Source organism: Oryctolagus cuniculus, chromosome 18 (assembly GCF_051225735.1).
Source record: "Oryctolagus cuniculus isolate XC-2025 breed Fujian yellow rabbit chromosome 18, ASM5122573v1, whole genome shotgun sequence".
NCBI classification, from domain to species: domain Eukaryota; kingdom Metazoa; phylum Chordata; class Mammalia; order Lagomorpha; family Leporidae; genus Oryctolagus; species Oryctolagus cuniculus.
The window spans coordinates 52,058,136-52,200,106 of NC_142884.1; the positions used below are offsets into that span (position 1 = coordinate 52,058,136).

A 141,971-nucleotide genomic window follows, 5' to 3' on the forward strand; every position below is an offset into this window, starting at 1 on the left:
GCCCCCCAGCCCTTCCAACGTGTTTCCTTTGGAGAGGATGAGTTCCCTCCCCAGCTAGGAGGGCAACTGTGGGAGGAGGTGGGCTGGCTCCACTTGACCCAGAGGGCAAAAGGGAGCCACAGCAGACTCTTTAGCCCAGAACTGTTTAGCCTCACCTCTGCTGCTCCTCAGACCCAGGCAAAACGCCACCTGTTCCTCAAGTCATGTTCCTCCTACCTCAGGGCCTTTGCACATGCAACTCCCACTGCTTGAGCAGTTCTCCCCACCTGTTTATTTAGTTAATTCTCAATCATTACTCAGGGGCCAAACAACACTTTCTCCAGGAAGTCTTTCTGGATTCCCCAAATGCCAAGGCCCAAACAGAACATTCTGTATTTCCCCAGGAAGGGATACAGATGACCACAATTCACAAGTACATTCCTAGTGTGACTATTTGCTTAGCATCAGTCTTCCCAGCAGACTGAGAGCAGTCCCAGAGTCTGTTGCCAGTGATTTTCTTGCCAGCACTGAGTGTGGTGATTGGGTCTGTAACAAGGACAGCGAGGCCTGATCAACCGTGCCTCTGAAAAGCCAGGGCATAGGTGCTTAGGGCTTGATGACCACCCCAAGATTCGTGGCTGGGGAGGGACAGGCAGCACGGAGCCAGTGTGAGGTCACAGGTGTGCGGGAAAGACAGAGAGAGGGCGTGACTCAAGGCAGAGGTAGCAGGCCTGGACACAGACATTCCCAGCAGGTGGCAAGGACTGACGGGATGGGGCAGAAAAGGGTTCCGCTTGGTGAAGGGAGCAAAGGGGTGTATTCCTGAGACAGCAGTCACGGACGAGGCACCTTCTACAGCTCCAGCCCCTGGCTTTCTTCCTCCTACCAGCTGCCCCACCCCTGTCCCCAGCACCAGGCATGGGGCGTGAGCTCAGCAGCATGAATGCCTTTTATTACTCATCCTCCCTTCTCCAAGTGTGCACAAGTAGAAAAGAAACAGTGAACCATGCCCTGGCGGGGAGGGGGAGGACACGGGCGGGGCCCCTGAGGTTAGATGGAGAGGCCGGGTGCCAGCTTTCTCCCCTCTGCCGCACCCTGTGCAGAGGGTGCCCTCCTGTGCCCCTCAGTGTGAAACACAGCACTGGAGGCTGTGGCCAGCTGTCCCTCTGGCCGTGGCAGGAGGGCTGGTGTGCGCAGGAGGCAGAGAGGAAATAGCAGAGCAGGCTGGCCCTGGGCCAGGGAAGGACAGGCACCGAGAGGCAGTGTGGGAAAAGGCATCCTCCGGGCTGGAGACTCAGCAGGAGCCTAGCCAGCCACTGGCTCACGTTTGCGCCTCAGATCAGACAGCCCTGAGTGGGGCGCTGCACGGTAGGAGTCCCTCTTATGCCCAATCTAGAGGTTTGGGGCAGGGGAGACCAAAGAAATGCTGGGGTTCCAGGAGAGGGAAGCCTGACTGGGGACCTGGGATTGGCTGGAGTGAGAGGGGACAGGTGAGAGAGGGGCCAAGCAGGAGTATGGAGTGGGGGCAGAGTGTCCTTGCTCACCCCGCCTGGGACAATTCAGGTGTGACTCAACATGATTGACAGGCTGCTGGGAGAGACACGAGGAGCTGACGAAGCTGATGAGAGGGTCTGGCATCCCCCGAATGAGAGAGAGAGAGACAGTTACACAGAGAAAATGGGCAGGAGGTGCAGCAGTGTTGGGGTGGGGGCGGGAAGCGAGTGAGCAGGATCCAGACTGGCAGGGAAGCCCCAGTGTCACCGCATCGGTGCCAACCCAGCTGCTTTTTCCCTTTTAGGGTTGGCTGGGGGCGAAAAGAAGTGGTCACTGAAAGATGTCCCGGAGCGTCCCCTGGCTCCAGGCCAGCCCAGCCTTCAGGGATCCCAGGCCTCTCCATCACACAGTCTGCAGCCTCTAGGAGAGGCCACCTGGAATCCGGCAGAAAAACAGCAGCCCCTCCCCGCCCGTGGGGAAGCTGATGGAGGAATACTCACAGCACCGTGGCCCGGGGCGGGCCCTGGCTTCAGAGCCGGGCTGGCACCGCTTGTAAACATTACACTTGGGAGATGTCTGAGGAGGAAGGAGGTGAGCCTGGACCATTGGGTTTAGAGAAGGAAAAAGGGTGGGGACCCTAAAGGCTTAGGAAGTGTTAATTGTCCATAGGGAAGAGGCTCCCAGGCTCCCAGCGGGCCCAGGAGTGGGTAAGCAAGGCCAGAATCCACCTGCGGCTGTACGTTTGTATGATCTCAGTGCTACCTTTGCAAGTGGCCGGATCCCAGAGGAAGCTCCTGCTGGCCACGGCTGCTGACGAGTTGGAGCAGGTGCTGAGCCCTATGGTAATGAGCGCAGCCCCTGCGCTGGACAGGCTACTCTGCGGAGGATGGCGGGCAGCCCCTTGCCAGAGCCTTCTCCAGAGGCAAGCGAGCCGGGCTTCTTTCTTCCGGCACTGATGGGTTCCAGGCATGGAGAAGCTGAAGAGGAAGGAGGCTCCTCTGGGATATGAGACCTCCTGCAGCACCCACGGCACTGCCAGGACTGGGGAGCAGGGAGGAAGCTGGATTGAGCTGTCCAGAGGTGTGAGGCCTGATTCTGCCCAGAACTGCTCCTTCAAAGGATGCCCGGATGTTGTCCCCCTGGATGGAATGCCGTTGGACTTGGGGTGGTCCCACTGCTCTAAGAGATAGGTTCCTGGGTCCAGTGGGAAAGGCCATGGGTTTCCTGGGAAGCAGTGGTTATGCCAAGAGATCCACAAAGATGGCGTTGGCTGTGGTCTGGCCGAAGATGAAGGCTCCCAGGGTGACCAAGAGGACTCCGTAACTGACCAGCGCCCACCAGCTGTAGGGCAGAGGGTGACAGACGCCTGATGAGTCGTCCCATTGTGTGACTCCGCAGATATCTGTAACAGTTACTGCAACTCTACCACCAGAGCACTCCTGACTTCCCCGGGCGTCTCTGTACAGAGATCCGTGGGGCCAGGTGTATTATCCCTAGCTCTCAGGCAAGGAGGTCACGATTAACTGACTGTTCACAGCACAGCGGATCAGAGTGCGGTGCTCCCAATGGAAGATGTTCAGGAAACAGCAGGTCAAATGGAATGTGATCATTCAAAAAAAAAAAAAAAAAAAAAAAAAAAGAACAAGGAGCTGGTGCTGTGGTGCCGCAGCGTAAGTCGGTGCTGGCGATGCTGGCATCCCATCTGAGAGTGCTGGTTTGAGTCCCGGCTGCCCCACTTCCAATCCAGCTCCCTGCTAATGCACGTGGGAAAGCAGCGGAAGATGGACCAAGTACTTGGACCCCTGCCACCCACATGGGAGATCAGGATGGAGTTCCAGACTCCTGGCTTGGGCCTGGACCAGCTCTGGCCATGGTGACCATTTGGAGAGTGAATCAGCCTATGGAAGCTTTCTCTCTCTCTCTCTCTCTCTCTCTCTCCCCTTTTTTCTCTGTTGCTCTGCCTTTCAAATAAATAAATGAATCTCTAAGGGGAAAAAAAAAAAATCAGGGGCAGGCATTTGGTCCAGAGGTTAAGAAGCTGCTTAGGATGTCTCGTCCCACATCAGAGCGCTGAGGATTGAGTTCCAGATGTGTTACCTGTTTCATCTTTCTGGGAGGCTCAAGAAGTTGGTTCTCTGTCACCCCTGTGTGAGAACAGATTGAGTTCCTAGCTCCTGGCTTTGGTCTGGCCCAGCCTCAGGTATTGTGGGCATCTGGGAAGTGAACTAGTGGATGGGAGATCTCTAGCTCTTTGTCTCTGTGCCTTTCAAATAAATAAAAAAAAAAATTTATATTATTTATTTATTTATTTTTTTATTTTTTTTTTTTTTACAGGCAGAGTGGACAGTGAGAGAGAGAGACAGAGAGAGAAAGGTCTTCCTTTGCCGTTGGTTCACCCTCCAATGGCCGCCGCTGCAGCCGGCGCACCGCGCTGATCCTGGCAGGAGCCAGGAGCCAGGTGCTTTTCCTGGTCTCCCATGGGGTGCAGGGCCCAAGCACCTGGGCCATCCTCCACTGCACTCCCTGGCCATAGCAGAGAGCTGGCCTGGAAGAGGGGCAACCGGGACAGAATCCGGCGCCCCAACCGGGACTAGAACCCGGTGTGCCGGCGCCGCAAGGTGGAGGATTAGCCTATTGAGCCACGGCGCCGGCTCATATTATTTATTTTCAATTAAGTGGCAGCTTAACCTGTGGTACCACAAAGCCTGCTCCAATAATTTTTTATTTTTTTACAGGCAGAGTTAGACAGTGAGAAAGAGAGACAGAGAGAAAGGTCTTCCTTCTGTTGGTTCACCCCCCAAGTGGCCACTACAGCCGGAGCTACACTGATCTGAAGCCAGGAGCCAGGTGCTTCCTCCTGGTCTCCCATGCGGGTGCAGGGCCCAAGGACTTGGGCCATCCTCCACCGCCTTCCCGGGCCACAGCAGAGAGCTGGACTGGAAAAGGAGCAACCGGGACAGGACCGGCACTCCAACTGGGACTAGAACCCAGAGTACCGGCGCCGCAGGTGGAGGATTAGCCTAGTGAGCCATGGCACCAGCCTCCAATAAATTTTTTAAAAAGGATTTATGTATTTATTTGAAAGATGGAGTTACAGAGAGGCAGAGGCAGAGGCAGAGGCAAAGAGAGAGAGAAATCGTCCATCTACTGGTTCACTCCCCAAATGGCTGCAGTGGCCAAAGCTGGGCCAATCTGAAGCCAGGAGCCAGGAGCTTCTTCCAGGTCTCCCATGTCGGTGCAGGGGCCCAAGCACTTGGGCCATCCTCTACTGCTTTCTCAGGCCATAGCAGAGAGCTGGATCGGAAGTGGAATAGCCAGGTCTTGAACCAGTGCCCACATGGGATGCTGGCACTGCAGGTGGTGGCTTTACCCACTACGCCACAGTGCTGGCCCCATGCCCCAATAAATTTTTAAAAAGAAAAATCACATTTTTAAAAAAAGTAAGAATAAGCCGGCGCCGTGGCTCAATAGGCTAATCCTCCACCTTGCGGCGCCGGCACACCGGGTTCTAGTCCCGGTTGGGGCGCTGGATTCTGTCCCGGTTGCCCCTCTTCCAGGCCAGCTCTCTGCTATGGCCAGGGAGTGCAGTGGAGGATGGCCCAGGTGCTTGGGCCCTGCACCCCATGGGAGACCAGGAAAAGCACCTGGATCCTGGCTCCTGCCAGGATCAGCGCGGTGAGCCGGCTGCAGCGGCGGCCATTGGAGGGTGAACCAACGGCAAAGGAAGACCTTTCTCTCTCTGTCTCTCTCTCTCACTGTCCACTCTGCCTGTCAAAAAAAAAAAAAAAAAAAAAAAGTAAGAATAAGTCACCTGTAATCTCAGTACCCCCTCATAATCCTGCTGCTATTTCTAGTAAGTATGATTACAGATGTCTGCTTGTTTTCTTTTTTTGAATTTAAACACTTGAGTGGGGTGGCAGGGGGCAGAGAGTGCCCATCTACGGGTTTACTCCCTAAGTGCCTGCAACAGCCTTGACTGAGCCAGGCCTGAAACCAGGAGATGAGAACTCAGTGCAAGCCTCCCACAGGGGTGTGAGGACCCCACCTATCTGAGCCAGCACCTGCTGCCTCCAGGGTGTCCATTAGCAGGAGTGAAGCCAGGGAGCCACCCCAGGCACTCTGATACGGGATGCAGGCATCCCAACTGGGGTCTTACCTGCCAGGCCAAATGCCCATCCTGACTTTTTTTTTTTTTCTTTTTAAATCATGTAACTTCCTTTCAGCCTCTCTACTGTTCAGGCAAAAGTACCTATGAAAACAATGTAATGTTTTTCACCCAAAAGACCAACAAATTTTAAAAAGGCTGCTACATATAGGGCTGGCAGTAGTGGAAAGGATATTCTCACCCCCTGCTGCTGGGACTGTTAGCTGACACTGTCTTTTTTTTTTTTTTTTGACAGGCAGAGTGGACAGTGAGAGAGAGAGAGACAGAAAGAAAGGTCTTCCTTTGCCGTTGGTTCACCCTCCAATGGCCGCCACAGCCAGCGCGCTGCGGCCGGCGCACCGCGCTGATCCGAAGGCAGGAGCCAGGTGCTTCTCCTGGTCTCCCATGCAGGTGCAGGGCCCAAGCACTTGGGCCATCCTCCACTGCACTCCCTGGCCACAGCGGAGAGCTGGCCTGGAAGAGGGGCAACCGGGACAGAATCCGGCGCCCCGACTGGGACTAGAACCTGGTATGCCGGCGCCGCAAGGTGGAGGATTAGCCTAGTGAGCCGCGGCCCCGGCTGACACTGTCTTTTTGGAGGGTAATTCAACCCATGTGCCAAAGAACAAAGAATCTCTCCTGTGACCCAGCAACTTCCTTTCCTTCTATTTATTTATTTATTTATTTTAAGATTTATTTTATCTGAAAGGCAGAATCACAGAGAGAGAGCTCTTTTATCCGCTGGTTCACTCCTCAAATGGCTGCAAGGGCTGGAGGTGAGCTGCCAGGAGCTTCTTCTGGGTCTCCCACACAGGTGCAGGGGCCCAAATACTTGGGCCATCTTCTGTTGCTTTCCTAGGCACATTAGCAGGGAGCTGGATGGGAAGTGGAGCAGCCGGGACACAGACCAGCACTCATATGGGACGCCAGCACCGCAGGCGGCAGCTTTACAAGCTACACCACAGTGCCGACCCAGCCACTTCCTCCCCACCCCCCATCTCATAATACAGTATTTGTCTGTCTTCCCTCTGTCAAACCCTGAGCCAACCACTTTCCTCAGGTTGCCCGCGAAGGTATAGAAAAAGGAACACACAGGGCAGACAAGGCAAGGGACAAAGAATCATGGGAGGTGGTGAAGAGGATGAGAAAGGCCAGCATCAGGCAGAAGAGCCCAGGGCCTCTGAGAGCGCAGGGCCCAGAATTGCGCAGAAGAGCTGCTGCTTCAGGGAGGGGTTCCTGGCATAACCAATGATGAGGCTCCCAAATACAGTCCCAATCCCAGCCCCAGAGCCAGCCACCCCAGCCGTGGCAGCCCAGCCCCAGTGAACTTGGCTGCTGTGTCAATGTCCCTTGAGATGGTGCTGGCTGGGAATCTACGGCTCTGGAGAAGTGAGCTCAGGGGACACGGGACCGCCAGGCTGCTCGGATGCTCATCCCTCAGTGTCTCTGGTCTTCAGCACCACCGCAGACAGTGGCCGGCTCAGCAGCTGTGAGTACTCCTGACCAAGGGGGGGTGTGGCGACCAACTTGGAAGAGGCATACATTGTCAGGGTGTGAGGGCTGTAGCATGAGAGCTACAGAGTGCAACTTCCTTTTAAGAACCAATTCTGAAAGCTGGCATTGTGGCATAACAGGTTAATTGCTGCCTGCAGTGCCGGCACTGGTTTGAATCCTGGCTGCTCCACTTCAGATCCAGCTCCCTGCTAATGTGCCTGGGAGAGCAGTGGAGGATGGCCCAAGTGCTTGGGCCCCTGCACCGACATGGGAGACCTGGAAGAAGCTCCTGGCTTCAGACAGGTCCAGCTCCAGCCACTGCAGCCATTTGGGGAGTGAACCAGGGGATGGAAAATCTCTCTCTCTGTTACACTGCCTTTCAAATAAATAAATAGGGGCTGGTGATGTGGCGCAGCAGGTTAAAGCCCCAGCCTGGAGCATCGGCATCCCACGTGGGTGCTGTTGGAGTCCCGGCTACTCCACTTCTGATCCAGCTCTCTGCTATGGCCTGGGAAAGCAGTGGAAGATGGTCCAAGTCCTTGGGCCCCTGTACCTGCATGGGAGACCTGGAGGAGGCTTCTGGCTCCTGGCTTTGGATCAGCTCAGCTCTGGCCATTGTGGCCATTTGGGGACTGAACCAGCGGATAGATCTCTCTCTCTCTTTTTCTGGCTCTGCCTCTCTCTGTAACTCTTTCAAATAAATAAAATAAATCTTAAAAAAAAAAAAAAACAGATAAATAAATAAATCTTTAAATAAAAAAAAATACTTTAGGGGTGGGCACTGTAGTGCAGCAGGTTAAGTCGCTGCTTGCAACATTAGCATTTCGTATTAGCACTCGTTCGAGTCCTGGCTGCTCCACTTGTGATCCAGCTTCCTGCTAATAAGCCAAGGAAAGCAGGGGATGATGGCCCAAGTGCTTGGGCCCCAAGCATCCACAGGGGAGACCAGGATGGATTTCTTAGCTCCTGGCTTTGTCCTGGCCCGGCCCTGACTGTCCCTGCCATCTGGGGAGTGAACCAGTGGATGGATGATCTCTCTTTGTCCCTAACTCAGCCTTTCAAACAAAAAGGTCTTAGAAAAAAAAAAAAAAAAAACCTAATCTCTTAAAAATATTTTAAAAGCCCCATCATTTCTAAAGTACACAAGTCTCCTAGCTCTGCACCTATGTTAAGGCTTCCCCAGTGCCCATTCCCTTATCCTGCCACCCCCACCTCCCCAAAAGCACCAGGGGCTGTGGTCTGCTTTACCTGGCTGGTTTGACTTCCTCCATCTCAGAAAGCTTGGCTTGAATGAGGCACAGCCCTGGAAAAGAAGAGGTGGCCCTGAGAGTCTGGGGGGGAGGGGACTTCCTCCCTCAGGTCCAGCTTCCCCTTCACCCAGAGGCGGTGGCCTTGGACGGACAAAGGCCCAGTGGCCGGCCTGGCCTCTACCCTCCCAGGGGAGGCCCATGTCCAACCAGCACCCCTCGTCAGAACTGAAGGGATAGCGCTGCATGGTGACCCCGTGCAGCCCACAGCTCAGGTACCCTCAGGGCTCTGAGCACACGGGGCGCCCCTGTTCCAAGCAGAGTGGCGTCCCAGCTGGGAACAAGCTGGGGACAGGTGGAAGTCGTGGCTGGCGGACAGGATGGCTTCTTGGGATCCAGCAGCAGACCTGCGTCTGGAACGCAGGCCTGGTGACTTCTGTGGTCAGGGTGGCACTACAGACCCCCTGCCCTCTGAGCTGCCACAGGCTGAGCCGGCCAGACAGGGAGGTGGGGACGCCAGCAGACAGAGGACAGGATCCGGACTCAGGCAGGCCTGGGTCTGCGGTGCAGTGTGTCTCACTAGGTGACTCTGGCTACCTCCCCTCTGACAGGTGCGGGGCAGATGGCGACGACACCCAGGTCCCCAGGGCCGAGAGCTGTGGTTTGGGACGTGGGAAGCTGAGGCCCAAGACAGGGTCCCAACCTGGGAAGACGAAAATGAAGCAGGCGGCCAGGCCTCCGATGACCGAGATGACCTTGCCGATGTCCGGGATGAAGAGCGCCAGCAGCAGCGTGAGCAGGAACCACAGCAGCGTCTGTAGCACTCGCCGCCGCCGCTCCCGCCCCACGTCTTCCTCCACGGGCAGCCCCTGGTAACGCAGCCACAGGCCTTCCACCACCGCCCTGCCACAGAGAGGGAGGCGCTCAGGAGCGCCCCTGCTGACCGCCGCCCGCTGCGCGCTCACACGAGCCAGAGCCCTCCCGGGGCAGCCTGTGGGTGAGAGGCATTTCCTCTCCTGGGAAATGGGCCTTGGCTGCCGAGGGTAACGGATGCAATGCTGTGAATTCAGGGCTTGATGCTTTGTCTCCCCGCGTGGAAAGCGCCAGTTATTCTCCTTAGGTCTTGTCTGGGGCACCCAGAGGGCTGTGCGTCCACGCAGAAGCTCAGGGAAGGCGAGGGACTAGGGCTCCCTAGAGGACTGAGGGCATGCGGGTGACTCAGGGACAAAAGGGCCCTGAGCCCCAACTGGGGGTACGTGGTGGGGCTGTCTCAGGCAGGGACTCTTTTCTGCGGGCTTGGTCTCTCCTACAGAATGGGGCACACAGGGTCAAAGGACCACGCTGCATGCGCTCACAGGGCCCCAGCGGCGTGGGGAGGGGGCTCACCGCCCACAGAAGTGCAGGATGGGGTAGGAGGTAAGCACGCTCAGGATGATGAAGGCTCGGGCAACGGCCACCGCCATGTCCTCCGAGGGGTAGGACAGGAGCACGTCGGGGTCCACGGCAGCCCCGAAGGTCAGGAAGCCACAGACACCTGTGGGAAGGGCAGGAGGGGCTGGGTGAGGGCGGCCCTGGCAGGCAGAGGGAATGGACCGTCCTCTCCTGCTGGTGCAAGGCCAGCTGGGGCGCACGCTGACCCTGGGCGTGCCCAGCGCGTTCCAGTCTTGGAGCCTCTGCGTGACCGTTCACCCACCCAGGTCCTCGAGCTGCCGTCCTGTCACTGAGGTCTCAGCTTGTGCGTCCCCTCCTCAGCCCAGCCCCATCAGCCCGGCAGAGGCACCTGCTTACATCACCTTGTTCCATTTTCTTCCTAGCACTTGGCTCTGATTCTAGTTGTTACTGGAGCATTGTCTGCCTTCCCCACAAGAGCCCTGGGGAAGAGGCACTCTGCCTCCAGCGTTCCCGGCTGTCTTCAGAGGCTAGCCGGGGGCTGGCCCAGCTCACCCACAGCAGGAATTACCCACAATTCTTCCGGGTCTCCCAGCCTGCCCCTCACCCACATCAGCCTACCCGTCAAAGCTGGCTTTCACTGAGCCACGCCCCCCTGAGGAAAACACTTCCTCTCTGGCTCCTGACAGCTCTCAAGGCCCTGTCACCTGCCTGGCCTCACTGCACTCCAGCCACACAAGACCCCGTTGGCACTATGTGCTTCCTGTCAATGTGCTTCCTGTCAAGAGCATTCTTCTCCCAACTTTTTCGTATTCGACCTCCTTCTCATCATTTGGGTTCCTCCAAACGCCACCTCCTCAGATAGCTCGAGAGGAGCTATCTTTGAACCACCCCCAAAGCTAGCCCCTCCCGCTCCCATTCGCATCCTCCTTGCTTCACTGTCACCAAGGCACTTGCCATTGTCCCAAGCGCCTGACTTCTTGTTTGCTCACGCACTAATGTCTCTGTGACAAGAGACTACCAATCCCACAGGGCAGGACTGGGTCTGGCTGTCTCCATGGCCCTTCTCAGAACAGGTCTCATGCTGAGAACAGGTCTTCGCACTTAGCAGGCATCAATTTAAACTGAGGAATGAATGGGGTAAATACACGCTTTCCTAGGCAAGAGGTGGCCTAAGACAGCCCAAGTTCAAGTCAGGGCCCACAGAAGTGTTTTGCCATGTTGGAAGTGCAGGGCTGTCCCCAGGAACGCGAGGCCACAGGACCTGGGAACTCGAGGTGGGAGCACTCACCTGTGCCCATGTACACAGCGAGGGCAATGACCATGGCAGCTGTCACCACGCCGCCCCAGGTCTTCACCTCGGGCCTCCGCATGCTGTTGAAGACGGGCACACTGCTCACGTGGCACTGTTCGTGTGAAGGACAGGATCATGGTGGGGGAGGGAACTCGCCCCAGTTGCTAAAGGGAGCTACCCTGAGGACCAAGATGACGGGGACTGGGGTGGGTGTTGTGGCGCAGCGGGTCAAGCTGCCATCTGGGATGCTAGAAACCCATATGGGAGGGCTGCGGTTTGAGCCTGGCTCCTCAGCTTCCAGTCATGCTTCCTGCTAATGCGCCTGGAAAGGCAGCAGGTGACGGCCCAAGTGCTTGGGCTCCTGCTACCCAGGTGGGAGACCTAGATAGAGTTTTTGGGTCCACTTTGTCCTGGCTCAATCCCAGCTGCTATGGGCAATTGGGAAGTGAACAGATAGGTGGAAGATCTTTCTCCTTATCATTCTTCCATTCAAATAAGTAAATTTTTTTAAAGACCCTAGGGACAAGGGATCTTATCTTGGGGGTCCCTGATTCATCTTTCCCCCAGGACTCCCCCATCCCATTTAATGTGGGTTTCATCCCATGGTTGGGGGTAAGCTGAGGGGATGGCAGGGACCTTGCAAATGGCACCTGAAATCCAAAGCAGATGGTGGGCATGGCATTGAAGACCGCCATCCAGGAAGCTGGCCTGCGGACAAACACGGGAGGTGCCGCTGCTGAGGAAGCCCTCGGGGCCATCCACAGTCCCCACACCCTCACTCTTCACTCCCCGCACCAACCCCTCCAGCCACCCGTGGTCTACCCAGGTACCCTCCCCGGGTCCGGGAATGGGGACACGAGCCATTTCTGTTTCACAAGTCGGCACACTGAGGTTCTGAAAGGCCCTCAGGGCACCAAAATGCAGAATTCTTGGCTCCTGAATTCTTTTATGTTTCTGGTTTGTTCCTCTCAAAAAAAAAAAAAAAAAAAAAAGGTGGTGGTGGTGGTGGGTTTTAAATGACAAAGTCATCCTCTTTTGGAAGATGCAGAAATTACAGATAAGCCCAAGTTGGAATGATGTGCATTTCCACCTTGGCAATCTCGCACTGGCTCACCTGCTGACTGTCACGTGGTTCTCATGGACCTCCTGCTTTCTTCCTACCGTGGCCAGAGTCAGCCCTGATGAGCCAAGAGGCCTCAGGAAGGACACTTGTGTGGCCTCTGCATGGCTGACCCAGCACCTCCTGGGCCCTACGTGGTGGCTTCTACCCCAGATGTCTCCCGGAAACCCCCACTCACCTGGTTAGGATGTCTCCGGGAGTCATCTCCTTATCTGGCCAGATGTATTTGATGATAATGATGGCGGTGACGTACCAGGTACCCACAACGCTCAGGAAGCTGTGGGGAGGGAGAGACTGAGCTGCGTCCTCCCCAGCCTCGGCTGCAGGGGTGTCCACCCTCAGTTCAGGGACCACAGGTGTCCACTGAACACTGGGGCAACTATGCCAAGCAGAGACTCAGGAAACATCTGAGGAACAAGTTTCAGAGAAACTGGACAGCGAGGAGGGAGCTGGACAGCGAACAGGCACTTTATCGGCGCTTCTGGCTCAGAGACCATGACGGAGAGCTGGGACCCCAAGCACATCTGTGACTTCGATCGGAGGAGCGAGGGCTGCTCTCAGGCCACCCTCAGCCTGGCCCTGGAGAACCAGGACGTGGTGCAGGGGAAGCACTCAGATACAAATTCTACAATACTAACACTTAACAGGGACCTTGGAGACAGCTGGGTGTGACCCCTCCATTTGCAGACTGGGAAACACAGAATCCCACTGCTCTCCAGACGCTGAGCCAGGAAGCCAGTCTCCTTCCTTCACACCGAGCTGCGTGGAAGGTGCTGGTACGCTGACCATCTCAAATGATCACAGAGCCCATCCTCCCACGGAAAGCCAAGGTCCAGGCCAGCCAGAGCTGGCTTCACCCCCAGTAGTCACTCATCCCTTCTGGCCAGGACACTAAGAACTGAATCTCTCTGATGCAAAGGGCCGCCATCCCCCTTGATACGGCAGAAAAGGAGGGTCTTAAGCCTGAGACCCTGCAAGCCCTGGTCCGCCCTGCCTTGCCCACTCCTGCCGACCAGGAGGATGAGGTGGTGTGGAGGAGAGGGGTCCCCAGCAACCCTTGGGTCTCTAGCTGTCTGTGATCAGAACTTCCCTCTGGGCCAGCTGGGGTGGGGCCTCCGAACCTGGCGTATTTCTGGAAGCCGATCTCCCTGGGGATGGAGAGGGGGAGGATGAAGAGGAAGGCAGTGAGGCTGATGGTGAACTTGCGGTCTGTGTACCAGGGGCCGCCACCGGCTCCGTCAGGCTCCTTTGCCATCACGGCGATAACTGCACAGGCAAGAGAAGGGACTGTCACACTCTCCTGCTCTGCTGGACCCCAGGACCTCCCGCTCTCTAGTGGGCCCAGCAGCCTGCAGGCAGGAATCCCAGGTGGACGCTGGTCCCAGGAAAAGTCCTGGGTAGCTGTTCGGTACCTTTCCCTCCACCCAAGATCCCCAGGGCTGAGGGGGAGAGATGAGGTAGGAACCGAGGGGGGTTCTCACTCTTGTCCTGCTGGTCCCCGATGATGATGAGGAAGGCAATGCAGGTGCCGAAGGTGTAGACGGCGATGGCCACCTCACACAGCACGCCCGTCAGCTTGCCACACACAGCCCACACCACCTCCTGGTACGTCCGCTCATTGCTGGCCTGGGAGCAGTAGGCCAGGACGACGAGCCCGCTGATGATGAAGACCAGCATGCCCTGCAGCAGGGGCAAGAACAAGGGTGTGTAGCAAAGGCCTGGCAGCCAAGGGCCCCACTGGGCTCACCTAGCACCCACTGGGCCAGTGCTGAAAGGGGGCTTGGCAAATAGGTCTCATCTCACAGGGCAGTTTTATTAGACTGCTAGAGGGTGCCAAACCAAGATATTCTTTAAGAACAAGTTGTATAAAATAGCTTAAGAGAATAGCACAATGGGCCCCAAGTACCTCTTATTCAGCTTTAAAGGTGATTAATTTGTGGTCAGTCTTGTTTCATCTTATTCCCCTTCCCGCTCAGGGTTATTTTAAAGGCTATACAAGCAATCATGTCATTTCATCAGTAAAAACTTTACTATGTAGTTCCAAGTGATAAAGGTAGTCTTTTTCAACATAATTTCAAAGTTATTTTAACACCTAAAAAATTGAATATGCAATTGACATTCAAGTTCCTCTGCTTACTGGGAAGGCGTCTGAAGCCTCACTGGGGCCCGGAGGAGGAAAAGCTGGAATAGATTAGTAATGTGTGCCGGGTATGAGGGATGGAAGAGCACTAGTGTGTGTCACCTGGTGAGACCCCAGTCCGAGGCCTTCCCTTGAAGGCATAAAGCCCACCGGCCATGCACCTCTGCTCTCCGGGCCAGCATACTCACCATCTGAAGTGTGACGCCAGCCGCCACGCCCCCGGCCGTGCTGAAGGCTGCTGGGAAGTTGAGCAGCCCCGCGCCCAGGCAGGCATTGACAACGATGAAGACGGCCCCAAGCGTAGAAGTGGTGCCTGTGCCTGGGCCCCCAGGAGAGGTGTCCCCCTCGTTCTTGGGAGCCGTCTCCACACAGGGACTCTGCAGCAGGCGGGCCCGCTCCCCGGCATCTGTGCTCACTCCCCACTCGCTGTAGTCACTGTTGATGCTGACCTGGGCCATGGCCCCAGGAGCCCTCTTCTTGCAGGGGACGTGGGGGTTCTGCCTCACGACCACATCCCCTGGGCAGCCTGTTCGCAGCTATTGTCCCAGGAGGGCTCTTCTTAGCCTGGATGGGACAAAGGCAGGCGTGACATATCCCGAGATGGGGAAGATGGGGCACAGAAGGGTCAACTAACTTTCGGAAGAGCACACGGTTTGGATCCAAACTTGGAAGCACCTCTGGGCAGAACACTGCACTGGGGGCCATGGCCAGGGGTGGCAGAGATAGACACACGTCAGCTGCAAAGGCTGCTTGCTTTAGGTTTATGGACTCACAGGGCAAATAAAACGTTAAACATAAATGAGGAGCACTAAATCGTCTGAGCTGGACAGAGGTCACGCGCTGGGCAGGTGCGTCAAGGGCACTTCTTAGCTCACTCAATGGCCTCTTGGTCTAAAGGTCCAGAGGGCTCACATCACTGACCCAGGATCACAGATCAGCAAGCTGTAATGCAGGTTCTGAATCCAGATCTGTCTGGCTTCCCAGCCTGTTTCCACACCACAGGGTCCTGAGAGGAGCCCTCACTAAGAACTGTGGTGTCTCGGGTTCTAGTCCCGGTCGGGGCGCCGGGTTCTGTCCCGGTTGCCCCTCTTCCAGGCCAGCTCTCTGCTGTGGCCCGGGAGTGCAGTGGAGGATGGCCCAAGTACTTGGGTCCTGCACCCCATGGGAGACCAGGAGAAGCACCTGGCTCCTGCCATCGGATCAGCGCGGTGCGCCGGCCGCAGCGCCCCAGCGCGGCGGCCATTGGAGGGTGAACCAACGGCAAAGGAAGACCTTTCTCTATGTCTCTCTCACTGTCCACTCTGCCTGTCAAAAAAAAAAAAAAAAAAAAAAAGAACTGTGGTGTCTCAACACAACACGGCACCGCACGCCTCCCTCCAGTCCGGGGCATAAATCCTGTGTGGCTCTCCAGGCCTAACAAAACTCGGGGCAGCTCCTGCTCTTGTCCCATGAGACCAGAGCCCCGTACCAGTCACAGCTGTGTCCTCAGGAAGACAATGATTAATCCTGGGTGTGGCATCCCCTGGTCCCTCTGCCAGCCACCCTCTGACGTCCCATTTCTTCCTCACTTCCTTGGACACTTTCTGAGCTCTTCTTGGAGCCAGCCAGGGGCCCGGCACCACACAGGCTGGCTTCCTCTCAGCACTGTCTCATGTGTTAGTAGGGTCGCTCTGTGGTGCTAGACTATGAGGCTCTGGGACCCAACACGTGGTGTTTATGGTTACTGTCACCTGATAGTGCCTCAGCTACAGAATGCTTTATCTCATACAATCTTCAGTACGGCTGTAAAAGGTACACATGAGTGTCCCCAGTGAGGAGACTGAATCACACAAGCATTAAGTGCTCTACCCTGGGTCATATGGCTGTCAGTGTTGGGCTGGGATCAAACCCAGGCCAGATGATTTTTTTTAAAAGACTTATTTGTTCATTTGAAAGTCAAAGTTAGGGGGTAGGAGGGGAGAGTTATCTTCCACCTGTTCATTCACTCCTCCAGATGGCCTCAATACCATTAGCAGGGTGCTGGATAGGAGGCAGAGCAGCCGGGACCTGATGTGGCACCCATCTGGGATGCTGGTGTCGCAGGCAGCAGCTTTTTTTTTTTTTTTTTTTTTTTAAGATTTATTTATTTATTTGAAAGTCGGAGTTAAACAGAGAGAGGAGAGGCAGAGAGAGAGAGAGAGAGAGAGAGAGAGAGAGAGAGAGGTCTTCCATCCGCTGGCTCACTCCCCAGATGGCCACAATGGCCGGAGCTGTGCTGATCCAAAGCCAGGAGCCAGGAGCTTCTTCCAGGTCTCCCACGTGGGTGCAGGGGCCCAAGGACTTGGGCCATCCTCCACTGCTTTCCCAGGCCATAGCAGAGAGCTGGATCAGAAGTGGAGCAGCTGGGTCTCGAACCGGCGCCCATATGGGATGCCGGCACTTCAGGCCAGGGCGTTAACCCACTGTGCACAGCGCTAGCCCCGAGAAGCTTTGGTTTTATCTACCATACCACAGTGCCAGCCTCCAAACCCAGGCCTGACTGACCCAAGAGCTTCCATCCGCTCGTATTTGCCTCTCCCCTGGGCCCAAGAAGGTACTGTGGACATATAACAGCCTGTCACCCGATCCACTCTCTCTACTCTCTGCATAAACACAGGTGAGCTGTGGATTCTCTTGGGCCTCTGTCCTCTTTCCTGAAGACTAGGAGGAAGCAGCTTTCCAGAATCTGGAGGAGCTTGGAGGAGCCCAGCCCTGAAAACGACTCTCAGTGTTCTGAAGGCTTGGCTCACGGCCCGAGATCTCCAAGACAGACGGTGGGCTGAAAGAACCAAGTGCACCCCCAGACCCACCGGAGCGGTGAGCGTGGAGGGGCTGTGATGTGGACTCCGAGCTGGAGTGCTGGCTCCTCTACTTCCTAGCTGTACACCCTCGGGCAAGCCACACCACCTCTCTAAGTCTTCACATCTTATGTTCCCATGAGGACTGTGTTAACATTAGCAAAGGTAGTACTCGATAAATGGTCATTTGCAAATGTCCCTTCCCATAATGCCTATCCCCACCAAGCAGAGAGCAGAAAACTGTTCAAAACCGGGGCCTAGGGCCTGTGACACCAGCTTCCCAAATGGGTGCTGGTTCTTGTCCTGGCTGTTCCACTTCTGATCCAGCTCCCTGCTAATGAGCCTGGGAAAGCAGCAGAAGATAGACAAGTGTTTGGGCCCTTGCCACCTATGTGGGAGACTGGATGAAGCTCCTGGCTTTGGCCTGGCCCAGTGCTGGTTGTTGTGGGGAGTGAACTACTGGATGGAAGATCAATTTCTGTTTCCTCCTCTTTCTGTAACTCTGACTTTCAACATAAATAAATAAATCTTTAAAAGGAAAAAAAAGGAAGCAGAGGCAAAGTGGGTAGAGGAGTCAGAAGCCGCCTCCTTAGAGGCTGCCGTTGGCTGCTAATCACACACCGGCTGGGGATATTGGCCAAAGACTCCTCTCCCAGAGTCTCCTCATTCCTGAGTCCCAAGCCCAGGGTGTTCATACAGAACTCTGCATTTTATTCTCTACTGACCCCTCCCTGGTGTACTCTTTAAAAAAAAAAAAAAAAGATTTATTTATTTAGTTATTTGAAAGGCGGAGTCAGAGAGAGAGAGGTCTTCCACCTGCTGGCTCATTCCCCAAATGGCTGCAATGGCCGAAGCAGGGACGATCTGAGGCCAGGAGCCAGGAGCTTCTTCTGGGTCTCTCACATGGGTTTCAGGGGCCCAAGCACTTGGGCCTCTCCCACTGCTTTTCCAGGTCATTAGCAGAGAGCTGGATTCAAAGAAGAGTAGCCAGGACACAAACTGGTGCCCACATGGGAAGCCGGCACTGCAGGCGGAGGCTTTGCCTACTATACCACAACACTGGCCCATGGTTTACTTTTAATAATCTGTGGCCGGGCTGGCGCTGTGGCATTGTGGGTAAAGCCACTGCCTGTAGTGTTGGCATCCCACATGGATGCTGGTTTGAGTCCTGGCTGCTCCACTTCTGATCCAGCTCTCTGCTATGGTCCGGGAAAGCAGCAGAAGATGGCCCAAGTTCTTGGGCCCCTGCACCCACGTGGGAGACATGGGAGACGTGGAAGAAGCTCCTGGCTGCAGATCGGCCCAGCTCTGGCTGTTGCGGCCATCTGGGGAGTGAGCCAGCGGATGGAAGACTTCTCTCTCTCTCTGCCTCTCTGTAGCTTGAGCTTCAAATAAATAAATATATCTTTAAAAAATAACCTGTGGGGAAGAGAAGGGAACTGACTAAAGCATAGTGACTGAGCCCTCCACTGTCTATTAAAGGGCCAGCCCTCTGAGGTTCTTAGCCCACTGGGGGTTTAGAATGGCTAATGAGGCCTCTTGGGATGCTGTTTGTTGCTCCTGCGGCTGATGGACAAAGCTGCGAACCGTGCACGCATGAAAGAGGGACGTCTGGGTGCTCTCAGACACCCGTCGTCAGGCGTGTAACCAAGGGACCCTGCTCCAGAGGAGACTTCCCTCTGTTGCCTCCAAATCCAAAAATATCAAAAGCTGCAAAACTTCTTCCTCTTACGCAACTTGCCACTCAGCCAGCAACTCAGCAGAAAATCAAAGCAGTGAGCAGTCAAGGCAGAGTCCTGGGGCTGCCAGGTTTCCAGCACAGTGTCAGCTCCACCCTGCTCACGTTACACAGAGGTCTCCAGGGTGAGGCTTGGTGCAGCATCTTCCCCCTGCCCCCCTCCTGTGCCATCATCTGCCACCACCCAGGAGCTCAGGCTGGGTGGTCCAAGATCTCCCGGCCCCCACCCCACCAATACTAGCTGCACTGCTCCCAGCTTACCTGCTGCACCGCGGTGCAGGAGGGTTGCTCCTTCTGAAAAGTCGGGGGTCTGATTCTCCCCACGTCCCTCTCTAGCCTCAACTGCTTCTTCCCCAAGACTTTACCTGAAATCTGCTGTCAGCAGAGAGAAGAGTTTGGGCTGTCTCCCTGCGGGCTTCGGCAGGGTTGGGGGAGCTGGGAGGCCGGATCAGACAAGGATACAGATGGTGGAGAGGGAATGTCAGACTAGGGGCGTAGTGGGCAGTGGCAACGCCAGTGCTGCAAGCCCGATGCCCACAGGCTAAGGACAGATATGCAACCGTTGCTGTGGGCCCCGCAGATCCCCAGCGGAGCGGGTTCCCTGTCCAGCCAGGGGCTGGAGCCCCGAAATACGAGGGATGGGCTGCAGGGAGGTGGGCTAGGGTGCACACGGAGCAGGGTGGAGGGGGCCAATCCCCAGGCCTGACGCGAGGCGGGTGGGCTTCCATGGGACACAGGGTAGGGAGGAGCCCCGGGACTCAATCCCGGCCTAAGACTAGGTGGAGACCGCGAGCCAAGGCGCGGCGGAGCCGGCGCAGCGGAGGCAGGCGTGGGGCAAGGACCGGCCCGGAACCCTGCAAGGAACTAGGCGAACTCTGCCGCGGTGGGTACTCCAAGGACCCGAGGACCTAAGGTTCCCACCACCTCTACCTTCTACCACCTACCTACAGCGCTTCATTCCCGAGCTGGCTGCCGAGACACGTGAGCTTGAATCACATGACCTCCCGGCTTGGGCGGCCGCGGGTTACCCTGGGAGTTGTAGTTTTCCGCAGGTGAACATCTTGGATCCCAGCCCCGTCCCCGCCCCCCCTCCATCCCTCCACCTGACTACACTGTCCTGAGCCAGCCTGGCGCCCAGCCAGCCCATGTGTGTTTTTCTGAGGCCTGGCATCTTTGCCAGGGCAAACATGGCTCCTTTCTCCTAGGGATCTTTGCGAGTCCCAGGACAGCAGGCCAAAGTGATTTGGCCTCATTGTCACCTGTATCGTTGGTGTCTTCAGGTCTATGACCAATGACCCTGGAGTTTCTTTTATTGAGGACTCTGGATCCCTAGACCAACCTACCTTCCTTCCTTCCTTCCTTCCTTCCTTCCTTCCTTCCTTCCTTCCTTCCTTCCCTCTCTCCCTCCCTCCCTCCCTCCCTCCCTTCCTTCCTTCCTTCCTTCCTTTCTTTTTAAAGATTTATCTATTTATTTGAAAGGCAGAGTTAGAGAGAGAGAGAGAGAGAGAGAGAGAGGTCGTCCATTCACTGATTCACTCTCCAAATGGCTGCAACTGATGCTGTTGGGCTGATCCGAAGCCAGGAGCCAGGAGCTTCTTTCAGGTCTCCCACAGGGGCTCAGAGGCCCAAGGACTTGGGTTATGTTCTACTGTTTTCCCAGGCCATAGCAGAGAGGTGGATCAGAAGTGAAGCAGCCGGGACTCAAACTGGCACCCATATGGGATGTGAACACTGCAGGCAGTGGCTTTACCCACTATGCCACAACGCTGGCCCCCACGGTGCTTTTTAGCTGGGACTAGAATCTAGGCTGTCTGATATGGGGTATGGGTGTCCCAACGCTGTGTCTTAACTGGTGCACTGAAGTACTTGCTCCAGAACTCCTGCTTTCAAGTAAGACCAGATGCTAGCTCTCAGGAGAAGTAGATTCATATTCATACTATATACATTTTGTGAGTTTTTTGTAAGGCAGTCTGTGTTGGCCTCCATGTCAGCAAGAGAGTTGTTCATTTATTTCCTAAGCCTGCCAGCCCACTTACTCTCTTTTGTCTTTTTCTTCCTTGATCTTTGTTTTGAGTTATTGATGTTAGTGATTTCAATCTATGTGGCGAACTGTGTCCAAACTTTTGTGCCAGTATTTACTTTTGGTGTGCTCATTTGTCTTTTCTCCCATTTTTCTCCCCTTCTAGTAGTTTTTGAAGCTTATTTCCAGAAGGGATTGTTGGGCCTGTGCTCTGTGGTAGCGGGGCTTCCTGGTCCAGTCGTGCACCATGCTCAGTTCGCCTCTTCCTGGAAATTGGCTTCTTGTAGGCAGGACTGCTGTTCTGGAATACTTGCTGTCCTTCCCCGGGGGAGGGCCGTGTTTCTCTGCCCTGTGGCTGCCAGACTTGACCTCGTGAATTGCTCTGGCCAGCAGAGTTCAGGTGCTATGTGTTACTTCCAGACGGAAACTCTGAGCCAAGGGTGGTTGCTCAAGTTTCCTTCTCTCTGCTGCTAGCAGTCATGTTGAAGAGTGGAGCTAGGCTGCATACAATCTCTAAAAGACACCAGGAGTTTGAGCCTACAGAGTTGCAATGATTAACCTTTATCCAACCATAGGGGTGTACAGTAGTGTCAGTGGCTTGTTTGGTCTCCAGTCCTGTTTCAGACAAACCTGACCTTAGGACCCAGCCTCCAGGGCTGTCCTTTTGCACACGGTCTTGGTGTGCATCCTAAAATCCCATTTCTCATTGCTTGGAAAGAACATGAAACAAGGCTGAGTCTAGGGACCAGACAGCTGCCAACCTGTAAACGGTCTTGGATGTTAGGCCGAAAGGGGAAAGCTGTATTTGCGGAGCTGCCGTAAAACCTGAGCCTGGTCTTTAGCAGAGAGAAAGAGCCCCAGCCCTTGAGCAGCCTGGGTGACTGCGGGTGAATTAAGCCTCAGTTTGCCCTTGTGTGAGCACGGGAAGTCAGCTGCAGTGCTCTGCACACCAGGGGACAAAGGGCCCGACTCCAGTGTGAGCTGCTCACCACTCCAGGACATGGCCTCCCAGGGATTCAGGGAGATTCACAGAACTAAAACTTTCAAGCGTTGTGGCACAGTGAGCTAAGTTGCCACCCTCAATGCCAGCATTTCATATTGGAGTGTGGGTTCAAGTGCTGGCTGCTCCGCTTCCCACCCAGCTCCCTGCTAATGTGCCCGGGAAAGCAGCAGAGGATGGCCCGAGTGCTTGGGCCCCTGCACCCAGGTGGGAGACCTGGTTGAAGCTTTTTGTTACTGGCTTTGGTCTGGTCTAGCCCTGGCCATTGCAGCCACTGGGGAGTGAACCAGTGGCTGGAAGCCCTCTCTCTCAGCTTCTGTCCCCCTCTCTCTGTAACTCTTCCTTTCAAATAAAAAAATAAGTCTTTAAAAAAAAAATGCCTGGATGGGACCAGTGCTGTGGTGCAGTAGGTTAAGCCTAATGAGAATTGAAAGAGCAATTTGTCTTTTTCAAGATTACACTACACCACAGCACCAGCCCCAATAGGCATTTTCTAAAATGAGCACACATGCTATTATTGGAGAAAAATACTATTCTCAATTTCTAATATAATTTTGAAGTATACAATTAGTCTTTCAATTGTCATTAGTTATAAATTAATAATTTTTAAAAAATATTTTACTTATTTGAAAGGTAGAGTTACAGAGAAAAGGAGTGACAGAAATACAGAGGGAGAAAGAGATCTTCCAACAGGCTGGGCCAGGCTGAAGCTAGGAACCACAAACTTCATCTGGGTCTCCCACATGGGTGGCAGGGGCCCAGGTCCTTGGCCTATCTTCAGCTGCTTTCCCCAAGCACATGAGCAGGCAGCTGGATTGGAAGTGGAGCAGCTGGGATTCAAACCCGGGCTCATATGTGATGCCAGTGCTGCAGGCAGCAGCTTAACTTGCTGCACCACAATATCAGCCCCTAAATTCTATTTTCTGTTAAAAATTCCCAGAATTCAGGAAAAAGGTTTAAAAGAAAGTTCTCAAGCTGGTTGAGTGAGCTGGATTGTGGTGTTGATGCAAGTCTGAGACAGTTTAACAGTTCCCAACAACTGGACCATGAATAAGCTTGAATGATTGAGAAAGTTTTCTTTCCTTTTCAAAATAGATTCTTAAGTTGTATTCCAGATGTGCCGAGTCAGAATGTCCAGAGGTGAGGCTAGAGACCAGTGTTTTTAATAAGCCCTCTAGACTTGGGAACTGTTCTATCACACCCTGAAACAAAGGTGCAACTGTTCTCTCCCAGCCGGAAGTGGCCTCCAACAGGCTGGGGAATGTGGATATTAGACTGCAACTAGGGAACAGTCGTAGATGAATGGTCTGAACTTCTGCAGAAAAACATTGGGGTCTGCACACATGAGGAGCGGGACTTCATCCAGGGTGGGCTGGCTTCACGTGTTTAAGAATAACCAGGAGCCAGTGCTGTGGCATAGTGGGTAAAACCGCTGCCTGCAGTGCCGACATCCCATATGGGCATCTGTTTGAGTCCTGGCTGCTCCACTTCTGATCCAGCCCTCTGCCATGGCCTGGGAAAGCAGTAGAAGATAGCCCAACTCCTTGGGTCCCTGCACCCACGTGGGAGACCTGGAAGAAACACCTGGCTCCTGGCTTCAGATTGGTGCAGCTCTGGTCATTGTGGCCATCTGAGGAGTGAACCAGCAGATGGAAGATACCTCTCTCAGCCTCTGCCTCTCGGTAACTCTGCCTTTCAAATAAATACATCAATCTTAAAAAAAAAAAAAAAAAGTAACCAAGCCAGCAGGGTGGTCAAATGCCTTTTCCAGTCAGTGAGGGTCTGGAAGTCAACCATTAACCATTTCTGCTCCACTCAGGGAGAACTTAAAGCAAGTGCTCCTACTCGAGCCAGTCAGTCCTTTTCCAGAGTGGCTGATAAGTTTGTTTTTAATTTTTCTGTAAGCTTCACCACCTTATTTTTTAAAGATTTTAAAAAATTTACTTGAAAGGCAGTTAGAGAGACCTCCCACCTGCTTGTTCACACTCCAAATGGCTGCAACAGCCAGGACTGGGCCAGATCAAAGCCAGGAGCCAGGAGCTTCTTCTCAGAGCCCCATGTGAGTGCAGGGGCCCGAGCACTTGGGCCATCCTTTGTTGCTTTCCCAGGTGCGTTAGCGGAGAGCTGGACCGGAAATGAAGCAACTAGGATGGGAACCGGAGCCCCTGTGGGCTGTTGGCATCGCAGGCGGTGGCTTTACCTGGTACGCCAGAACGCTGACCCCCAAGCTTGTTTCCTTTGAAGGTGCTTTTCTAAAGATGTCCAGTGAAGCAGTCCATTCGCTTACCCTTTGCCACCGTGGCAAATCGGTCAGTGACACGGACAGAGGAGAGCAGAATCACTGTGTCCCTCAGGAGTGAGGAGAGCAAGGGGAAAAGCAGCTGGGCCTGTGTTCCCCTCCTGTGGGTGGTCTCTGGGTCTGCTCAGTCGTGGTCCCACCCTGGATGGCCCCTAGCACACAGCAGAACGGGCTGCAATAGGCACGCAGCACTGATGCCAGGCAGACGCCATTGCTTAATGTCTGCTGCCACAGGCATGTGTCCTCGGTAGAGGTCACAGACTGGCAATCCAGTTTGCACATCATTTTTAAAAAAACTGAATTAGGTGGCCGGTGCCGTGGTTCACTAGGCTAATCCTCTGCCTGCGGCGCTGGCACTCCGGGTTCTAGTCCCGGTTGGGACGCCGGATTCTGTCCCAGTGGCTCCTCTTCCAGTCCAGCTCTCTGCTGTGGCCCGGGAAGGCAGTGGAAGATGGCCCAAGTGCTTGCGCCCTGCACCCGCATGGGAGACCAGGAGAAGCACCTGGCTCCTGGCTTCAGATTGGCGCAGTGCGCCGGCCGTAGTGGTCATTTGGGGGGTGAACCAACAGAAGGAAGACCTCTGTCTAACTCTCCCTGGCAAAAAAAAAAATATAAATTAAAAATAAAAAAAATTAGGGGCCACTGTTGTGACATAGTGGGTGTAGTCACTGCCTGTGGTGCCAACATCCCATATGGGCACTGGTTTGTATCCCAGCTGCTCCACTTCTGATCCAGCTCTCTCTTAATGGCCTGGGCAGAATAGAAGATGGCCCAAGTGCTTGGGACCCTGCCACCCACGTGGGAGATCTGAAAGAATTTCCTGGCTTTGGCCTGGCCCAGCACTGGGGGGATACATCAGGATCAGCGTGGTATGCCGACCGCAGCGCGCCAGCCATGGCAGCCATTGGAGGATGAACCAATGGCAAAAGGAAGACCTTTCTCTCTCTCTTTCTCTCTCACTATCCACTCTGCCTGTCAAAAAAAAAAAAAAAAAAAAAAAAAAAAAAAAAAAAAAAAAAAAAAAAGGCAGAGTTACACAGAGATAGGGAAAGGCAGAGATCTTCCATCCACTGATGTATCCCCCCAGTGCTGGGCCAGGCCAAAGCCAGGAAATTCTTTCAGATCTCCCACGTGGGTGGCAGGGTCCCAAGCACTTGGGCCATCTTCTATTCTGCCCAGGCCATTAAGAGAGAGCTGGATCAGAAGTGGAGCAGCTGGGATACAAACCAGTGCCCATATGGGATGTTGGCACCACAGGCAGTGACTACACCCACTATGTCACAACAGTGGCCCCTAATTTTTTTTAATTTATATATTTTTTTTTGCCAGGGAGAGTTAGACAGAGGTCTTCCTTCTGTTGGTTCACCCCCCAAATGACCACTACGGCCGGCGCACTGCGCCAATCTGAAGCCAGGAGCCAGGTGCTTCTCCTGGTCTCCCATGCGGGTGCAGGGCGCAAGCACTTGGGCCATCCTCCACTGCCTTCCCGGGCCACAGCAGAGAGCTGGCCTGGAAGAGGGGCAACCGGGACAGAATCCGGCGCCCCAACCGGGACTAGAACCCGGTGCGCAGGTGCCACTAGGTGGATGATTAGCCTATTGAGCCACGGCGCCGGCCTCAAATTAGTAAGTCTTAAAAAGCTGTGCTATCAGCTTTTAAGCACAAAGGATCCCCATAAAAATTGGGACTTTCTTTTGAAAAATTTAAGACCTACAACCTAGGCTTGCAGTCTCAGTTCCTGCCACTTCCCCACTTCATTTCCGATCCATTTCAGAGAGTTGATCACCAATGATCATCTTAACTCCAGTTCATACCTTTTTGTTTGTTACTTTCGTTCACTTCTTTTTGTTGCTGAAGATTTTTAACATTTGAGACAGAAACAGACCTTTTATCTGCTGGTTCACTCCCCGAATGCCCCTAACAGCCTTCTGGCTGGGACTGAGGCTGGGAACTAGGAAATCAATTCAGATCTCCCACACGGGTGGCACGAGCCCAGTTACTTCAGCCAAAACCACTGCCTCACAAGATACCCATTAGCAGGAAGCTGGGGTCAGGAGCTGGAGCTGGGACTTGAACACAGGTACCCTGATGCAGGACATGCGTATCTTAATCGCTAGGTCAAATGCCTACTCCACAATTCACTTTTATTTATTTATCATTTACTTGGCTCCTGTAGAAATATAAAGCTACCACTTCCCTTCCATCCCTTCCACCCCCTTCCATATGCACAGGATCACTTGTGCAACTCCACCTGTCACCAAGTTCTAAGGGATCATAGCCACATTCTCAACATCTTTGGGCTGGACAAGCTGAATGGCAAGATGAAGAAAGAGAAGTATCTTCAGCCAACATCTGTAATGGCTCACACATTTACTGGCTCACGGTCAGCTGGACCCAACTGGAGACTTCTGGAATACATACTCACTCCTCCCCCTGCCTCCCATGAAAGAGAAGAGCAGACAGTGGTTGGATCTACAGTAATTTTATTGTAACAGAGAAACCAGGCTGCAGTACGTCTACATGATAAGAGCAGATGGTGGTTATCTTTCTGAAGCGTGAGGCCCATGTCCATCTGGCAGCACACAAAGGCCAGAGCACCTCTTTCCTGGCACTACCGGGCATTGCCTGACTCGTGATGTGAGAAGAGTGCCGGCGCAGCCACAACGAATGAAGGCAGGAGGTCCAGTTCGCAGAGGCAGCGTCCCGAGGCGAGGCGATTGAACAATCATTGACGAGGATGCAGAAATCAAGTGCAGTTACCCAACTCTCCATTACTCTTTGCGGAGAAAAGTGAGGCTAGGCATGAGCAGAAAATGTTTATTCTTAAATAAACCCCTATAGGAGGGATTGATGGTCAGTCAGCAGAATGGGATGAAAATCTAGACTAGTTATAGGTCTTTGTGCTTAAAGAAAAGAATAGCAGTGATAAGGGAAAAGAGTATCTTTTCTTAAAAAGACAAGAAACACATTTTATTTTTCTTGCTGCAGTGGCAACAGACTCATTGGTTTTCACAAAACACCATTTTTGCAGTATGGCCTGTTGATGGTTGGCTCCATCACGGGAGGACAATCATGAGGCCACCTGACTGTTAACAACAAAGCTAGGCCTCCTCTCAGAGCCTCTAACATGTGCCATTCTGATGCTGGATCCGCAGAGGAGCCCCTAACACTGTCAGATGCTGCAGTTAAAGCTTCTGAAACCTTGCAATGGCATGACTGACAGGTCTTTTTGGTGTGATGACTTTCCTGCGCATGTAAACTCTTTTGGAAATGCTGGAGGTAAAAGGATGGAGGGAAAAGTTTGGTTTAGAGCCACAAAGTTCCAGACAGCAGCCACGGATGCCTCTGCCCTATTTCACTACATGTTCTTTTCTGAGAAACACAATTAATCGCTGAGTGCTATGCTCTGTGGTTGAAACGATCCATGTACCACCATCCACCCTCCCTTCGTGTGAATCTCACAACAGCAGAGGCTGAAGACGGAAAGGTTGTCTCTGTTTCCTGGCACCAGAGAAATTACTTGGTGACCTGGTGAATGGCATGGGCAAGGTAGCCCACATTGCCAGAAGTGACGCCAGCCACAGAGATGCGACCGTCCTTTGTCATGTAGATGGAGAACTCCTTGGTCAGCCGCTCCACCTGCAGAGGGAAAAGAGCCTGGTATTTTCTGTTGGTCAAGGGGATTTTCCCAGCCCCACCATGGCACAATGACCAACTTGCTAAAGTAGGAGAATCACAGAAGGTCTATTTTCTCACTTAAGCTCTATTCCCAGAATTTGGTTTGCTAGTTTAGAGTGAAAGACTAGTAAAAAGCTATTTTAAAGGAGGATGATGAATTCTAGGATGTGAACAAGAGAAAACCAAAACCATCCATTGAGCAGAGAACCAGATGCAGCTACGGAACACCTCTAGCTCTCACTATGTCTTTTTGGAGAGCTAGCAGTGGTCGCAGCACAGTCAGAACGCGCTCTGCAAGCGCACGGCGTGAAACACAGGAAGGTAAACAAAATGGAATGACTGCCGCACAACACCTTCACCTAGAAGGACTCCCAAAGAACCGTCTGGAGGTGAACCCTGGATAGACTGGTGGCCTATGAGACAGTCTTCCGGCCTGCAAGGGTGGATCCGTGGGTCAACCATGGAGAACCTGGACTGCGCTCACCTGTTCAGGCTTTAGTCCTGTGAAACAAAACATGCCAATCTGGTCGGTGATGTGCTGCCAGCTGTGGGTGGAGCCTTCCTTCTTGAGGTTGGAGACCAGCTGGGTCCGCATGCCAATGATGCGGTCTGCCATGCCTTTCACTTCCTGCAACCTGTGGGGAAAGCCAGAGATGCAGCTCCCTCTGGCCGAGCACTCAGAGATGCGCCAGAGGCCACTGCCGTTTTTACCTCCCTAGAGGACTCCCTGGTCCGCCTAAATTCTTCAGTCCCTGCCTAAGTCCCATGCTGTCACTGGACAGACAAGAAAGCTATTTTATAGTATCCTGTTTTATATCAAAATACTATTTTGGTCAGGCAGCAAAATAATTAACACACTTAAATATTATGTGGAACAGAGCTGTGCTGAGAGCTGCAAGGAGAGGGGGCTGATTCCGTCTCGAGGCCTGCGGGAGGCACTTCCCTGACTGCACACAGCTCGCTTGGTTCAGCACACAACCTTCCCCTTCCTGAGATTCTACCCTTTCCACTCCATTCCCACTGCTCTGTGGGAAATTCCTGTTGGCTTCCTCACCAACCAGACAACTGTTAAGACACTGATAGCTTATATCCCCTATTCTTAAGTGTTCATTGCTGAACCATCTTTCTAAAATGGAGAGAAACATGCTTACAAGCTGCCAATTAGAGACCAAGTAAGGGTTGTAGTAATATCTTATCTGACTCAGTGACACTTTATCTAATCGGGAACTTGCACATAAAAATCTGCATCTGTGGTTTCTCTTGATAAACGAGAAGCGGGCAGCACTGTATTATCGTGTGATTGCTGGCTGGAGCTGAGGTGGCCCTGGTCTCCAGAGGTGGCATCTGATTTTAAATTTCCTGCAGTTTCCATTCATTTACCCACCCACCCACCCACCCATCCATTTCTACTCACTATGAGGCCTGGGTCCTAAAGGCACCGAGTACGACCACAGATCAATCCCTGCTACCATAGCAACACCCTGCCAGCCTCCTTGTTATCGAGAGAACAAAGGTCTGACTTCTCAAACAATCAAGGTGCTCTGTGGCCTGCTCACCCTTCTGCTTGGCTGCCTTGTACACTTCTCCTCACACTCTGTATTTTTGCTACAGGAACAACTCGAGGATTTCTACGCAAGCTGTTGGTCTCATGCCTGTACCCTTCCTTTCCTTTGGGAAAAAAAGCCCTCTCCTCTCTTGAGGGCTGAATCAGGTCTGCTGTTTCTAGGGAGAGACCAACTTGCGCATCTGAAAGTGCAGACACAGTGCACACCCATGCATGCTGGGATCTGTGAGGTGCTGTGTGTTTTTCTTTTTTTTGACAGGCAGAGTGGACAGTGAGAGAGAGACAGAGAGAAAGGTCTTTTGCCGTTGGTTCACCCTCCAATGGCTGCCGCGGCCGGCGCCCCACGCTGATCCAAAGGCAGGAGCCAGGTGCTTATCCTGGTCTCCCATGGGGTGCAGGGCCCAAGCACTTGGGCCTTCCTCCACTGCACTCCCGGGCCACAGCAGAGAGCTGGCCTGGAAGAGGGGCAACCGGGACAGAATCTGGCGCCCCGATCGGGACTAGAACCCGGTGTGCCGGCGCCGCAAGTTTCTAAGGGCCGGTTCCACATCAGCTCTGAAGGAGCAGCGATGAAGGCTGGAGGTCTGCGGAGCAGCAACAAGCCTTTACCATTGCTTTCGCAAATCCGGGGAAGTCAGAATCGTGGAGGCAATCCGGGCCCCATGGATAGGAGGGTTGGAATACATCGGACGGATCAAGATCTTCAACTGCGACTCCACCCTTTTGGCTTCATCTGCATCTTTGCAGATCACAGTGAAGGCTCCAACACGTTCACCTGAAAAGACAAAGTGGATCTTGCCTTCCAGTTCCCCATTTAACACGCTGAAGCGAATCACAATCAAGTCTGTGCGGGCACAGGGGACGATCTGAGAACTCAAGAGAATCCAGTCTCTTTTTATTGTATCATCTTCTTAGTTCATGGTCAGTCTCTTTTTGTGTAGAGAAGCAGTGATCTTTTCTTTGGTGGGGGAATTCAAGGACACTGAAGAAGACATGGCTGAGAAAATCAGTTAAATGCACTATACCAGCCTTTCCTCTCTGAGTAGGGAGGCACACGCAGTCACAAGCCACCCCCTGTATGCCACTGTGGCATTCTCTCCCAGCTCTTCTTTAAACTCACTAGCACACAGAACACACGGGGGCCCTTAGCTTACCATATAAGCCCATGTTCTTGGCGTATGACTGGCAGAGACACACATTAATGCCCTGTTCAATGAAGTGGCGCACAGCCCAGGCGTCCTTGTCACCATCACCACTGGCAAAGCCTTGGTAGGCCATGTCAAAGAACGCGAACAGATTCCTTTTCTGGGAAGGAAGAGGAGACCACAGCTTTAGGCATTCTGCCAGAAGATGCCCGGGATGGCTGCTTACATACAGACAGCAGCATTCTAACCCAGCTGTAGTTTGGGAGATGATTCATATATCAAAATACTATTCATTTTCTTAGTTAAGATAGCAACATGCTTTTTTGTTTGTTTTTAACCTTTGGTAGATATAGTCCCTCAAGAAGACACTGAGAGAAAAGAATCTCAATCTCAGTTTGCCTAGAATGTTGCTTAGTCAACAGAAAGTTTTTCTAAGGCCCACAGTGGCCTGGGTAATTATTTCTGGCTCAGTCAACCCAAGACCAGCACCAGCCTATTGTGGGGTTAATGTGACCCTGTCATACTCATATTCAGGGCTCATGAAAAGGCCTAAATAGAACCATCTCACTTTTTTTTTTTTTTTTTTTTTTGACAGGCAGAGTTAGACAGCAAGAGAGAGAGACAGAAAGGTTTTCCTTCTGTTGGTTCACCCCCCAAATGGCCGCTACGGCCGGTGTGCTGCGCGGATCCGAAGGCAGGAGCCAGATGCTTCCTCCCGGTCTCCCATGTGGGTACAGGGCCGAAGCACTTGGGCCATCCTCCACTGCCTTCCCGGGCCACAGCAGAGAGCTGGACTGGAAGAGGGGCAACAGGGACAGGACCAGCGCCACAACCGGGACTAGAACCCGGGGTGCCGGCGCCGCAGGTGGAGGATTAGCCTAGTGAGCCACAGCGCCAGCCCATCTCACTTCTTTAAAAAAAGTTATTTATTTACTTCTCTGAAAGGTAGAGAGAGACAGAGAGGGAGAGAGACCTTCTATATGCTGGTTCACTTCCCAAAGCCTGCAACACCCAGGACTAGGGTTAGGCCAACCAGAAGCCTAGAGTCAGGAACTCCATCTGGGTTTCCTACAGGGGTGGCAGGGGCCAAAGCACTTGGGACATCATCTGCTGCCTTCCTAGGTACATTAACAGGAACTGGAACAGAAGCAGGGCAGCCAGGACTCAAAGCAGCACTCTGATATGAGATGTGGGTGTTGTAAGCGGCAGTTTAACTCACTACACCATAACACTGGCACCCTTATCTTTTTTTTTTTTTAATTTATTTTCATTTTATTTGAAAGGCAGACACATACACACAGAAAGACAAACAGATCTTTCAATCACTGATTGACTCCCCAAATGCCTGCAACAGCCAGGAGCCTGAAACTCAATCCAAGTCTCCCATGGGGGAGGCTGGGACCCAAGTAGTTGAGCCATCAGTGCTGCGAGGGTGCCCATTAGTGGGAAGCTGGGATCAGAAGTGGAATTATGACTTGAACCCAGGCACTCTGATACAGGGTGCAGGTGTCCTAAAACCATCCCTTCTTTTTAAAAAAAGATTAATTTATTTGACAGAGAGTTACAGAGAGGAGAGAGAGTGAGCTCTTCCATCTGCTGGTTCACTCCCCAAATGGCAGCAATGGGCAGGGCTGGGCCAGGCTGAAACCAGGAGCCTTGAAATCCATCTGGGTCTACTGTGTGGGTGGCAGGGGCTTAAGTAGTTGGGCCATCTTCCACCGCTTTTCAGCATCCCATATGAGTGCCAATGCATGTTCTAGCTATTCCACTTCTAATTCAACACCCCGCTAATGTACCTGGGAGGGCAGTGGAAGATGACCCAAGTTCTTGGGCCTCTCACCCACATGGGAGTCTTGGAAGAAACTCCTGACTCCTGGATTCAGCCTGGCCCAGCACTGGTCATTGCGGCCACTTGGGGAGTGAACCAGTGGATAGAAGATTCTCTTTCTCCCTCCGTAACTCCACCTTCCAAACAAATAAATAAATGTTTTTAAAAAATAAAATAAAAAGCTCAGATCTGGAACAAAATAAAGATGTCCAGTTTTATCATTCTTATTCAATATAATACTGGAAGTACTAGCAAGAGCAATTAGGGAAGAGAAAAAAATAAATAGCATCATTAATTGAAAAAGACAATCAAAATATCCATGTTGGGGCCAGCATCCCATATGGGTGCCAGTTCAATCCCAGCTGCTACACTTCCCATCCAGCTCTCTGCTGTGGCCTGGGAAAACAGAAGATGGCCCAAGTCCTTGGGCCCCTGCACTCGCGTGGGAGATCTGGAAGAAGATCCAGGCTCCTGGCTTTGGATTGGCTCAGCTCCAGCCATTGCAGCCATTTAGGGAGTGAACCAGAGAATGGAAGACGTATCTCTCTGCCTCTCTATAACTTTGCTTTGCAAATAAATAAATAAATCTTTTAAAAACATGCATGTTTATGGATGCAGATGACAAGGATCTCCCATCCTTTGGTTCACTCCCCAAATACCCGTAGCAGTTGGGGCTTTGCCAGACTGAAGTCAGGAGCCAAATATCTAGGTCTTCCATGTGGGTGGCAGGAACCCAAGTGCTTGAGCCATCATCCACTGCCTTCCCAGGCCATTAGCAGGGAGCTGGATCGGAAGTGAAGCACTGGGACACAAACTGGCATCCATATGGCTTAGTGCACTATGCCACAATGCTGGCCCCTCATTGTAAAGATCTTTCACTTCTTTGTTTTTGTTTTTTTTTTTTTTTTGTAATTATGAATGGGATTCCTTTCTTGATTTCTCTTTCAGCAAGATCTTTATTGGCGTATAAAAATGCTACTTGATTTTATATCCTGTGACTTTTCTGAATTGGTTTATCAGGTTGTTTTTTTTTTTTTTTTTGACAGGCAGAGTGGATAGTGAGAGAGAGAGACAGAGAGAAAGGTCTTCCTTTTGCGGCTGGTTCACCCTCCAATGGCCGCCATGGCTGGTGCGCTGCAGCCGGTGCACTGCACTGATCCGAAGGCAGGAGCCAGGTGCTTTTCCTGGTCTCCCATGGGGTGCAGGGCCCAAGCACTTGGGCCATCCTCCACTGCCTTCCCGGGCCACAGCAGAGAGCTGGCCTGGAAGAGGGGCAACCGGGACAGAATCCAGTGCCCTGACCGGGACTAGAACCCGGTGTGCCGGCGCCGCTAGGTGGAGGATTAGCCTATTGAGCCGCAATGCCGGCCAGGTTTATCAGTTCTAACAGTTTTTGGTATAGTGTTTAGATTTTTCTAAGTACAAAATCATTTCATTTGGGACCAAGTGCTTGGGTCCCTGCCACCCATGTGGGAGACTTGGATAAAGTTCCTGGCTTCAACCTGGCTCATCTCTGGCCACTGCGGCCATGTGGGAGTGAACCAGTGGACAGAACTCTCTCTGTCTCTCCCTCTCTAATTTTGACTTTCAAATATAAATAAATCTGTAAAAAAGAGCTCTACAATGAAAATTATAAGACACAGATGGAAAGAAATCATCAAGGATACCCAAAAACATGTAGATATTCCTTATTCATGGGTGGTAAGAATTAATATTGTTAATGTGTCCATACTACATAAAGCAATCCTCAGATTCAATGCCATCCCTATCAAAATGCCAATAACATTCTTCACAGAATTAGAAAAAGCAATTCTAGCATCCATATGGAACCACAAAAGACTAGAATATCCACAGCAATCCTGACCAAAAACAAAACAAAAAGACAAAATAACAACAACAAAAAAACAAAAATCAAGCTGGAGGGATCACAATACTTGATTTCAAAGTTTACTACAGGGACCAGCACTTTGGTGCAGTGGGTTAACGCCCTGGCCTGAAGCACTGGCATCCCATATGGGCGCAGGTTTGAGACCCAGCAGCTCCACTTCCGATCCAGCTCTCTGCTACAGCCTGGGTAAACAGTGGGATATGGCTCAAGTCCTTGGGCCCCTGCACCTGCGTGGGAGACCTGGAAAAAGCTCCTGGCCCCTGGCTTTGGATCAGCTCAGCTCTGGCCATTACAGTCATTTGCGCAGTGAACCAGCAGATGGAAGACCTCTCTGTCTCTCTGGTTCTACCTCTCTCTGTAACTGTCTTTTAAATAAATAAAATAATTCTTTTTTTTAAAGATTTATTTTGTTTATTTTAAATTCAGAGTTACACAGAGAGAGGAAAGGCAGAGAGAGAGAGAGAGAGAGAGAGAGAACGCGCGAGCGCACTGTCTTCCATCCAATGGTTCACTCCCCAATTGGCCGCAACGGCCGGAGCTGCATGGATCTGAAGCCAGGAGCCAGGAGCTTTTTCCGGGTCTCCCATGTGTGCAGGGGCCCAAGCACTTGGGCCATCTTTTACTGCTTTCCCAGGCCACAGCAGAGAGCTGGATTAGAAGTGGAGCAGCCGGGTCTCGAACTGGCACCTATATGGGATGCTGGCGCTTCAGGCCAGGGTGTTAACCCGCTGCGCCACAGTGCTGGCCCCATAAATAAAATAATTCTTAAAAAAAAAACCCAAAAACTGGGTATACAAACAATGAAAGTAGAGCCCTATTCTCATCATTTAAAAAAATCAACTCAAAATGTTTCAAAATATCTAAATGTAGGACCTGAAGCTGTGAAACTACTGGAAGAAAACAGGAGAAATACTTCAAGACACTGACGTAGGTGATGACTTCTTGGATAAGACCCCGAAAGTATGGGCAACAAAGCAAAAACAGACAAGTGGGATTATATCAAACTCAGAAGCTTCTGCACAGAAAAGGAAACAATCAACAGAGTGAAGGACCATCAGACAGAATGGGAAAATATTTACAAGCTGCTTATCTGAAACAAGGTTAATATCTAGAATGTATCAGGAACTCAAAAAACTCAACAGCAGCAAAAACAACCTATCCAGTTAAGAAATGGGCAAAGGACTGAATAGATAGGTCTCAAAAAAGAAATACAAATGGCCAACAAATACATTTTAAAAAGCTGGTTTAACTAGTCATCAAGACCACAGGAAGATAGCCCCTCACCCCTGTCAGAATGACTATTATCAAAGATAGAAAGTGGGGGCAGCATTGTGGCACAGCAGGTTAAGCTGCTGCCTGAGATGCTGGCATCCCATACGAGCAATGGTGTCAGTTCTGGCCATTCCAGTCTGCTTCAGCTCCCTGTTAATGCGCCTGGGAAAGCAGCTGAAGATGGCCCAAGTGTTTGGACTCCTGCCACCTATGTGGGAAATCCAGACTGAGCTCCTGGCTCCTGGCTCCTGGCTTTGGCCTGGCCCGGCCTGAGCCAGGACGGTCATATGTGCAGTAAACCAAGGGATGGAAGCTCTTTCTCTCTCTCTCTCTCTAACTCTGCCTTTCAAATAAACAAACTAATCTTAAAACCAACCAACCAACAAAAAGGAGGAAACAAATAGCCAGTGACCAGGGCAGATATAATAGTAGATAGATACCATAGGGCCCATAGCTTATTGTACAGGCTCAGCAACAAATCTGACCAGAATTTTGAACATCTAGGCTGAAAAAAAAATATTTTTGAACCATTCATATATCATTAACTACAGAACTGCTAATTATACAGACAAGCTCTTTACTGTCAGCTTATCCAATGTAGAAATTTTATACAGACTCAAGGTTAATTTGCACTGTCAAGACGCTGGTAAGTAGGGTCAGCGCTGTGGTGTAGTAGGTAAAGCCACTGCATATGGTGCTGGCATCCCATACGAGTATAGGTTTGAGTCCCAGTTGCTCTACTTCCAATCTAGCTCTTGGCCATGGCCTGGGAAAACAGTAGAAGATGGCTCAATTCCTTGGGCCCCTGCACCCGCATGGGAGATCCAGAAGAAGCTCTTGGCTCCTGACTTCGGATTGGTTCAGCTCTGGCCATTGCAGCCACTTGGGGAGTGAACCAGCGGATGGAAGACCTCTCTCTCTTTCTCTCCCTGCGTCTATGCCACTCTGCCTTGCAAATAAGTAAGTAAATAAATAGTCTGATAAGCATCCAAGGCTAATTAATTACTCAACACAGAATTGCCACCGATCAGCTCCTCCTCCTCACCTTCACCACTGTTGCTATTTCCTTCCACTGCTCAGGCCGAGGATCCACTCCTGTGGGATTGTGGGCACAGGCATGCAACAGAAGAACACTTTGCTCTGGAATTTTCTAAAGAGAAGAACAACCATGGGATGACTTTCCTTTGTAGCTTTAGAGGAGACAATTTACCTGAAATGCCACAAGTCACTGTCATTTGACAAGTAACAAAGATAACCCGAGCCATGGGAATTAGCTCATCCCTAGTATCTGAAGTGAGATACTGGGAGCTGGGAGACCTCAGATGTCTGCAGGAGTTCCTCTCCCCTCCCACCCGGAAATCCACACTTACTGAGATGTCCTCCAGGGCGCCTGTGAAGTCAAAACCGCAAGTCTTGGGGTCATAGTACCGATAGCTTTGTAGCTGCATGCCAGCATCCCTGAAGATGGGTGTGTGATTTCCCCAGGATGGTTTGGGCAGAAAGACATCTCGGCTGAACTTGAAAAACCTTTGCTAAAGATGGGATGACGAGGAATAGGAAAATGAAGGAAGGAGAGGCAGAAAGAGCTGTTTTATTTTGTAAGAGGACATTTTTCTCTCCTGACACCCAGCTTCTCTCTCTGGTGAAGACTATACTGACTCAGCAGCAAGACTGCCTGGGGAGTGGGGACCTCTCTGGACCTCAGTTTCTTCATTTATATGATGGGCTACCTGCACCTCCCTCACAAGTTTTAAAAAGTTAACATATGAGAACTCTTTCATAACACCAAGTACTCAGTAAAGGGAAGTTATTATATCTTCCTTGTAATCTCTCCAAAGTAATTTCATTTTTTAAATCAGAGAACAAGAAATCTGCCAACTTCGTGGAAAGAAGAAATTTACTTCTGGGTCGGCAGTCAAAGACACACACCGCAGACATCCCTGTCATCCTCCACAACCGGCACTTTCCCAGAGGAGTTTCCAGACTCACCAGAAAACTGGCTCCGATCCTTAGGGCCCCCGTTCCAGAGATGGTCTGCACGGTGACAAACTGGAAGAGAGACACCCGTGGTTAGTGATGTGCAGCTCTCCCTGCACAGGCTCTGGCCCAGAGAAGCCTGGGAAACTCCTTACGGCTCACGAGGAACATCCCATGATGGAAATGCCTGATAAGCATGTGTCTCTAAACCTGCCAACTTTAAAGAACAAGTAAACCATAGCAGGTTTCAGAAATCTTTTGTTTGAAAAGGCACTGAGACGTGTAAGGCTCTATTGAACATAAACTCATTTTCTGAACAGGAATGGGAGAGGAGTAAATAGAGGGAATCCAGCTAAATATTTCCTTCTAAATTGTTTGTCTCTGCAAACGACCACCCAAGGAAATAAAAACCCGAGTGTAGGTCTGATGATATTAATGATTCACAAAGGCACAGCAATTTATAAAAGACAAGCTGATGTTATTCTAAGATAGGCTGGTCTCATTCTTAGCTTGTAATTGTCTACACCCAAGATCACAGTGTGAACACAGTGTGAACAAACAATACAGATATTTTCAAGTGGGTTAACAGCTGGTTGTATGGACAGCAACCAGACCACATTGTGTGCGTGACTTCAGGTAATTACTACCCTGGGGTCAGGCTCTCTGCTTTTCTGAGTTGACGAACTAACCTGTGAACTTGTACATCAGTCTTGCCAATAAGGTGGATTTGGGTTTTCAGAGGGGGAGGGGGAGAATGTTGACTTAATTCTGCTAATTTGTACGTTTTCTTCCTCCTAGATTTTTCCAGAAAAGTATGAAATGCATTCACTAAAAACCATGCCCTCCACCAAGCAAGCCAGCTGCAACACATTGACTCACACATGGAAAACATGGCTCCCCCTCTTTCAGTGTCCAAACTGGCTGCCAAGGGGCAGCAGAGCAGGGCCAGTCAATTAGCCCCCCACTGTGCCCCGCGGCTTGTTTCCTGCCTGCTTCTTTGGTGCGAAGCTGCAGATAAGCGAGGGGGCAAATTACGGCCCTAAAACTAGGCAAGTTTGGCATTTTTAGAGCATATTCAGTTAAATGAACGCAAGCACACAGAGAAAAAGAGCAAAAGTTGTGCCAAATCCATTAGTCAACTTACTACCACACTTCCAGGAATACTAGTGCAGTTCTGAAATTTTGAAATCTTTTAATCATTGCCAGTTTACTATTTAAAGGCATGGTCACTTCAAATTAATCACTATATACTTACCGATGGCGTTCCATTTTCCTATTTGCTTCAAGTATTACAAATGTGTTTAAATGATTACTTTAAAACTGGTCCCTGTTTGATGCCAGGGCCTGCTCAGCTTACCCGGCCGCTTTTCACCACTTCGCTGTTCTCGCCCAGGGCTAGTTCTGCCGATGCCCTACAGAACTCAGCCAGTCCCCCGATGGGCAGGTATTCCTTGTCGAGACCTTTTGCAGCAATCTGAGCCTCTGCCTAGGCAAGGGAAATATAGCCTTTCACTTTTTTCTCCTTTCCAGAAATCACTGTTTATAGTTTTGTAAGTTACATTTTAGAAGGCCTTCTTTCTTATTTGACGTTAACTGTTCAGGAAGGACAAGCAGAACACTTCGATTTTATATCACAGAACAGAAATACTCCATTTTTTCTATTTTAAAGTTAGGTTTTAGGGGTGGGTGTTGAGCCTGTCAGTGAACACACCCGCATCCCACACTTGAGTACCTGAATTTGATTTCCAGCTCTGGTTCCTAATTCCAGCTTTCAGCTAATTCAGGTTCTGGGAGGCAGCAAATGGGTTCCTGCCACCTCACAGGGACCTGGACCAAGTTCCCAACACCCAGTTTCAATCCCAGCCCAGCTCTGGTCATGGTGGGCATTTGGGGGAGTGAACTAGCCAATGGAGCTCATTCTATGTCTTCAAAAAAAATTAAAGTTAGGTTCTACAGTGTCTCTTGGTTACCAGTTAACATAAAAAGGCATTTGTGCAATGCACAAACAAGGTTTAAGAGCAATACCTAGATACATGATGATAAGACCAAATACACAAAAGAGAGGCATTTCAAGGCATATAGCAGTCTAAGAGCTTCAAAGGGTAACAGTAATGGCCACATATCATCATGATTTGGAGTCAGAGGCCTGGGTGACCCTGGCCAAGCCAACTTCTTTAATCTTCCTGAGTGTTTTCTCACCTTTAGATGGAGAACAACTGCTTCTGAGTGTTACTGAGGTACGTACAAACAGTGCTTGGTTGGGTTCCAGCCTGCAACAATAGCTAACCCTTCTTGCGTAGTTTTATTTCATAGTTCAATAGAGACAAGTACAGAACACACCTAGGTAGGAGGGCTTTATTAAGGATATCAACATGAGAGAAATGGAAAATAACAGTAATCCTCATCCACAAAGGCTATTCCTCTCACGAGAAACACTTTAAATCTTTTGGTCCTCTTTTGTAGCCTCAGAATTAAACATGACACTACCCCTATTTTATAGATTGTCACAGACCCACAGAAAGTTCAGTCTTGGAAAATAGAATGTGGTCCCAACCTCTCAAAAATTTTTTTAAGTGATTTATTTTATTTTCATTTTATGTAAAAGTCAGAGACAGGGAGAGCTCTTCTATGAGCTGATTCATTCCCCAAATCCCTGCAGCAGCCAGTGTCGGACCAGTGCAAGCCAGGAGCCTGGAACTCTGGGTCTCCCATGTGGGGGACAGGGAGCCAAGTGTCTGAGCCATCATCTTGCCTCTCAGGGTATGCATCAGTAAGAAGCTGGATCTGAAGTGGAACAGCTGAGACTCAAACCTGGTATTCCAATATGGGATGGAGGTGTTCCAAGGAGTGAGATCTGAACTGCTGTGCCAAATGCCCATCCCCCAACACCTCACTTTTACAGCCCACAGAACCCGAGTCATTTTTTCCGTCCCTCTCCAGGAACTCCCCTCAGTCTCTCCACCCTTGACCCACAAGCTCACCTTCCGGACGCTAGGGAGTACGTAAGGCTTCCCGTTATCATCCCGGTAGGCGCCAACTCCCAGATTCATCTTTTTGCTGTTTGTGTCTCTCTTGTAGGCTTCTGTAACTCCCAGGATAGGATCTGGGGGTCCCATCTCCACATGGGCCCACCAGGAGCTGAAATGAGAAAGACATTTGCTAGAGCCCCATGGCCAGAGACATTTCTGATCTGCCCAAGATCCATTTCAACAAATATTTGCATGTTTACTAGGCACAGGGCATAGCAAAAGAAGTTACTCTGGTTATGACAATTAATGATACTAGAATCAATAATGACAGAGAAGCAATTGTGTGTTTTTGGCTTTTCAAGGAAAAAACATACAGCATTGTTCTAAAGCAGCAGTTCTGAAACTTCTTGGTCTTTAGGTCCATTCACAATTCTTTTTTTTTTTTTTTTTTGACAGGCAGAGTGGACAGTGAGAGAGACAGACAGAGAGAAAGGTCTTCCTTTTGTCATTGGTTCACCCTCCAATGGCTGCCGCAGCCAGCGCGCTGCGGCCTGCGCACCGCGCTGATCCGATGGCAGGAGCCAGGTGCTTCTCCTGGTCTCCCATGGGGTGCAGGGCCCAAGCACTTGGCCCATCCTCCACTGCACTCCCTGGCCACAGCAGAGAGCTGGCCTGGAAGAGGGGCAACCGGGACAGAATCCGGCGCCCTGACCGGGACTAGAACCCGGTGTGCCGGCGCCGCAAGGCAGAGGATTAGCCTAGTGAGCCGCGGCGCCAGCCCGAGGACCTCAAAGAGCTTTTATTTCTGGGGTATAATTATTAGTATTTACTGCATTAGAAATTGAAACAGAAATGCATTATTTATTAGTTTGAAAGCATCCATGATGGAAACACATGGAATGCTACCACAATTAACATCTTAATATTAACATGAAAATCCTTTTGACCTTGCAACCTCACAGACATCTTGAGAGACAACTACTATACAATGTTTGTTTGTTCCAAGAGTAAAAGAACACATGAGGAGAAAACACGGAAAGCATTCTGTGTCTTGGTTTACAGTAACTGAATCTGAAAAGAAGCTAAGATGTGTCAATATTTCAACAAAGTCTGTGCAACCTTGATGGGCTAGTTTCCTTGTTTAGTCATTAGTGACCTAACTTGCAACACAAAATTCATTCTCCCTTTTTTTGTTTTTTTTCTTTCTCTCTCTCTCTCTTTCTTTCTTTCTAACTTTCTGGGCAATCAGTGTAGATATTAGATTCTGTGATTTATTATTTTTTAAAGATTTGTTTATTTATTTATTTGAAAGGCACAGTTTTAGAGAGGCAGGGAGTCAGGGAGAGAGAGAGAGAGAGAGAGAGAGAGAGGTCTTCCTTCCGTTGGTTCACCCCCAAATGGCCACTACGGCCGGTGCGCTGTGCCGATCCAAAGCCAGGAGCCTGGTGCTTCTCCTGGTATCCCATGCGGGTGCAGGGACCAAGCACTTGGGCCATTCTGCACTGCACTCCCAGGGCACAGCAGAGAGCTGGACTGGAAGAGGAGCAACTGGGACAGAATCCAGCGCCCTGAGCGGGACTAGAACCCGGGTGTCGGCGCTGCAAGGCGGAGGATTAGCCTAGTGAGCCATGGCGCCGGCCTACCAAATTTATCTTTAAAACTTCCTAGAGGCCCCCTGGAAATCACTCTTTTCTTTGAGTAAACATTCTCCTGGCAAAATAGAGGCATTAGGCTGGCACCGTGGCTCACTTGGCTGATCCTCCGCCTGCGGCGCTGGCACCCCGGGTTCTAGTCCCGGTTGGGGCGCCGGTTCTGTCCCGGTTGCCCCTCTTCCAGTCCTGCTCTCTGCTGTGGCCCGGGAGGGCAGTGGAGGATGGCCCAGGTGCTTGGGCCCTGCACCCCATGGGAGACCAGGAGGAGGCACCTGGCTCCTGGCTTTGGATCGGCGCAGCGCGCCGGCCGTAGCAACCATTTGGGGGGGGTGAACCAACAGAAGGAAGATCTCTCTCTCTCTCACTCACTAACTCTGCCTGTCAAAAAAAAAAAAAAAAAAAAAAAAGAGGCATTAACACATCAAACTGAAGTCCTTTTTTTTTTTTATTTATAAACCCAATAGTAAACTATTTTTCTGAAGAAAAGAAATACTATTCACCCCCTAATCGCTGCTGCGGCTGGCGCACCGTGCTGATCCGAAGCCAGGAGCCAGGTGCTTCTCCTGGTCTCCCATGCAGGTGCAGGGCCCAAGGACTTGGGCCATCCTCCACTGCACTCCCCGGCCACAGCAGAGAGCTGGACTGGAAGAAGAACAACCAGGACAGAATCCGGCGCCCTGACCAGGATTAGAACCCGGTGTGCCGGCACCGCAGGCGGAGGATTAGCCTAGTGAGCCGCGGCGCCGGCCTGTTCTATCCTTTTTCTTCAGGGGAAGTAAGCAAGAAACTTTTTCTTCCCTTCCTAAATATGAGAGGTGGGGAGAGAGAGGGCGAGAGGGGGAGAGGGGAGAGAGAACACGCTTCCATCCATTGCTTCACTCTCCAAATGCCCACAACCCAAAGCCAGGAACTCAATCCGGGTCTTCCCTCCTGGGTGTAGGAACTGTACTTCAGCCATCGCTGCCGCCTCCCAGGGAGTCAGGAGCCTGAGGCAGGTATTAGTTCTTACGTGGCATGAGTGTTTTAAAAGTTAGGTGAAACATCTGCCTGCAAGGTTTATTTATTTTTTAACATTTTAAATAATACAAGAGTTTATGAGTTCCTAAATCAGTCTCTAAGAACCTGCTAGATAGTGACAGCTGGGAGTATGAGGAAGGGTAGAATGATCCCTCACTACCAGATTAGTGCAGGGAAGGACTGACTAGCAGGGAGCTGCCAACCATGCAGGTGCAGGGGAGGGGAGGAGATGACCTACAGGATAAAGCAGGCCCAGGGCACAGAGGAATATTTATGGGAGCCCTGACTAAACAGCTTGGCGAACAGGATGAAAGTACAGGGTTAGGAAGGCTTCCAGGAGGACATACCTACAAACTGAATACCAAGGGTGAAGGGAGGAGAAAAAGGACATTCGGAGTAGAGCTTTAAGAATAAAGGCAGGGGCCAGCACGGTGGTGTAGCGGGTAAAGCCACCACCTGCAGTGCAGGCAACCCATGTGGGCACGGGTTCGTGTCCTGGCTGCTCCTCTTCCAATCCAGCTCTCTGCTATGGCTTGGGAAAGCAGTAGGAGATGGCCCAAGTCCTTGGGCCTCTGCACCAGTGCGGGAGACCCAGAAGAAGCTCCTGGCTTCAGATCGGCACAGCTCTGGCCATTGAGGCCAATTGGGGAGTGAACCAGCAGGTGGAAGACCTGTCTCTCTCTCTGCCTCTCCTCTCTCTGTTACTCTTTCAAATAAAAATCTTAAAAAAAAGAAAAAGAATACAGACAAAAACAAACAAAAAAGGGTTAAGGGTGACAAAGAGTTAGGTGCTGCTGCAGCAGGAAGTAGAAGAAAGCTCAAGTAGGTAGCTAAGTTCTCTCAATAATCATTTATCTAATCTCAACCAATCAAACGCTTTGGCATGCACAGGCCAAGATCACCGAGCTCACCAACTGACAAACTTGTATATTACTTCCCTAGAATTTCTTTCTCAACAATGCCTCAGTTTCAACAGTTATAATTACTGTACACAATTAATTCTCTGTTATTTATGGGCAGTTTTTTTTTCTTTCTTTTTTAAAAATTTCTTATTTCTTTTAATGGCCTCCAATAACTTCCTGGGCAATTTCAATTCTGGGCAAATGAAACTCAGCCACCTGCCAGCTGGTGAGCATAGGCAAGTGGACTGATTTCTCTAAGTGTCAACTTTCCTTATCTATAAAATGGGGGCACAACGAGACCTACCTCACAAGGTTGGTATAAGGATGAAACAACACTGAGAATCTAGCTAGGCAAGGTGAGTGCTTGAGGTTAGCTGGTATTATTGCTGATAAATTACAACTACCACACTTTGACTTGTAACTACTCTGCCACTAGTATGGAGCCTGCTGAGGTCAAAGAGCATGTGGCCAGATAACCTTATGATTTCAGTAAGGTTACTAAGGGGCAGGCATGTTGTGGCACAGGGGGTACAACTTCCTCTTGTGACACCTGCATCCCATATTGGAGTGCCAGTGCAAGTCCTGACTGCTCCGCTTCCAATCTGGCTCCCTGCTAACCTACTTAGGAAAGCAGCAGATGATGGACCAAGTATGTGTGTCCTTGCCACCCACCTGGGACACCCAGATGGAGTTTCAAGCTCCTGGCTTTGGCTTGGCCCAGCCCCAGCTGCTGAGTACACTTGGGGAGTGCATCAGTTAGTTGCTGGAAGATCTCTTTTGGATTCCAAATAAGTAAATCTTTTTTTTTTTTTTTTTTGACAGGCAGAGTGGACAGTGAGAGAGAGAGACAGAGAGAAAGGTCTTCCTTTGCTGTTGGTTCACCCTCCAATGGCTGCCGCGGCCAGCGCGCTGTGGCTGGCGCACCGCGCTGATCTGAAGGCAGGAGCCAGGTGCTTCTCCTGGTCTCCCATGGGGTGCAGGGCCCAAGCACTTGGGCCATCCTGCACTGCCTTCCCGGGCCACAGCAGAGAGCTGGCCTGGAAGAGGGACAACCGGGACAGAATCCGGTGCCCCGACCAGGACTAGAACCTGGTGTGCCGGCGCTGCAAGGCGGAGGATTAGCCTATTGAGCCGTGGCGCCGGCCCCAAATAAGTAAATCTTACAAAACATTACTACTCATTATTTTCCAGAACTTTGGGAGGCTGTCATTATCACCATTACCCTTCGGCAGCTCTAGGCCAGGACTCAGAAACCGCCCTGCCCTCTTTTTGTTACTCTAGGTTACTTGTTTGTTCCTAGTATCTAACAGTAAGAAAGAGATATTTTGAAACTTCTGAACTGGGCCTGAGAAAAGCTCGCATTTTTCCTTTCTAAATGCGTATTTATTTTCATCTACTTGAAGGGCAGAGTGACAGACAGCTATCCCATCTGCTGGCTCACCCTCCAAATGTCCACAACAGCTGGGGTTGGGCCAGGTCTCCGACATGGGTGCAGAGGTCCAAGCAGTTGAGCCATCCTCTGTTGCTTTCCCAAGCACATTAGCAGGGAGCTAGACTGGAAGTGGAACAGCTGGGATTTGAACCGGTGCCTACATAGGATGCCAGCACTGCAGGTGGTAATTAACCTGTTATGTCACATCAGCCCCTCTGAAGAACAATTCTAAAAGCAATTTCAAAATGAATTTTAAACACTCTAAGTATAGGAGCAGGGATGCTCAATTAGATTAGCCCTACATTAGCAACCGTTTCAGGTCCTCAATGCCTTTCATTATTCTATTCCTTAAAATGGCAAAGAAACACACTTTGAGAACTCTGATGTTGGGGCCAGCACTGTGGCGCAGCGGGTTAAAGCCCTGGCCTGAGGTGCCGGCATCCCATATGGGCACTGGTTCTAGTCCCAGCTGCTCCTTTTCCGATCCCGCTCTCTGCTACGGCCTGGGATAGCAGTAGAAGATGGCCCGGGTCCTTGGGCCCCTGCACCCACGTGGGAGGCTTGGAGGATGCTCCTGGCTTTGGATCGGCACAGTTCTGGCTGTTGCAGCCATCTGGGGAGTGAACTAGCGGATGGAAGACCACCCCCTCTTCTCTCTCTGTGTAACTCTGACTTTCAAATAAATAAAATAAATCTAAAAACAAACAAACAAACAAAAAGCTCATGTTTTTAAAAGGCATTGCAAAAAAAAAAAAAAAAAAAAAGGAATTGCAGTAGATGAAAACAAGAGTGCTCCAGGGACATAATCAATACTGATAACCTGAGACCTACATAGGGACTCCTATGCACTTTGAACATAAGCACAAAACCTCAGCATTGAGCAATATTGACTGACCAACCAAAAGATGTCAGGGACAAAGGACTCAGATAGGCATTTCCAGGTCAAATGCCTTGCAGTTTCCAGGGGCTTAAGTGTATTCAGTGCCATATGGCTTTAAAATGCTTTTTCCTAACATTCTTCTTATGTTAAAATGAGAAAAAAAGAAGTCAACCACTTTGTCCATGATCTTAGAGCTAAAGATGGCAGGGACAATCCCACAATTCTGATCTCCTAACTACTGGTTATTTTACCACTGGTGCACTCTGCCTTTGTAAGGGGGTCTCATGATATTCCTCATTTCACTAATAATCAGGAAAAATCAAAATACATCAGCATATCTTTCTTTGTTGACCTGTGATTATGTCTAATCTCATGTTGATCAGGTCAACAAGAAAGTTCATGCTTGTTTTAAAATTGCAGCTAACTGAAGCATTTGAATTTAGCAAGAGTTCTATTTAAATGATCCAAGTATGAACATTAGGCATTTTGTTGGATAAACCTCAGTTCTTTAGATACCAACTGCTAAAGGCTTATTGTATTAAAATGAATTTTTTTAAAAAAAGAAACTTCAACGGGTTGAGTTTCAGTTTTTCACTTTTACCAGATGACTCTCAGTAAAGATCACCTCCACAGTGAGAGTGGAAGTTCTCATTTCCCTGTCTGAATAGGTAACACTCATGGCTGGATCTGGCACCTGGTGTTGTCACCCAATCATGCACCGCTTGTTTAAACCTGAGAATAATAATAAAGAAAGCTGGAATTGCACCTCCTCAATGGCAAGTGCTCAAGTATTTTAATAATTTAAAATCTGAGGGGTACATATTCTGCAACACTGTTTGGGTTTTTATCTAAGATGCAACATTAAAATGTCATATCTGTTTCTGTTGCTAAGTTAAAAGCCAGGGCTTAAAATAACAACAGCCAATCTGACCCACATGCCAGGCACTGGTGTAAGGGCTGCGACCCAACAGTGAACACAGCAAGGCCTCTGCTCTCATGCAACTTATATTCTAGTGGGGAAGACAGGAAAAAATAAATGAGTCAGACTGCAGGACCGCCTGAAAGGTCACACCCACAGGGATTTTCGCTAAGCACTTTAGAGATTGAGATTGCCCAGCCAAATCCAGAAAACAAGGAGTTCTTTTAAGATCACTACAATGGCGAAACATCTTTTCTTTGTAACTACAGTTTTAGATACTCCTTTCTGGTCTCCAAATCTGCTGCATGAAGGACTCCTCCCTCGTCTGGCCCACTAGGTGGGCAAGCTTTAAAGACAGCGTGCTGACGGTGCGCTAGCAAGGAGCCAACAAGGGGGAGAAGGTGTGAGAGCCCGCCTGGCCCAGCCAAGGCAGGAGAGGACAAGCAGTCCCGCGGGGCACACGGACTCCGTTGTGGGAGCAGGGTCTGCCGGAAGCTGGCTTTCACACCTGACTTCTCAGCAGGTCTCAGCAGGTCATAAGGGGCCGCCCCACGTCTGCTTCTTGCCCCGTTCGTGTGTTTAAAGTTTCCCTCCGCATCACTCATCAATCATCACGCTTACAAAGTCCACCTGACCGCCCCCCAGTCCTAGCCAAGGCTCTGTCGCCAGCCGTCATGGACCCGAGGCTGCGAAGTATTTCCTGAACCAAAGAAACCCAGCAAGACAGGGATGCACGGAGGAAGGCTGACGATTTCCCCTCAACCGGGCCGCCCCCGAACACTCAGGCTGTGACAGGGACGGAGGATGCCGCCCGCCAAGGTCATAGGATGCAGGGAGGGAGGCGGGGCCTGAACGCCGGCGCGCCGGGAACCTTTCTTCCCCAGTACGGAACCGGCAACCAGCCGTGGCCTGGCTAAGGCTGCCAGGACCAGAGGAGGCCACGACAGGTGCGCACATCGCCCCCGCCCCAGGGCCGCCGGTCAAGGGCACACGCGCCCCCCAGCGCCTCAGCCAATCGGCGAGAGGAAGCCCCGGGGCTGCAGCCAATCAGCAGCGAGCCTGGCGCCAGGGCCACCGCCCGCGCGCTCTCCGCCTCGCCCCACACCCCCATCGGCCCCTCCCCCTCCCCGACCCCTGAATGGGAGTCCGGGTGCCGCAGAGGGACACACCTCCTCCCCCAGGAGATTGCGCGGGCACGCTCTCCTGCGGTTCCCCGGGGCAGGGAGGGATGTGGCACTCGGAGGGTCACTGTGAGGCGCGGGCGCTCAACCCTCAGCCGCCAGCGACGGGAAGCCGAGGGATGGCGGCGGAAGTGTGTGTGTGTGGACAGCAGGGGTAGCTGTCCTGGGGTGCCCGCAGCTCGGCCTGCGTCCTGACTCCATCTCTGTTATCTCTTGGCTTACCTGGCTCTGGCAGAGGCTGCGGCGGCGAGGCCTGGGTGGAAGGCGGAGGCGACCCCGGAGAGGACGCGGGCGGAGTGCAGCAGGGCCATGGTGGGCGGCAAGAGGGCAGTGGGCAGCTGCAGGCCGGCCGGAGCAAACGACTGACTGCTGCAGACAACGAGGCGCGAGCTCCTGCACAAGGTGAGGACAGCGACTTCCCCCGGCGAGGCTAGAGCGGCCACGCCAGCGCCGGGCTCGAGCCGCGTCACAGCGTCCCCTGGCGGCCGGGGGCGGCGAGGTCTCCGGAAAACGATGACGATGCAGTTTGCTACCGTCCACGGCCCCGGGCGCGTCATTCATTTAATCGTGCCAGACCTAAGAGGCTGATGTTATGCCCGTTTGAAAGATGGGGAAGTGTAGGTGCAGCCTGTAAGACCCAAGATCTTACTTTACTTGGGACTGTTTGCCTAAATGCAAGTCCTCCCAGTTTCTTCGTGTTTCCTTGTTCCCATGACAGAGAGGAGAGCTTGTGTATTTTGTGAGCAGTTGTAGGGATTAAGTGAGATTAACAGATTACGTCTAAATACAGGGCCTGATTTAGCAAGCACAAAACCGCACGTGGTTATTAATGACCAAAATTGTGTATGTCAGATCCTTAAAATTGTGTGCAGAAGGAAATAAATCAATTGTAAAGAAAAAAAAATGAATAAATTTGAGACGAGTTCACAAGTCAAACAAGTCCAAGAGTGGCCTATTTCTCTGATCTTCTTTTCTAAAAGCCCAGCTAGAGCTGTGTCCCTCGCCGGTTTACTTTAGCCTCTGACCCCACACTGCCCCACCAAACGGTGAGGTCGGGGGCCACGGGTCTAGGTCCGTCACAGGCTGCTACTTGAGGTTCCACAGCTGTATTAGTTGGCTTGTGCTGCTGTAACATGATCACACACTGGGTGGTTTAAAACACCAGAAATGGGCTAATGTTCTGGAGACCAGAAGCCCCAAATCCAGGTGTTGACAAGATTCACGCCTTTTGGAGTCTCGGAGAGGGAATATTTTCCGTGCCTCTCTCCCAGTTTCTGGCAATTGCCTGCAGTTCCTGGCATTCCTTTGTAGTCACAGCACTGAATCTCTGTGTGCGGTCACACAACATCCCCCCCCCCCCCCCCCCCGCCAGTCTCTGTGCCTCTTGGCTTCTTTTAAAGATTCCGGTGATACTCGATTAGGGTGTTTGATAAGGGTCTCAGCTAGACTACATCTGCAAAGACTGTTCACAGTTGAGTCACATGAACAGGTACCTCGGGTCAGAGTGTGAACATAATCTTTTTGGGAGACACAACCGTTATCCTCAAAACCCAACCATTACAGCTTCTCAGTGTAAAACCTAGAGACCTTCGCACACCTTATAAGATGTCAGTGAGAGCCGGCGCCGTGGCTCACTAGGCTAATCCTCCGCCTGTGGTGGCAGCACCCTGGGTTCTAGTCCCGGTTGGGGCACCGGATTCTGTCCCAGTTGCCCCTCTTCCAGGCCAGCTCTCTGCTGTGGCCAGGGAGTGCAGTGGAGGATGGCCCAAGTGCTTGGGCCCTGCACCCCATGGGAGACCAGGAGAAGCACCTGGCTCCTGCCTTCAGATCAGCGCGGTGCGCTGGCCATGGTGGCCATTGGAGGGTGAACCAACGGTAAAGGAAGATGTTTCTTTCTGTCTCTCTCTCTCCCACTGTCCACTCTGCCTGTCAAAGAAAAAAAAAAAAAGATGTATGTGCAGGGTAAGGGTGACAGAGTGGGTCAGTGAGGCATCGTTTATAGATGGGAAACTCAGGGAGCAACGTCTCTGTCAGCCGGTGGGGAAACAGGTGTGCTGTTCCAGTCAAGCGATGGAGTGTTAGCTACTGACAGGGACAGACTCAAGAGAGGGCAGTGCGGGCTGCTCAGTAACTCTTCCCAACCAAAAGCCCCACACCCTCATCTCAATCCTGGTGAAGTTGTATAGAATCCTAGAAGCTGATAAGGATTTTAGAACTCATTTAGATCAATGCTTTTCACACTGCAAGATGCAATGGAACTCAGGCCTTATTAAAATGCAGATTCTGACTGGGGTGTGTGTGTGTGTGTGTGTGTGTGTGTGTTGGGGAGGGGTGTGGCTGTGATTCTGCATTTCCAACAAGCTCCCACCTGAGGTCTTTGCTGCTGACCCCAGAACACACTGTGAGTAGCAGTGATGTAGTCCTGCTCTGTCTGAGCCCAGAGGTGGGAAGCCATGTCCTACTCTCCAGACCTTGCACTGTACACACGCGAGAGGGTAGTGGGGTTTGAGATCAGAAACAGAAGTGCAGATGACTGGTGGATTCCTTTGATCAGTTTCAACACCAAACCGAAGACATCTTAGAGAACCCGCAGGTCTGTGCTGGTCCCCAAGCCGCTTCTGTGGCCTTTACAGGAGTCCTCTGGGGGCTTCTGCTCCGGGCCAGGCAGTAGGGTCCGTTCTGCAGGTCGACTTTCGGGCTGTAGGAAGAAGAGGTGCAAATCTCCCCAGGGCCAGAAGACCGACAGGGAGTGTCCTGCACAGACTCACGCTATGGGGCAACATTCTCCTGATGGGCACCTGCAGGGAGTGAAGAAACAAGACTGGGCTGGTGGGGGAGCTGAGCACATCAGCACCCAGGGCTCTGAGCCGGAAATGTCCTGCAGGGGCTTCTCGAACTGCGGCACAGGGACCCGACTTTTACAGCTCACACCCCTCCTGCGGAGTGCCTGAGTGAGCAGGTGCTTCAGTGGAAAAGTACAGGGCCCTGGGCAGCACCCCCAGCACCCACTGCTTAAGTCTTTGTGTAGACTGTGTAAGCAGAGAGTCCGTGTGAGGTGCCCATGCCAATGTGGGGCGTGCATGTGTGTGTGAGTAGCCGTAAATGGAGTCTGTGGAGGGCTTGTGTGCTCACTTGGGGTGATTGTGTTTGCATGAACCTTGTCATTGTTTTCCATTTGTGTGCATATGTGAAAGTGGTGTGTGTCTATGTGTAGATGTCTATGTGTGTGCATATTTGCATGCATGTTCTCTGTGTGTGGCGGGCATGGGGAATGGCTGTGTGCCAGCTTCCAAACCTTTTGAGGGAGAAGCCCAGAAGAGGCTGTGCTGTGCCAGGGAAGGGGGTCCTCATTGCCTCAGCTGGCTGCGTTGGTCAACAAATACCCGAGGGCTGCTACTCCTGAAGGAAGGAGGGTTATTCTGGCTTACACTTTTGGAGGCTCACAGTCCGAGATTGGGAATCTTAGCAGCTGGTGAGGGCAGTGGATGGTGGAGTACGTGCAGGGTAAGGGTGATAGAGTGGGCCAGGAAGCAGAGGGACAGGGGGCACTCTTGTCTGTGTCTATGTGATTTGATCTTGGGGATCCCTCCCTAGCAAACCAAATCTAATCCAATCACTTCCCAAATGCCCCACCTGCAGACAGCATAATTGGATTAAGTTTCCACCCTAATGCACTAATCATTAACATTAATCCATCAACATAAGACTTTGGGGACCTTTGACGCATGGGTCTTTTGGGGGACACTCATATTCAGACTGTAACGGTGGCCCTTGGGGGTGCTGGCTGCAAGGACCACTGTCATCAGGAAGAGTAGCCCTTTTTTTGGACTAGAGCCTTTTCTACCCCATGCTATGGTTTGAAAACCCTCTCTAAAATGCATGTGGAAAGTTAACTGCTGGGGGCCACTGTTGCTACATAGTGGGTTAAGCCACCACCCTTGATGCTGACACACCAGCATCCCATCTGAGTGCTGGTTCGAGTCCTAGCTGCTCCACTTCTGATCCAGCTCCTTGCTAATGTACCTGAGAAAGCAGCAGAGGATGGGCCAAGTGAATGGGGCCCTGCACACACATGGGAGACCCAGTTGGAGTTCCAGACTCCTGGCTTTGGCCTGGCCCAGCCCTGACCATTTGAGGCCATTTGGGGAGTGAACCAGAAGATGGAAGATCTCAGTTTCTCCCTCTGTCTCTGTAACACTTTCAAGTAAATAGATAGATCCTTTTTTATATATATAAAAAGAAAGTTAATTGCCACTGGAACAATATTAAGAGACAGAGATAGAACCTTCAAGCAGTAATCAGGGGCAGATGTTGCAGTTACAGTTAAGATGCCGTTTGGGAAGCTCATGTCCGGTATTAGAGGGCCTGATTTGTGAGCTGGCTCTGTCGCGTCTCCAGCTTCCTGCTGATGCAACCCTTTGAGGCAGCAGATCAAGTATTTAGGTCCCTGACATCCACGTGGAAACTCAGATGGAGTTCCAGGCTCCCAGCCTCGGCCCAGCCCCATTCATTGCAGGCATTTGGGGAATGAACCAGTCTGTTTCTCTCTGACTTGCCTTTGAAAACAAACCTTACAGAACCATTTCAATAAGGATTGATTGAATGGTCATGAAGGCGCCACTCATATAGGCTGAGGGAGTGGGTGAGTTCTGGGGGGCAGGTTGGGCCCCCGTCCTCCCTGTCTTACGGTCTTTGCTTGCTCCCTTTCACCCCTTTCTGACACAGCCTCTAGAGCAACCGGTGAAATAAATGACTGTTTATGAACTACCCCGGGTGTGGTCTTTTATTCCAGCAGCAGCAAATGGACTAAGACACCCACAACTCCTCTCATGTATGCCCAGCCTGCACCCAAAAATTGCAAGGCCTCAGAGGAGAGCTGGGGTTGGGTACTGCCAGCCTCGCCTCCGGGGGAGCAGGAAGGGCAGGTTTCTGCGGACTCTGTCCCTCCTGGGTTGGGAGAAGCAGCCCTGGAGGCCTCTCCCACTTGTCCTCAGTGCATCTCCACACACCTCTCTGTGTGTGAAATTAATCAGGAGAAGAACATCCACCCAGGGATGGCATTTGGTGCAGCGGTGAAGATGCTGTGTGAGACACCTGCATCCCATACTGGAGTCCCTGGTTCGAGTCCTGGCTCCCTCACTTTTTTTTTTTTTTTAAGATTTATTTATTTATTTGAAAGGCAGAGTTACAGAGAGGCAGAGGCAGAGAGAGAGAATCTTTCATCCACTGGTTTACTCCCCAAATGGCCGCAACAGCCAGAGCTGGGCAGATCTGGGGCCATCTTCCTCTGCTTTCCCAGGTTTATTAGCAGGGAGCTAGATAGGAAGCCGAGCAGCCAGGACTTGAACCGGTACCCATAAGGGATGCCGGCGCTTAAGGCCAGGGCTTTAACCCTGTGCCACAGCACCGGCCCTTTCTTCACTTCTGATCCAGCTTTCTGCTAATGTGCACCCTGGGAAGCAGCAGACGATGGCTCAGCTACCTGGATCCCTGCCGGTGGTGCTGAGTTCAGTGTTCTTGGCTTTGGCCTGGTCCAGCCCTGGCTGTTGTGGGCATTTGGGAAGTGAACCAGTAGACAGAGAGAAGATGTTTGTCTTTTTCTGTGCCTCTCTGCCTTTTGAATAAAATGAAGAGTTAAGTAAATAGCATTTTTCTAAAATGTACATCCACTTTCTTGGGCTGGGTTACATGGTTCCTGGTAGTTGCCTAGGTTTCCGATCTTCGTTTAATGCCAGTTTTAGAAACTAGTGAATTCAGAAATTTGGTAAACAGAACTATTAATTTTAAAACTAGCTGGAAAGGTTGTAACTTCTAAGTTATGCATAAGTTATTCATTATGTTCCTTCTAAGAATAACAGGGTCAGAACATGGGATTCTTTAAAAAAAAAAACCACAAGAGCTTAGTTTTTTTAAAAAAAGATTATTTATTTATTTATTTATTTGAGAGGTAGAGTTACAGATAGAGGGAGAGACTCAGAGAGAGGTCTTCCATCTGCTGGTTCACTCCCCAAATGGTGCAATGGCTGGAGCTATGCTGATCAGGAGCCAGGAGCTTCCTCTGGGTCTTCCCACGTGGGTGCAGGGCCCAAGGACTTGGGCCATCTTCCACTGCTTTCCCAGGCCATAGCAGAGAGCTGGATTGGAAGAGGAGCAACCAGGACATGACTCGGTGCCCATGTGGGATGCTGGTGGTGCAGATGGAGGCTTAGCCTACTACATATACCATGGCACCCGTCCCAGAACACAGTAATGTAAAATCTCTCAAACTGTGTAGATTTTTTTAATTCTTTTTTAAAAGATTTATTTATTTATTTATTTATTGACAGGCAGAGTGGAAAGTGAGAGAGATAGAGAGAAAGGTCTTCCTTTTTCTGTTGGTTCACCCCCCAGTGGCTGCTGCGGCTGCTGCGCTGTGGGAAGCGTACCGCGCTGATCTGAAGCCAGGAGCCAGGTGCTTCTCCTGGTCCCCCATGCGGGTGCAGGGCCCAAGCACTTGGGCCATCCTCCACTGCCTTCCTGGGCCACAGCAGAGAGCTGGCCTGGAAGAGGGGCAACCGGGACAGAATCCGGCGTCCCAACTGGGACTAGAACCTGGTGTGCCGGCGCCGCAAGGCGGAGGATTAGCCTATTGAGCCACGGCACTGGCCTATTTATTTATTTGAAAGTCAGAGTTACACAGAGAGAGAAGGAGAAGGAGAGAGAGAGAGAGAGAGAGAGAGAGAGAGAGAGAGAGGTCTTCCATCTGTTGGTTTACTCCCCAACTGGCCGCAATGGCTGGAGCTGCACTGATCTGAACTGATCTGAAGCCAGGAGCCAGGAGCTTCTTCCGGGTCTCCCACGTGGGTGCAGGAGCCCAAGCACTTGGGCCATCTTCTACTGCTTTCCCAGGCCACAGCAGAGAGCTGGATCAGAAGTGGAGCAGCCAGGACTCGAACCAGCGCTCATATGGATGCCGGCACTGCAGACAGTGGCTTTACCCGCCACGCCACAGCGCTGGCCACTCAAACTGTATAGATTAACTTACTGATTTATGGATAAGTATGAGTCTCCACCAAATATTGAAAATAGCTATTAAGATTCCAGTGTTTCTCTTCCATATATGTGACAGTTGTGCAGATTCAGATGAGGGCAATAAAACCATCTGAACTGTAAGTTTTAGAACTGAGGGATAATTTGTACAGAACATTGTTGGATGAGCTTTATAAACAAAGGCCACAAACTTCCTGACTTACATGTGCATATCTAAGTCGGAAGCAAATGACTGGCAGTGCTTTATTAATTTGTGACTGGTAATTCTTCAGCTAGAGCTGTACACAGTCATTCTGAGGGTTGGTGGTACAAATGAGATGATAGGATAGATATATCATGCAACAGCTGCTGTCCACACAACATTCAGCTCTGCACATGGAATCATCCTGCGTGCTTGTGGGTTACCAATATGGTCTAGATTGTCTAAGTTTTTAAGTTTAGTGTGTATATGTTTTTTTTTTTTTTTTTTTTTTTTTTTTTTTTTTTTTTTTTTTGACAGGCAGAGTGGACAGTGAGAGAGACAGAGAGAAAGGTCTTCCTTTGCCGTTGGTTCACCCTCCAATGGCCGCCGCGGCCGGCACACCGCGCTGATCCGATGGCAGGAGCCAGGTGCTTCTCCTGGTCTCCCATGGGGTGCAGGGCCCAAGCACTTGGGCCATCCTCCACTGCACTCCCTGGCCACAGCAGAGGGCTGGCCTGGAAGAGGGGCAACCGGGACAGAATCCGGCGCCCCGTCCGGGACTAGAACCCGGTGTGCCAGCGCCGCAAGGCGGAGGATTAGCCTAGTGAGCTGCGGCGCCGGCCACAATGTGTATATGTTATTTATTGATTTACAAATGTTGATTTGGCCAGCACCACGGCTTAATAGGCTAATCTTCCACCTAGCGGCACCGGCACACTGGGTTCTAGTCCCAGTCGGGGCGCCGGATTCTTTCCCGGTTGCCCCTCTTCCAGGCCAGCTCTCTGCTGTGGCCAGGGAAGGTAGTGGAGGATGGCCCAAGTGCTTGGGCCCTGCACCCCATGGGAGACCAGGATAAGTACCTGGCTCCTGCCATCAGATCAGCGCAGTGCGCCGGCCGCAGCGCGCCAGCCGTGGCGGCCATTGGAGGGTGAACCAACGGCAAAAGGAAGACCTTTCTCTCTGTCTCTCTCTCTCACTATCCACTCTGCCTGTCAAAAAAAAAAAAAAAAAAAAAAAAAAAAGTTGATTTACCCCATGGGGGACCCGGAAGAAGCTCCTGGCTCTTGGCTTCCGATTGGCACAGCTCCGGCTGTTGTGGCCAGTTGGGGAGTGAACCAACAGATAGACTTTCTCTCTCTCTCTAAATGTTACCAAAAAAAAAAAAAAAAAAAAAGTACACCCAGACACTCTGCCTTCACTGCCAGCATCCCACACAGGTGCTAGTTCAAGACCTGACTGCTCCACTTCTGATCTAGCTCCCTGCTATGGTCTGGGAAAGCAGTAGAGGATGGCCCAGGTGCTTGGGTCCCTGCACAAGCATGAGAGACCCAGAAGAAGCTTGGGGGGCGGGGTGCGGCGCTGTGGCTTAGTGGGTAAAGCTGCCATCTGCTGTGCCGGCATCCCATACGGGTGTTGGTTCTAGTCCCGGCTGCTCTATTTCCGATCCAGCTCTCTACTATGGCCTGGAAAAGCAGTGGAAGATGGCCCAAGTCCCTGTTGTGCAGCCTCTGGGTATATCCTAGGTCCCCTTTGCTGTGCCTCACAGTCAGACTGTGCACCCCACGTACCCTAGCTGCCTGCTGGCTGGGACCATGACCGCAGGGGCTTAGGTGCCGGATGGACCCTGGGCTCATGTTGGCCACTTGCAAGCACAGCAGCAGGCAAGCCAGTGAGCACCTGTGTGTGCCCCGCGTGGTGTGAGTGGGGTGGGCGGAGGCCAGGCACAGGCCTGCAGGTTCTGGGAGCGCAGAGTGGGGGCAGCTTGCTTCTGCTTGGGGAACCAGGAGCTGCCGTGCTGGAGCAGCGCATCAGAGGCCGAGAGGGCGTTTCAGCAGCGTCACCTACGTCACCGCTCTAGGGTCCGGGAGATGGGCCACCTTGCCCACTCACGTGTGTGGCGCGGGCCCCAGATGTAGTGACCTAGCCCGAGACACCCTGGGCGCTGGTGTTGGCCTCCCCCTTCACATAGTTGGGCTGCTGTTTTGCCAACCAGCTCTGTCCCTCTGGCTGCCCGTGCTGGACCCACCCTGCCCTGCCCGTGGGGATGAGGACCAGGCCTCCGAGCCAGCCAGGTCTGATATACGAGAACCCAAACGTATTCCTAAATAGGCCCTCCTCCCACCTCTTCCAGGACCTGACGTGCTCATTGCTGAGTCATTTCCGACTAAACCCATTTCCTTAAGCCAGAAATCCCAGAGTCTTCGCTGATCTGCCTCTGCCCCACCTCCCACACTCCCCAGCTGACCTGCAGAGGGTGTGTGGAACAGCACAGTAATAAACAGTTATCCACTCATCAGTCCTCATGGGGAGGCGGAGACGCTGCCGCCCGGGGAGTGCTGGGGAGGGGCAGGGCAGGGATTCCGCCCAGCGGCCCCCTCCCTGCCGCAGGAAGTGGAGGCCAGATGTCTTTCTCCAGCCCTATGACCAGCTACCACCGCACTCTCCCGCAGCCCCAGAAGCCCCTCGCTGGGCTGTGTGATTCCAGTCCTGTCCCTTCCCCCTCCCAGAGCAGCCAGCAGGATCCTTGTAAAATAAATACGTCTTATCCTGGCTGCAAACCCTTCTGAGGCTCCCAGGTGCCTTGAGCATGGAGTCCAGGCTCCTTGCAGGATCTGCCCACTGCAGACAGAAGCAGGCGCCGGCCCCTCCCGGCCCACATCCATCGCAGCCCTTCTGCTGCCTCTGTGCTCCCTGTGCCCCCTCCACTCCTTGTGCCTTTACCCTCAACAGGCAACCGTCGTGTGGCTGGAGCGGTGGTGCCACCTAGGGGACCTGGAGAAACAGGGTGATGATGAAAGAAAGTCCTGCAGCTGCCACAAGCCTGTGAGATCTTGAAGGTGGGAGGTGCGATTCTGTGTACGGTACGTATAGTGACAAATGTAAACACAGGTGCCGGTGCCACAGCAGGCACCCAGCCTGGGATGGGCGAGTCTGGCAGAGCGAGTACAAGTCTATTCAGCAGAATAAGGAGGAATGTTACTGGTCAAAGCTTAGAGAGAGGGCATCAGAAAACCAGGCACAGTCAACGTCAGGAGGTCCCCAGATGCACCTGCACAAATCAGACAGGGGTGAAGGACGAGCAACCCAAGGGAGTTCTCACAACAACGTAATCAGCCCCATTGTACAGAGGAAAACTGAGCCCCAGAGAAGTCACTTGACTGACTCAAGGTCATAGGTCACTAATGTCACAAGTCAATCAGAGACACAATGAAGTCCCTCTCTGCAAGTGTGTGGCCCTGGGGCAGAGACTGAGTGGTGCGGACAAGCACGAGGCCCGAGTCACTGTCTGGGGGTGCAGGGAGAAAGGGACAAGGCGGGAGGCTTTCCCGGGGAGAGGCGTCTGTGCTCAGCGGTGGAGATTTGAGCGCCTCCCTCCTAAGGACTGCTGGGTCAGCACACACATTCACAACATCTAGTTTCCCGGAATAAGCTGCATTTGGATCACAGTAAGCACTTGAGAGTAGGAACAAGCTTTTAGTTCACCTTTGAAGCTATTCTCCTGCCTCGGTTGAAGCCAAGGAGTCCAGCCAGCTTTCCAGGCCCTGGTCCAGCTCTCCTTGCTCCTGTGTGAGAAAGCGAACCCCTTCACGATATCCGAAGAGGGCTCTTGTTGATGTCTTAATAATTAAAAAAGAAAGATAATAGAGAAATCACAGCACCCCAGACACTGATTTCAGGGACACAGTCTGGTTGAAACTGGAGAGGGCATTTCCAAAGGGTAAGAGTGACATCGGAGTGGGCACTGACCAGGAGGGGTGGGGGCCAGCCTCATTAACACGACCCAGCTGGGCCGGAGCTGCTCCGATGCTCAGCCATTGCCTGCTGGGGGCGAGGCAGACGAATGCGTGGGGCGCAGGAGGCTATGCTGATACCCAAGGGAGTGCTGGACCGGAGCTGCCCTGTGATGGCCCTGATGCGGAACAAAGCAGTGTTCTCAAGCTGGGTGAGAACAGAGGCATCTCGCCTGACTGCCCCAACTTCCAGACGGAAAAACACAGGACTTCCCGGGGAAGGGGACTTGCTTCAAGTCCAGGGTGCATTCACAGCACAAGCAGACTTAGAATCCACATCGCGTGGCTTCCAGACCATCCATCTCGCTGGGCGTGGCAGCCCAGGAGGCAGTAAGAGGCCATGGCTCCAAGTATTGCTTTCCATCTGGATAAGAAAAAATGGGGTATGTTTCCCAAAGGGAAGGTTTCCTGGGAGCAGTGAAAAACAAACAAACAAGCAAACAATGCAGCAATGCTGGTGGCAATACAAACATTGGGAAGCCCAGTGGAAAGAACAGGTCATCAAAGAAGGAGGTACCTTTCTCTGAAGGGAGGATAGAACTTCCACTTTGACTACGAACTTGTCTAAATATGATCAGAGTCGGTGAACTCAAAAGGCTTCCATAGCCTTGGCAACTCATGACAAGAGCCTAGGGTGATTACTGATGCCATAAACAAGAGTGTCAAATTGTTAAGTCAACAACAGGAGTCACTGTGCACTTACTCCTCATGTAGGATCTCTGTCCTTAATGTGCTGTACATTGTGATTTAATGCTATAACTAGTACTCAAACAGTATTTTTCACTTTGTGTTTCTATGTGGGTGCAAACTCTTGAAATCTTTACTTAATATATGCTAAACTGATCTTCTGTATATAAAGATAATTGAAAATTAATCTTGATGTGAATGGAAGGGGAGAGGGAGCGGGAAAGGGGAGGGTTGCGGGTGGGAGGGAAGTTATGGGGGGGAAGCCATTGTAATCCATAAGCTGTACTTTGGAAATTTATATTCATTAAATAAAAGTTAAAAAAAATAAAAAAAAAAACAAACATTGGGAAGCCTGTTTAAAAGCTTTCTGCTTGAAAAATTTTTAAAATTTTCTTTTCATCTACTTGAAAAGTAGAGTGACAGGCACAGAGACAGAGAGGAGATCTTCCTGGCCCTGGTTCACTCCCCAAATGCCTGCCATAGCTAGGGCTGGGCCAGATGGAATCCAGGAGCCAGGAATTCCACCCGGGACTCCCGCGGGGGTAGCAGAGGCCTAAGCACTTGCACCATCACTGTTCGCCCAGGATGCAGTAGGAGGATGGTGGATAGGAAGTGGAGCGGCTGGGACTCAGATTGACTCTCCAGTATGGGATGTTGGCATCTGAAGCAGTGGCTTAACTGCTGTGCAGCAGCACCCACACCTAAAAACTTTTGCATCACTGCCTGCTGTGTGCACTCAAGGAAGAGTGTGTATTTTACTGGCATGGTTCTGCCTAAATACAGACCTATCAGTTGCCTATATTGTCTGATTTTGGAGCAACAGTTGTGGCTCCTGTGAATAAGCAGCTCATTCCTGGGGCCAAGGCTGTGGCGTAGCAGGTAAAGCTGCCGCCTGCAGTGACACCATCCAATATGGCGCCAGTTTGAGTCCTAGCTGCTCCACTTCCAGTACAGCTCTCTGCTATGGCCTGGGAAGATGGCCCAAGTCCTTGGGCCCCTGCACCCACATGGGAGACCTGGAAGAAGCTCCTGGCTCCTGGCTTTGGATTGGTGCAGCTCTGGCCATTGTGGCCAATTGGGGAGTGAACCAGTGGATAGAAGACCTCTCTCTCTCTGCCTCTCTGTGTAACTTTGACTTTCAAATAAATAGATATTAAAAAAAAAAAAAATAAGAAGAACCCTGCCTCATTCCTAGCACTGTGGCCATCTGGGGAATGAATCAGTGGATGGAAGATCTTTCTCTCTCTGCCTTTCAAATAAATAAAATAAATTTTTTTTTAAAGATTTGAAAGGCAGAGTGACAGAGAGAGAGAGAGAGATATCTTCCATCCGCTGGTTCACTTTCCAAACGGCTGCAATGGCTGGAGCTGTGCCAGGAGCCAGGAGCTTCTTCTGAATCTCCCATGTGGGTGCAGGGGCCCAAACACTTGGGCCATCTTCTACTGCTTCCCCAGGCACATTAGCAGGGAGCTGGATTGGAAGTGGAGCAGCCGGGACTCGAACTGGCGCCCATATGTGATACTAGCACTGCATGCAGCAGTTTTAACCAGTATACCACAGAGCCTGCCCCAAAATAAATCTTGAAAAAGAAAGAGGGGCCAGTGCTATGGTGTAGCGGATAAAGCAGCCGCCTGCAGTGCTGGCATCCCATATGGGCGCCAGTTCCAGTCCTGGCTGCTCCACTTCTTTTTTTTTGACAGGCAGAGTTAGACAGTGAGAGAGACAGAGAGAAAGGTCTTCCTTCCTTTGGTTCACCCCCTAAATGGCTGCTACGGCCGGCACGCTGCGCCGATCTGAAGCCAGAGAAGCCAGGTGCTTCCTCCTGGTCTCCCCTGCAGGTGCAGGGCCCAAGGACTTGGGCCATCCTCCACTGCCTTCCTGGGCCACAGCAGAGAGCTGGACTGGAAGAGGAGCAACTGGAACAGAACCGGTGCCCCAACTGGGACTAGAACCCGGAGTGCTGGCGCCGCAGGCGGAGGATTAGCCTTCACTTTTGATCTGGCTCTCTGCTATGGCCTGGGAAAGCAGTAGAAGATGGCCCAAGTCCTTGGGCCCCTGTACACATGTGGGAAGACCCAGAAGAAGCTCCTGGCTCCTGGCTTCGGATGGGCCCAGCTCCAGTTGTTGCAGCCAATTGGGGAGTGAACCAGCGGATGGAAGACCTCTCTCTCTCTCTCTCTCTCTCTCTCTCTCTCTCAAATAAATAAATAAGTAAATCTTTAAAAAGAAAAAAAAAAAAAAAGAAAGAAGCCCATCTCCACTTACACCTGAGCTTGAAACTGTAGAAACATTATGTGTAGGTAATGGTGGTAGAGAAAGAAGATTGTACAGCCACTCAGGTCAGCGTTTCCCAGAACATAATCCATGGGAGGAAAAAAAGAGTTCTATGGCCCAGTGACTTTTGTTAACTGGGCTTACTTCAGATCAAAATGTCTTCTTCTCCATAGGGCTTCTCAGAAATTTTACTCCATGCGTTATAGATTTTTTTAAAAGTTTATTGGGGGCCTGGCACTGTGGCGTAGTAGGTAAAACTACCACCTGCAATGCCAGCATCCCATTTGGGCACTGGTTCCAGTTCTGGCTGCTCCACTTCTGATCCAGCTTCCTACTGATGTGCCTGGGAAAGCAGCAAGGCATGGCCCAAGTACCCATGAAAGAGACCCAGAAGAATCTCCTGGCTCCTGGCTGTGGACTGGCCCAGCTTTGGCTGTTGTGGCCATTTGGGGAGTGAACCAATGGATAGAAGGTGGGTCTCTCTCTTCCTCTCCCTTCAACTCTGCCTTTCAAATAAATAAAAATATTTAAAAATATTTATTTACTTACTTAGCTTATTTGAAAAGCAGAGATAGAGAGACAAAGACACAGAAAGATCCCCCATCTGCTGGTTCACTCCCCAGATGCTCTCAACATTCAGGGCTTGGCCAGCCTAAAGCCAGATGGTGGAACTCCACCTGGGTCTCCCACATGGGTGACAGTTCCTAAGAATTTAGGTCATCACCTGCCGCCGCCCAGGGTTCGCATTTGAAACCTCACACTCTAAAATGGGACACAGTGTCCCAAACAGCATCACTACTACAGTTCCACATGCCCACCCCACATTACAGATTTCTTTCTTTCTTTCTTTGAAAGGTAGAGTCACAGAGAGGGAGAGAGATCTTAAATCCACTAGTTCACTCCTCAAATGGCCACAACAAACAGATCTGGGCCAACCTGAAGCTCCATCCTGGTCTCCCACGTGGGTAGCAAGCAAGTACTTGGGCCATCTTCTGCTGCTTTCCCAGACACATTAGCAGGAAGCTGGGTTGGAAGTGGAGCAGTTGGGATGCAAACCAGCACTCTGACATGGAATGCCAGTGTCACAAGCAGTGGCTAAATCCACTGCACTGCAATGCCACCCCCACATTACAGGTTTCTATGGTAGATTTTTTTTTTTTTTTGACAGGCAGAGTGGACAGTGAGAGAGAGAGACAGAGAGAAAGGTCTTCCTTTGCCGTTGGTTCACCCTCCAATGGCCGCTGCGGCCGGCGCGCTGTGGCCGGTGCACCGCGCTGATCCGATGGCAGGAGCCAGGAGCCAGGTGCTTTTCCTGGTCTCCCATGGGGTGCAGGGCCCAAGCACCTGGGCCATCCTCCACTGCACTCCCTGGCCACAGCAGAGAGCTGGCCTGGAAGAGGGGCAACCAGGACAGAATCCGGCGCCCCAACCGGGACTAGAACCCGGTGTGCCGGCGCCGCTAGGCGGAGGATTAGCCTAGTGAGCTGTGGCGCCAGCCCTGGTAGATGTTTAAGATGCAGTTTCCCAGGCCTTTGTGTCCATGGAACTCCTTTATTTTCTGGGAATAACCTCAAGGGTCTAACATTGCTTGCAATGAACTTTTTTATTCTGATAAAGCTATTTCAGTTTTATAATTTTTTAAAATTTTATTTATTTATTTATTTATTTGACAGGTAGAATTACAGACAGTGAGAGAGACACAGAGAAAGGTCTTCCTTCTGGTGGTTCATTCCCCAAATGGCTGCAAGGGCCGGAGCTGCGCTGATCTGAAGCCATGAGCCAGGTGCTTCTTCCTGGTATCCCATGTGGGTGCAGGGGCCTAAGCACTTGGGCCATCCTCTACTGCTTTCCCAAGCTACAGCAGAGAGCTGGATTGGAAGAGGAGCAACCGGAACTTGAACTGGCGTCCATATGGGATGCCGGTGCAGCAGGTGGAGGATTAACCAAGTGTGCCATGGCGCTGGCCCCTAATTTTTTTTTATGAATTATTTTATTTATTTGAAAGAGTCGCAAAGAGAGGCAGAGCCAGAGAGCAAGAGGTTCACACCCCAAATGACCGCAACAGCCAGAGCAGAGCTAAACTGATCTGAAGCCAGGAGCCAGGAGCTTCTTCCAGGTCTCCCATGTGGTGCAGGGGCCCAAGGACTTGGCCATCTTCTACTGCTTTCCCAGGCTACAGCAGAGAGCTGGATCGGAAGTGGAGCAGCCAGGACTGGAACTGGCACCCATAAGGGATGCTGGCACTGCAGGCGACAGCTTTAAGTGCTATCCTACAGCGCTGGCCGAATAAACAAATAGATTTTAAGAAGTTAAGCTAGGGGCAGGCACCATGGCTCACTAGGCTAATTCTCCGCCTGCGGTGCCAGCACCCCTGGTTCTAGTCCCGGTTGGGGTGCCGGATTCTGTCCCGGTAGCTCCTCTTCCAGTCCAGCTCTCTGCTGTGGCCCGGGACTGCAGTGGAGGATGGCCCAAGTGCTTGGGCCCTGCACCCGCATGGGAGACCAGGAGAAGCACCTGGCTCCTGGCTTCGGATCAGCGTGGTGCGCTGGGTGGGTGGGTGGGTGGGTGGGGGTGAACCAAAGGGAAAAGGAAGACCTTTCTCTCTGTCTCTCTCTCTCTCACTGTCCACTCTGCCTGTCAAAAAAAAAAAAAAAAAAAAGTTAAGCTAGGGGGCTGGCACTGTGACATAGTGGGTAAAACTGCCCACTGAAGCACTGGTGTTCCTTATGGGTGCTGCTTTGAGTGCTGGCTGCTCCACTTCCGATCCTGCTCCCTGCTAATGTGTCTGCTAATGTCACTGCTAATGTGAAGATGGCCCAAATCCTTGGGCCCCTGCATCTGAATAGGAGCTCCTGGCTCCTGGCTTTGGACTGGCCCAGCTCCAGACATTGTGGATATTTGGAGAGTGAACCAGTAGATGGAAGATCTTTCTGTCTCTCTCCCTCTCTGTAACTCTGCCTTTCAAATACATAAAGAAAAAAGTTAAGCTAAAAATTGTGAAAGGTTAGAGATTTTACTTTGCTCGAAAGCTTTTTTACCAGTTAGCTTGCCACAGTTTCATACCTATGCTGTCAGACCGTACCTTATCATGCAGCAGGAAGCCAAGCTCTACCCATCGTATGAGTCTGATGTTTCTAATAATCACACTTCCCTAGAACGACTGAGGGGAGTACCACACAGCATCGTAACGGTGAGCGTGGTCATGACCACCCTCCTCCGTGGAGACACCTTGCAGACTCTGAGCGCTGCCATCAGCCGGCTGATTGACTCACTGTCTCATCCTTTTAGGGGCTTCTACAACATTGGCTGTACTTCGTGTTTGTTACAAAAACAGCCGAGTGATGAGTTCGCACTCATGTGTCCCAGAGGGATTCCTCCCTGTGTTGGCAAAGCGTAGGCCCCCAGAGGCCCGAGAACATTCTATCTCTAACTCACTAATGTAAGAAAAATGCAGTGACCCAGCAGGGCTCTTTCCCTGTCACCTCCAAGAGGCTCCACAGACGAGACACAGGGGCTCGTCCCTGCCAGCCTTGAGGCCCAGTAATGCAAACCCCAGCTGAGAGTTGTCCAAAGTTATTGGCTTCTTGACCTGCATTTCTGTAGATGCTCCCTCTGGGTTAAACAAACGAAGGGCCCAATTAGGAAGCAGAAGGCATTCATTATACTCGTGTCACCCTTGATTTTGAAAAGATTTTCTGAGCGCAGAGGTTAGATTAGAGGATGATTACCACTCAGCCTCCAAAGGTCAGGATTTGCATGAAAAGAAAGTTTTCACTTTAATTTTTGGGAATGGCTTTATTGAGCTGTAATTAGCATAACACAATAGTTTAAGTGTACGATTCAAAAGTTTTCAGTTTATTTGGAGTTGTGCCACCATCACTATAATTAATTGTTGAACATTTTAGCCCAATCTTGTAATTTTTTTTTTTTTTTTGACAGGCAGAGTGGACAGTAAGAGAGAGAGACAGAGAGAAAGGTCTTCCTTTGCCGTTGGTTCACCCTCCAATGGCCGGCGCGCTGCGGCCAGCGCACCGTGCTGATTGGAAGGCAGGAGCCAGGTGCTTTTCCTGGTCTCCCATGCGGGTGCAGGGCCCAAGCACTTGGGCCATCCTCCACTGCACTCCCGGGCCACAGCAGAGTGCTGGCCTGGAAGAGGGGCAACTGGGACAGAATCCGGCGCCCGACCGGGACTAGAATCTGGTGTGCCGGCGCCTCAAGGCAGAGGATTAGCCTGTTGAGCCGCGGCGCCGGTCCCAATCTTGCAATTTTTTAAAAAAGATTTATTTATTTATTTGAAAAGCAGAGTGACGAAGAGAGAAAAACAGAGAAAGTGAGATCTTCCATCCACTGGTTCACTCCCCAGATGGCTGCAACGGCCAGAGCTGGGCCGATCTGAAGCCAGAAGCGAGGTGCTTCTTCCGAGTCTCCCACATGGGTGCAGGGGCCCCAGCTCTTGGGCCATCTACTGCTTTCCCAGGCCATAGCAGAGAGCTGGATCGGAAGTGGGGCAACCAGGTCTCGAACCGCCATGCGTATAAGATGCCAGCACCGTGGTGGCAGCTTTACCTGCTACGCCACAGCAATGCCCCTCCCTTTAAATATTTTTTCATATAAATATGTATTTTTTAAAAAAAGACTCCATCTGACTTTATAGTGGACACTGAAACCAGAAACTCTGAAAACTATTAGTAGAGCAGATATGAAGGTGAATAGCTAACATCTCTCTCTCTCTCTCTCTCTCTTTTTTTTTTTTTTACAGGCAGAGTTAGAGAGAGAGAGAGAGAGAGAGACAGAGAGAAAGGTCTTCCTTCCGTTAGTTCATCTGATTCACTCCCCAGATGGTCGCAATGGCTGGAGCTGTGCCAATCTGAAGCCAGGAGCCAGGTGCTTCCTCCTAGTCTCCCATGCAGGTGCAGGGGCCCAAGCACTTGGGCCATCTTCCACTGCTTTACCAGGCCACAGCAGAGAGCTGGATTGGAAGAGAGGCAGTCAGGACTAGAACTGGTGCCCATATGGGGTGCCATCGCTGCAGGCGGGGGATTAACCTACTGCACCATGGAGTCGGTCCCTCGAATAGCTAACATCTAAGCCAACACACGTGATCCCCTGCCCAAGCTTGGTTTACAAAGGATTTTCTTTTTCTACTTGTCTTCAATCAACAGAAAGAAGATGCTTCATTGCTGAGAGGCTGGAGAAAGAAATAACTGAGACAACAATTCTCTAGCAAATCAACTTTGACACAGCAGGATGGAGGTGACTTGGACCATCCATGGTCACATTGGTCAAAAGATTTAGGCCACTAAGAACAGAAAGTAAACATTTATCCACACTTGTGGTTGCTCTGTGAGCAGGAAGGAACATGACTCATGCAAAAGACCACTTATTATCTAACCCCATTGGCCGGCGCTGTGGCTCACTAGGTTAATCCTCCGCCTGCGGCGCCAGCACCCCAGGTTCTAGTCCTGGTTGGGGCGCCGGATTCTGTCCCGTTTGCTCCTCTTTCAGTCCAGCTCTCTGCTGTGGCCCAGGAAGGCAGTGGAGGATGGCCCGAGTGCTTGGGCCCCTGTACCTGCATGGGAGACCAGGAAAAAGCACCTGGCTCCTGGCTTCAGATTGGCGCAGCGTGCTGGCTGTAGCGGCCATTTGGGGGGTGAACCAACGGAAAAGGGAAGACCTTTCTCTCTCAATATCTAACTCTGCCTGTCAAAAAAAAAAAAAAAAAAAAACACACCATTTATATGAAAGATCTGAAACAGGCAAACCCATAGCATCAGAAAGTAGATTAGTGGTTGCCTAGGACCTGGGGAAAGAAGCAATGAATAGAGAGTAACTACTAAAGAATGCAAGAGTCAGGGCTGCCCCTTTGGCACAGTAGGTTAAGCTTCGACCTGCAATGCCAGCATCCCATGTGGGCACTGGCTCGAGTCCTGGCTGCTCCACTTGCAACCCAACTTCCGCTAATGCATCTGGGAAAGCAGTGGAAGATGCCCAAGAACTAGGGCCTCTCCCATCCATGTGGGCAACACAGATGGAATCTCTCTCTCTCTCTCGCTCTCTCTCTCTCACACTGCCCACTCTGTAACTCTTTAAAATAAATAAATCAAACTTTTAAAGAGAAAGATTTATTTATTGATTTTTTTTTAATGTCAGAGTTAGAGAGAGAGGCAGTGAAAAGAGCGAGATCTTCCATCTGCTGGTTCACCCCTAGACGGCCACAATGGTCAGGCTGAAGCCAGGAGCCAGAAATTTCATCCGGGTCTCCCACGTGGGTGGCAGTATTCCAAATACTTGGGCCATCTTCCACTGCTTTCTCCAGGCCATTAGCAGGGAGCTGGATTGGAAGTGGAGCAGATAGGATACAAGCTAGTGCCTGTATGGGATGCTGGCCTCACAGGTGGCAGCTTCACGTGTTATGCTACAAGGCTGGCCCTGGAATCCTTTTTTAAAAAAATATGTATTTATTTATTTATTTGGAAGTCAGAGTTTCACAGAGAGAGAAGGAGAGAAAGAGAGAGAGGTCTTTTCCGCTGGTTCACTCTCCAATTGGCTACAGTGGCTGGAGCTGCACTGATCTGAAGCCAGGATCCAGGAGCCTCCTCTGGGTCTCCCATGTAGATGCAGGGGCCCAAGATCTTGTTTTTTTTTTTTTTTTTTTTTTTACAGGCAGAGTTAGACAGAGAGAGAGAGAGAGACAGAGAGAAAGGTCTTCCTTTTTTCCATTGGTTCACCCCCCAAATGGCCACTGTGGCTGGCGTGCTGCACTGATCAGAAGCCAGGAGCCACGTGCTTCCTCCTGGTCTCCCATGTATGTGCAGGGGCCCAAGGACTTGGGCCCCAGCAGAGAGCTGGACTGGAAGAGGAGCTACCGGGACAGAATCCAGTGCTCCAACTGGGACTAGAACCCGGGGTGCCAGCGCCACAGGCAGAGGATTAGCCAAGTGAGCTGTGGCACCGGCCGGGCCATTTTCTACTGTTTTCCCAGGCCATAGCAGAGGGCTGGATCGGAAGTGGAACAGCCAGGTCTTGAACTGGCGCCCATATGGGATGACGGCACTGTAGGTGATGGTTTTACCCACTTCACCACAGTGCCAACTCCAACTATTTTTTTTAAGATTTATTTTTATTTATTTGAAAGACAAAGTTATAGAGGGAGAGAGACAAACATCTAAACATCTTCCAATTGCTGGTTTACTCCCCAAATTACCACAATGGCTAGGGCTGGGTCAGGCCAAAGCCAGGAGCCAGGAGTTTCATCTTGGTCTCTCCTGGGGCTTCAGGGGCCCAAGCACTTGGGCCATCTTCCGCTGCTCTCCCAGGTGCATTAATAGGAGGCTGAATCAGAACTGGAGCAGCCAGGACTCAAACTGGTGCCCATACTGGATGCCAGAGCCACAGATGAGGCTTTATCTGCTACACCACAGCACTGGCCCCTGTTTCCCTATCTCTTGAATCTACATTGGCCTTGCTTTGGCCCATGCAGTGTGGCAGAAATGATACCATAAGAGCTGGAACGTCCCCCTGTGCCTTCCTGGGATGCCGCCCTGAGCGGAGCCCTCTGTGGGTGGCAGCTCTCTCCAGCTCTCCCAAAGGTGAAAGGCTATGTGGGGAAGAACCCAGGTGACCCAGCCAATGTCAGCCCCACCTGCCAGCCATTCAAGGCCATCGGCCTGTCCATGCCAGGGACCTTAGGCGAGCCACGAGACGGTCCTATCTGAGCCCCACCAAAATGCAGACTCAGAAGCCGTACGTGGTTGTGGCTTAAGTCACAGGACAGAAGGGTGGCTTGCGATGCAGCAGAGGGTACTGGTAACAACAGGGTATTTTTCTTGGTGTTGTCTGTGAGGGCCTGAATCAAATGAGGCCACAGGAAACTTCGGGAAGGAATGTTGTTCTCAGGTGGAAAACCCTCTCCTCTGTCCTTTTCATCCAGTGACCTCCCACTCACCATGCTGGTGGCAGATGAAAACAGCTGTCCTGGGGGGCCGGTGCTGTGGCGCAGTGGGTCAAAGCCGCGGCCTGCAGCACTGGCATCCATATCGGCGCTGGTTCAAGTCCCGGCTGCTCCACTTTTGATCCAGCTCTCTGCTATGGCCTGAGAAAGCAGTAGAACACAGCCCAAGTCCTTGGGCCCCTATACCTGCATGGGAGACCCAGAAGAAGCTCCTGGCTCCTGGCTTTGGATCGGCTCAGCTCTGGCAGTTGTGGCCATTTGGGGAGTGAACCAGCTGATGGAAGATCTATCTCTCTGCCTTTGCCTCTCTGTAGTTCTGCCTTTTAAATAAATAAATAAAAATTTTTTTTTAAAAAGAAGATGGTCCAAGTCCTTGGGCCCCTGCACCCGCATGGGAGACCCAGAAGAAGATCCTGATCCTGCCTTCATAACGGCCCAGCTCCTGCCATTGTGGCCATCTGGGGAGTGAAGCAGCAGATGGAAGGCCTCTCTCTCTGTCTGCCTCTGCCTTTCAAAAAAAATAAATCTTTTTTTTTTTTTTTTTTTTTTTTTTTTTTTTTTTTTTGGCCAGGCAGAGTTACAGTGAGAGAGAGAGAGAGAGAGAGAAAGTGAGAGACAGTGAGAGAGAGAGACAGAAGGAAAGGTCTTCCTTCCGTTGGTTCACCCCCCAAATGGCCGCTACAGCCGGCGCTGATCCGAAGGCAGGAGCCAGGTGCTTCTCCTGGTCTCCCATGGGGTGCAGGGCCCAAGCACTTGGACCATCCTCCACTGCACTCCCGGGCCACAGCAGAGAGCTGGACTGAAAGAGGGGCAACTGGGACAGAATCCGGCGCCCGACCGGGACTAGAACCCGGAGTGCCGGTGCCACAGGCGGAGGATTAGCCTAGTGAGCCACAGCACTGGCCAAAAAAGTAAATGTTATAAAAAGAGAAAATCCTTAAAATGTCACGAGGACTTGGCACTGTCACAGGAGGTCTGATCAAGCAGAGCAGAATGAAAGGATCGCTTCCAGGGCTCACAGTTTTGTTCTTTTCTTTCCTTCTTTTTAGAAGATTTACTTATCTTTTTAAAAAGATTTATTTTTATTTATTTGAGAGACAGAGTTACAGAGAGAGGTAGAGACAGAGAGAGAGGTCTTCCAACCTCTGGTTCACTCCCCAGATGGCCGCAACGGCCGGAGCTGTGCTGATCTGAAGTCGGGAACCAGGAGCTTCTCTCAGGTCTCCCACATGAGTGCAGGGGCCTAAGCACTTGGGCCATCCTCTACTGCTCTCCCAGGCATATTAGCAGGGAGCAGGATCAGAAATGGAGCAGCCAGGACTCAAACTGGTGTCCATGTGGTGCTGCTTTGCCACAGCGCCGGCTCCCTATTCTTTCATTTTCTAAAATGTCCTTTGTTTATATTTTGCACTCCTACTCTCTTATTAGTGCAACTGCAGCACAGGTCCTAAGGACAGTATCAGCACATAGTTAAAAAAAAAATCCTGAGCCAGAGTTCCTTAACATTTACCTTCAAACTGAAAATGAACAGTTTATTTCATTTCTTAACTTTCATGAGAACAAGTGTGGCAATTTCCATATCATTAAAACACTGTGTTGCAAGGCATTTTTAGGTGACACTGTGATGTTAGCCAGCCGCATTTCACGGGGTACCTGTGAGAATTTGCATCAGCTACAGTTCTACTTTGCATTCTATTTAACCAGGGCCTGTCTCTGGCAGGAAACTTTCTGTTTAGCACTTGGAAAAATTCTTTGTTTAATTTGGCCCCTTGTTAAAGGAGAATAATGGCAAGTAGTACTAAATTCGTTTCAGAGAACTGGAGATTCTTGTTTTTCTAGTGTTGTAGAAAATCCTGGGACAATACAAAGAAGTGGGTTTGGAATTAGACCAATGTGGCTGCAGTCTCTCTCCTACCACTAGGGGGCAGTCTGACAATGGAGAAGCGACCAAACCGCAGAGAAAATCAGTTGCCTGAACACAGAGAGAAGGTTGCCCACAGCGCCTGGTCGCGCCAGGTGCTCCATCAACAGCTCTGGCACAGGTGTTTGGCCTGCCGGCCGCCCCCCCCCCCCCACCGCCATTCACGCTCCCTGTCCCTCTGCCTCTCAAATACAGGCATCCACACAAGTAAACCCCAAACACCACTCTTTGCTTGCTGGATGTGCAGAATCCACCTCCGGGCGCTCTGACAGTGGGCGCCCGTGAGTCCTGGCACGGAAGCGTTATTGGACGCGCTACCTCCCCAGTGGTCCTGCGGTTGAAACAGAAGCAGGGGCGGGAGCCCTCTGCGGGGCCGGCGCTGGGGGTAGTGGGTTAAGGCTTTGCCTGAGACGCTGGCATCCCATATCGGTGCCAGTAGGAGATGTGGCTGCTCTGCTTCCAATCCAGCTCCCTGCTAATGCGCCTTGGCAAGCAGCAGAGGATGGCCTGAGTCCTTGGGCCCCTAACTCACGTGGGAGACCTGGAAGAAGCTCCTGGCTCCTGGCTTTGGTCGGCACAGCTCCGGCCGTTGCAGCCATTTGGGGAGTGAACCAGCGGATGGAAGACCTCTCTCTCCTCTCCTCTCTCTGTAGTTCTGCCTTTCAAATAAATGAAAAGTAATTTTTTTAAAGAGCCCTCTGAGCCACGGGATTTGCAGGGGCCTCTTCTCAGCTTGCATAGCTTTATGCAGGATGAGGGTGTATGTGTGTGTGTGTGTGTTTTAAATAGCCACACCAGGAATGGACATGTGGCCTAGCCCCCACACTGCTGCTTGGAACACCCACACCCCACACGGAAGTGTCTGGTTCGAGTTCTAGCTCCACTTCCAGTTCCAGCTTCTGTTAATGTCATCTCGGGAGACAGCAGGTGATGGCTCAAGTACGTGGGCCCCGTCACCCACAGGGACGTTTGGGTGGAATTCTGGGCCCCTGGCTTCAGCCGGGTCCAGCCCTGGCTGCTGCACATTTGAGGAGTGAACTAGTGGATGAAAGATCTCTGTCTCTGCCTTTCAAATAAAACGAAAATAAGAAAACAAATCAAAGATGTTATTTAAAAAAAAAAAAAGCAAGCTACACCTGCAGAAAGGGTAACAGGGCTCTCAAAGCGTGGCGGTCACCCGGTCCGATCCACGTGGCAGCAGCTGTCACCTTTCGGCCCGCCCGCCCGCCCGCCGCTCCCCTGCAGCTTATTTTAATAAATCTACCTGCTCACCTCCCTCTCCAGCTGCTGGGGAAGTCCCTTGTCGGCGGAATCCCGCGACACAGGAGGCGCGCGCCGGCGTGCGGGGCGTGTGCTCCTGTGGAGGCCGAGAGGCCGGGCACCTGCCGGGCGAGGCGTTACCTGGAGCCGCCGCGCCTACCCGCGGCGGGGGCTTCCGGGACCCTCGGGGTCGTCCAGGCGCCGGGGCCGCTGGCGGCACCCGTGGGCCCACGCTGCCCTCTAGTGGTGGGCGTCCCAGAACGCGCCGTGCAGGAGGCCCGCGGAAAGGATCGAGCGCTTTGTACCTGGGGCTTAACCCACTACCCTCAGCGCCGGCCCCGCAGAGGGCTCCCGCCCCTGCTACTGTTTCAACCGCAGGACCACTGGGGAGGTAGCGCGTCCAATAAAACTTCCGTGCCAGGACTCACGGGCGCCCACTGTCAGAGCGCCCGGAGGTGGGTTCTGCACAGCCAGCAAGCGAAGAGTGGTGTTTGGGGTTTACTTGTATGGATGCCTGTATTTGAGAGGCAGAGGGACAGGGAGCGTGAATGGCGGGGTGTGTGTGTGTGTGTGTGTGTGTGTGTGTGTGTGTGTGGCGGCCGGCAGGCCAAACACCTGTGCCAGAGCTGTTGATGGAGCACCTGGCGCGACCAGGCGCTGTGGGCAACCTTCTCTCTGTGTTCAGGCAACTGATTTTCTCTGCGGTTTGGTCGCTTCTCCATTGTCAGACTGCCCCCTAGTGGTAGGAGAGAGACTGCAGCCACATTGGTCTAATTCCAAACCCACTTCTTTGTATTGTCCCAGGATTTTCTACAACACTAGAAAAACAAGAATCTCCAGTTCTCTGAAACGAATTTAGTACCATTTGCAAGGGGCCGAATTGAGCAAAGAATTTTCCAGGTGCCGTGGCAGATGCGCTTCTGCTTTTGGAAGAGAACCAAGTAGTCTTACCAGAAAGCAGCAAATTGGCACAGCAGGGATGGGGAACGGAGAGGAGTTCCATATTTATTTATAAATATTGGAAACGTTACAAAATACCAGGCCACTTGAAGCTGTCTAAACAAACCCCTCACACACCTGGTCACTCTGACTTGTGCTGTGTTTGTTAAGGAGAAAAAAAAGCCAGTCTTCATAATACCGATTTGTTTACACTCCAAACCCAAAGTATCCAGAACCCTCTCGCTTGTTGACGTTAAATTAAAAAAAGTATTTTATGTATTTGAGCGGCAGAGAAGACTGAGAGCTTCTGTCGACTGGTTCATTTTCCCAGTTGTCTGCAACAGCTGCAGCTGGCCCAGATCAAAGCTTGGAGTGAGCCAGAAACTCCACCCAGGTCTCCCACGTGGGTGGCAGGGACCCAGCTCTCTGGGCCATCGCTTGCTGGCTCCATGGGTGAGCATTAGTAGGAAGCTGGAATCAGGAGCAGAGCTGGACTCAAATCCAGGTGCTTACATACGGGGTGTCAGCATCCCAACTGTGGCTTAACTACAGGCCAAATGCCAGGCTCCTGGGTACATATTTTTTAACCAGAAACTTCTATCATGGGCTTAGATTCATTGGACAGATAAGATGGAAAAAAAGGCAGCATCTCCCTCTTCATGTCCTGACTCTCTCCCCAAAGGAGACCAAAAATCATGCATCATTTAATGGCAGGGACAAATAATGAAAAAGGTGTCTTTAGGGGGTTCACTGTTGTGTGAACATCACAGACGGTACCTCCACAAAGGGATACTGCTGGGATGTTGCTAAGCAACACAGGTTTATGGGGCCACTGTTGTGTACGTGACCCAGTGTTGACGAAAATATAACGTGGTATGTGACTGTGAATTGTTCCTTCTGGATAAGAAATCGCAAACCCCACGCATTTATGTAGGATGTAGGACTCTCCGTCCACAGAGGTGTGAGCCAAACATGCTTTTATTTTTAGAACAAGCCTGTTTTCTACTCTGAGCCTGCACCTTCAGATGTGCTGAGTGTGCTCTTTCCTCCCCACAAAGTCATGCTGGGTGTCACACTTTTGGGGTTTGCTGGAGGAACATTTGGCCCTTGGCTGTTCATTCTCCTGGGGGATATTTAGGTAACTGAGAATTAGAGAGAGAGAGAGAGAGAGAGAGAGAAAGAGAGAGAAGAGGAGAGAGAGAAGAGAGAGAAAGCACACTCTTGTCATTCCCCAAATGCCCACAAAGAGGAAACTCAACCCAGGTCTTCCACGTGGTGGCAGGGGTGAAGCTACTTGAGCCATCACCTGCTGCCTCCCAGAGTGTGTGTGCATCAGCAGGAAGCTGGAATTGGAGTGTGGAGCTGGGACTTGAGCACTCCCATATGGGTTGTAGGTGTCCCATCTGGAGTCTTAACTGCTAGGCCAGGTGGCTATCCTCCAGCGGATCTCTGAGATGTGCATATCTCCTGATCCTTATGTGGTCCTCCAGCACCTCTATGGAATGCTCAGGGCACGGGACTCTGCCAACCTTGTCCACCCATCCATTTGCGTAGATGTGCCCTGGGCCTGGTCTCTTCAGATCCTGCAACCTCTTGGGCATCACTTCCAGAACACAGAGCCCCTCCTCCTCCTCCTCTACCTCTCGCTGCAACTGTAGCCTCCCAGGCCACCTCATTTCCCCTTTTCCCTCAGCCCTCCAGCCCAGAGGACATTATTTCTAGTTTAGGTGGATGCTTTCTTTTCTTCTGATCTGCTTCTAGCCAAGTAGCCCCAGCGTCTCCATACCCCTGAATCCTCTTTTTTTCTGTGGCTTAAAATTTAGATCCACATCAGGAGAATTTGCAGCATCTCTGATTTCTGCCTTGCATTGCTTTTCTCCGGAGATGATAGTGCTCGGGCAGTTAGTCACTTATCTCCCTGGAGGATAAACTGGAAAGACATGCCCCAGAGGTCCCACAGAGGGGCCTCCATTTATTCTCCTGTGGCAGTTTTCCTGGGATGTTGCTGTGGCAGTGATGGCCTGCATGGAGGGCTATGTGAACATCTGATCCAAATCCCAAAAACAACTACCACTGCTTCTCCTGGGAGCTGCATCAGAAAAGCAGGAGAATGCGGGCTGTGTGTGTGTGTGTGTGTGTGTGTGTACAGGGGCAGGGCAGCTGGCTTCTGTCATAATTAGGTGGAGACAGTAGGCATACAGTTTGGCTCCTCTCTGATCATGGCAGAGTTGGGGCTCATGCAGAGAACCCTAGAAGTGAGGCTCCTTGGTTTTTTGCTTTGGCTGCTGGCTGTAAGAGGAAATACTCACTGTTCCCCTTGCTTTCCAAAAAGCTGTGCCATTGCCTGTTGGAGTCACCTTTCACTCTTACAAGAAGAGGTTCAGTTCCTTTGAAAAAATCTAAGAATTAGATAGGCAGAGAAGTAGAGAGAGACAGAGAGGGCCCTACCTCTGGTTAACTTCCCAAATGTCTGCAATGGCAGGTCAGGGCTGGGTTGAGGTCAGAGCTGGGAGCTGGGAGCTGGGAACTCAATCCAAGTCTCCCACATGGGTCCAATCACCTGCTGCCTCCCAGTGTGCACATTAATAGAAAGCTGGAGTCAGGCACTCCCATATGGGATGTGGGTATTCTTTTTTATAAAAAAATATTTATTTGAAAAAGTTACAAAGAAAGAGAAAGATCTATGCACAGGTTCACTTCCCAAATGGCTGCCACAGCCAGGGCTGGGCCAGGAGCCAGAAGCCAGGAGCTTCTCCTGGATCTCCCATGTGGGTACAGGGGCCCAAGCATTTAGGCCATTAGCAGGGATCTGGATTAGAAGTGGAGCAGTCGAGAAGTGCCAGCATTGCAGGTGTGGGCCTAACCCAATACCCCATAATGCTGGCCCTGGATGTGGGTGTTTTTTTATTTTATTTATTTTTTATTTTTTATTTTTTTTAGCAAATTAGACAGTCACTCCAAATCTACTCGCTCTAACAGCAGAGATTCTAATTGATCACTCCTGGATCGCTACATAACTTTTGATCTCATTTGAAGTCCAATAAAAGTTGGAGCTCCAGGCAAGTGACACAGGAAGTGCTGTCCCCATCCACCTCAGCGCACTCTCACCGGGTATGTTCTGTCCTTCAGGCATGACGTTCTTGCCTCTAGCTTTTGCTTCTTGCTTGTTCCTGGTTTCAGTGACCTTGAATAACCCAGAATCTCCTGGCTTGGTCTCAGAGTGTGCATATGTCAGTACCTCCTCTTGTCCTACTGACAGGCCACTGGTCATGAAATCCAAAGACCAAGAGATAAGCTCTTGAAAAGCAGGCGGCTGTGTGGAGGTTCATGATTCAAGGTCGAGTGGCCCATTGGTTCAGGCACCTGCTGAGGCTGGGGGACAGCAGAGGGTCAATCACAGGGTGAATCTGGAAGCAGAGGGACAGGAAGCACACTCTTCCAGTAAAATATTTCTCAAAATATTGTTTATTTAATTGATTTTATAGGCACAAAAACAGAGAAAAAGCTCCTATCTGCCTGTTCACTTTCTAAATGCCTACAACAGCCAGGGCTGGGCCAGCCTGAAGGCAGGAGCCTGAAACTCAATCCATGTCTCAATCCATGGGCAGAAGGAACCCACCTCCTTGAGCCATCACTTATTGCCCCCAGAGTCTGCATTAGCAAGAAGCTGGAATTGGGAGTAGAGCTGGTACTTAAACCAGGGAGTCTGATGTGGAGTGTGGGCATCCCAAGCAGTGTCTTAACTGCTAGGCCAAATGCCCAATTACCCCTCCCTTCCTTTTAAAAAATTTTATGTACAAAAATCTGTTTTGATCATGAGTGTTCAGCTCACTTGTCAATCTGGTCACTCTCACCTCTCACTTTATTCCTCAAAGAATATACAAGGGTGGTGCTGCCCTAAGGAGCTTTAGAAGCTGTATTTGTTTGATATTTCTTTCTTTTTTAAAAAAGATTTATTTATTTATTTGAAAGAGTTACACAGAGAGAGAAGGAGAGGCAAAGAGAGAGAGAGAGAGAGGTCTTCCATCCGCTGGTTACTCCTCAAATGGCTGCAATGGGTGGAGCTGTGCTGATCCTAAGCCAGTAGCCAGGAGACTCTTGCTGGTCTCCCACACAGGTGCAGGGGTCAAGGACTTGGGCCATCTTCTACTGCTTTCCCAGGCCACAGCGGAGAGCTGGATCGGAAGTGGAGCAGCTGAGACTCAAACTGGTGCCCATATGGGATGCCAGCAATGCAGGTGGCAGCCTTACCTGCTATGCTACAGCACCGGCCCTTGATATTTCTTTTTTTAAAAAAGATTTATTTATTTTTTTATTTGAGAGGTAGAGTTACAGACAGAGAGAGGGAGAGACAGAGAGGAAGGTCAGAGCTAGGCTGATCCAAGGCCAGGATCCAGGAGCTTCTTCTGAGTCTCTCACGTGGGTGCAGGGGCCCAAGCACTTGGGTCATCTTCGACTGCCTTCTCAGGCCATAGCAGAGAGCTGGATCAGAAGAGGAGCAGCTGGGACATGAACTGGCACCCATATGAGATGGCAGTGCACAGATGAAGGCTTAGCTTACTATGCCACAACTCCAGCACCTGTCTGATGTTTCTTTAAAGATCCAGCACCCTTTGGCAAGTTATGATCATTTGGCTACTTTGTTGCTATTTGAACAGACAGGGTGCCTTGAAACAAGGGCAAAACAAACTAATAAGAGAACACAAAAATAAAAATACCAAAACTCTGGGCCAGCGCCGTGGCTCAATAGGCTAATCCTCTGCCTTGCGGCACCAGCACACCAGGTTCTAGTCCTGGTTGGGGTGCCGGAGTCTGTCCTGGTTGCCCCTCTTCCAGTCCAGCTCTCTGCTGTGGCCCGGGAAGGCAGTGGAGGATGGCCCAAGTGCTTGGGCCCTGCACCCGCATGGGAGACCAGGAGAAGCACCTGGCTCCTGGCTTCAGATCAGTGCGGTGTGCCAGCCGCAGCGGCCATTGGAGGGTGAACCAACGGCAAAAAGGAAGACCTTTCTCTCTGTCTCTCTCACACTATCCACTCTGCCTGTCAAAAACAAAACAAAACAAAACAAAACAAAACAAAACAAAACAAAACAAAACCCTCAATAGTACAAGTCAGATAAGGAAACAGAAAGGTTGCAAGGCACTGAAAAACCTGCCTTGCCTTCTAAAAGTTGCCAAGTCCTGCTTGGGAGTTTTCTTGCTCCTTGGCTGTACAAGTGGCCTCATAGTTTTACTTTGCTCACCTGCCCTGCAATTATTACTTTGGGGTTAAAGCTTTGTTCCTATGAAACCAACTGTCACTCACCTGTTACATGGGGAAAACTACAGGGCTGAGACAGTGTCTTCCAAAGAGAGGATACACGGCAAAGAATGATACACATGGTGGTTTGTGATGAAGAGCTCCAGCCTGGGCCCTCCCGGGAAAGGACCTTGACGTTGATCCAGATTATCCCCCTGTGCCTGTCCGTTTTCTGCAACATAGCTGGTATGTTATTGCCCAAATAACTGTCTGCAGGAGCACGTGCACACACATTCTTGCGGATGAACACACAGCATTCCACTGTGGTTAGCTGGACCACAGGCACTTGTCTTCTTGGAATTCCAGCCATTGGACCCGATTTTCCTCCCGGAGCCACACAGAACATGTTCCTCATCTCTCCCCGACGATATCTCTTTAAAGAAATTCAGAAATCAAAAGAAAACTTCCATATCCCTCTGAGTCTTTTCCATGAATATCTTAAATTCCCTCAATTAGTTCTCATCTGACAGCTCTCCATCTTGGTAAACTTTTCTTTCAAAGCCTGGCATCTAATAAAACCCACTCAGTTTTACATACAGATGAAAAAATAAACCCATTCGGACAGTCCAATTGGTTCTGGAACTGTTTGTTCTTTGGACAGGAGGGGAGTGTGGAATGGTTGATTTTAGCATGAAAAGGCCTTGCTGAAGGCACATTTAGGCTCTTTTTAAACTCTGAAAGCTCTATGAATACTACGACCTAGCTTTTTTATTCCCCCTTGATGGGTTTCTTTATATCATCAAATTATATCATTTGCTGTTGCTACTAGTTAAAGCTTTGACTCCCTATCTTGGTTGGGCCAGACATGGTGTGGAAGGTGACTCAAGGTCAGTAATTTGGTCCCCGGCTCCTAAGTTATCACTCTGTTGTCTTTCTTCAGGAGATAAAAGGGGCCCAGGAGCACTGTAGTCTGTTGAGTGACTTTCATTTATAACTTTAAAAGAGGTTGTCTGAAGGCTTAAAAAATTTCCCAAGGTGGGAGTTTTAATATTCAGAGATGCAGCCTGCTTTGGAAGCGGAATTCTTTTGTTGCTGACAAAAATCAGAAAAGCTCTAGAGTTTAGGAGAAAAGAGTCTTGTTTTTAAAATTGCTTCTGAAATCACCGTGTTATTGTTAGGAAAATGTTCACTTTGTGGATAATGGGGACATAATTCCCATCCTCAAACCTGCCCTGCCCCGGGGCTCAGTGCCTCCTGCTGCCTGCTGCCTCAGTTACAGGAGCTTTGTCTTTTTGAGCTGGGGGTCAGCCATTGCAAAATCTCTTTTTGATTTAATGCAATCATCCTGTGGTGTATCTTAAAAAGTTATCTGGTGTCACCCCAGACACCCCATTCCTAGAGGGCAGAAGTCAGACACAGTGATTCCAGGCTTATGTCTTTAATACTGAGAAAGACATGCCACCGTGACCTAGATGATGGACTGTGGGAGGAGGGCCCATTGAGGCTAAATAGACCCTAAGCTAGAAGCTTTTCTTCCATACTTCCCATGCATGGCCTAGTGAACGGTTACTTTTTTAAAAATTTATTTATTTATTTATTTATTTTCATTTTGAGAAAGAGAAGGAAAGAAAAAGAGATAGATTATCTTCAGATGGTTCACTTCTCAGATGCCTGGGGCTGGGTGGTTTGAAACCAGAGGCCCAGAACTCCATTCAGGGCTCCCACGTGGGTGGCAGGGACCCAAGAACTTGAGCCAAGACTTGCTGCCTCTCAGGATATGCATTAGCAGGAAGTTGGAATCAGAAGTGTAATTGGGACTTGAACCCAGGCACTCTGATAGGGATGCCGACATTCCAAGTGGCATCTTAACTGCTGTGCCAACCGCCTTCCCCTTGTGTCGGACAATTCTTCATTGTGGCTGGTGTCCTCTCCATTCTATGTCTAAGAGTGAATTCTAACATGTAATGCATTTTTTTTTTTTTTTGGGACAGGCAGAGTGGAGAGTGAGAGAGAGAGAGAGAGAGAGAGAGAGAAAGGTCTTCCTTTGCCATTGGTTCACCCTCCAATGGCTGCTGCGGCCGGCGCATCGTGCTGATCTGAAGCCAGGAGCCAGGTGCTTCTCCTGGTCTCCCATATGGGTGCAGGGCCCAAGCACTTGGACCATCCTTCACTGCACTCCCGGGCATAGCAGAGAGCTGGCCTGGAAGAGGGGCAACCGGGACAGAATCCGGCGCCCCGACTGGGACTAGAACCTGGTGTGCCGGCGCCGCAAGGCGGAGGATTAGCCTATTGAGCCATGGCGCAGGCCCATGCAATGCATTTCATCACAGAGTCAATTGAGTTAGAACCTGGTACAGGGACTCACACAAGGCTATTGTTTGGATGTCAGTTTTGGTATCTCACAGAGGCCTGTGTGTTAAAGGCGTGGCTCCAGCTTGATGTTATGGGGAGAGGGTGGAGTCTTGATCCAGTCAGGGTGTTTAAGGGGGTGGGTCCAGCGCAGAGAGGTTGGTTATAAAGCCTGAGTTGGCCCAGCCACTTTGCTTCCTGGCTTGCCATGTGATTTTCCCTCTGCACATGTTTTGCCATCCCCTGCCCTTGTCAGACGCTGCACCAATGGGCTGCTCGGTGTTGGCTCGTGAAGCTCCAAAACCTTGAGCTGAAATAAACCTTCTTCCTTCCTAAGTAGCTTCCCTCAGGTATTTGTTCTAGTGACAGAAAGCTGACTAAAATAAACAGTGAGATCAGAACTGAAAGACAAATCTGAGGTCATTTGGCTTCATCTGCTGTGAGCACAGCCACCCAGCTTCACTGCGGCATTCCTGCTTTGTGGCCATTCCATCTCTTCTTGAGCCCTTGACAGATGGGGATCACCGTTCTCAGACAGTTCATCTTTTTTTTTTTTCTTTTTTGACAGGCAGAGTGGACAGTGAGAGAGAGAGACAGAGAGAAAGGTCTTCCTTTGCCGTTGGTTCACCCTCCAATGGCCACCGCAGCCGGCGCACCGTGCTGATCTGAAGCCAGGAGCCAGGTGCTTCTCCTGGTCTCCCTTGTGGGTGCAGGGCCCAAAGGACTCAGGCCATCCTCCACTGCACACCCGGGCCACAGCACAGAGCTGGACTGGAAGAGGAGCAACCGGGAGAGAATCCGGCGCCCCGACCGGGACTAGAACCCGGGGTGCCAGCACCGCAGGCAGAGGATTAGCCTAGTGAGCCAAGGCGCCGGCCAGACAGTTAATCTTTTAAAATGGGTTTTATTTCCCTATTTTATTTGAATGGCAGAGACAGGAGGAAAGACAGAGAGTGAAAAAGACATACACACACACACACACACACACACAGAGGGAGAGGGAGAGGGAGAGGGAGAGGGAGAGGGAGAGGGAGAGGGAGAGGGAGAGGGAGAGAGATCTTTCATCTGCTGATTCACATCCAAATGCTCACAACAGCCAGGCTGGTGAAGCCAGGAGCCAGGAACTCAATCCAATTCTCTTGTGTGGGGGACAGGAGTTCAACTACTTGAGCCTCATCTGCTGTCTCCCAGAGCATGCATTAGCAGGAAGTTGGGAGAAAAGCCAGGACTCAAACCCAAGGCACTTCAATATGGGATGTGGGCATCCTGAGCAGCATCATTTTTTAAAAAAGATTTTATTTATTTTTATTTATTTGAAAGGCAGAGTTACAGAGAGGCAGAGAGAGAGAGAGAGAGAGAGAGAGAGAGAGAGAGAGAGAGTCTTCCAACTGCTGGTTCACTCCCCAAATGGCTGCAATGGCTGGAGCTGAGCCGATCTGAAGCCAGGAGCCAGAAGCTATTTCCGGGTCTCCCACATGGGTGAAGGCCCCAAGAACTTGGGTCATCTTCTACTGCTTTCCCAGGCCATAGCAGAGAGCTGGATCGGAAGTGGAGCGGCCGGTATTCAAACTGGCGCCCATATGGGATGCTGGCACTGTGGGTAGAGGCTTAGGTCACTATGCCACAGCGCCGGCCCTCTAAGCAGCATCTTGACAGCTATGCCAAACATCTGCTTCAATTCTATATTGAATGCTTGTGAGAAAACACTGCAAATGCACTGTGAGAACAAAATATGCTTCCATGAAACCACCACCCATCTGTCCTTATTATGGTTTGTGAAACGACATAAACAATACTAAGAATCGAGACACTACCATCTGTGGCAGACTTCTTTTCAACAACCTAAATCCTCCTTCAACCCTTTCCCATAGTACATAGCAATCTTGGATGGTCTTCAGTAGCCCAGATGTGGATATCATATTCCAGATGTCTGAAAAGTCTGATCGTCTCCATTAATCTAGCCTGCTATTTAATTTATTGTATGAGTCCAGGATAGTACAGGATTGACTCAAGGTGATCTGTAGCCAGCTAAAACTCCTACATCTTAATTGTAGTTAACTTGAGCTGATTTTTTTTTTTTTTTTTTGACAGGCAGAGTGGACAGTGAGAGAGAGAGACAGAGAGAGAAAGGTCTTCCTTTGCCGTTGGTTCACCCTCCAATGGCCGCCGCTGCAGCCGGCGCACCGCGCTGATCCTGGCAGGAGCCAGGAGCCAGGTGCTTTTCCTGGTCTCCCATGGGGTGCAGGGCCCAAGCACCTGGGCCATCCTCCACTGCACTCCCTGGCCATAGCAGAGAGCTGGCCTGGAAGAGGGGCAACCGGGACAGAATCCGGCGCCCCAACCGGGACTAGAACCCGGTGTGCCGGCGCCGCAAGGTGGAGGATTAGCCTATTGAGCCACGGCGCCGGCTTTTGAGCTGATTTTTGAAGTGAAAATGAAGAGCGAGGGGTTGGCATTGTGGTGCAGTTGGTTAAACCACTGCCTGCAGAGCTTGCATCTCATATTGGTGCTGATTCAAGTCCTGGCTGCTCCACTTCCAATCCAGCTCTCTGCTAATGTGCCTGGGAAAGCAATGGAAGATAGCTTAAGTGCTTGGGCCCCTGAACCTATATGGGAGACCTGAATGAAGCTCTTGGGTCCTTGCTTCAGATTGACCCAGCCCTGGCTGATGAGTGAACCAGTAGCTGGCAGATCTCTCTTTCCCTCTCTCTCTCTCTGTCTCTAATTCTGCCTTTCAAATAAATAAAATACATATTAAAAAGAGAGAGAAAGAGATATCTCTTCCATCTGCTGGTTCACTCCCCAGCACACCTGAGACAGAAACCAAAAGCCTAGAACTGGAACTTCATCTAAGTCTTCCACAGGAGTGACAGGAACCGACATACCTGGGGCATCATCTTTTATCTCTTACCTTCTAGTTGCATTAGCAGGAAGGTGGATCAGAAGAGTAGTAGCTGGGACTCAGAATGACAATCCAGTTTGGGATGCGGGCATCCCTAGCATTTGTGCCACAACACCCTACACTGTGACCTCTTTATCTTGGAAATATCCCTGTTCTGAATCTATCTTATGGAATATGTATATGGCAACTCAAGCTTTCTTTTGTCTGTTATTTTTATTATATATCTTTTGTCCATTTTTTAAAAAAGGATTTTATTTATTTACTTGCTAGGCAGAGTGACAGAAGGATAGAAGAGAGAGGGAGGAAGAGAGGAGAGGGAGAGAGGGAATCTTCTATCCATTGGTTCACTCCAAAAATGGCGACAACATCTGGGGTTGGGCCAGGCTGAAGCCAGGAGCCAGGAGCTTCATCTAGTTTTCCCATGTAGGTGCAGAGGCCCAAGCCCTTAGGCCATCTTCTGCTGCTTTCCCAGGTGCCTCAGCAAGGAGTTGGATTGGAAGCAGAATCAATGCTCTAATACCGGATGCTGGTGTCACCAAGTGGTGGTTTAACCAACCCACTGTGTCAGAATGCTGGTCCCTGTCCCTTCTTTTATGTTTAATCTATGTCTTTATATGTGAAGTAAATTTCTTATGGGCAGCATATAATTGGTTCCTGTCCTTTAATTTATATTGTCATCTCTGTTTTAGGATTGTTAAGCGTTTGCTTTAGTAGACTTATTAAATGACTGAATTAAAATCTTTTGGTAGTTTTCTATTTATTTTTCTTTTTATCTTTTTCTGGCTTCTTTTGAATTACTTGAGTATTTTTTTAAAAAAGATTTATTTAGTAAAAAATTATTTATTTATTTGAAAGTCAGAGTTACACAGAGAGAAGGAGAGGCAGAGAGAGACAGGTCTTCCATCCGCTGGTTCACTCCCCAATTGGCTGTAATGGCCAGAGCTGCGCCAATCAGAAGCTAGGAGCAGGAGTCAGGAGTTTCTTCCCGGTCTCCCATATGAGTGCAGGGGCCAGGGACTTGGGCCATCTTCCAATGCTTTCCCAGGCCACAGCAGAGAGCTGGATTGAAAGTGGAGCAGCCGGATCTTGAACCATTGCCCATATGGGATGCCGGCACTGTAGGCGGCAGGTTTACCCACTATGTCACAATGCTGGCCCCTCGAGTATTTTTTGTTTACAATTTTTTACTATTGGCACACTATTTACACATTCAAAAAATAATGTACAATGTACAGCACAGCAAGAAGGTGGCTGTCTACAAGCTAGGAAGAGAGTCCTCCTTAGAAACTGAACCAGTTTGCACGTTGATCCAAATTTCTGTTGTTTAATGCATCAGTCTACGGTACTTCATTATGGAAGTCTAGCAAACTAATATAACATATCAACTTAATCAGAACCTACTTTCAAATAATGTAGAGTTTCAGGATGTGGCTGGGCCATGGGCTGAAGCTGAGGGTTGGTAACTCAGTCCAGATCCCATGTGGGTACTGGAGCCAATATCACCTGCTGTTTCCTAGCATCCTTATTAGCGGGCGCTGGCATGGGAAGACGGAGCTGAGAACTGAACCCAGGCACTCGTGACTGCTAGGCCAGATGTCTGCCTTGATGTCTGCTATTTTATCTTGCTATTATTTTGCTTTAGGCAGTCAGTTTTCACCTAGATAATAAAAGTAAAATTTAATTATGTATTTACATTTATTCATTCAGTTTCCAGGATTTTCATTTCTTTGTATAGATCCAAGTTTCTGTTTGGTATCATATTCCTTCTGTCAGGAATAACTTCTTCTAAAATTTCTTGTAATGCAAGTCTACTGGTAATAAATTTTCTCAGTTTTTGTTTTTCTGAGAAAGATTTTTTTAAAGATTTATTTATTTATTTGAAAGGCAGTTACATAGAGGGAAAGGCAGAGGCAGAGACAGAGAGAGAGAGAGACAAAGAGAGAGACAAAGAGACACATACCTTCCTGTGCTGGGCAGCGCCGAAGCCAGGAGCCTCATCTAGGTCTCTCACATGGGTGTAGGGGCCCAAATACTTGGGCCATCTTCTGCTACTTTCCCAGGTGCATCAGTAGGGAGCTGGATAGGAAGTAGAGCAGCTGGGACTTAAATCAGCACCCATAAAGGAAGCCAGCGCTGTAGGTAGTGGCTTGACCCACCGCACCACAGCACCAGCCCCACTGACCTTCATTCTTTGATAGATGTTTTAACTGGATATAGAAGTCTGGGCTGAGCATTTCTCCACTAGCCCTTTAGAAATACTACTCCATGTCTTCTTGTTGGCATTGTTTCTTTTCTTTTTCTTTTTTCTTTTTTTCTGACAGGCAGAGTTAGTGAGAGAGAGAGAGAGAGAGAAAGGTCTTCCTTTTCTGTTGGTTCACCCCCCAAATGGCTGCTACGGCTGGTGTGCTGTGCCGATCCGAAGCCAGGAGCCAGGTGCATCTCCTGGTCTCCCATGCGGGTGCAGGGCCCAAGCACTTGGGCCATCCTCCACTGCCTTCCCCGGGCCACAGCAGAGAGCTGGACTGGAAGAGGAGCAACCGGGACAGAATCCAGCGCCCAATCGGGACTAGAACCTGGGGTGCTGGCGCTGCAGGTGGAGGATTAGCCTAGTGAGCCGTGGCATTGTTTCTTATAGGAAGTTTGCTATAGCTTGCATTTCTTTTCCCTTTCTATGTAATGAGGCTTTTTCCTATATCTGCTTTACTTTCTTAAAAAAAAGTTTATTTTCATCTATGGGAGTGGAGGGGAGAGAAAGAGGAGAAAGAGAGAGAGAGGGAGGGAGGGAGAGGGAGAGGGAGAGGGAGAGGGAGAGGGAGAGGGAGAGGGAGAGACTCTTTCGTCCACTGTGCTTGCTCACTCCCCAGATGTTCACAGCAGCCAGGGCTGGGCCAGGCTGAAGCCAGGAGCTAGGGGCTCCATCAGGGTCTCCCGTGTGGGTGGCAGAAACCTAATTACTGGGCCATGATCTGCTGTCTCTCAGGATGCATTAGCAGGAAGCTGGACCGGAAATGGAGTAATCAGGTTTCAAATTAGCACTCTGATATGGGATATAGGCTTCTCAAGTAAAGACTTAACCCACTGCACCTCAACATCAGCCTCTAGCTACTCTCTTAGATATTTTCTTTGTCTTTCCTTTTCAGCAGTTTGAATATGATATGCATAGGGGTGCTTTGACTATCATGCCAAACTACAAATGTCATCATTAATTTTGAAATATTTTTCACAAAATTTTTTTTTCTTAAAGATTTATTTATTTGAAAGTGTTACAGGGGCCGGCGCTGTGGTACAGCGGGTTAACACCCTGGCCTGAAGCGCTGGCATCCCATATGGGCGCCGTTTTGAGACCCGGCTGCTCCATTTCCTATCCATAGCTCTCGCCTATGACCTGGGAAAGCAGTAGAAGATGGCCCAAGTTCTTGGGCCCCTGCACCAGCGTGGGAGACCAGGAAGAAGCTCCTGACTCCTGGCTGCAGATTGGCGCAGCTCCAGGTGTTGTGGCCATTTGGGGAGTGAACCAACGGACGGAAGACCTCTCTCTCTCTCTCTCTGTGCCTCTTCTCTCTCTGTGTAACTCTGACTTTCAAATAAATAAATAAATAAATAAATAAATCCTTATGAAAAAAGAAAATGTTAGAAAGAGAGAGGAAGATACACAGACACACAGACACACAGAGATCTTCCATCTGCTGGTTCACTCCCCAAAGGGCTGCAACAGTCAGAGATGGACCAGACCGGAACCAGGAGCCCAGAGCTTCTTCTAGGTCTTCCATATGGGTGCAGGGGTCCAAGCACTTGGGCCATCTTCTATTGCTTTTTCAGATACATTAGCAGGAAGCTGGATTGGAAGTGGAGCAGCTAGATCTCAAATCTGAGCCCATATAGGGTGCTGGTGTCGTAGGTGGCAGGTCTACCCGCTATGCCACAATACTGACCCTCACAACTATTTCTTTGACTATTTCTCTGCTTCATTCTCTCTTTTCTTGGAAAAGAAATAATCTCTTTTCCTGGGATTCCAGTTACAGGCATATTAGGTCTTTTAATATTGGGCTGCAGCCCTTGGATGCTTCCCTATCATTTTCTTCCCCTCATTTTTCTCTTCATATTTCAGTTTGGGTAATTCCTGTTGACCTATATTCAAGTTCACTGATTTTTCTCCTCAGGTGTGCTAAAGTCCTTCTTCATCTGTTACTGTGTTTTTCCTGTCCAGCATCTCCATTTAAACAAAATTTCATTTTTCTGTTGACATCACTCATGTGATCTTGCACACTGTGCACCTTTCCCACTGTATCTTTTTACATAATTATTTAGAATTCCCTGTCAATTCCAAGGTCTGTATCATATAAGTCTGATTCTGTTGATTACTTTGTCTCTTGATCATGGTTTTATTTTTTCTTGTGTATTTTATATGTCTAGCAGTTTTTGATTGAAAGCCAGATAGCTTTAAACCGTGGAGACTACAGTAAATAGTATTTTAACATGAATTTTATTTATGAGAGAGAGAGAGAGAAAGAGAGAGAGAGAAGAGAGAAGAGAGAAGAGAGAAGAGAGAGGAGAGAAGAGAGAAGAAAGAAAAGAGGCCGGCGCTGTGGCACAGTGGGTTAAAGCCCTGGCCTGAAGCACTGGCATCCCATATGGGCACCGGTTCGAGACCCGGCTGCTTCACTTCTGATCCAGCTCTCTGTTATGGCCTGGGAAAGCAGTAGAAGATGGCCCAAGTCCTTGGGCCCCTGCACCCACACTGGAGACCGTGAAGAAGCTCCTGGCTCCTGGCTTCGGATCGGCACAGCTCCAGCTGTTCCGGCCAATTGGGGAGTGAACCAGCGGATGGAAGACTTCTCTTTTTTGTAGTAGCCAGGGCTGGACCAGGTCAAAGCCAAGAGCCTGGAAACTCCATCTGGGTCTACTGTATGGGTGGCAGGGACTCAAGTACTTGAGCCATCATGTGTTGCCTCCCAGAGTGTGCATTAGCAGGAGGCTAGGTCAGAAGCAGAGCAGGGACTGTAACTCAGGCATTGCAAAATGGGATGCAGATGTTTCAAATGGCATATTAACCACTGCACCAAATACCTGCCCCTAAACAGCTTTTATATATAGGAATGGACACACCTTTCTTTCTGCAGGGCCTTTACTATAGTGGGTAAGTCAATCCAACCAGAAGCTGAATTGGACTTGGGATTTCATTTTTGGTGGTTATCCTCAGTCTTTCTTCTCTCTCTCTCTCTCTCTCTCTCTCTCTTAAGATTTATCTATTTATTTGAAAGGCAGAGTTACAGAGAGGCAGAGGCAGAAAGAGAGAGGTCTTCCATCCACTTGTTCACTCCTCAGATGGCCACAATAGCGGAAGCTGTGTTGATCTGAAGCCAGGAACCAGGAGCTTCTTCCAGGTCTCCCACGTGGGTGCAGGAGCCCAAGCACATGGACCATCTTCTACTGCTTTCCCAGGCCATAGCAGAGAGCTGGATCGGAAGTGGAGCAGCCAGGACTCAAACTGGTGCCCATATGGGATGCCAGCACTGCAGGTGGCTGCTTTACCTGCAATGCCACCGCGCCAGCCCGGTCTCTTTTCTAAGGTTGCTGTAACAAAGTACCCCAAACAGAGTGGCTTAACCAACATGAACCAGTGGTCTCACAGTTTTGGAGGCCGGAAGTCCCACGTAATGATGTCAGCAGGGTCTGGTTTCTTCTGAGGGCTTGAGGGAAGGATCTCTTCTAGGTTTCCTTTCTCGACTTCCTGATTTTCTTCACATCACCTTCTCTCTCTGCATAGCCACCTCTGGGCCCAGCTTTTCTCTTTTTGTAAGGATACCAGTCATGCTGAGTTAGGGCTCCCTCTATGGACCTCTTTTTCACTTGACTGTGTAAAGACTCCGCCAAAGAAGGTCATATTCTGAGGTGCTGGGAGTCAGGACCCCAAGATACCTGATTTTTTTTTTTTTTTTTTTTTGGGCGGGGGAGGCACAATTCAACCTGTCATACCGCCAATCTACCATAGACTTAAGGTTGGGTTGCGGGCTGGTTTTCTGGAGAGTTTTTGTCACTGAGTGCCCTGCCATCAGCTTGAGGGCTCTTGGTGGCCACGCTGCAGAAATGACAGCTGTGATTTATTACTTTGTGATGGTTAGCCTGGTGGTGGGAGCAGGGCATTGCAAATGGGATCCCATCTGAACAGGGGCCCATTTCCCCTGTTCAGACTGAGCCTCTCCCTCAGATGGCCCTTTGTCCTGACTCTAAAGGATGGTGACTTCTAGGGTCCTGCTCCCCTTCCCTTCAGCGAGGGGCGATCTCCAGTAGCCTGCGCCCAGTGTGCGTCCTCCCTTTCTGCAGGAGTCAGGGTTTTTCTGGTTCCCTTTCCTCAGCTGCAGCAGATTTTTACCTGACTTTTCTGTGAGATAGAGGCAGTGCTAACAGCAGTTCTACAGGGATGCTTCATGGTAAGATGGTATAATGAAATATAAAACACCTTATCAATAATCAGTATGCCGCTGCTGAACTAGTCAGCTTTTGTTACTATAGTAAAGCACCTCGGATAAACTAGTTACGAAAGAAGGAGTTTCTTTTAGCTTGTGGTTTTGGAGATTCACAGTCCAAGATGGAGCATGCCCCACGGGCTCAGCTGCCTGGCGAGGGTGGTGGTGGCAATGGCAGAGCTTGTGTGATGGAAGAATCTCAGGGTGAGCCAGGAAGCAGGGCAAGTGGCTCGGCTTGGCTTGGTGTTTATAACCAGCCCTCTCTTAAGAACTGTCTTCCAAGGGCAGGCTGTTAGTGCTCTAAGGCCCACCTCCAAAAATACCACACTTGGGTTAAGTTTCTCCCCTTTTTACCATTAACATAGGAATTCGGGTTTAAGCTTTAATTATGTGTCTGTATGAGTTTGGGAGCCATAGCCCATTCCAGCCGCAGCAGATGCTTATTGCTCTTTAGCCAATTGTTTTCTTCTTTCTCCAGATTTTCAGGTCATTTGAAAAGCTGAGCTCCCACCTTTTGTGTCTCTATTGAAATCATCATTTGTGCTAATTGTGATAAGTCCTGAATATAATCACACTCGAACAATTTTAAGAAAACAAAAATGACCTTATTGAATATCCTATTTGGCTTAAGTTCTATTCAACACGACATAATTCGGGGTGAGCTTTCTGGAAAGCTCTTCGTGTTGGTAATTGGAATAAGGTAGAGGACCCCAAGACCAAGGTTCTGTTTGGTGGGATTTTCTTGCACACGGCAATGGAGAGGGAGAAAATCCAAATTGCAGTTTAGAGTAGAGGTCATAAGTGGGCAAGTCAATCACAAGTCTGGAGGTTATTGGAGATGAGTCTCCAGCCATAAGCAACATAGAAAGGTAATGGTTGTGGACACTAAATGGAGGTGAAATGCATATGCAGGGTGAGATGGGGAAATGTAGGGGGAATAGGGCATTCGGATGGCAAAGTGAAGGAGTGGTTAGCCACCATGTGCTACTGCATTTCTACCTCCAGAATTTGAGCAAAAATGAAGACAAATCTGGATTTTAATTCTTCATCTACAGAATGGAGGCAGAAAGAAAACCTGGGAAGAGTACAGTATGTACATGAGAGGGCACTTATTTTTCATCCCTGTGATACAGAGAATTATTTGGTGATCTACCACTTGATTCCCTAATTCCCTCCTGGAAGAGGAGATGAATGATTTTTAGGTGATTGATAGGAGCAGAGCACTGAACCTTTTGTTCACATGGATACAAATCATTAACAGAGCAGGGCTCCAGCTGGAGCAGGTGATTCTCTGGCTTCTCCAGAGAATTCTTTGGGGATGAATATTTTTCAAAATTTCCAGCTGCACTGTTTCTAAAAAAGGTAAGTAAATCCCAACACCAACATTTAGCTACCTCTGCGGTTATACCAATATCTTAGACAGCCCACTGACCTATTTCAAGGATTATATGAATTTTGTCATTCTTCAGGCCCATTTCAATTTCTTCTTGGCCTATCTCAGCATTCATTTCCCCCATCTACTGTTCTGTCTTTATATTTCCCTCAAACATTATAGCCCTCAGTCAAGGATGGACTAGCCAGCCCAGGTGCTTCACCTTTTTCCATATCAGATTTAACCTCTAGTTGGCTGGGTCACAGTTTGGGAAGAGATGTGTTACTGACCCCGCATTTGGACCTTCTCTAGTTTTCCAAATGTTGGTGGTGGTCTTCAGGATTGGAAATAAGTGACCTTCTCCATGGAACACTTGAGTGTTTGGAAAAAAACTGATATTCAGTGGGCTTAAGAAGTCCCATAGATGAAAGCCAGTCTGATCCACTGTGTGCTAAGTTTAATACATTTGGTTTCCTTTTTCTTTTTTCTTTTCTTTTTTTTTTTTTTTTGATAGGCAGAGTGGACAGCGAGAGAGAGAGAGAGACAGAGAGAAAGGTCTTCCTTTGCTGTTGGTTCACCCTCCAATGGCCGCCGTGGCCGGCGCACCGTGTTGATCCAAAGGCAGGAGCCAGGTACTTATCCTGGTCTCTCATGGGGTGCAGGGCCCAAGTACTTGGGCCATCCTCCACTGCACTCCCTGGCCACAGCAGAGTGCTGGCCTGGAAGAGGGGCAACCGGGAAAGAATCCGGCGCCCCAACCGGGACTAGAACCCGGTGTGCCGGCGCCGCTAGGTGGAGGATTAGCCTATTGAGCCACAGTGCCGGCCCACCTACTATTTTTAAACATCTGTTTATTTATTATTTTTATCTATTTGAAAGGCAAAGAGAGAGAGCGAGCGAGAGTGAGCAAGTGAGAGAAAAATCTTCCATTTACTGGTTCACTCTCCAAATGCCTGCAATAGTCAGGGCAAAGCCAGACTGAAGCCAGGAGCCCAGAACTCCGTCTGGGTGTCCCACATGGATGGCAGGGACCCAAGTACTTAAGCCTTCAGCTACTGCTTCCCAGGGTCTGCATTAGCAGGAAGCCTGAATCAGAAGTTGAGCCAGGACTCAAACCCAGGCACTCTGATATGGGATATAGGCATCCCAAGAGGCAACTTAACTGCTGTGCCAAATGCTTGTCTCTCAAGAAGACCCAACTCTGGTTCATTTTCCATTTGGCCATTTCCAGATCTTTTTTTAATGGTAAGATGGCGGTAGTGTTGATATTCTTCATTGATCACAAAAAATTGTTGAACCTTAAAAAAAACTTTTTTTTCCTCCTCTGCATGAAGCTTACAGGCAAATGAGGTTATTTTATTTTAGTTTTTTAAATTTAGGAGGGAGGGACGAAGAGAGAGAGAGATTCACTCACTGATTCACTCCCTGAATTCCTGCAATGGCTGGGTCTGAGTCAGGCCTAAACTGGGAACTAGGAATTCAGTCCAGGTCTCTGATGCAGGTGGCAGGGACCCAAGTACTTGAGCCATCAATAGGTCCTCCCAGGGTCTGCATTAGCAAGAAGATGGAGTCAGGAGCCAGAGCTGGGGATTGAACCCAGACATCCTGACGTGGGATGCAGACATCTCAACTCATGGAAGTTAAATGCCTGCCCCAGTTGGGCACTTTTAAGTGAATTATTTTGTTTATTAAAAATGAACTTAAAGGGGCTGGTGCTGTGGCATAGCAGGTAAAGCTGCCACCTGCAGTACCAGCATCTCAAACGGGTGCTGGTTCGAGTCCTGGTTGCTCCACTTCGGATTCAGCTTTCTGCTATGGCCTGGGAAAGCAGTAGAAGATGGCCCAAGTCCTTGGGCCCCTGTACCTGCATGGGAGACCCAGAAGAAGCTCTTGGCTCCTGGCTTCAGATCAGCCCAGCTCTGGCCATTGCACCCATTTGAGGAGTGAACCAGTGGATGGAAGATCTCTCTCTGTTTCTTGCCTCTGCCTCTCTGTAACTGCCTTCCAAATAAATAAGTCTTAAAAAAAATGAACTTAAAAAACCCTTATATATAAGTATATGGAAACATTCATTCGATCTATAGACTATGTCTTGTGGATAGAGATTCATATACAGTGTGTAATATTTAGAGGGCTCTGTTCATGAACTTGCCATCTAAATTATAGAAATCATTGTTTTGGACAACGTACCCTTCATGAAAAGGAAAACACAGCCTTTTCTTGGGCAAGCACGAAAGCATAAATTTTCCTCCAAAAGCGCCATGGTAAGTGCACTTAATGATAAATGGACATCTATCCACCAGATTAAATTATGTAATTGGCCTGACACTTTCTTTTTTTTTTTTTAATTGACAGGCAGAGTGGACAGTGAGAGAGAGAGAGAGAGACAGAGAAAGGTCCTCTTTCCGTTGGTTCACCCCCGAAATGGCCACTACGGCTGGCGTGCTGCACTGATCCGAAGCCAGGAGCCAGGTGCTTCTCCTGGTCTCCCATGCCGGTGCAGGGCCCAAGTACTTGGGCCATCCTCCACTGTACTCCCTGGCCACAGCAGAGAGCTGGCCTGGAAGAGGGGCAACCGGGACAGAATCCGGTGCCCCGACCGGGACTACAACCCGGTGTGCCAGCGCCACAGGCGGAGGATTAGCCTAGTGAGCCGCGGCGCCGGCCCTGACACTTTCTTTCTAATTTATTCTTCTGTTGTTCCTTGAGAAACACCCCAATTTCTCATCAAACTGTACATTTTAAAAAATATTTATTTGAAAGGCAGAGTTACAGAGAGAGGGAGAGACACAGAGAGAGAGGTTTTTCCATCTGCTGATTCACTCCCCAAATGGCTGCAATGGCCAGAGCTGGGCTGATTCAAAGCCAGGAGCCAGGAGCTTCTTCTGGGTCTCCCATGCGGGTGCAGGGTCCTAAGGACTTGGGCCATCTTCCACTGCTTTCCCAGGCCACAGCAGAGAACTGGATCAGAAGCGGAGCAGCCAGGACTCAAACCAGTGCCAATATGGGATGGCGGTACCACAGGTGGCGGCTTTATCCACCATGCCATGGTGCTAGCCCCATATTATACATTTTTATCATAGAGTGTAGGTAAATAAACGTTTCCAACTGGACTTTTGCTTGTTCTGTCTTTCATGTTTTTGTCAGTTGAACTCCTCCATAAAACATGTCTATTTTGTGCTGCTGTAACAGCATATCAGGTAATTTACAAAGAACATAAATCGATTTCTCAGTTACGGAGGCTGGGAAGTACAAGACCAGGAGCTGGCGGGGTTGGTGTCAGGTAAGGGCCCGACTGCTCCTCCCACCTCAGTGCCCTGAACGCTGCATTCTCAGGAGGGCAGGGACACCGTTCCTCACGTGGCAAAAGAGCCGAGCTACTGCAAGCCCCCAGCAGGCTCCAGCCAACACCTTCTGAAGGTCCCACCTCTCTGCACTGTTCCAGTGGCAACTAAGTTTCAACATGCATATTGGGGAGCTTAAACAGTCAAAGATTAGCAAAACTCTTTCAAGATTTTACAGTATTCTGGATTTTGTTTCTGCTGAAACGACCGAGTTTTCTCTTTGCTTCCTTCTTCTACCAACATTTATTAGTCTACTCTGTACCATGTGGAAGACAGACACATCACACACATCCCTATAGAGTCATTTAACATTATCTTCTCTGTTAGGCCATGGTGACCTTGAGATCATAAATCATCTTTTAATCACCTTTGTGTCCTTCCTCAGCACTTAACACATCAATTATCTTATGGTAGGTGCTTAAAATATTTGATAAATGGATGAATACAATAGCTAATGCTTACCCAGTGAAGGTTACCAGGTTAGGTATGGTGTGGGTGGTGGCAAAAGCCAGATGAGATGCAGTCTGTAGTATTATGCAGGCTGTCTATTTATGTGGTTGCATATATCTGCAAACAAAACAATTTATCTTTATATATGCTAAAAATTATATTCCAACTCTACATTGTTCTCTAAATGCATGCATGGGGTGAGAATGAGGTTGCAGAGAGATGGAGTGTGAAATTTTGCAAGGGGATTATTGTAAGAAAGAACAATATGATTTGCATGTAAGTTCTGGTCCACCTTATTGCACTTCCAGTGTGGCAATGCAAGACTCTTTTTTTTTTTTTTTTTTAAAGATTTCTTTCTTTGAAAGGCAGAGCTACAGAGAGGCAAAGGCAGAGAGAATGAGGTCTTCCATCCACTGGTTTACTCCTCAGATGGCCGTAATAGCTAGAACTGTGCTGATCGGAGGCCAGGAACTAGGAGTTTCTTTTGGGTCTCCCATGAGGGTGCAGAGGCCCATGGACTTGGGCCATCTTCTGCTGCTTTCCGAGGCCACAAGCACAGAGCTGGATCAGAAGAGCAGTTGGGATTTGAACCCGCGCTCATATGGGATGCTGGTGCAGCAGGCAGAGGATTAACCTACTGTGACACAGCACAAGCCCTGAGGGCAGTCTTTATACAAGTGAATTTAAATATTTGTTAGGAAGAAAGATGGAAGAAGGAATAGAAGCTATTACGGAAGAACAAGATCAGAATGGAGCCAATAGATGTGAACCAAAATTGGAGACCAGTGAGGCAATTGAGATATTACTCTTATAATTATTATTTTATTAACAATACTATAACAACTTAATGGGTTTCTTTCCTTGCACCAGGCACCTCACATATATTAACACATTTATTATTTAGAAGAGCACTTAATTATAGCAACCATTATAATTACTTTATGTGTGAAGAAATTAAGGTTCAGAGGGAAGAGAAGTTTGCCACAGCTACACAGCCAGCAAATGGCAAATGTGGTGCCTGTACTCTAGAGAGCCAGCCTCCCCTAAATTATGCAACGGGATGCTTCCTGGGAGACTTAGAGGTGCGCCACACCCAGGCCGTGTCCCTCCCACCCATCTTTTTCAGTCACGAGGAGGGGGACAGTTCCTACTTCTGCTCCCATCCTCCCTGCAGCAGGTGTCCGTGGTTTCTGTCTGGTTTTCTGTCTCAGGATATTTTTCTAAAGCCATGGAAAGACAATCAGTTGCTGACAAGCTCTGATCAAATGTGTCAGAGACTGGTCCCTCCCCAGCAGGCAAGGAGTGTTGGCCAACATGAGGGCCAGACTGCTGCCTGTCAGCTGACCAACACAGACATGCTCGCCTGTGGGACTGAGTTCCAGCTCACTGGCCCAGCCCCGGCTTTTCCTCCTTTCCAGCTTTCCTCCTGCTTCTGATGTCATCTGTAATTCATTCCTTGCCTTGGGTTCTGTTTTTGGGAAACTCCCATTACAACACTAACCTGGTCTGGGGTATCTTAAAGGAGCACCAGTTTTCTGATTCTGTGAAGCCATCAGTACTGCTTTAAAATTGTCCTTGTGTGATGGGGAAAGATGGGTTTTAAATTTCTTTTATTAAAAAGTTATTTATTTTATTTGAGAGGCAGAGAGACAAGAGATAAACTTGCTTCACTCCCCAGGCCACCAGGAGTCAGAAACTCAGCTTGAGTCTCCAACCGAACCTAAGTACTTGAGCTGTCACCTGCACATTAACAGGAAACAGGAATGGGGAGTTGGAACAGGGGGACCTGAACCCAGGCATTCTGGTATGTAATGGGGCATCTCAAGCGGCAGTTTAACCGTGCACCAAATGCCCGCCCCATGATGTGTTTTTTAAAAGCTAGCCTTTTCACTTGAAAAGGTCTCTCTGCCTTTCAAATAAAATGAAAATAAATAAATAAATGAAAAAAAATAAAAGCTTGCCTTTTGATGTGGTAGTGATTAAAGTCATCTGAAAAGCTCATTTCCTCGTTTTTTTATGTTCCTTTAATGGGGACCCGTGGGATTGATTTCTGGGAAATGGTGCTTATTTCAGGAAAAAAAGTTTAAAGGAAATAAAGGCAGCTCTGTGGGTTGCAACTTGAAAAAATGGATTTTGGGTTGCGGGGTAGGTCATGAGCGTCCGTGGACACCAGGGGGCAGCCTCGTCCCGGGCTCGGAGGGAAGAGCGCCTCTGATCACGGAGAATTCTTTTTTCTTCCTTGCGTGCCCAGTAAGCAGAGCTCCGCAGTTCGTGGAAGCTGACTGATGTTTTTCTTTTTCTACTTGAAGGACTTGAGTGAGGGGCCGGGGTTCACTCTGCGGCACATCACAGGAAGGGCGAGTCCTCGCGCCTCACCTCTGAGGGCCTTTTGATTACAGGGAAGAGGCACCGACTGCAAACACGCGGCGTCCAGGGACGCGGGGAGTCGCCTCGCTTCTGCTGTGATTGTCAAGCGCTGTCAAAGCACTGCCGTGCGTGAGAGCAGAACGCCCACGGCTCCTCCTGGGAACATCCTCCCTTTCCCCTGGTGACCTCCCCCAAGCCCGGCCCCTTTAACAGCTCCGAGGCGGTGTCTCCCGGCCTGATGCCTTCACCTCCCACATCCTCGCAGAATCCCAGATTTAAGCATTTCTGTATACGAGCGCTCAGTCGGCATCTCGTGCGGGTATCCAACCGGCTATCCATTGGCCAAGAAGAACTCCTCCTAACCCTCATCTTCGCTTTTTTCCCCAAGGCCTATTTTTCTCTGCCCACCCAGTCCACTGCTCAAGCCAAAAAAGCCCAGCAGTGGTGTTTCCTTCGTTCTCTGGCTCCTTCCCCATTTAGTCAATTCTTGCGCCAGCCCCGTGGGTCACGTTCTCTGTGGTCACCGACGCCTCCACCCCCATCTCTCACCTGGCCACATTCCGCCGCCTCCTCTCTGGGCTCCAGGCGAATTCTCCACTTGCAACAACACGCCAACACCCCACCACAGATGTGCCAGGTCCCGTGCCGGCCACCGGCGACCTGCGGCTCCCCGACAGCCGCCCCCTCGCTCCCTCGGCCTCCTCGCTGACCTCCAGGATCTCCCCTCCGCACTGCACCTCGCCCACAGCTTTGCGCCGCTCAGGGAGCGCGTCCCAGGTCATCCCCGTCGCAGTGGTCACCCAGGGACTATCACGTTCCTGCAGTTCAAGTCTCTGCAAACCCTGACGGCAGAAGTCTTCACCTTGCGTGTTGCTTTGTTGGTTTTCTGTCTGTCTGCCGCCGCTAGAACGCGAGCTCCATGAGGGGGACCATGGGGTCCGCTCTGGACTCTCAAGCGTGCATCTCGCCGAACGAACAGCGCTCAACACGGGCAAGGCGCTCAATCGACACTTGCCGACTAAGTCAGGGATTAAGTGCGTGAAGATGCCCCGCCGGCCGCTGAGGGCGGCCTGCAGGATTCTCTCTGCCCCTTTCCTCTGGGCTTCAGTAATTCGACATTCGCGTCGTGAGTAGGCCGCGCCCCTGGAGGGACCTTGTGGGTGCGGAAGCCTCTTGTTGAACACCCGCGAACCGGTTGCAGAGCAGCAGGTTCAGTGGTTCCTACCGTTGCCTCCGCTGACTTTCACGCGATGACGAATCCAAGCCCTGCAGGTCTCAGTTTTTGAAGTCTCGCGTGAAAGGCGCCGAGTTCGGCCTCCCAAGATGGCGGCTTCCCCCGGCGCGATGGCGGAGGCGGAAGTCGGCCGGGCCCTTGTCTCACCCAGCCTTAGGTTGGTGGCGCCTGGTTCCACAGTCTGAACCTGCAGTCTCAGGAACAATGGAAGCCGTGCCTGTCTGCGCTCTCCTCTTGTACTTTTAGGTCTCAGCTAAATGAGGCAACAATTACAGAGCCCGACGCTTTAGGATGTTAAAGTGCTGTTCACAACCAGCCGGGAAAGGTCACCAAATAAATACTTTGACGTCTGCTAAGACGGGAGATTAGCGAAAGCCTTGGCTCTGTGTTCACCCGGATCCCAGGGTGTGGGCGCGATTTTATTCCCTCTCAATTCCTTTGTTGCTCTGGGATTCTGAAATGCTAGGAAGCTTTAATTTCTTGAAAAGCCCTTTCATCAACCCTGTTGACTGTAGGCTAAGATTCCCTCCTCGCCCTCCCCTACATTTGGGTCAGCCTGCACCAAAGGAGGAGGTTATCTGGGCTGTTAAACCTTTGACTCGGTGTCTTTTGAAGAGTGCATTTTGCATTTTGTTATGTCAGGATTGTAATTAGATCCGTTAATTAAGGGAAGAGTGAACTTTTCCCAAACTCTGCACCTCTTTGAATTTTTGATCAGTTTGCTTGGGTGGCTGCTGACCTTTGCTAAGGGGTATGTCACTGCTCATTAATTGGCAAATTTTAATGAGGAGAGTTGATGAATGTGCTGGCCTTGACAATAAATAAAGCTGGCTACCACTCCAGACCTTACCACCTTTCTTGCTTCAAAGTACGTGGTGTTTCTTGACTATCGATGGTTAAACTTGGTACACTCCCTGAGACTCCACCGTGAGACACCAGTAAGAGGGCCTCCTCACCCTGGCACCATACTGGATGATGCCTCATGCGCTCTTGCTTTATTCTTATAATAATCTCATTATACCTATTTTATAGAAGGGAAAAGTGAGGCATATTGCAAATAGTAACTTGCATAAGGACATGTGACTAGTTAATAATAATGATGGTAATAGCCAATGTTAGGTTGACTTCTAATTATACATTAGGCACTGTACCATGTTCTTTTTTTTTTTTTTTTTTAAGGGAAAGAGTTTATTGGGGGAAACCCGACAGACTGGAGGGAAGGGGCAAAGAAGGAAAAGAGGGAGATGGAGAGTGTAAGAGAGATCAAGAGAGAGAACGAGAGAGAGAGACAGAGACAGAGAGAGGGAGAGATCAGTAGATGGAGAGAAAGACAGCCACGTGTTCAGGAAGAGATCCTTTAAACTTTGCCAGCGGGGGGGGGGGGGGTAGCGTGGTGGTATCACATATGTTGTCTCATTTAATACCAGAATGGCTTTATTTTTAAATATTAAATTTATTTACTTTACTTGTCTTTTAAAATTTATTTATTTTTATTTTATTATTATTTTTATTTATTTGAAAGACAGAGTTACAGAGAGAGGTAGAGACTGAGAGGGAGGTCTTCCTTCTGCTGGTTCACTCCCCAGATGGCCACAATGACCAGACCTGCGCCGATCCAAAGCCAGGAACCAAGAGCCCTCTCTGGGTCTTCCAACATGGGTTCAGGGGCCCAAGGACTTGGGCCATCTTCCACTGCTTTCCCAGGCCACAGGAGAGAGCCGTCTCAGAAGAGGCTCCTGCCATTGGATCAGTGCGGTGTGCCGGCCGGCCGCGGCGGCCATTGGAGGGTGAACCAATGGCAAAAGGAAGACCTTTCTCTCTGTCTCTCTCACTGTCTGTAACTCTACCTGTCAAATAAATAAAAAAAAAATTCTAAAAAAAAAAGTGAGAAAAGAGTTCTGGGTGGGTGGGTTCTAGAAGGTTTTACAGTGATGGTGATGTCTGAATGGAGCTCAGGAAAGTGCATTAGATTTGTCCTAGATTTGTGTTTCCTACCCCATTAAAGGCCTACTCTTATCTTGCAAAAGAGAATGAAAACAGAACAAAACATCTTCAGGAAACCACAGTTTTAAGACTCTCATGAAATGTTCTTTTGAGTTCTTTGCTGCAGAGTCAAGAAATGGTGCACTTTACCTACTACAAATTCTGAAAAAAAAAAAAAAAAGCCATAAATGTGCTAAAAATGAAACAAAACAGGGGGCTGGCTCTGTTAGTGCAGTGGGTTGAACTGCCACCGGCATCCCATGTGGGTGCTGGTTTGAGTGCCAGCTGCTCCACTTTTGATCCATCTCCCTACTAATGCCCCTGGGGAAAGCAATGGGAGGATGGCCCAAGTGTTTTGGGACCTTCTACTCATGTGGGAGAACTGGATGAAACTCCTGGCTCCTGGCTTCAACCTGGCCTAGCCAGTTGTGACCCTTTGGTGAGTGAACCAGTGGATGGAAGATCTCTCTCTGTCTCTCTCTGTTCCTCGTATCTCTGCCTTTCAAATAAATAAAATAAATCGTAAAACAAAAAAATCCAGAAAATCTGTGAAAAGCTCATTCCAATTTTGGATACTGGATGAATCAGCAGACTGGTAATATTGGATTTACAGTGTTTGCAAGGAGGCAGACTGTTTTCCCAGGGAATGCCCAAGTTTAAACCCATGGTTTACATTATTATGATTACAACTGGATCAAAATAGTCTCATTTTCTAGGACAAGAACCAAAGCTTTTTATCTGCACTGAACCAACTGGCAAGGACCAGATTTTCAAGGGGATGGAATGGTGTTTATTAGAGTTGATTAAAAACAAAGAAATGAAATCCTTATCCTCTCTTTCATGCTCTTCTTTAACTTTTTCTCCAGAGCCATCATCTGGATCCACAAACTCCTTTTTGTCCTCCCCAGAAGTTCAACTGAATTAAGGTGAGTGACACATATGACCTTGTGTTTGTTTGTTTGTTTTTGGAAATACATGCTGGTTCTTAGAACTGAGTCTGACATTTGTCAGGGGCCATGTAGTTTGGAGTCCCCTGAAGGAGGCTCAGACATGAACTTGGGCAGGTAGTTTCTTTGGGAAGTGACATCAGGAAGCTAGAATGAAAGTGAGGAGAAAAATCCAGTGCAAGTGCTAACAAGGTGATGGAGGTTTGAATCTTCTTGGGATCCCCGAGAATGTTACAGAAGGCCTCCCAGAATTTTTATCTGAAAGGAGGGATGCTGGAGCCTTCATCTCAGATCTCATCTCTCATTGGTTGTGGGTTGTCTTGAGGCATGGGGAGCATAAATGTATCTGCACTTCTGGGCTGCATGGTTATATAGGTCAAGAAGCAACCCAAGAGCAGAGAACCTTAAGGGCAGACAGGGAACCTAGTCCATCTTGAAGCAGTATGCTTTCTAGGAGCTTAGCTTGAGCCCACAGGGAATTGCCCACGGACACTGCTACGGAATCTTATGTGGACCAAGATCATGTGTCCACAGTAGACTGTAGTCACACCAGAGAAATCTGTTAGGATAATGTCAGCCTTGAGATAAATGGGCTCAGGTCACAGATATCAGGAGTAAGTAGAATCCTGTAGCAGAAGAGATCGAGAGCAGGTTCTAGGTAAGATCCAGGCAGGCAGTCTCAGAGCAGACAAGTGGAAGAAGGGGGTGGAAATAAGGAAGGGGTATGTGGGAAGGCTGTCAGCATGGGATCAGCTGGTTAGCGTCAGTCCCTTATTTCTTTTTCTTTTTCTTTTTTTTTTTTTTTTGGACAGGCAGAGTGGACAGTGAGAAAGAGAGACAGAGAGAAAGGTCTTCCTTTGCCGTTGGTTCACCCTCCAATGGCCGCCGTGGCCGGCGCGCTGAGGCCGGCGCACCGCGCTGATCCAATGGCAGGAGCCAGGTACTTATCCTGGTCTCCCATGGGGTGCAGGGCCCAAGCACTTGGGCCATCCTCCACTGCACTCCCGGGCCACAGCAGAGAGCTGGCCTGGAAGAGGGGCAACCGGGACAGAATCCGGCACCCCGACCGGGACTAGAACCCGGTGTGCCAGCGCCGCAAGGCGGAGGATTAGCCTAGTGAGCCGCGGCGCCGGCCCCTTATTTCTTGTTGAGTTCGTTTTACATCCTGGCTATAAATCCTTTGTCAGATATATGTGAATATTTTATCACAGCCAGTAGCTTGCCTTCTCATTTTCTTCACAGTGCTTTTCAAAGAGCAAAAGTTTTTATGTTTGAGGAAATTCAATTTATTGACTTTTTAAATACTTTGTGGTTTTGTTGTCCTGTATAAGATATTTTATCCTAATCTAAGGCCACTATGATTTTATCCTTTTTCAAATATAAATATATTTTAGGATATTTATTGTTTGAAAGGCAGAGTAACATGGAGAGAGGAGGAGGGAAGGAAGGAGAGAGGGAGGGAAAGAGAAAGAGAGAGAGGGAGAGGGAGAGGGAGAGGGAGAGAGAGAGAGAAAGAAATTCTTTTATTCACTGGTTCACTGCCCAAATGCCTGCAACAACCAAGGCTGAACTGAAGCCAGGGTGTCAGGTAACCAAGCACTTGGACCATCATCTGCTGCTTTCCCAGGTATGTTAGCAGGAAGCTGGATTGGAGGCAGAGCAGCAGAGACTTGAACCAGGTTTCTGACATGGGATGCCAGCACCACAATTGGTAGCTTAGTGAGCTGCTGGCTTTTCTGTGTTTCTTTCAGAAGTTTTATAGGTTAGCATTTAGGTCTGTGGTCCACTTTTAAATTAATTTTACTATATTCTTACAGCAAATTAAAAAAAAAAGAGAATAGACTATTGACGTGTTCAACAGCATGGCTGAATCTAAAAATCATTTATGTTGAGTGACAGAAGTTGGACACAAAAGAGTACATACTACATGACTTCATTTTTATACATTTCTAGAAAATACAAGTTAAAAGCAGGTTTCAGTTTGTGGCTTAGAGGAAGTCATGGTGAAACTTTCCTCAGTCATCTCATATCTGGGATAGTCCGACACCACCCGCCTCCACCTTGTTGCCCTAGTTCAATACCAAGAAATGCGAAGTTGGGTACCTTAGGTGTGCTGATTGGGGAGGTATTACCATGCCTGCTCTGGTTGCTAAGATGAGTCTCTTGGGTCTATCTCCAAAGGAAGGTTCATGAGGACATCACCAAGGTAAGGATTGTAAGATATGTAAGGATTACCGGTGCCGCGGCTCAATAGGCTAATCCTCCGCCTTGTGGCGCCGACACACTGGGTTCTAGTCCCAGTCGGAGCACTGGATTCTGTCCCGGTTGCCCCTCTTCCAGGCCAGCTCTCTGCTGTGGCCCGGGAGTGCAGTGGAGGATGGCCCAAGTGCTTGGGCCCTGCACCCCATAGGAGACCAGGATAAGCAGCTGGCTCCTGCCTTCGGATCAGTGCGGTGTGCCGGCCGTGCTGTGCCGGCTGCAGTGTGCCAGCCGCAGCAGCCATTGGAGAGTGAACCAATGGCAAAGGAAGATCTTTCTCTCTGTCTCTCTCTGTCACTGTCCACTCTGCCTGTCAAAAACAAACAAACAAACAAACAAAAAAGATATGTAAGGATTACCATGGAACAGACCATTTAGAATAGACAGGCCGAGGCTGAGGTGGTGCCCTCTACCACTGCCCTGGTCATTAGAGTCCTTAAGGAAAAGTCAATGTTGGTAATTTGGGAGCTGCTTTTTTATTTTAAAAGATTTTATTTATTTATTTATTTATTTGAGAGGTAGAGTTACAGACAGTGAGAGGGAGAGACAGAGAGAAAAGTGTTCCATCCATGGGTTCTCTTCCCAAATGGCTGCAATGGCGGGAGCTGAGCTGATCTGAAGCCAGGAGCCAGGAGCTTCTTCCATGTCTCCCATGTGAGTGCAGGGGCCCAAAGTGCTTGGGACATCTTCTACTGCTTCCCCGGGCCATGGCAGAGAGCTGGATCAGAAGTGGAGCAGCTGGGACTAGAACTGGCGCCCATCTGGAATGCAGGCCCGTCAGGTCGAGGATTAACCTACTGCACCACAGTGCCTCCCAGGGAACTACTTTTTAATAATGTATTTAGGGGGCCGGCGCCGTGGCTTAATAGGCTAATCCTCCGCCTAGCGGTGCCGGCACACCGGGTTCTAGTCCCGGTCGGGGCGCCGGATTCTGTCCCGGTTGCCCCTCTTCCAGGCCAGCTCTCGGCTGTGGCCAGGGAGTGCAGTGGAGGATGGCCCAAGTGCTTGGGCCCTGCACCCCATGGGAGACCAGGAGAAGCACCTGGCTCCTGCCATTGGATCAGCACAGTGCGCCGGCTGCGGCAGCCATTGGAGGGTGAACCAACGGCAAAAGACCTTTCTCTCTGTCTCTCTCTCTCTCACTGTCCACTCTGCCTGTCCAAAAAAAAAAAAAAAAAAAAAAAAAAGTATTTAGGGGTCGGTGCTGTGGCATAACAGATAAAGGTGCCGCCCAGGACGCCAGCATCCCATAAGAGTGTGGGGAGTGAACCGGCTGATGGAAGACCTCTCTCTCACTCGCTCACTCTCTTGCTGCCACTTTCTCTCTGTAACTCTGCCTTTCAAATAAATAAATAAATAAAATCTTTTTTAAAAAAGTATTTATTTTTATTTAAAGGTAGTGAGAGAGATAGAGATAGAGATAGAGAGGGGGAAGAGAGTGAGTGAGCTAGAGATATCTATTTACTAGCTCAGTCCCCAAATGACCACACAGCCAGGGTTTGGCCAGGTTGAAATCAGAAAACCGGCATTCAGTCTGGACCTTGCATATGGCAGGGACCCAAGTGCTTGAGCTACTACCTGCTGACTCTCAGGATGCACATTAGCAAGAAGCTGGAATTGGAGGCGGAACCAGGACTCTAGGCCACTGATATGGGATACAGGCATTTCAAGAAGCATCTTAATCACCATGCCAAATGTCGTTCATGAAGTAGTCACTTCTGATGAGATTGTCAACATTGTCTGACAGATGTAGCACTGTCCTTTAGTGGGAGTACTTTCTGGAACCGTTAAAGAAAGCCTGGGGACTGCCTATTCTGGGGGCTGCAATGTTGATGGCTACCACCCTCATGGCTTCACAGATGAAATCAGCTGTGGTATAATTGAATGCCCACCTAGGTGAGAACTGCAAAGGAAAATATTTCAATAAAAGTTCATTTGGCAACCAGTAGAACAGAGCAAATTAAGAGCAAACAAAAAAGCAGATTAATGGTTGGCAGGGGACAGAGTTGGAGAGGGGGTGGGTTACTAAGAGGTAATAGGAAACTTTTGGACATCATGAAAATGTTTACTGTCTTAAAAAATTTTTAAAGACACATAATATTTATGGAAACTAGTGTGATAATTCAATCATGCATTTTACATGTTTATGATCAAGTCAGGGTAATTAGCATTTTTAGCTCCTCAAACATTTATCACTTCTTTGTGTTAGGAACCTTTGTATTCCTCTTTTCTAATAATTTTGAAATAGATAATATGATGTTGTAAGCTAGTCACCCTACTGTGCTATCCAACAGAAGTTATCCCTGCTGTCTACCTGATTTGCATGGAAATGTTTATTGTCTTCACTGTGATGATGGTTTTATGAGCATATGCAAGTATCAACACTAGTCAGACCATGTCCCTTAAATATGTGCATTTATCATATCAATTATACCTCAATAATGCTATCAAGTTAATTAATTGGGTCAAAATAATGGAAATAGCTTTACAATTTCATTATCCTAAACAGCTTTTAAATCAGAACCTAGTATTAATTTTCCCAAATCACATTTAAGTTAAAAAAAGCCATTACATCTTATCAATCTACTTTTTCTAGTGTGGTCAATTGTCCTCAGAGAAGGAGCATAATAAACATATTTTATGGTTTCATTGCAATATGCTGTTATTTTTGAAACTGGTGTCTTTTACATTTGCAACTAACTGGAGCTGGCAACTTCAAGAATAAATCCTGCACTCAGACATGTTGAGACTTACCCCTGTGCTACCCATGGGCAGGCACTAAAATCCACATCTTTCTTTTAAAGCAGAAACCTGATATGGAGTTGACAGAAATATGTGCACCCTGAAGTCAGGTACAAAGCCTATACCTGTTCAAAAAGAGGGGCAATCTATGAAAACTAGGATTTCACCATCCTAAAATAAACAACATTTTCTGCTTCTCAAAAGGAGTGACAACTGAAAGGAGTTTGTGGCTAAAATCAGTGGCAGATCAAAATCTACCTGGATGACCCAGAACATGCCACCTGAGTGTCTGGACTTCAGTTTTCTCACCTGAAATACTGGTTTACTGGGTTAGATCATTTTTAAAAGCGTTACCTATAATGTACTTTTAGAATTGGTTTCAAGAAACAATTTTGTGGCTCACCCTTAACCTACCAAATGCAGCTGTATTTTTGTTCCAAATGTTAAATATTTAATCAACTCTAAGGTGAAACCCAAATGTAATTCATTAAGCAACTTGGTGTTGAGTCAAATGTAACGGACATGAAAAATGTCTTTTCATTAGTGTCCATTGGCTTCGTTGGTTCAAGAATTCTGGCTGATGGAATGAACAGCAACATTATTCTCCGTTCAAACACACTGAATGTGTCTGAGGGAAAATAAAATAAAATAAAAGCCAGGAGGCTTTCCAATAGCCTTTTTTTCCTAATTGTGATGTATTGATTTTTTATGCTACATTAATGTCTACAAAGCTCTCCTTTGGCTAATCCAAAAGATGAATGAATTTAATGAAAGTTTTTATTTCAAAGTGTGTGTAAAAGTAAAGGTTGGAGAAAGGCACACATGACTATGTACACATACACACGGGCATGTGCAGAATGTGGAGACAAAGGGGAAAATTTTTACATGGGGGGTGTGTGGTAAAGACCACCATCAGAGAATCTTTTTGTATGTTCTCTAATTTTGTTTTTGTCCCTTGACTATAAAACTTGAAAAATTTGTTCTCTCAAAAGTAACAATTACTGAACTTGTAATAACTGTGTATTTTATTTTAAATAATGCAAGATTTGACTTTTCTATTTTTCTATTAGTCAGACTTAGGAAAAATCCCCAAATTTCAGATATGAATTGAATACAGTCACAATGAGTTTATGAAGCTAAAATCAGTAAAAGAAAAAAAGGAAGAAAGAAAGGGAGGAAGACAGAGGAAGAAAGGAATAATGCAGGCAGGCAGGCAAGTAGGCAGGAAGGGAGGGAGGGAGGAATCAGGTGTCATCAGAGCGTGTTCTGTGTACCAGGCATGTGACTGGTGCTTCACATCTATAATAATCAATTTCCAGAAATTTAAAGGATATTATTGCATTCTGTTGACATTCTGAAATTCAGTGGAATATAGCTGTCTTCCGACGGTAACTGTTGCAGTGAGTTTCCATCTTCAAGTCCTCAGAGGAGGATATATTTCCTAGAAGGACATGATTTTATCTTCAATTTCCTAGAACAGGAGTTGAGAAAATCCAACTCATGGTTCATGTATTGTCTGTTACTTGTTTTAATTTTTTAATTTGTTTATTTGAAGCATGGATGGATGGATGGAGGGAAGGAGAGAGACAGAAACCAGCAGCCTGGAACTCCCTTACGGGTGACAGGGACTCACCAACTTGGGCCATCACTGCTACTTCCTATGGTCTGCATTAGCAGGAAGCTGGAGTCAGGAGCTGGAGCTGGGAATCAAAGCAGGTACTTTGATAAGGAATGGGGCTATCTTACTTGCCACTCACTCCTACCACCCAGATTTTTTAAAAAAGATTTATTTATTTATTTTTAAATATTTATTTTATTTCTACAGAGAGAGAGAGAGAGAGAGAGAGAGAGGAAAGAAATATCTTCCATCAGCTGGTTTACTCCCTAAATGGCTGCAAACAGCTGAGGCGGGGCCAGGCCAAAGCCAGGAGCCGGGAGCTTCATCCAGGTTTCCCACGTGGGTACACAAGCTCTTGGGGCATAGTCCATTGCTTTCCTAGGTATATTAGCAGGGAGCTACAGCCGGGACTTGAATCGGTACCCCTAAGGGATGCCAACACTGCAGGCAGTGGCTTAACCTGTTAAACCACAACATCCGCTCCCCAAATTTTTAAAAATTTGTTTGAAAGGCAGAGTGTTACAGAGGCAGAGAGAGGGAGAGGTGCTCCTAGGGGATGCCAGCATTGCACATGGTGGTCAAATCCACTGTGCCACAACACCAGCTCCTTTCCTCCCTACTGCCAGTGTTGTTTATAGCATAAGTAAAGAATGGATGTTACATTTTTAAATGTTTGAAATAAAATTTCATCATGTATGAAAATCAAATTAAAATTTTAGTGTATATAAAGTTTTATTGGGGCACAGCCAACAAATACTACAATGTTGCAACACAGACAGCAAGGCTCACAAAGTCTGAAATATTTACTATTTGACCCTTTACACAGAATGTTTGCTGAACTTTGTTCTAGGTCATAGAAGAGATTTTACTGAAGGTTGATACCAGGAAAAGAAGTAAAACATGCAGTACTTCACAGATATGGTATCACCGTAGATCTTCCCCCTAGACTGATTCCTTTCTTCTTTTTGGAGCCGTGTCACGGTGGCTAAGAGTACCCAACACTAGATGAAGTGCTCTGGATCCTTAGACTAAGGAAAGGGCTATGGTCTCCCTTGTCAAAAGGGGAATCTTCCGACTCCTCTTCTGTTGTCCTAGAAATACCTCTTCCCAGGACAGCTGGTGGTAAAAAATCGTTTCACTTGAAAGAGTTTGCTTTCATACATGGGGGCATCGTCTGGACCCAGGACCCTTCTAAGACAACCACACAATAAACTCCTATCAGTATAGTTCCCAAAACCTGGCTTATGTAATCTTGTAACCTAGAGTGGATTGAATGAGATTTAGCACTGCAGTTTTTTTTTTTTTTTTGTTTGTTTGTTTTTTAACTCTCTGAACAAAGGAGTTAACAATGTTTGGATATAGTCACACCCAGAGTTGGATTTTTATGATTAAAAACCACTTTTAAAATTTATTCATGGGAGAGAGAGAGAGAGTGAGAGAGTGAGCAAGAATGAGAGCAAGCTAGACCAGGTTGAAGTTTGGAGTTTGGAATTGATCCAGGTCTCCAATTGGATTGGAGCCCAATTACCTGAGATACCACCACTACCTCCCAGGGTCTGAATTAGCAGGAAGCTGGATATAGGAGCTGGAGGTGGACATTAAACTCAGGTACTTCTATATGGGATACAGCCATCCTAAGGAGCAGCCTAACTGCTAGGCCAAACACCTGCCTCTAGGGTTGTTCTTAACCAGTATGTTTATCTGAAAAAAGTGTGTGTGTATGTGTGTGTGTGTGTATGATGTCAGTTATCTCAATGAATTTATCATAGCCACATTGAAGTGCTACGTAATTTTCCCAAAGTCACACAGGACACAGATGACAGAGCAGGGATGTAAACCCAATTCTTTCTTTTTTTTTTATAGTGACTTTTTTTTTTTTTAATTTATTTGACAGGCAGAGTTATAGACAGTGAGAGAGAGACAGAGAGAAAGGTCTTCCTTCCATTGGTTCATCCCCTAAATGACCGCTATGGCCGGAACTGCGCAGATCCGAAGCCAGGAGCCAGGTGCCTCTTCCTGGTCTCCCATGCGGTTGCAGGCGGCCAAGCACTTGGGCCATCCTCCACTGCTTTCTCCGGCCACAGCAGAGAGCTGGACTGGAAGAGGAGCAGCCGGGGCTAGAACTGGCGCCCATATGGGATGCAGGCGTTGCAGGCGAAGGATTAACCAAGTGAGCCACGGCGCTGACCCCTAAACCCAATTCTTTCAACTCTAAGTTTTCTCTTTTGGGAATTTCTTAACGAGTAAATATATGATTTCCACTGGATGTCTGGAAAATTTTCGGAGTTCACAGATTTCTGTATGATGGCACAAGAGGACCTTAAAGGTACTTGTAGCTCATAGCATACAACCTGAGAGACCTAGGTTTGAATCCCTGTTTGCCCCTTCCTAAATGAAGAATGTCTCCTTAGGAGGTCTGTTGGCTTTTCTAAGGACTTCATCTATAAAATGAGAATGATAATGCAACTTATAGGAAAGTCACAAAATTTAAAAGAGGCAACACATGTAAAGCACTTTTTGCTGCATGTCACTAAGTGTTCTGTCACCATTACCTACCATTTTATTTTAGTTGGCTAAAAGTGGAACTCCCACAGAGTAGTAGTTTACTCTTTCCACTGCAAAATGCCAATTTCTCAAGAACAATTTCAAGTTTAATTTTTTTTAAAGCTCAGATGTGCACTGTTGAATCCTCCTTGAATTTTGCTGCCTGTTTTTGAAAGGTTGCTTTGGGGGAGGGATGCTTGGGGGATCTCCTCATGGCAACCACTGGTGCTGTTTGACAAGGTCTTGGGAGTTGACGATGTTCAGGGAAAAGGAGGCTTCAAGATGCTCTTCATGATCCATTAGGCATGGATCATTAGCATGGCTCAGAAGTACAATGAGCCATTTGTAGCAGTCTATACTGTCAGCAACCCGCAAGGAGCCCATGCTCGTCACCACAGACTCTTAACAGCTTAGTTCTCAGAATTGCAGTGATGGTTGATGCTTTATTTCAAAGAACAGGTTGAACACATACTCTCAATGAAGATATTAGAAAATTTACTTTTAATGTGTTTTTTTTTCTTTTTAAAACTTATTTTATAGGCAGAGATTGGAAAGAGAGAGGAAGACAGAGCACTCCATCCACTGGTTCACTCCCCTTAAGTGCCCCCAATAGACCCCACCCCAGCTGAGGGCAGTTAGTTGCCACGAACCCAATCCAGGTTTCCTGTGTGGGTGGCAGGAACTCAATCACTTGAGCCATCGGCACTGTATCCCAGAGTGCGATTAGCAGGAAACTGAAGTCAAGAGTGGAGCTGGGTACTGAACCAGGCATTCTGATTTGGGATGCAGACAACTTAACCACTAGGCTAACATCTGCCCCCTTTTAATGATTTTAAATGTTTCTGTGTGGGATGTTGATGTGAAAATGGCACAATATACATTTATGTCATTAAGGTGGGGGTGGCATTGTGGTGTAGCAGGTTAAGCCACCACTTGCTACACCGCATTCCATATTAGAGTGCCAGTTTGAGACCTGGCTGATCCACTGCCAATCTAGCTCCCTGCTAATGCGCTTTGAGAAAGCAGTGGATGATGGACCAAACACTTGGACCTCTATGTGGGAGACCTGTATGGAGGTCCTGGCTCCTGATCCAACTCTGACCACTGTGGCTATTTGGGGGAGTGAGCCAGTATACAGAAACATTCTCTCTCTCTCTCTCTCTCTCTCTCTCTCTCTCTCTCTCTCTCGTCACATTGACTTCCAAATAAGTAAAAATAAAATCTTTTCAAAAAAATGTGCACTGGAGCTGGTGTTGTGGTGTAGTGGATAAAGCTGCATCCCATGTGAGCAATGGTTTGTGTCCCAGCTGCTCCATTTCCAATCCAGCTCCCGGCCAATGGCCTGGGAATATCAGCGGAAGATGGCCCAAGTGTTTGGGTCCGTCCCTCCCACCCACATGGGAGACATGGATGAAGCTCCTGCCTCTTGGTTTTGGCCTGGCCCAGTGCTGGCCATTGCAGCTATCTGGGGAGTGAACCAGCAGATGGAAGATCTCTTTCTATCTCTCTGTCTCTGTCTCTCCCTCTCTCTCTCTCTGGGACTCTTTCAAAATAAATAAATAAATAAATCTTTTAAAAATGCATTACTGTGCTGTGTAAGTATGTTAAAAAGTGAGAAATGTATTGTGAATTTCATCTTTTCACAAAGCTCTGCCCAAATATCTATAACTATATCCACATACATAAATATTTAATTTATTAATAAGATGCATTTATACCATACTACTCATACTCATCCCACACGGAAAACAAGTCTAGAAATCATGTAAATGTATCCTTGGAACATTTTTCAAGCATTTTTATCCAGTGGAATCATTTTCATATAGTTCCCTTCTGTTCAACAATTTCCTATGATAAACTCTAGATGGGGTTATCATTCTATCTCAGGATATATGTGAAGGGAGAAATGTAAGATAATTTTGCTATCTTTTCTTTTTCAGTAAAACTTTCCTATGTAGAATAAAACTTTCCTATGTAGAATAAAATTAGCTCCATAATATTGAACAATATATGTAAATGTTCATACAGTTAGCTTAATGGAAAATGCTAAGAATGGGGTGGAAAATTCATTTCCTTTCTTAACGAGTAGTTTCAGCCAGTCAGCCAGATTGTCGTTTTCTGTTCTTAAAATGAAGTCAGTTCCAAAAGCATCTTTTTGTTTGTATCTTGTCTGTCAAATTGTCAAGAAGGAAATCAATAAATGGTATATGAAGAAAAAAAAGATTTTTCTTATCTGAATTTTTTTTTTTTTTTTTTTTTTTTTTTACTTAGTGGGGACAGATTTCATCAGTGCTAGGATTTGTTTGTACCTGGTGAGCAATACTACCAGCCCATCTCCCAAATCTCAGGGTTTAATTGGTTCCAGTTATGGGTCATTACTTGACCAGAACTCTTTAGGCTCTGGCCTGGATAATTAACATTTCCTCTTCATTTGTATTTGGACTATGAAAGTAAACATCTCTGAATACAGAACACTGTGGTCCCACAATTTAATGCTAATGACTCCAGTCTTTTCATTTGCAGGTTCACATGGTTGCGATACAAGGGGCCAGGTAGAAGGGTAAAGGTGATATACAGGTTTCAAACTCAACAAAGTCAAAATTAAACTGCTCCTTGGTCAGCCTGACCTACTCTAACAATGTCCTTCTTTGGAAGTGACATTTCTTCCTGCCCACAGTACCACACTGTTACCAACTCACCTTTGACATCTCACGTCTTCACTCCCTGCCTCTATTCAGTGACAAATCCTGTCCGTATCTCACTGTCACTCCCTTAGTTTCAGACACGCTCATTTTGTGCTTCCTCTTCTCAGCGGCCTGTTCTCTGCAGTTATACTCTTTCATTTCCACACTGCAGGCAGATGCACTGGTGTAAGGAGGCAGTTTTGATCATGTCGCCACACTGCTAAAAAGCCTCCACGGGCTTCTTCACACCATTAAAACTAAAACCCCAAATCCGTAACATGACTCAGAAGACCCTCCTTGGTCTGGCCCCCACCTATTTCTGTTTATCAAGAAGCTTTAAAATTATTTTTTAATTGGCTATATTTATGGGGTACAGTGTGATAATTTGATACACGTATTCAAGGTGTGAGCCGCCACTTGTTTCTAGTGATTCATTTGTGCAGTGACTTCACCATAGTCTACCTGCACTGGCCTTCTCCCAGATGCCTCTACTCTTCCCTCAGTGCTTCTGGCACACATCTACTCAAACTTTGGGGCTCAGACTCTGAGAGACCTTCTCTAACTTCTCTATACTCCAACTATACTCCTAGATGAAGTCGGTTCCCTTTGTTTACTCTCTTCTGAAACCTGGTAATTCTCTTCCCTGCACCTCTTGGTTCTTGTGCATTTCTGACACTAATATTGCATGCCTTTTCTGTGTTAGCTGAGCCTCCACGAGGAAGACATCCCATTTTGTTCACCACCATTTCCACATTGCTTTGGCAAGAGCTTGGCAAAATAAAGGACCTTAAGTCTTAATGAATGCAGGAATTGTCAAACAAACACAAAATAGTTCATCGTTTCATTTTGATTAATTAAAAAATCATATTGAATTAAGAAATCAAAAAACCTTGCTATTTTGGGCCCCTAATAAACACTTTCTAAAAATCAGAAACTATCATCGTCCCCCCCACTCCTAGAATCTCAGGGCACTTCCTGGATTCTAGCAAATGGTAGGGTGGGCTATGATTGTGGGTTGTCAGATACAAAGCAGGATGATTCTCAGATAAATAATAAGTAATTTTTGAATGTAACTACGTCCCATGCACTATTGGGAACATACTTATATGAAATAACTATTTTGCAATGTATTTGAAATTAAAAGTTAAATAAGCATCCTGCATTTTTACTCACTTCATCTAGTAACTTGACTATAAGAGGAGTGCCAGTTGGGGCAGTTGCTGTGGCGGAGGGGGTAAAGCTGCTGCCTACAGTACCGGCATCCCATATAGGTGCTGGTTCAATTCCTGGCTGCTCCACCTCTGATCCAGCTTTCTGCTATGGCCTGGGAAAGCAATAGAAGATGGCTCAAGTCCTTGGGCCCCTGCATCTATATGGGAGACCCGGAAGAAGCTTCTGGCTCCTGGCATCAGATTGGCACAGCTCCAGCTGTTGCAGCCATTTGGGGAGTGAACCAGCAGATGGAAGACCTCTCTCTCTCTCTCTCTCTCTCTCTCTCTCTGCTTCTCCTTCTCTCTCTGTGTAACTATGACTTTTTTTTAAAGATTTATTTATTTTGGAAGTCAGAGTTACACAGAGAAAGGAGAGGCAGAGAGACAGAGAGGTCTTCCATCCACTGGTTCACTCCCCAGATGCCGCAACGGCTGGAGCTGCGCCAATCCGAAGCCAGGAGCCAGGAACTTCTTCCAGGTCTCCCATGTAGGTGCAGGGGCTCAAGGAGTTGGGCCATCTTCTACTGCTTTCCCAGGCCATAGCAGAGAGCTGGATCGGAAGTGGAGCAGCCAGGCCTCAAACTGGTGCCCATATAGGATGCTGGCACTGCTTTACCTGCTATGCCACAGTGCTGACCCGTAACTATGACTTTCAAATAAATCTTAAAAAGAAAAGAAAATGGTCTCAAAACACTTTAAAAAAATAAAAAAAGAAGAGTGCCAGTTGAATTTTCAGACACACCAAAAGGTGATGGATAGGAGATAACAGAGCCTGGGAATTCTCTGTAATGGGAATATCAACCCAGTTTTAAATTAATTAATTTTTAAAGAATTTATTCAAGGTATATAAGTTTCATGTATTTCTTTCTTTCTTTCTTTCTTTCTTTCTTTCTTTCTTTCTTTTTTTTTTTTTTTTGACAGGCAGAGTGGACAGTGAGAGAGAGAGACAGAGAGAAAGGTCTTCCTTTGCCGTTGGTTCACCCTCCAATGGCCGCCGCGGCTGGCGCATTGCGCTGATCCGAAACCAGGAGCCAGGTGCTTCTCCTGGTCTCCCATATGGGTGCAGGGCCCAAGCACTTGGGCCATCCTCCACTGCACTCCCTGGCCACAGTAGAGAGCTGGCCTGGAAGAGGGGCAACCGGGACAGAATCCGGCACCCCGACTGGGATTAGAACCCGGGGTGCCGGCGCCGCAAGGCAGAGGATTAGTCTATTGAGCCATGGCGCCGGCCTCATGTATTTCATATATACAGATTTAGGAACATAGTGATACTTCGCACCCTACCCTCCCTCCTGCCCACACTCCTCCCCTTCTTCCTCCTCCCTCTCGTATTCCCACCCTTAATTTTTACAAAGATCTATTTTCAGTTTACTTTACATTCATAACATTAACCCTACATTAAGTACAGAGTTCAACAAATAGTATGAAGAGAAAAACCACTGTTCCTCAACAGTAGAGACAAGGGCTAAAAGCAGTCATCGAATCTCAAGATGTTAATTTTACTTCAGTACATTACATTTTAGGCACTCTCTTAGTTACCACAGATCAGGGAAAACATATGGTATCTGTCTTTTTGGGACTGGCTTACTTCACTAAGTATAATGTCAACCCAGTTTTTAACTCATCTATGGTCTGAGAGATTTAGGATGATGGCTTAAATGAAAGCAATGTTGTGTTGATGGTTACAGGAGCAATTGAAGGGGAATGGGAAATAGCTCATCCAAGTCTCCACATTGGAACCTCTGCTAAGTGACGCAGTCATGTTCATCTTATCACTGGGTTTACTGGAACCGAGACTCATCAAATAACTAAAAATGTGTGATTCTAAACATTGCTATTCCATTAAAATTTGTAAGTATTCATGTTTCCTAATCTGTGACTTTATTATTGGAAGATATTTTTTCACAAAATTAACCTACATGGTAAAAGTCATATTTTTCACCTGTCTTCATTAAGTCAAATTGAATGCTGATTCTTTTTTTTTAAATATTTATTTATTTGTTTGAAAGGCAGAGTTACAGAGAGAGAGAGAAGGAGATATAGAAAGAGAGAGAGAGAGAGAGAGAAAGCGAGAGAGAGATCCTATCTACTGGTTCACTCCTCAAATGGCTGCAAGGACTGGGGCTGGGCCAGGCCAAAGCCGGGAGCCAGGAGCCGGGAGCTTCATCCAGAGCTCCCTTGTGGGTGGCAGGGGACCAAATGCTTGGGACATATTCTGCTGCTTTTCCCAGGCTATTAGCAGGGAGATGGAAGTAGAGGAGCCAGGACATGAACCGGCACCCATATGGGATGCCAGCGTCACAAGTGGAGGCTTTACCTGCTACACCACAATGCTGGTCCCTGAATACTGAGTCTTAAAGGTTATACATTTATTTTAAGACTTTCACCCAAAAGTATGTTTGAATATTCTGCTAAAACCTTATAATGTTTATTTAGAATATAATAGCTTGATATAATTTTCTATGTATAGTAATACAAAGAGTACACCCACTAAAAATTTAACTTATTAACATGTTAAACACTTACTATAAAGATTAAATATACTCAGGCAGAGACCGTGACATCAGTATTTAAAGAAAGAGGGTTGGGTTAGGGTACTTTAAAAAGCTTGTAGAAAATAGAAAATTATCATATGTTCTCCCTGATCGGTGACAACTAACTGAGCACCAAAGGGGAAACCTGTTGAAGTGAAATGGACACTATAAGAAACAGTGACTTGATCAGCTCTTGTCCTGACTGTTGATGTACCCTTTTAGTATTTTTTTTTGTTCTAGTACTATTGGTTGAACTCTGTAATTAACACACAATTATTCTTAGGTGTTTAAATTTAACTGAAAAGTGATCCCTGTTAAATATAAGAGTGGGAATAAGAGAGGGAGGAGATGTACAATTTGGGACATGCTCAATCGGACTTTCCCCAAATGGTAGAGTTAGAAACGTGCCAGGGAATTCCAATACAATCCCATCAAGGTTGCATGTACCAATGCCATCTCACTAGTCCAAGTGATCAATTTCAGTTCACAATTGATCACACTGATAGGTCTAAGAGTCAAAGGGATCACACAAACAAGATTAGTGTCTGCTAATACTAACTGATAGAATAAAAAAGGGAGAGAACGATCCAACATGGGAAGCGGGATACACAGCAGACTCATAGAATGGCAGATGTCCTAAACAGCACTCTGGCCTCAGAATTAGCCCTTAAGGCATTCGGATCTGGCTGAAGAGCCCATGAGAGTATTTTAGGCCTGGAAAGCCAAGACACTCTGGCAAAACAACAACAACAACAACAACAACAACAACAACAAAACCCCCAAAAAAACCAAATAAAACAAAAAAAACCTAAATGAAAGATCTCTGTGAGTGAGATCCCAGTGGAAAGAATGGGGCCATCAAAGAAGGAGGTACCTTTCTCTGAAGGGAGGAGAGAACTTCCACTTTGACTATGACCCTGTTGGAATAAGATCGAAGGTGGCGAACTCAAAAGGCTTCCATAGCCTTGGCAACTCATGACTGCAGGCGTACACCTTCCGGATAGGTTAATGCCGGCGAGACCTTGGAGACACCAGATGTGTTTATCGGCTTTTCAGCTTCCACTTTATTTTTCAGCAGACTCGCGTTACATGTCGCGAATGCCCGCCGTCTTCGCCTCCTCCAACCCTCTTATATATCCCGCCCACCGTCCACCTGTTTATATATGATTCACGGAAAACATGTTACCAACTCAGCAAGAGTAAGTGTGGGAAACATGCAATAACAGGATGCTTAAAGTCAAAACAGGATCTTGCAATTAGCAGCGGGCAGGGTGGAAAAAGCCCAGCACTAAGCTTCTTGTGCTTGTACATGTCGGGAGGGGCACAGCTGGCCAGGCTGTCCCGTTCCCCGACACATGACTAGAGCCTAGGGAGATTACTGACGCCATAAACAAGAGTGTCAAATTGTTAAGTCAACAACAGGAGTCACTGTGTACTTACTCCTCATGTGGGGTCTGTCCTTAATGTGTTGTCAGTGTGAAGTAATGCTATAACTAGTACTGAAACAGTATTTTATACTTTGTGTTTCTGTGTGGGTGCAAACTGTTGAAATCTTTACTTAATATATACTAAATCGATCTTCTGTATATAAAGATGATTGAAAATGAATCTTGATGTGAATGGAATGGGAGAGGGAGCGGGAGATGGGAGGGGTGCGAGTGGAAGGGAAGTTATGGGGGGGAAGCCATTATAACCCATACACTGCACTTTGGAAATTTATATTTACTAAATTTATTACTAAATTTATATTTACTAAATAAAAGTAAAAAAAAGAAAATAGAATTAAAAGTTAAGTTTATTTTGTTGCAAAAAAAAAAAAAAAACAAACCCACGCATAAAGGAATATTCAAAAAGTTCATGGAGAGGCCAGCATTGTGGTGCTGTGAGCTAAGCTGCCAGCTGCAATGTTGGCATTCCGTATCAGAGCTCTGGTTTGAATCCCTGCCACTTGCCTTCTGATTCAGCTGCCTGTTAATGATCCTTGGAAAGCAGCAGCTGTCACTTATGTGGGAGACCCATATGGAGCTCCGGCTCATGGCTACAGCCTGGAATAACCCCTGCTGTTGTGGCTCTTTGGAGAGTGAAAAAGTGGATGGAAGGTCTCTTTCTCTTGCTCTCACTCTATCACTCTTTCAAATAAATAAATATGTCTCAAAAAAAGTTCATGGGAATTATATATTATGAAAAAACTATGCAGGGGCTGGTGCTGTGGTGTAGCGGGTGAGGCTGCCGCCTGTGGTGCTGGTGTCCCATGTGGGTGCTGGTTAGAACCCTGGCTGCACCACTTCTGATCCAGCTCTCTGCTGTGGCCTGGGAAAGCAGTGGAAGATGGCCCAAGTCCTTTGGCCCCGGGAAGAAGCGGAAGAAGCTCCTGGCTCCTGGCTTTGGATTGGCGCCGCTCAAATCGTTGCTGTCAGTGGGGAGTGAACCAGCGGATAGAACACCTCTCTCTCTCTCTCTCTCTCTCTCTCTCTCTCTCTCTGTGTGTGTGTGTGTGGCTCTTTCAAATAAATAAATCTTTTTTAAAAAAGAAAAAACTGGGCCAGTGCCATGGTTCACTTGGTTAATCCTCCACCTGCGGCGCTGGCATCCCATATAGGTGCCGGTTCTAGTCCCAGTTGCTCCTCTTCCAGTCCAGCTCTCTGCTGTGGCCTGGGAGGGCAGTGGAGGATGGCCCGAGTGCTTGGGCCCCCGCACGCGCATAGAAGACTAGGAAGAGGCTCCTGGCTCCTGGAGATAGTGGCCATTTGGGGAGTGAACCAACAGAAGGAAGACCTTTCTCTCTGTCTCTCTCACTGTCTATAACTCTGTCAAATAAATTAAAAAAAAATGCATAAAAAAGAGATTTCAAAATTTTTTACACTAAAATTATTTTTACACTAAAATCATTTTTTAAATTGTATTTTCCCATAACTTTGTGGAGTACCTTCATGTATACAAACATTCTAAAGCCATACTTTATGTAGGCAAGGTGTAGCTATGTATAAAAGGAATAATTCGCATGCACCCAAAAATTTGGAACTGGAAAGAACCTGATGCTGAAGTCCTAGGATTTCATTTTACAGATTGGAAATACCTGCATAGAAAGGTTGAATGCTATCCATGTGCAGGCAGCAAGCCAGTGGTTTACCCAGGAGCAGATCCAGCATTTGCAGTATGTGTGCTCTCTTTACTATAATTTACTTTTTTTTCTGGTTGTAGAATCTTTTGCATCAACCTAAATCCTAGAACAGCTATTGGAAGGTGTGCCCTTGAGCCTTTTTCCTATCATCTCTTCTGGCGTGTGTATACTTATTGAATATAAACTCATGTGATAGTTGGTTTCAGAATACCATTGAGAAAGGTCCAGGATGATTACTTCTATAGAAAAGAAACTGAAGCCAAATAAAAATCACCCTGAGGTGCTGGATTAACCTTGTGATGGAAGTGTCATTATCCCTGACTTACGGACGAAGAAACTGGGGGTCAGAGAGGTTAATTTAATTGTTGAAGGCGATATACCTTGGAGTAGTAGGGTTTTGATAGAAAATCAGGTTATCCAAATTATACATTCTATACCTTTTTCTCCTCAAATGTTCAATACCCTCCCTCTTACTTTCTTAGCTTATGACCTACCTCTTTGTTTCATGGAAACAAACTGAAACAATCAGAAGAAAATTGTTCCAGCTTCCCCACGACAAATCTGCCGAATCTGCTCCCTCTTTCAAAGAAGAGGAAATGTTGAGCTCTTATCTAACTTCCTCTCCCCAAACACCGTGTCTGTGACATCTCATGGGACCTGTAGGCTGCTAAGAACCTCAAGCCACCATGTACACTTTCTGTTCTAAATCGTTCATTTGCCTCTTGCTACATTATTCTATTTCCTATTTATTTATTTATTTATTTATTTATTTATTTATTTAAAGATTGATTTATTTATTTGAAAGGCAGAGTTACAGAGAGGCAGAGGCAGAGAGAGAGAGAGAGAGAGAGAGAGAAAGAGAGAAAGAGAGAGATGTCTTCCATCTGCTGGTTCACTCCCCAGATGGCTGCAATAGCTGGAGCTGGGCCAATCTGAAGCCAGGAGCCAGGAGCTTCTTCTGGGTCTCCCACCTGGGTGCAAGGGCCCAAGGACTTGGCCCATCTTCTACTGCTTTCCCATGTCATAGCAGAGAGCTGGACTGGAACTGGAGCAGCCAGGGCTCTAACAGGCGCCCATATGGGATGCCAGCACTGCAGGCGGCGGCTTTACCCGCTATGCCACAGCTCTGGGCTCTCTTCTTTTTAAAAAGTCCTGTTTCTTGGCCGGCGCTGTGGCTCACTTGGCTAATCCTCCTCCTGCAGCGCTGGCACCCTGGGTTCTAGTCCCAGCTGGGGCACTGGGTACTAGTCCAGCTCTCTGCTGTGGCCCGGGAGGGCAGCGGAGAATGGCTTGAGTGCTTGGGTCCCTGCACCCGCATGGGAGACCAGGAGAAGTACCCGGCTTCTGGCTTCGGATTGGCACAATGCTGGCCATAGCGACCATTAGGGGAGTGAACCAATGGAAGGAAGACCTTTCTCTCTGTCTCTCTCTCTCACTGTCTATAACTCTGTCTCTCTCTGTCTCTCTCTCTCACTGTCTAACTCTGCCTGGAAAAAAAAAAAAAAAGTCCTGTTTCTCATACTATCAACTTTGCGCATTTTTCAGTGTAGCAAACTCCTCAAAAGTGTTACCTTGGCCGGTGCCATGGCTCAATAGGCTAATCCTCCGCCTTGCGGTGCCGGCACCCCGGGTTCTAGTCCCGGTCAGGGCAATGGATTCTGTCCTGGTTGCCCCTCTTCCAGGCCAGCTCTCTGCTGTGGCCCGGGAGTGCAGTGGAGGATGGCCCAGGTTCTTGGGTCCTGCACCCCATGGGAGACCAGGAGAAGCACCTGGCTCCTGCCATCGGATCAGCGCGGTGCGCCAGCCGCGGCGGCCATTGGAGGGTGAACCAACGGCGAGGGAAGACCTTTCTCTCTGTCTCTCTCTCTCACTGTCCACTCTGTCTGTCAAAAAAAAAAAAAAAAGTGTTACCTGTGTTCTCTATTTACACATCTTTACTGTCTTCTTAATCAATTTCTGCCCTCCTTACTTCCTGAAATCACTCTTGTTTTGATTTCCTGAGCCTTAATCTTATTGATTCTGCTGGTTGCTTTTCCAACCTTATTTGGCCTTGGAATGGTTGATTCTTCCTTCCTCATTGGCACATTTCCCTTCTCCCCCTAATTTAAAGATACTGCACACTCTCAGTTTTCCTTCCACACGACAGACTGTTTCTCAGAGAGTTCCTCTAGCCCTTCATCCTCTTTCCTGGCTCAGTGTAGGCTCAGTCCTCATGCATCTTTTCCTCTTCTTTAGCTTAGATGGCGTCATTCGATTCTAAGTCTTTAATTCCCATCTGTATTTGGAGGTCTCCTAATTGAGAGAACCTCTGGATCTCTCTTGAGTTCTAAGGTGGAAGGGTGCTGGGTGAAGAGAAAAGACTCAACCAGCTCACGTGAGAGTGCGGAAGGAATTTCACCTTTATTTCTGACTGCCTTGTGCCACTCTCATCACTTTTCTTCTTTGTGGTCAGAAACATACCCTTTCTTAGGATTTAAAGTCCACAGACTGTTTTGGTTGATAGGCAGAGTGCATTTTACATATAAATGTCCCTCCCACAAAGGCCTCTTAGGGGTTACATTGGAATGCCACGACCAGTGCCAAGACTTCAAACAATTTTCTAAAGATTTGAATTAAGAGTAGGAAATGAAAGCTGCTCATTGCAAATTGGCTTCTCTGCCTTCCCAGGAGTCAATTTCTACTTTCAAACAGCTAGGAAAATCACGGGTAGCACTTTTTTGGTTTTTAAATGTGTGAGTGACACTGGAATTTCAGGTTTTTACTGAGGTTTGTGATTTAAAGCCTCAGATACTGATTATGATAATGCAAGGTTGTTTAAAATGGATAAAATGTTTGGAGAATTATTTATCTCCTGGGAAAAGTAGATCAAATCAATCAGTGTGTATCAAAACACAAAAGGCCAGGTTTGGTAGATCCTCCAAGAGATTGATAGAGGGGCCTTGTGTCCTTTTATTATGTGGTAAAATTTTATGGCTTGTTTGTATTTGCCCTTCTTTAACTTCAATGGTGATATCTACAGTAGTTTAATATATTAGTGGTTTATAAGGGTGCTAAAATTCAAATGTTAAACAGGGCACACTGTCCTGGAATGCCTATTTTAATGGACAATTATGAAGGGAAATTTTAAAAATATTAAAACAGGCATGGTCACATTAATACAAGTATCTGTGCTGGCACACAACACCTGCAGGGCATTTCATACTTGGGGTGAGTACTTTAAAATTCTGACGCCCCCTTGTCCTCAGGGTATGAATTTGCTTTTCCCCGCGGTCAGAGCTGCATTGATGAGATGTTTGAGCAACCCATATACTTCTGGGGCCAGAGAGGTAATGTTTTTATCTGTAATAGACTCCAAGCTTCCCTAACCTAAAGACTGTATCTTCCTTTATTTTGTAGCCCTGCAAGCAGCACAGAACTTGGCACATAGATAAAAGTCTAGTAAAACTTAATTCACTGGGATTGCACCAGATCCATGATAGAATTTTCAGAAACAATTTGTAAGGCAATAACAGAATGTCTACAAATGTAGAAAGGCTGTGCTGTTCTCAAAAAAAAAAAAAAAAAAAAAAAAAAAAGAGTTTTCTGAGTCTCGTATGGGGAAGTGGATGGCTGGACTTAAGGCATGGAATCTGGGAATCACTGGCAGAGACAAGGGGAGACAAGGCAGCGTAGTTGCTGCCAGAGCACCAGTAGAGCATTGCTAGAAACGGAAGGTAGTGATCTGATGTGCTTGCATGGACTCAAATTGGATGACTAATTGCAAATAAATAGAGACAAATAATTCATGGTCCTTCACATCACACAGAAATGAGAGTAAACAAACTACAGTTACAAAGAAACCTATGGATCAATCTTACCAATTCAGAGATTTCTCTGTGATTCTACTTATATGAAGTTCCAAAAAAAAAAAAAAGACACCAACCACAAAGAACAAGGTTCACAGGGGTGAACCTTTGGCACAGTGGCTTTAGTCTGTACTTTGGATGCCCACATCCCATACCAGGATGCCTGGTTGAGTCCCAGCTACTCTGAATTTGATACAGCCTCCTGCTAATGTGCATCCTGGGAGGTAGCAGATGCTGGCTCAAGTACTTCAGTCTCTGCCACCCATGTGGGAGACATGGATGGTGTTTCCAGGTTCCTGGGTTTGGCCAGGCCCATCCCTGGCTATTGTGGGTATTTTGGGAGGGAAGCAGGGGATGGAAGATCTTCTCTCTCTTTTTGTCTCTCTACCTTTCAAATAAAGTGAAAATAAACTAAATGAAAATTTAAAAAAAGAAGACAAAACTAGTATACACTGTCAGAAGTCAGCATCATTGGTATGTTACGCTTGGTAAGGTATTTTGGAAGAGGCACAAGAGGACTTTGGGAGCTGTGGCAATGCAGCATGAGAGGTCTTCAAAGAGTTTATAGAAAATACCTATATGAAATAAATAGGGGGTGCAAACTGTTGAAATCTTTACTTAATGCATACTAAACTGATCCTCTGTAAAAAAAAAAAAAAAAAAAAAAGAAATTATCAACTCCCTACTTGACTCTCACTGGGATTAAACATGACAATAGGTCTGATCTGATTTCATCATCATTTAAAAAATCATCTATTATTTTTCACTTTATGTTTCTGTGTGGGAGCAAACTGTTGAAATCCTTACTTAATGTATACTAAGCTGATCTTCTGTATATTAAGATAATTGAAAATGAATCTTGATGTGAATGGAAGGGGAGAGGGAGTGGGAAAGGGGAGGGTTGTGGGTGGGAGGGACGGTATTGGGGGGAAGCCATTGTAATCCATAAGTCGTACTTTGGAAATTTATATTCATTAAATAAAAGTTAAAAAAAAAAGAAAGAAAATACCTATATGAAATAAATAGGATTTCAAAAATTTTTGCACCAAAATAAGCTTATATTTTAATTCACTTTTCTACAACATTTTTGAGGTCTCAACATATTTCTTTGATTGAGTACTGCTATGTAGTAACAGTCACGTTGTGAAAATTCATTAATTTGTATAGTTACTATGTACGCACTTTGCTGTATGTGTGTCATACATCAATAAAAAATTAAAACAACCATCTAAAATAAATTGGGATCATGAGTTGGAGAACACTCAGGACTGACAGAATTCATTGAGCTGTGCAGAGACAGCATCACAGGGGAGACCGGCCGACTTGGAGAAGGACAAGGATCTGAGGCTAAATGAGCTGGGGTTATTTTAGCTCACTTATACCTGAGACTCTCAAGTTTTATCCTCTTTCATCAAGTGCTAAGGATTTTGGATATCAGGCCAATAATAAGGGTTAGGCTATTGCAGGGACACATTAATGAGGAGGCTTTAAAAGTAATTTGGAATTTCCGACCCAAGAAAGCAGCTGTGCAGATTCTTAAATTTTGTTCATTCTTCTCGCATATTCAGCAGGAAGGGACATAAGTCTGGAGTTGGCCAGGGGACTCCTTTAGTGTCTGGGAATATCAAGGATTGTGAGCTGTTGTTGAGAGATCATTTATAATTTGGGTAGTCACATAAAAGCTTGATAATAGTTGGAAGAAATTCAAAATTATTTAGATTGGGGCCTTATTCCAAGTTCTGCCCAAGTTACTCCAGGTAGAAGATGAATGTTTATCCGTTTATTTCTAGCGAAATGTATTAGACTCAGCCTCTCTTCTTATATGTCAGGTAACAGTCAAAGGAACGAAAAACGTACTTTTTTCATCCTTAACATAGACTCAACAATAATAAAAGATTTGTGATATTGGTATGAGGTCAATTGTTAGACAAAAATCTCCCTTCCACTCTGCTTATGTGTGTGTGTGTGTGTGTGTGTGTGTGTATGCGTGTGCTCATGTGTCAGCTCACTTGTCTCTGTGTTATGTGGCCTGCTATGGAGATGCCAGAAGTTGCATTTAAAGAGATAATGAATTTCATCTCATAAAAGCTTTCCTTTTTTAATTAAAATTTTAAAAACAGTGGTAAAACATACAAGGGCATAATTCACTGATGTTCAGTGTATTCACATTGTTGTGCAACCAACTTCCAGAATTTGTTTCATTTTGCAAAAATGGCGACTCTATACTCATGAAACAACTCTCCATTTTCCCCTCCCTGCAAACCTGGAAGCCTCCATTTTTACTCTCTGTTTCTGTGAGTATATAAGTGGAATCATACAAGAAAGCTTTAACTTTTTACTCTGACCCTGGCTTAGACCAAGATTATGGCCCAAATAATTAATTTCATTGATCACATAATGTTGAGTTTAGAAGGCTGACTGGGCCATCTCGTCAGTTACAGCAGAAAGCACAAGAGGTGGGGTGAGTGACTGACTTACTAGTTAAGATCCCTGTATCCCGGCAGGCACCGGATTCTGTCCCGGTTGCTCCTCTTCCAGTCCAGCTCTCTGCTGTGGCCCAGGAGTGCAGTGGAGGATGGCCCAGGTCCTTGGGCCCTGCACCCGCATGGGAGACCAGGAAAAGCACCTGGCTCCTGGCTTCGGATCGGTGCAGCGCCGGCTGTAGCAGCCATTTGGGGGGTGAACCAACGGAAAGAGGACCTTTCTCTCTGTCTCTCTCTCTCTCACTAACTCTGTCTGTCAAAAAAACAAAACAAAACAAAACAAAAAAGATCCCTGTGTCCCATGCCAGAGTGCTTGTGTTTGATATCTATCTTTGACTCCTGACCTCAGATTTCTGCTAATGCAGATCCTGGGAGGTAGCACTGACAGATCAAGTAATTGGGTTCCTGCCATCCATGTGGGAGACTTGGATTGACTTCCTGCTGTCTTGTATTGACCCAGTTATGGGCCATTGTGGTCATTCTGGGGTGAACTAGCAAATGGGAGCTCTCTCCTTTTGACTCTTAAAAATTCATAAAGATAGCAAAAGCAGTGAAGACCATAGGTACAACTAAATGTGATTATCATATGGCCCATAATAACCTTGCTTTAGATGTGCTTTTTCTTAAAAGATTTATTTGAAAGGCAGAGTCACAGAGATGCAGAGAAAGAGAGAGAGAGAGAGAGAGAGAGAGAGAGAGAAAGAGGTGTGAGGTGTTTTATCCGCTAATTCACTCCCCAAATGGCTGCAGTGGCTAGAGCTGGGCGGATTTGAAGCCAGGAGCCAGGAGCTTCTTCCGGATCTCCCATGTGGTGCAAGGGCCCAAGGACTTGAGACATCTTTCACTGCTTTCCCAGGCCATAGCAGAGAGCTGGATGGGAAGTGGAGCAGCTGGGGCTCTAACTGGCACCTATATGGGATGCGGTACTTCCGGCAGTGGCTTTACCCACTATGTCACAGCGCCAGCCCTTAGATGTGCTATTACCTTCTTAGAATCTTTGTCCAACTACCTGGCAATAGGAAAAGGAGGAACAGGATAATCAAATCCAGAGTTTAATTACATTACCTGATATCCATGCCCCTGCCCCAAATGGAAGAGGTAGGTAGAGGCAGTGGTTTTGACAGCATGCAGAGTTAAGCATTTATTGGGTGCCTATAATACACTGGGTGCTTTTTCATAAAAGGTATCTAATTTTAATTCTCATATTAATATTATGAAGTTGGTTATTATTGTACCAAATGAGGAAACTGAATCTCAGTTGACATCCTGAACCAGGATCCCAAAGTTAATCAATGACAGAGATGGTATTTGACCTTGGTTTCTTTCTACTTTTTAAAAACTGTCTTGCAGAGGGAGCTGTGGTAATATATTCATGTCATGCACTATCCTTATGCTGGGGGTGATCAAACTGAGTTAAGTTAGGCTGAGTAGTTTTTGCAAAATTGCACAATTAGCAAGTGGTAGAAATAGGACTTGAAATCAGGAGATTATTAGAAATAAGCTGAAAGTTCTCTGATTTGGGGCCATCTTTTCACAAGATTTTGCAAAATTTCATCAGTTAAAAAAGACATTGGTGGACTTGGAAGTCTGCATGTGCAGTAGTAAAACAAGTGCTGTGACAAAAGGAAGAAATGAAGGTCAGAGGGGTCATTTCATGGAAGCCCTTGAATGACCCAGCTAAGAATTTGTTCTTAATTTGGTAGGCAATCAGAGGGTTTTGAAGAACCTTGATTGAAGGTGATCAGAGCTTGTGCTTTTAGAAAAATCAATGCATACATTAGAAGGTGAAGCATCTGAATGTAAGCACTCCCTCTCTCAACACTACTAAAATTGGAATGACTTTATTGCCTCGCTGCATTCCCTTGACCTTTTCCCAATATCAGCTGGGAAACCTAATGTTGTTTAACATTCATTGCAAGGCATTCTTTTTCCTCAAAGGCATTTGAATAGTTAGACTAAGATCTCAGACTTTTGCATAACTGGGTATTATACAAAAGAAGATGTTTTAACACTAACTCAGTAAGTCAGAACAGTTTCCAGTGTTGAAGACTGAAATATAAAATCCTACATGCTGTTTTTAGGTGACTTCTGAATATATGGAAACTAAAATCATATCGTAATAAAATTATCTATCTATCTATCCATCCATCCATTCATCTAGGATTCTGCACCATGTACTATTTTCTATTTCTCTGATTTACTTCATATTCCCTTTCATAACACTAGAGGTCACTCAGATTCTGTCTTTAATTTTGTTTTGCCATTGTTCATTTAAGCTACATCTGAATTCCTGTTGTGGACTTGTGTTTCTCTTTATGAATTATACAGTTTGCCTCTCTTAACCTGCTAATGTTAGTTTGTAACATTCCCTATTACACTGATAGTTTAATTGACAAATTAACTTGTGTTAGTTTGCCAGATACTGGCATAAATGAGATTTTTTTTCCGTCTCATCAACGGTTGATGTCAGCAATACAGAGGCAGGTTGATTGGGTGCAGAATGGCTCTAATTTCAGAAAAATCAATGCTATACCCATAGTGTTCAGATTGCATTTCTTCAAATATTATATGTTTAGTCATATAAGATAGGCTCTGATTTTGTTTTCAGCCTATTTTTAACATTAGTCTTCTACAGATATACACTCAAAACACTAGTTTATTCTTTGTATTAATTAGGTTGCCCATTCAGTTATCTTCTATTAAATGCACTCTCTATACAAAATACTGAGCTGGTCATTGAGAACACACAGATGAATGATACTAAAAATGGCTCTACAGACTTTTTATTTACATTCCCCTAAATTCTAAAATGTTGTGATACTGGGAATGGGCTTACTTGAGTTTGATAAGTATAAATTTACTAGACTCTAGGGAAAGGAGTGTGATCATCTTCTTACACTCCTTGTAATTTGTTTTTTTTTTTTTTTTTTCCTTCCTTACTCCTTCCAGTAGGTACACTGGTGGTCACCTGTTCTTGGATCTCCATGTAGATATGAAGGTAAGTACTTTTTCCAACCATTTGTACCTTTTGTGGTTGCTAAGACATTTGTTGTCTAAGTACTTGCCAAAACAAAACATTTCCACACAATTCTCTTTTCTTATTTATAATTTTAAATTTTGATTTGAGTTAGTTTTTAGCAGATTCAATGTGCTGTGTGATGCAATTCTAAGAACATACTGATATTCCCTTTGTCCCTCTCCCCCTTCCTTCCCTCTCTCACTCTCACCCTGTTCCTCCCCCCACTTTTTTTAGTTTTTCAGATAACATATTTTAAAATTACATTATTGTAAAAAGGCTTAATACTTCACCAAATGTCATGCAATTTTCACTAAGTATTTGATTGATAAAGCTTTGTTTTGAACATAGGGCAGTTTTATGAATGTGACTAAAAATAAATGCTCTTAGATTTTCCTTTAGTTTCATCCACAAAAACTCTTTGGAAATGTGCAGATCACAGCATGGTCAAGAGCAGTGGTTCTCAAGTTTTAGTGTGATTTAGAATAAACTGGAGTGTTTTTAAAAACACACGTTTCTGGGATGCATCCGCAGAGTTTCTGACATTATTAGGTTTAGGATGAAGCCTGATAGTGTATTTCTAATAATTTCCCAGGTAATGCTTAAGTTGTTGGTCCTGGGATGACTTTTCATGATCTCCAGGATAGAGCACCACATTTGGATTTGGGAGACTCAGCTTATAGTTTTAGTTTTTCTATAAGCTAGTTACATAAAAATGTGTAAGTGATCTAATATTATGTGACATCAATATTTCACGCAAGTTTGTGTATAACTCCCTTATGATCATTTTAAAATATCTACACCCTACCATTTAGAAGAATCATTTTCCTTCATTTGTATCTCTCACTTTCCCATTGCCCTGGTTCCAATCTTATCTATTTGAAGTTTGCTGAAGACAAGGCACTCTTCCGTGCTTCCTTGTTTGTGTATATGCTGTGTCTTGGAACCCTCTTCTCCCATTGGCTTGCTAAATCTTATTCTTCCTTTAGATACCAGTTTAACAGTCATAACTAAGAAACCTTGCCTAGCCAGCTCCACCTCCTTCCTCTCTTATTAGAGATCATTATTCATTTTAAGGTCTTTTTGTATTTTCTTGAGCATGATAATTATCATATTAATATAGGGCTTTTATTGATTCCTTTGAAAGTTATTTCCCTCACAGGAGATAGTCTTGACCATTGTATTCCTATCATCTAATGCAGTTCCACCACAAAACTGGGGCTCAGTCATGTTTTGTGCATAATTAAACCTATATATGTATTTAATTTCTCTTCAATATTGTGAGTTTCTAGACAGATATCTTGATAATTTTTGCTTGAGAAATTCATCTCTACATATAGTTGAATTTTAGTGAAGGTAAAATTGTATAAAAAATGAATGGGTTAGATTGTCAAGACTTTATGTATCTTTTAGTTAAGATGTCACCAGATTCTAAGTGCAATGCTGACTTGGTATTTTTGCATTGTGAAGTTATTTTTATTATATCTGATTTTAACAATTATATTTAGCATTTAGAAGTGCTTTTGAGCTTTACCAAACACATTTCAGGGATTCCTGCAACTTTCAAAGCAACCTACAATGTGAGTTTTGTTGTTAACCTATATTTTATAGGACAAAATTTTGAGGTTTGACTAAGCAAGGTCACATATTTAATTATGAATCTGAGATTCACTCATTATATTATTGTGTTAAAATAATTTGGAGAACGGAAAAACATTTAACCAATGTTAACATTTCATACAATATTCAGAGAAGTCAATGAAAGCAGGATACAGTGAATATCCTTGTCCCAGAAATAAGATGGAAACAAGTTGCCTGGGGTTGTCCTAAGATAGAGTGACTTTGTGAAGCTTTGATATGCGTCGCAGCTCTGTGCCAGTAAAGGGAACATACGGATTCTATGTCATTGGTCCTATGGCAGAGCTTAGGCTCTGCAGGAAAGCTGGCGTAATTCCTGTCCTGAAGTTAGGCTGTCAGTAGCTAAGGCTGACAGGAGATAGTTATTGTTGAGTGAATTGGATCTTCCATGCTCATTATATTCCTGGAATCTTGGTTCTTCAAGGCCAAGAATTAGGAAAAGAGTCAGTTTTGCCCAGGGACTGGTGAAAGTAATTGCTTTGTCTCAGTGTCTGTCACAGTTCTGTGTACGAACAGCACAAACAGGAAGGAATTTTGTTCTAGTCTCATGCTATTTGGAGGTTGCTTATATGGTCAGTCTAATTTGGGCACCAGATTCTTTTTTTTTTTTTTTTTAATTTATTTGACAGAATTAGACAGTGAGAGAGAGAGACAGAAAGGTCTTTCTTCCGTTGGTTCACCTCCCAAATGGCTGCTACGGCTGAAGCTATGCCGATCCGAAGCCAGGAGCCAGGTGCTTCTTCCTGGTCTCCCACGTGGGTGCAGGCACCCAAGCAATTGGACCATCCTCCACTGCCTTCCCGGGCCACAGAAGAGAGCTGGACTGGAAGAGGAGCAACCGGGACTAGAACCCAAGTCCTTGGGTCCCTGTGCCCGTGTGGGAGACCTGGAAGAAGCTCCTGGCTCCTGGCTTTGGATGGGCCCAGCTCTAGCCATTGCGGCCATTTGGGGAGTGAACAAGTGGATGGAACACCTCTCTCTATATCTCTCTACCTCTGCCTCTCTGTAACTCTGCCTTTCAAATAAATAAATCTATCTTTAATAAAAAAAGATTAGGTCCTGAGAGTTGGGCCCTCATGATGAGATTAAAGAAGAAGGGATATAATCTATTTATCGATCATCTATCTCTGCCCCACATGAGGACTCAGCAAGACGGCTGTAAACCAGGAACCAGGAAAAAGACTCTCAAGAAGCACCTGCCAAAGTGGTACCTCTATCTCAAACTTTGAGCCTTCAGAACTACGATAGGTAAGTGTTATTTAAGCCATCGAGGCTAAGATATTCTGTTCAAGCAGCCCAAGCTGATTAAGACAGGGAATTTTTTTTGGAGATGACAACAGAAAACAGAAGCAGGAAAATGAAGAGATAGACAAGAAAGGAAGATAAACAATACAAAGTATTTGTTAAGGAGTTGGTTACAAGTTAGTATTGTCCTACTGGAAGACAAGGAAGCTGGACCTTTATCTGTAGACTTTTTTTTTTTTTTTTTTTTTTGACAGGCAGAGTGGACAGTGAGAGAGAGGGAGACAGAGAGAAAGGTCTTCCTTTGCCATTGGTTCACCCTCCAATGGCCGCCACAGCCGGTGCGCTGCGGCCGGTGCACCGCGCTGATCCGAAGGCAGGAGCCAGGTACTTCTCCTGGTCTCCCATGGGGTGCAGGGCCCAAGCACTTGGGCCATCCTCCACTGCACTCCCTGGCCACAGCAGAGAGCTGGCCTGGAAGAGGAGCAACCGGGACAGAATCCGGCGCCCTGACCGGGACTAGAACCCGGTGTGCTGGCGCCGCAAGGCAGAGGATTAGCCTAGTGAGCCGCGGCGCCAGCCATATCCATAGACTTTTATTCCCCCTGGAATGAGGACCACCTTGGGGGGCATAGACGCCTACACATTTCTGATCTGCACCTGCTTATGGCTAAGCTGCTTTCTCTGGCTTTTCAGAAAGCAGTGCAGAGAGGAACTGTGGGGCACTGGCACAAAACTGTCCATCATACCAGTGCCGAAATTAGGGGGACTGGCATAGTTAGTCCATCACAAATGTCTGCTACTGATAACAAAAAGGATTTCTTGGGAATAATGATAAAATAATGAAATACTTTGTTGAACTCTAGTAATTCTTTTATATGTTTCTATATCTTTGCGTGTTTTGAGAGATTACAACCATGTCAAGTGGTATCTTGTTTAAGGTTGATATTCGTGCCAATCTCTCATCATTAAAAAATTGGCAAGATACCAATTTCTGGCAATTTTTGAATGAACCACAAAAGAGAACTAAAACGTTAAGTTTTTAAACTCATTAATAGATGACTTTATCTAGACAGACAGGCATTGAATGGAAACATTCAATGAGAAGACTAGACAATGACATCATTTAGTATCAACAGCATCCAGAATTTTAAAAAAAGAACTTATTTCAAGCAGCAAACACTCTTTCACATGAGGTTAAACATCAGATGAAACCAGAATTATCACAAAAAATCATCTTGTTTTTTGTTGAAGAAAATTTGAAAAACCTAAATAAAAGTGGAAAGCTTATCAACCATAGCCTGCCACCTAAAATAATCAGTTAGTATATTGATGATTCTTCCCAGTTAAAAAATTTTTTTATTATAGATGTGACTAGATGATTTTTTTCTTTTGGCTAGCGAATTTCATTTCCCTACTGTCAGGTAAGGAAATTAGTATTAATCAATTGTTTTCTATTTGCTGGACATCCAGCTTCCCTAATCCATCAGCCCCTACACTGTTGATTTTAGGAAGTTACCTCTGCAGCCTCAGAAGTCAGTCTACATGTACTGAGTACTGCCCAGTGCTTTGTCTTCTACAGGCCCCAGCTGAGCAAGTCAGAAAGGTTAAGGGCAGCCTGGGAAATGCTGAGAAGTGTTTTCTTCTAATGGAAATGAAAATGGAATAGAGAGAGACAGGAGGAAATAGGGAAATTTGAGCAAATCAATGGAAAAGACTATCTTAGATTTATTTTCCTCCCAGTACTATGTTAATAAGGTCTGTTTATTCAAGTGATAAGAAAGATTTTTCCCAATTAAACAATCATTTACAACCCAAATGTGTTAAAAAGCTTCCTTTGGGTTTGTCTGATAGAAATTTCTTTGCATCATCATTGGTGTTTACATATTACCGATATTAAAGCAATTCTGTCATACTCCTAACTCCCTCAAAATGTCTTTTCCTCTTTTTATTTCCAATTCTTGGGTGTAAATAAATAAAACCTGTCCTACTGCATTCCATCTCTCCTTTTTTTTTCCTCTTCAATTCAGGATTTTAATTTGAAATTATTATTTTTAGTCTTGTCCACTGTGCCTATCCTTTTACCTCACCAGGCTGCTGGCTGCTGCTAATATACTTAGCTTAGCAGTGGCTGGTGTGACCTGCAAACATGACAGAGTAGATGGAGTGAAAAGTGGGACGCAGCTGATAGAAACCCCTGCTGAGGCCTAGAAAACAGGAGCTTCCCAAAGTTGCTTTATAGGATGAAGCTTCCAAACCCCATCTACAGGAGGCGGGGACAAGTCAGATGTTGCAAACTTCTTAGATTGTCTTGGGATACAAGGGTGGGCTGAGAAGTAATGGATTTAGAAAACTGTAGACCCTTGGGTCTGAAAAAGAGTTTTTGTTTTTTTTTTTAAGATTTATTTATTTACTTGAAAGAGTTACAGAGAGAGAGAGTGAGAGTGAGAGCGAGAGCGAGCGAGTGAGAGAGAGAGAGATCTTCCATCTGCTGGTTCACTCCTCAACTCACTGAATGGTCAAGGCTAAGCCAATGACTTTACCTGCTATGCAACAACTTATGTAGGAAAAAAAAATGTTTTTCATATCCAGAGGTGGTCCAAGACGAAGATAAAGTGTAAATAGAAGTCTTAATCTGATAACCTGTGGGCCATAAATGGCTTCTAGATGTGTTTTGCATGATCCCACAGTGTTTTTATTTAAATATGCATTTATTATGGTTATTCAATATTTAATTATGTATTCAACTTGAAATTAAATATCAGATAAGATGGCACATGTTCAAATATATATAAATACTATGTGCCAAGAACTATTGTTTCTTAAATTTTAATTTAAAAATTTATTTAAGAGGCAGAGGGACACACACACAGAGATGAGAGAGAGCGAGTGAGCCCCCGAACGCCAAATTGCTGGGTCATTCCAAATGCTTTCAATAGCTGGAGCTGGGCCAAGCTGAAGCCAGGAACTGGGAGTTCAATCCAGTTCTCCCACATGGGTGGCTGAAACCCATTTACTTGATCCATCACCTGCCGCTTCCCAGTGTTTGCATCAGCAGGAAGCTGAAATTGGGAGCCAAAGGTGGTCATCAAACTTTAATATGGGACATGGGCATCTTAACTTCTAGGCCAAAGCACACCCCAAGAACTACTTTAAATGCTTCACAAACATCAAATAATTTACTTCTCACAGCATCCTTTTTATTCGGGTTCCAACACTGTCCCATTTTACAGATGAAGAAACTGAGGCATGGAGAGGTTAAACAACTTGTGCAATGTCATATACTTTGGGCATGATTTTAAAAGTGTGAGAGATGAACCTAAAAATCATTTTTCCCTGGTTTCTCTTGAGTATCTGGAACTTCTGGTAAAGATTTTTGGTCTTTTAATCCAAGGGACACAAATGTCTTTATTAGATAGGATATACATGCTATAGTTTACCAGAATATTCACATATCCCTGTTCTCTATAATTGGTCACTTGAAATTTTTCAATTATTTTCCCTACTATAATAGGTAGTTAAGAAAATAATATCTGAGACAGAACCATAGTTTTTAAATCAAAACAATAGGGTTTAGCAAAAGGAGGGGTTGAGAAAAGGCAATCGTTTCTCAATCCTGAGAGACTGCTTTGAGTACTGGTTCCAGAACAACCCGTTACCCACCTAGTAAAAGAATTAATCTTTTAGGGCTGGCACTGTGGCTTACTTGGCTAATCATTTGCCTGCGGCACTGGCACCCCAGGTTCTAGTCCCGGTTGGGGCACCAGGTACTAGTCCCGGTTGCTCCTCTTCTAGTCCAGCTCTCTGCTGTGGCCCGGGAGGGCAGTGGAGGATGGCCCAAGTGTTTGGGTCCCTACACCTGCATGGGAGACTGGGAGGAGGCATTGGCTCCTGGCTTTGGATTGGTGCAGCGCCTGCCGTGGTGGCCATTAGGAGAGTGAACCAACGGAAGGAAGACCTTTCTCTCTGTCTCTCTCACTGTCTGTAAGTTTCTCTCTGTCTCTCTCTCACTGTCTAACTCTGCCTGTCTAAATAAATAAATATAAAGTAAAAAAGAATTACTCTTTTATTCAGTGCTATGTAGTAGGTGACTAAAACTGAGCTAAAAGCTAAGGACACAAGGCTGGATGAAAGCCGAACACTATGTTCCAGTCTAGTGGAAAACAATGTTGGTAAGCAGTGATCACTCTTGACAGGTTGCAAAGAGTAGGGACCATTGAAGGTGGGTACTCTGGGTGATTAGCATTGAGGAGGTGACTTTTGTTCTAAGAGCATGAGTAGAAGTTAGCCAGGCAGGTATAGCTCATCTTTTATGGGTGTTAAGACTATGCTCTGAGAACATGGCTTTCCTGAGAAGGCACTGGGCATAGAGAGAAGCAGGTGTAAATGCTGGCGTGAGCACAAAAGGAAGAGGAAGGGAACAATGATATGTAAATTTGGTGAGAGGAGGACCCTCACCCTGCATCTACTGATGCATGTATTGGTTTTCGTGTCTCTGTTTTCTTCATTTTTAATGTGAGCATAACAAAAAGTGCTTATCTCCTAGTTTTGCTACAGAACTTGTGGGAACACAGTTAAAGTGCTTAGCAGAGAACAAGACACCTTGTAAATGCTCATCAATAATGGTGGGTATGTCACATTAAGTTTCTGTTCTATAGTTAGTGGCTTTGATAATAACAATGATGAGGTTAGTAGGATTTTTTATTATTGTTTTTAGAAATTCTGCTTGGTGCTAGGGGAAGAAAAAGATTGAGAACAAATGTTTCCTGTTCTCTCATCTCTCACCATCATCTCCTCTCTTCTCTCTGGAAGCCCCAAGAGAGCAATAAACTAAAAGGAAAGAAGCCAAACATTTCACACCTGAAACTTGGTTCTGGGGCCTTTCTTTCTTGATCTCCTTCTTAAATAGTGGAAAGCTATTAGCTCCACTAAGTTGGCACATTCATATGCAGAAATGGAAGGGAGGTTTCTGGCTTTTTCTTTTCCTCCTCTTAGCATTCATTAGTTCTTCCTCTCATGATAGCTTCCAGAGACTCATCTGGGAAGTGCACCTTTCCTCTCCTAGATCATGAGCTGACCCACCTTCAGCTCCAGAGTCGGGCCAGTGTCCAGCCTGACCAATCAGTTCATTCAATCTCCTTATTCTGACAGCATCTTTTCAGGATTGGGTATGTGCCCCAACAAATATAAGTAGACTTAACATTTGGACATTTACTGGGGAGATTGGAAGGAAGTCAGTTCCTTCTGTGCTGGTCTTGTAAAGATGGAAGACTATGGCTTTCCGAGGTCACATAAGGAGGTCTCAGTTGAGCAGGAAACACACTCAGCAGAACAAGGTATGGGAAAAGGAAAGGGAGATAAAGAGATGTAGATACCTAGGTAGAGTTAGAGAAAGAGATGGGGGCGGGTGTGCTAAAATCAACTCCACTGCTGGCTTTTAGTTCTATAATGTAACACTTTCCCTGTGTTACATAAACCAGTTCAATTTGAATTTATTAGTTTGCAACTCATTATGACTAATGGATGTGCGTTCACACCTCCTGAATCCCAAGCAAAGCCAAGGCTCTTAAGTCAATCTGTAAACTCAGAGGAAGGAAGATAAAGAGAAGGGAGCCAGGAATCCAAATGACCCAGAAATACCATACATAGAGATATGCAGAGACACAAAAACACCCAAGTAAATGGACTATGCTAACTCAAAGTTGGTTCTGAATCACTGGGCATAATGGATGGTATGGAATGTGAATTTAAAGGGAGACATGAAAGGTTGCAGCTCTTGACAATGACATTTTGTGGCTGGAAAGCCCCTGTAGGATACACTTCATGAGGGTATGTAAAAGATTATCAACTTCAATTTCTGATTCCCTGAAGCCATATATCTCACTCTTCCTTTCCTCTGTTCTTATACATTATCAAAAAATGCATTGATTCTGTTTAGGAGTGATTTTTTAATAATTATATATGGCTGGAAAATGAGTGGAATTAAAAGATAAGCTTATTTTAGTACAAAAGAATTTTGAAATCCATGCATGGTTTTTTCATTAATATGCATTTTCATGAACTTTTGGAAAATCCATTTTATGCATGGATTTCAAGTTTTTTTTTTTGCACCAGAATAAGTTTATATTTTAATTCAGTGTTCTGTGAACTTTTTGAAGTATAAGCACATAGGTCTGTTTTTGGCTTGGGAGAGAAGGTGCAGAATGAATGGTAGAAGATGAGCAAAGCACTTACATATTAATGCTTCTTGGGAGTGCTGTGATTTTAAGTGGTTTCAGGTACTACTTTATGAAACTCCCATTTACAAGAAGGTTGCAAGTGATCAGCTAGGCAGGTGCTAAATAGCGCAGAGCGTTGTAGACAACTGTAAAGAGCTTGATGGAAACTTACTTGTACATCTCATCATGTATATACATACATATATGTATACTTTTAGAAAGATTGTTTGAAGGACAGAGTGACTGAGGGGTAGAGAGAGGAAGAGAGAGAGAGAGAGAGAGAGAGAGAGAGAATCTCTTCCACTACTGGTTAATTCCCCAATGGCCAAAACAACCAACCAAGTCAGGGCCAGGCTGAAGGCAGAAGCCAGGAACTCCATTTGGTTTTCCCAGTTGGGTGCAGGGGCCCAATACTTGGACCATCTTCTGCTTTCCCAGGTGCATTAGCTGGGAACTGGATTGGAAGTGGTGAAGCCAGGATTTGAACTGGCACTCCAATATGGGATGTTAGCATCATAAGTGGCAGCTTAACCTGCTGTGCAACAATGCTGGCCCCGCCACAATATTTTTAGCATGCCTTTATTTTGACCGTGACCCATCACATGAGGTCAGGTGTAGAATTTTCCACATGTGACATGATGTTGGCCCTCCAAAGTTTCATATTTTGGGTTTTCAGATTAGGGATGCTCAGCCTGTATGCATTTTTGCTCATTCTGATTCTCCTCTGTAAGAAGCTGCTTTATATTTCAAACTCTATTCCATTCTTCCTTGTCTCTCTCCACTTCTCACACAAATGAAGAGTGGGTTCTGCTTTCCTATGAAAAGAGGAACTCAGTCATGGTGACCAGAGCCAACTGGTTCCTAATTAAATGAAGCATAGCATTGAGCCGGGATGCATTTGTTCTGATTCAAAAGCCATCTTTCCTTCCCACCTGATGATTGTGCTCTTTCAGCGTCAGCACAATGTGGGCAGGGAGGAACTCTGCTCTGTTCCACTCTACACCGGGACAAAGGGAGATGTGAGCACAGAATGCTTTGTGATGAAGCGGAAGCCACTTGTTAGAGCAAGGGGAGAATTGACAATAATAGGAGACTGCCCAAATGGAAAGGATGGGATCACAGGCATTCGTTCTCTCAGTATCACAACGTTTTCACTCCCCAAGAAGCAGGAAAGAAGCCAGCACAGGTGATTAAGCCAGTGATCGGGAGGAAGAGCAGTCCGAGACAGAGTCAGCGTGCGGCAAACCGCTCAGCAGGCTCGCTGAGCGGGGGCTGAACCTATGGTTCCATGAACCAACCCGAGCACTTCATCATCTGGAATCTGCCAAGAAGCAGGGCTTTAATTTATTTGTGGCAGTGGACGCTGATCGTGAGATACCCACTCATTCATGCATTCAACAAATATGTAGGGCGCTCACTCAATGTGCCAAGCCACTTGCCAGACAGTGGGGATTCCTCTGTGATTATGACCATCTCTTTCACTACGGGGGCTCCTAATTGAATGGGGAAAATGACAAACGATGTCACAGTAAACTCTCCACAACCAATAGCTATTATTTTCTTGTGCTGGCGACCCAGGCAAGTCCTAGTTAGTGATTATTTCTTGTAACAAAAGTAGGAGGTAAAATTTATTTTTCTTTATGTATTACAACTA

At 47.9% G+C, this 141,971-nt stretch overlaps 2 protein-coding genes, 1 long non-coding RNA gene and 1 pseudogene across 8 annotated transcripts; all 4 read right to left on the reverse strand.

The window, feature by feature from the left end:
* Positions 1-248: 248 nt before the first annotated feature.
* Positions 249-19,905, reverse strand: SLC38A7 (solute carrier family 38 member 7). 6 transcript variants are annotated; one of them, XM_051846843.3, is made up of 12 exons: positions 19,800-19,887; positions 19,117-19,227; positions 14,490-14,865; positions 13,643-13,841; positions 13,283-13,427; positions 12,340-12,438; positions 11,692-11,749; positions 11,039-11,153; positions 9,745-9,892; positions 9,062-9,261; positions 8,360-8,414; positions 249-2,814 (listed from the first exon to the last, which is right to left on the reverse strand). In XM_051846843.3, exons 3-12 carry the CDS (start codon positions 14,757-14,759, stop codon positions 2,712-2,714), a joined length of 1,392 nt encoding a protein of 463 aa, XP_051702803.2. In that variant the 5' UTR covers positions 14,760-14,865; positions 19,117-19,227; positions 19,800-19,887; the 3' UTR covers positions 249-2,711. The 6 variants fall into 6 exon arrangements, with proteins under 6 accessions (XP_051702803.2, XP_051702802.2, XP_051702805.2 ...); XM_051846842.3 differs by having other exon boundaries at positions 19,117-19,230; XM_051846847.3 differs by lacking the exon at positions 249-2,814 and adding an exon at positions 3,590-3,736 and having other exon boundaries at positions 19,117-19,230.
* LOC138846397 (ATP synthase F(0) complex subunit C2, mitochondrial pseudogene) lies at positions 6,576-7,294 on the reverse strand (annotated as a pseudogene).
* A 6,735-nt stretch (positions 19,906-26,640) lies between the features above and the next one.
* Positions 26,641-48,877, reverse strand: GOT2 (glutamic-oxaloacetic transaminase 2). Its single transcript, XM_002711551.6, has 10 exons — positions 48,701-48,877; positions 40,508-40,664; positions 38,884-39,012; positions 37,539-37,598; positions 36,920-37,081; positions 36,595-36,699; positions 30,571-30,721; positions 30,026-30,191; positions 28,337-28,487; positions 26,641-27,813 (listed from the first exon to the last, which is right to left on the reverse strand). The coding sequence occupies exons 1-10, from the start codon at positions 48,787-48,789 to the stop codon at positions 27,691-27,693; spliced, it is 1,293 nt and encodes a 430-aa protein (XP_002711597.1). The 5' UTR covers positions 48,790-48,877; the 3' UTR covers positions 26,641-27,690.
* A 5,505-nt stretch (positions 48,878-54,382) lies between these two features.
* On the reverse strand, positions 54,383-73,839 carry LOC149120965 (uncharacterized). Its single transcript, XR_016225015.1, has 3 exons — positions 73,585-73,839; positions 59,172-59,251; positions 54,383-54,612 (listed from the first exon to the last, which is right to left on the reverse strand). It is a non-coding gene; the product is annotated as an uncharacterized LOC149120965 (long non-coding RNA).
* Between the last annotated feature and the right edge of the window lie 68,132 nt (positions 73,840-141,971).

What these genes read in the sequence shown, in the direction of transcription:
- SLC38A7 (XM_051846845.3), bottom strand. Translation starts at nt 14,759, where the DNA reads ATGGCCCAGGTCAGCATCAACAGTGACTACAGCGAGTGGGGAGTGAGC. An exon ending in GGCTTCCAGAAATACGCCAG is followed by an intron (nt 12,439 to 13,282) that starts GTTCGGAGGCCC and finishes CCCTCCCCACAG; the next exon opens with CTTCCTGAGCGTTGTGGGTA. An exon ending in CCATCTGCTTTGGATTTCAG is followed by an intron (nt 11,154 to 11,691) that starts GTGCCATTTGCA and finishes TCACACGAACAG; the next exon opens with TGCCACGTGAGCAGTGTGCC.
- GOT2 (XM_002711551.6), bottom strand. Translation starts at nt 48,789, where the DNA reads ATGGCCCTGCTGCACTCCGCCCGCGTCCTCTCCGGGGTCGCCTCCGCC. An exon ending in GCAGCCTCTGCCAGAGCCAG is followed by an intron (nt 40,665 to 48,700) that starts GTAAGCCAAGAG and finishes TTCTCATTTCAG; the next exon opens with CTCCTGGTGGGCCCATGTGG. An exon ending in CAAGAACATGGGCTTATATG is followed by an intron (nt 30,192 to 30,570) that starts GTAAGCTAAGGG and finishes TTGTCTTTTCAG; the next exon opens with GTGAACGTGTTGGAGCCTTC.